Raw genomic sequence first — 144,179 nt, 5'->3', positions numbered from 1 at the left:
GGTCTTTTTGAGTTTTACGTTTTTTCTTTTTGTGTTAACCTTGTGGTACATAGTTGGTATTCTAAAGAAAGAAATAACTAAAAAAGAAATAAATATGGTTTAATGATTTTGCTATGAGCATGTCCGATGATGCTGTTTAACGGAGAAGCATCAAATTGTCTTAGAAAAGTCATATAAAAAGTTTTGAATATTTGTGTAGCGGGTGCCAAAACAGCGCATGTCCCTTTAAGGACAAGGGGTCTGGTGAACGCGTGTGAGGGGGGCGAGCGGTGTGTGAAAGAAGGAGGGAGACGGACAAAAAATGTTCTCTGCCTTCAAATAGATGAACACAAATATAAAATAATTTCACCCCAAATGAAATGGAGACACTCTATTAAGTCTATAATAGATTGTGATTACATTACTTTGTAACACTGAATTAATAAAGCATGCATCTAAAGATAATTAAAAACTAGCTAGATTAAACTAATATACATGTAAGTAATTAAATTGATAAGGGAAATAAATTAGTAATCTTTGCTAATCATGCTGTATATTTATGATTTGGTTTGCTTTAGACATCTAGACACACTAGGGTGTACCTCCATGTAAGAAGCAACCCAATCATGGAAAATGTGAAGTCTGAATGGATTTTCAGACAGTCATTGGGTTAATACTTGCAAACTAAAATGTAAAAAAACAAGCAGTCTCTTCACGACCCAAATATGCCGCACCAACCCCTTCCAACTAATTCCAGTTTTGTTCTTTTCACAAGGCAGTAAGGTCCAATAACAGATCACATGACTTGTGTGATGAGAAAAAATTGTTCCCTTTGCAGTTCTGCGAAATATAAGTTTTGATATGACCAAAAAACTGTCCCATTGAAGCGTAAAAACATTTTAGCATAAAGCTTATGCTTTTTCAAAATTGCATTGTTTCCATTTAGCAAATATATCTATATAGAAATTTAATGGATAATTGAAATGCAGCTAGTGCTACAAACTGCACCACTGGGACAACAAACTCTTCATTGGAAAAGAACATTTTTACCTAACAGAAATTGTAACACACAACAAAAACCTTTCCAATGTTAATCTGAAGTGGTTTATAGATCCATCCTTGCTACACCAAACCTGAAACAAATAAGTGGCAAAATAGGTGAGAATGTCCCAAAATGAGGTAGATGTTAAAAGGTTCTGCCAAACTTGATGGTATGCTTAAGAGATAACCAGGAAGGTACCTAAAACAGTGGCGTTGGATGTAGGAGTTTGCCCTGAAATCGAAGGATTGACGGTTCAAGCCCCGACTCAGACTTTCATTGTCCTTGTGTCCTTGGGCACTTCACCTGCATTGTCTGCTGATGGTGGTCAGAGGGCCTGGTGGCGCCAGTGTACGGCAGCCCCGCTTCTGTCAGTGAGCCCCAGGGCAGCTGTGGCTACAATGTAGCTTGCCACCATCAGTGTGTGAGTGTGTGCGTGAATGGGTGAATGAATGTAGTGTAAAGCGCTATGGTCAAGTCTCCTGACTTGAATAAAGGTGCCATATAAGTACATGCCATTTTCCATTTATAAAATTGAAGGGCAGTAGTTCTCCAGGACCAGAGTTGGAGACCCCTGCTCATACAATAAGTGGTGAAAAGGCACTGAAAATAATGTTATGATGTTTCATCAGCTTTTTCACTTAACCAATTTAATTTAGTTTAGCTAAAGATTTCAAAAAACATAATTAGTTAATAAATCACCTCTTTTGTCAGAGGTCAGTTATGGAGATATTTGCAATTTTTTGTTGATTGACTAATTCATTGATTGCTCTTTTCATAATGATAGTGTGTGAATTAAAACAAGTATTGTTTTTTTGTACTAAGTGGGTAGTACAAAGATGTTTGTCCATTCCTCATTTAATTAATTAAAGGTTATGTTTTGCAGTTTGAATCAAGATGTGAAGGTTTTGCTAATAACAGTAATTAATAATAATTCATTTTTTTCTCAAATCACCTTTCCAGACACACAAGGAAACCTACTACTAAAGTATTCAATCAATAAACAGATCAAATAAAAGAAACAAGGCACTGGAAAACACAAGTGTAAATACAGTGTAAAATGACTATGCAATACTAGGACTCTGAAGCAATATAGATATAAAGGTCTCCAGATGCATCATTTACCATAAATAAGATTTTGCTTCATATGTTAAAATTGTGCTTCTTTTAGAAAGATTTCAAAACACTGATTTATGAACATAGAATTGTATTATGTAGCTTCCTTTTTCTACAAATGTCCAGCAACACATATATTTTTGGTAAGCCATAAAATCTAGATGTTACTTTTCTAAAATGTTTATTTTTATTTGTCTCAGCCGTGTTTACTGTTTTTTTGTGGATGGATGGAGGGAGGGAGGGAGGGATGAATGGATGAATGAATGAATGGATCGATGGATGTATCGATCAAAGGGTGGATGAATATTTCTGTATCCCTAAACCAGACATATGGTTGTGCAGGATGTGCAAATGTGATTCCGAACTCCTATTAAGTGTTCAGTACTGCTGTAACGATACTGTGTGACATTATGATTCATTGCCACCATTATTTTTCCGTTTAGCATTTGAGTTATGAAGCTAATTATTCTCATTGTTTTCAAGGAAAATTGAGTCTGAAATGGAATTTCAGCTGTGACAGTCTCAAATGACACACTTGTTTACTCCTTTGCTTCTCAAACACAGTAACAGCTCTGACTGGAGGCTGCAACTGTGTTTTTTTGTTCTGTGATAAGCACATTCACTGGGTGTACAATGGTTTGCACCTTTCATCTCATCCAATGCAACTTTTTTTGTACTGCATCCCTTCTTTTTTTCCATGTCACTGCCTAATGGCTGTGCAATTGGCTTTTAGGGGTTACCTTGTTTTGGTCTCTATACTCTCTTCCACTCTCAGCAATTCACCTTATTTAAGCTTTCTCCCTCAGCAAAGCTGCATTTTTCCATTCTTTTTCTGCCACAGCACTTTCGTTGGAGAACAGAATGAAATTAGTTTGACGTGACTGGTAAATAGTGGAATGGCCCACTCAATTCAAAGAAGCACACAATGTTCAAACACTCAAGTGGTCCAAAGATAGATAGTGAACTTAGCTTGTATGGAGAGTTTGTGGTTGTTTTGCTCTCTGGAAAAGTCATTAGCTTCTTTGACCTGTGCTGTTAAGAGGTGTCAACTATGATTTGCTATTGTACATTCCCGCTCTCCTCATGGTTCGGTGCTGATTGTCTTTAAAAGTCCCACCAGGGAGCTCTCAATTATCACCTACTTAAGGATCATATTTGTCCATGGCTTGCAGTCTTTTACTTAACCTGAATTAGTTTGTCAAACATGAGGTCAAGCATGATTTTAGGGATAGATTTATGAACCACAGGCTTTCTATCTTAAGGTTTAGTGTAAGATACTGAACAGACCATAGGGATTGCAAACAAAAAACACAACAAAACAAATAGAATTTCCCCCAATTCAGGGGTTCTCCTAATTCTTTGATGCCACCAACTCTAAAACAATATAAGCTTTTGGTTTGGGACCCTATTTGCAAGCTGTCAGACAGTGCTCCAAAATATGTAAGAATTTCAGAATTTTTTTTTGTCTTTTTACTTTTATTTACTATCCAACACTTATTACTGTTGTTAAACATAAGAATATGAACTAAGATTATTTCAAAGCTGTATGATATTCACATGAGTAATTTATTTAACTCAATTCAGTTTATTATTTAGCGCCAATTCACAAGGCACTTTACAATTCAAACAGATCATACAGCTAAATTGTTTCAAGGTTTTCAATCTAAGGAAAACCAGTTGATTGCATTGACTTATAGACTTGAAGGGAACCCCTCATGACAAGCATGTTTGTAGCGACAGTGGAGAGGAAAAACTCCCAGGAAGAAACCCCTAGCAGAACCAGGCTCAGTGTCGAACCCCAGTCGGCCTCGACAGATGGTGACTGGGGTTCAAGGAGACAGAAGCAGGCATACAGAGAGAAGCAGAAATACAAAAGGCAACTGTCAACCAGCTCCACAATTACTGAGTAGTAGTCACATAAGTTTTGATAAGAACAGAACAGAAAACTCTGTGTTGTGGCAGGAATAATCTCAATGTTTGACAGTAAGTATGCCATTCTCTATGAGTAAATGTGCTCTTTGTCCACAAAGATCCAGACTTGCAAATGCACAGTAGTATGCCTTGCAGTACCACATCAGCCAAGGTGGGGTAGTCCTTTCTTACATAATCAGACAAAGAAAAAATATCAAAGTTAAATAAATAGATAATGTTCAAATTTCTTTCAGAGACTGCAACCTCCAAGGACCCAGTCTGCCTGAACTCAGTCTTTTTAAAACCAAACCACCTCCAAGCTAGTGACCTGAACCCAAATCTGGCTGTTAAAGCACTATGAAATGATTAAGAACATATAAGAGATTTGATTAGGAAAGGACCTGTCATATAAATCCATTATTAATCAGATTTTAAGAATTTCCTTCTTTCACCTCAGAATTATATTATGTCCATGTATTTGTTGCTTCAAGGCTGGACTATTGCATTTTTTATGATGAGGGAATCTACAAAAAACAGGATATATATTATTATTATTATTATTATTATTATTATATATTACTATTTTGTATGTATTTATTACTGTTTTAAAGACTACACATTATAAAATCAAATTGTCTAGAGCTGTTTTAAACAACATTTCTTTTTGTATACACTCAGGTATACAAAACGACAAAATAAATCTGACTAAGTCTAAGTCGAAAAGCAGAGAAGAACCGTCAGTGCAAACAAACTGATTCAATTAACGTTATGATGAAAATTTGAAGGGAGATCATACTGTAGGCTTCCTATTTTAATTTCCCTTCATTATCTCCCTGTTAAACCCAGAATATTTTAAATGCTCATCCTCAGTCTTTAAAGTTATGGTACCACTCATGAGGTCTGACAAGCTACCTTGTATGTTGTCACAACTAAAAATAAAACCCTTACAGCATGATGCTGCCACTACCATGGTGAAATTTCATATTCATTGTGATGATCAGAGAAGAATATTAGAGATGGATATTTGTAATATTAGCTTTGAATGTGTGTAAGGAGAGATTATCCTACACCCTGCTTTATGTTAGATGTAGGATGACTTAAACTGCTATTGCTCTATTTGGAAACTATGTACTTGGTGCACATGCAGAGAGCTGCAGCTTTTAGATATGTATGTTGATGAAATCAGTTAGAGCTGAATTCTGACAGGCACATAGATGAGCTTCATACATAGAGTAAACACCCTGATACAGTGTTGCTTAAGAAAATATAGGGGGAAAAACTTTTACTCAGGGCCACACTTCTGTGCATGTTCCTAAAGATTGTCTCAAGCTGTGCTCTGGCACTAGGGTAAATTGATTCTCTTTATTGTTTTTTAAGTTTATTTTTTTTATTTTTTTGTTATGTACAGAATTAATGTGTAGATTTCAGCATATTCCATGTTTTAAACCACACCATATAATATTAGAATACTTACACCCTCTATTTTTCCCTGCACCCCAATATCTGTGCTGTAATTTCATGTTTTATTTAAATTCATTTGCTTCTATCTGTCAGGGTGCTGTGTGCTGAGCTCTGCTGATTCTCTTCCACAGGTGGCTGTTGTTGACATGTGGGCGTGGCCCCGCACCTGCGGCTTGGGACTGTTCTGCTGGAGCTTTAGAGGAGCTTTCAGTCAACTGAAGGATGCCTGGTTGCTAAACAATTGTGGTACACTTAAACCTCTGAAAGGCAACTGAATGAACCGTATTTATTTATCTGTTAATCAATTTTGTCTTAATACAAATGGACCACACTTTCCTATTTTATTTATTTTCTTTTTACTTCACAGTTACACACTTCCTTTTGTGACTCCACTAAATGAAATGCCAGTAGATGAGGAATCATAAAGTCTGTGGTTGTAACATGATATGAGGATTGAATACTTAAAAGTAACGGAGAAAGATGGTAGAAGTGGAAAAAACTTCTCCAGCCTACTACAAACTCAGTGTGTCTGAAAAAACACAAACTAAACACTTTTGTAACTGTCAACTAAAATTGAATTTTCCCTTATACTGAGAAAAATAGATTTTAATGAGCCCATATGAGCAGTCACACTTAATATAGGAAAATATTCTGGTATCTAATACAAATCCCTTGCCCCTACACATTCCCCTATCTGCTTCCTTCACTTCCTTGTCCATTTTCTATCTTTCTTACTCAATCATTGTTCCCTGAGGGCTGAAAATGCTAATTCCTTCAAAGAAGTCTTAGGATTTTGCTTGCCTCAGTAAGTTTTTACTCCAAATCTAGCTTTTGGTTTATTCCATTTTGTAATTTTTTTTTTTTACTTGTCTTTGATAGTGGAAATAACATTATATATGAAACAAATCAACTGCAAATACCCCCTTACCCATATACACACACACACACAGGTGTCTCTTGTTTTCTCTGTGCTGTTTTCTTTTTTTTTTTTTCCTTCGCTCTTCTCTCTTCACCACTAATAGGGATGCATGCCCAGCCATCTGTGAAGGACAAGGGAACCTTTTGGCTGAAACAAATTGCTTTGGAGCTGGGCTATAGCCCCCCCGTTGTACCCCTTGCACCCGTGCACACATGCACACAGGCTAACACGTGTGAAGACATGCTGTCCCTCTACTTCAGGGGCAACAAGGGAAGCATCTGCATTGGGTCCATCAAAAGTCAGCCAACTGAGCCACCAGTCTAATCCCTACCAGCAGCCAACATGTGCTGCCAAGTTTCAATTACAACCATAAAAATGTTGTTTTTTTGTTGTTTTTTTAAACAAGAAGTTTGTGAGGGGTATAACCAGTCCTCCATGACCCACCGTTGATTCTAAAGAAAAATGTTTTGTTTTGTTGAAAATTAAAAACAACACTGACCATCCACCACCAAATAAAAACAAAGTACTGTGCAAGTATCCTGATGTTTCCTGATTTTGTACGATACTATAAACATCACAGTGTTTTGTTAGTACTTTTACATCATAGTCCACCACAAAGTAGATTCCATGTGTGAGCTTCTCCCTCCAATGTAAAACATGGTAGAGGCGGCATCATTCTAAAGTACTCTTCTTCTGGATGAGCCAAAAATGTTAAGTCATTCTTCTTAAGTGAAAATTAAGATTAAAGTCCTGCTCAAAATATCTAAGAAAGAATTAAAGTATTTTGCCATGAGATTGAGTTTATTTTTTATTTAAATGAAATCCTTAAAATAAACATTCTATCATCAAATCTTTGTTTGCATGATTATAGGTGATCACTTTTAAATCCTTTGCAGTTTTTCTTTATACTACATTTGACATAAAAAAAATAAATATAGTTCTCTGCTAATATTCAAATATATATATATATAATGTTTTTTAACCGCCAATGCTTAAACCAATTAGAACTATAAGTATTAATTTGTGTTCATAGAACATAAATAGATATATTAATACCTATTCACGTCAAGTTTCTGATTGAGTTTAATTGAATTAGATTTCTTTTGTGTTTTTAAAAACTCAGTAGCCTTTTCATTAATTGTTAATATTCTTATTATCTGTCTGTCTTCTGTCCTACTTTTTAAATTCACAATTTCTGATTAATATTGAAATGTAAAAAAAGTCTACATTTTAAACTTTCTATGTCAAGTCTAATCAGTAAACATTCTCCAAGGTATGCTGTAGCTTACATTATAGTGAATAAGGGGCAGAGAGTAACTCGAAAAGATTGTTGAAAATTTGAATGAACTCAACAAGGAATGCTTTTGATTATAAAACCTTGAAGTTTACAACAAGAAAACAAGATATGCTTGCAGGTTAAGAATGATTAGTTCTGTAAAGAAATAATTGCTCCTAATTGTCAATCATTTTCGTGATTTGTTTATGTAAGACCATCCTTCATGTTCGTTCCCCATTTCTCTTACCGGTGGTGAGTGTGACATAGCGGAAAAATTGCAAATCTTCTTTTGGAAAGTAACTTTGTATGAGCGATGTAAACAGCAACTTTAAAACAGAGCATGCACAAGGAGAAATGGTCTCGTGCATGCTCTTGCACGTGTTTAATAGACTTTCCCTCTCGGGAGCGGGTACAGAGTAGTGCATGTGCATTTTCTTTTAAAGTCTTTTGCAAAAATGTAGAAAAAATCCTCCACTATACCTTTAACATAGCTTCCAGTTGGAGAGATTATTGTTATAAAACCCAAATCTGACCAAATTTCTATGTAAAGAAGTCTTAGTTGAGTCTAAAGTCTTTGTTTTTCCAATCTAAATGTGTCTTCAGACTGAGTTGGATTCATGATCTCTGGCAGGGAGAAGGAAGCTCTTCAGAATGGATGGAAATGTGGTTAACCCTATATTACAATCCTTACAGGCCACATGTTAAAAGTATTTATTGACTTGAGATCTGAGTAAAGGTTTATCTTCAGCGAGAAAACAATCTTAAACATGGAGCCAGAATTCTAGTTGTAGGGTTTATATCAAGGAATATTTGTGTGACATATATATTGTGTGACATGAGCTAAATCCGACTAAATACACTAGCTGTTATAGACGTGTAAATAAATGTTTGCAGATGATGTCCAGCAAATCTAATAGAGACTGTGCTAATTTGTATTGAATAGCTAGTAAAACTTTTTATTATGGAATTTTCAAAGCAAGACATCCTTAAAAACCATCTTCCCATAAACATTAGAAATCCAATGGACATACTTCAGGGATTAGACATAAACAACTGTGGATGTAAAAATTTTCCCTTTCATTGTATGCTATTTTGTTGCTCTTAAGTTTTATACAATCTAGGTAAAATATATTGAACTTTTTCACTCGGTCTGGTGAAAATAGGAAAGGTTTAAAAGCTATTAGTATGTCTGTCTGCTCCATTAAGTCTTGTAATTCAAAGAGAAAATCGAATCAACTTGTTAGTTTGTCAATGCCACTGTTACCAAGTATCATGTCTGACATACACCGTTTCCATTTTTTTAATTTTTTTATTTTACACACTGGAGCATTGCAAGAGATAAGACTAATGACGATAATCTGTAAGAACAAGCAATCATACCATTTCATGCCCACTGATTTGTTTTTTCTTCTTTTTTGGCCAGAGAAGTCAATAAAGTGTCTGTGTAAATCATAATACCTGGGATAACTATTAAGAATTGTAACATTTTCAGTTTTGAGTTTCACATTTGGGGACTTTATTATCTAACTAAACTGTCTTCCAAGCTGTCAGTGGGTGGCAAAGTACCATTGATCAAAATACGTGAATACTTTAGCTTCAAAGGCTGACAAAAAGTAATAAGAAAGAGATTCACAACCACCATCTTCTATAAACAGGACCAATGCACTGTAAATCTAGACAAGCCTTTAATGGTGCTGGTGCTTCAGAGTTTTTGCTGACAACTGTGTCATTGATGGTGTCCCTATGAGTGTGTGTGCACCAGCTTTGTCCAGGCCTTCTAATGTCCTGACTGACCTTGCTAAATAAAAACCACCAAATTGAGTCATCTGCCTTCCCTGTCCATTGGCAAGGCACTGAGGCTTGAAGTATACATTTAAGTGCTGCATTACACCCTCTAATAGGCAGTCAGTCAAAATAACACGGCGCCTGAAATGTCAGCATTTACCTTTGTAATGACCAAGCTTCCAACGAAATTAATAGATCCTTAGGCGTAGCTTTTAAAGTCTTTTCTTCTGTGAGAGGCAAATACCTTAGAACCACCTGAAAAAACACAGTTTTCAGGTATATGAATATGTATAGATAAACACTTATGCCAAGACTGATCATTTACATCTTTCTACTGTTATTTTACTCTCTTAGGCTTTTAAGGGGGATCAAAACAATGCATAGTGGCACAGAATTTGTAGTTTTGAGGCAAATTCTGCAGATGCAAAATACTGGTAAACGGTATATCGAGGAAAAAGTATAAATCACTTTTTTAGTTACTGATAGGTATGCATGCCAAACATCCATGCCCCCCCCCCCCCCCCCCCCCCCCCCCCTTTCCTTTTAGGTTGATGCTGATGACAATATCTAGCAGTCTATGGGCAAAAGGTGGGGTACAGTCTGGACAGATCGCCAGTCTGTCGTGGGACAACACAGAGACACTCAGACACCTACGGACAATTTAGAGATGCCAGTTAACGAGTTAAGTTCTTGGATTGTGGGAGAAAGCCAGAGTACTTGGAAAGAATCTACTACAATATACGATATATGAACTTAATAAATAAAAAAATAACTAAAAATGTATTGGCTATTTCTTATGGTATTAAAGAATTGCATTTTGGAACAATAGAGGGCCAGACAGGACAGGCTAGATCAGAGAGACGCGAAAAACAGGATGATTTTTTTTATTTTTGGACTCAGTGCTCTGGGGGGCGCCTGTTTGGCTCTCCACAACCACTATTCAGCATTTTTCTAGGATAAACTTTACAAGTGCACTTTCACAAACAACTACAGGTGCTTGGTTCTAGGTACTCGGAGATTCACTTCCATACAGAAAGCCCATATTCTTATCTTCAGGTAACAGAGTAGATGTCAGATTAAATAATACTACCTCAGCGATAGTTTCAAGGTGTTACTTTATTGTATGTCTTGTTCCATGTCTGTTGGTTGTGCTGTTCTTTGTGCATCTCGTTGCAGGTGATGAAGCAGACTGAAGATGCTTTATCATTATCTCCATTATATATTCTCTTTCTTTCATCTTTTCTCATTTTTTTCTGTTTTTCCTCTTCGATGCTATTTACATTGCAGTGTCCATATAATCTGTAAAACTCCCTTCATAATTATAATAAAGCAATTTATATGAATGAAACAAGCGGAACACTATGGCAATAGCCCTACTGCTCCACTTGTGAAAATAAAATCTGTTGGGCTCTTTTTGACATCAAGACAATTATTCTTATTGCCACATCGCCAGAAAGGACACTGTTAAAAAAAAAAAAAGAAGAAAAAAGAAAAACAGGATGATTTTTTTTAATGATCCGGCAGGTTGAGGTAAACCACAGATGGACTAATAAATCTGGTCAAAGGAAATTCGGAATTAAAACACCCCCCAAATCTTGCTTCAGCCCACTGCAGGGCTCCAATTTCACCCCCATATAGCTTGGCTATAGGGAAATTGGCAAAATGAAAATGAGAAGTTGTGGGAGGAGTTATTTTAAGAATGATGGTTGCGCCGGCTGTAGAGGGGCTGAACCCCATGGAAGGAGCAGAATCACATGGAGAACCAGTGAATTTTAACATTTTACTTACAAAAGCTAAAAGAATCTGGAACTGGAGAATTGCAGGAGGTCATTTGAAATGTCTGGTTGGTCTGAGGGGAGAAGGCAGGCTGATCGGGAAGGAGTTGATTGATGGTAACTGATGAATGATTAATTTGCTTACTTGAGAGATGAAGGAGAGGTAGCATGGATCTGTAGGGGTTTGATTCAGGGGGTTTTATGCAGACTATACCCTAGAGGCCCAGGAGAATGTGAGTGAGATCTGAGAGTTCTCTGTACTTGCCAGGGAGGTTGTACTGGACAGAGGGCAGGCAGGTGATGAAGACTGAGAAATGCTTCACATGGGTAAGACCTTTTCCATTAAGATCGGAGATGAAATGAGGTTCCCTGGTTTTCTGGAACAATAACAGAGTCCACATTAAAGAAATTCAAAATAAGACAAATTTTACCAATAAAAATATTCCTGGTTTAGGTCTTTGGCTGGAATACCATCATCGATGTGAAATGATCCTTTACGTCTTTAAATAAATGCTAGACAAATGTTCTCAGGTGTGCAGCAACTTGCGGGTCGGCCCAGTGACCAGCAAATATCTTCTTTGTTATAAGCAGCTTTTTCACACCAGAAAAACAGCGAAACCCCAGAGACCCTAACAACCTCAGGAACAATATCACAAGATCCAATGATTGTGAAACTATGTTTTGATCTGCCGTTGTGTGCCTCCAACCCCCCAAAGTGGATCGGACACCCACTTTGGGAACCCCTGTTTAAGATATATGAATAAGAAAAACATTTATCTAATTCATTTACATTTATGTATAACATAATTGAACTACATAATCTTCTTCAGAAAAGTTTTTGGGCAGATTATCAAAACTTCAGATAGTTTTGTTATCCTTGCATCAGTTATCCATTAAAAAGACTGTGAAATGCCAAAAATAGCAGTTTCTCAGACTGTGGAAATGTCAGATCATGCATTGAAAGATTGCATTAGTCCTTCCTACTGAAAATTGAGCATTTATCAGACCTGACATTCCTTTATAAACATTGAAAGTATTTTGTTTCCCAGACAAATGACTTAATAAAAGAGCCAACAGTAATGTATGTCGTGTGATCTATCTTGTCTATTCCCTTTGTAATGGTTTTTGAAATGTACATAGTTCACATCTTAGTACCTGTTTGTTTACCCTCAAGCTTAAAAGCATCACGATTGGCTAACATTATGCTGCCAGTAGAATGCATTTAAGTGTGTTCACGGGTCAGTGGTAAAATGCAACATCTGTCCTCATAATTTGCACTGCTTTCCTATATACACAATAAAATAAAATGGTAATAAATGCTAATGAAATGGGTAATTGTGGATTCTGTGCAGCCATGTGAAGCTCACTCTCTAGGTTTGGTTGTTCACCGCTCATCACTCTTGAGAGTTCTGGTGGTGATGGTGGGGATAAATCACATTGCAAAACAATGAAAGAACAAATTATTATGCATGGAGACAGAGGGACATGTTAACCTGCTCTTCGGGCTCTTGAGAGGTGACTTTTCTTTCGCTCATTCCAGAGATTATGCAGCCCCTTTTTTCTGATAACAGGATAATATATTTCTGATAAGATAGAAAGGTTTCAAGTAGGTTTTCCAGCAAAATTTTTTAACTTCAGCAGTCGTCTTGCTTGTCATTCCTGACAGACAGCCAATGAGGCCTCCTAAAGCTGACTAGAGCTTGAGGTTGTCTTTATCTTACTTGCAGTGAGTCCAGAGTGCTTTCAGGCAGTGATTAGTAAGGCAGATCCCACATGGGTTACCCCTTATGCTCGAGAAGATCAATGCTGAAGATTTTAGGCATCTGGGCACCTTTGTAGTGGGGCTATATGAGTGACAAGAAAGGAGAGGAGAGGTGGACGTTATGGAACGTGATGGGAAGGGAAGACAGGCAGATGGAGAAGGGTCTGTGTAACAGACGGAGATGAAGGCTGTATAAGTTTGCTCAGGAAGTAGAACTGTTCTTTGTACGGGGATGAAAAGTCTTCCTCATGCAGCTGCAGTATTTTACAACACCTGAATGCAAATAGCTAAATCTCTACCTATCGCCTTTGAAAACTTTGCATTGCTCTGTGTTTTGATCATATTCACTAGTCGTAAATCTGAAATGTAGTTTGCCTGATTCCTCTGAATAAGGTTTTCTTTTCGCACCACATTTGTTGTGACTCAGATGTAACAACTAAAACTTTCTTCTTTCACATAAGGCTTGCTATGCCAAACAACAGTTTCTGTCCCGATGTAGTCTGTCCTAAACTTTCCAACAAATGGTGTCACATTTTCAAACAACAACAATGCTGTAATTAAAATACAATGATGATGGAGATGACAAAGATGATGATGGTCATTAAAAAGCAATATTAATTTGATAATTATGGATAATTTAAATAAATTTTTTGTATATGTATCAAATGAGGATTAGAAGTATTTTTACTTGATCTATGCATCACAAGTGATATTTAGTTTTTTTACATTTACAAATTGAAATGTGACACTTTCTTGTTACTTTATTTTGGGCTCAGTTCCAGCTATCAGGGCCAGATTATTGTTTGCTGTTTGTTTGTTCCCTGTTAGATGTCTTTACGTTCTTTTTACATAGGTTAGTCCAAGGTTCACGTCCCTGTTCCAGTGAGGGGATTATTCTGGAGCCTGTGTGTTCTTGCAAGTTTATTCCCTAACCAGTTTTGAGAGTTTCAGCATTTCCCTTGATATTTTGATCCCCTGATTCGATTCCCTCTCTGAACCTGCCTTAGGTGGTGCCCCTGTCGGCATCTTTGTGTGTTCGTTTGGGCACGCTTCTGGACCCATCTGACTCCGAACCTGCTTTGTTGCTCTGAGGATTCCTGGAAGCCTGGATCCCTCTGTTCCGGTGTGGATCGGAACCCCTGACCGGACTGCGGACTCCTGGATTCCAAAATTACTTCAGTCTGATCTGAATCCTTGTCCTGGATCTAAGCCTTGACTGTTCACTGGGGCTGCTCTTGATGGCTCAGAGCCGCATCTTGATGGCAGTGCACCGGCTGATCCTTCCTAATATTGAGAGGATGGACTTAACTGTTAAACCAGGTAAGTGACTCACTTGAATAACTTCTCCTGTCAGATGATTATAGTCATTTACTAGTATTTCTCCCTCCAGTGTCAGTGATTTGGCGCAGCCCCGCCCCCTCTTGCAGTCGCCGCTGTCAGTGGTCCACAGCTCCACGCTTCTGTCTGTTTATGTTTTTATTTTAATAAAGTTTTGAACTTTCTTACTGACTGACTCACCTTGAGTACTGGGTCCATTTGTCCCCTTTCATGAAAATAAGGGATCTGCTCTAGATAAAAATATATAAAAAGTAGTATTGAGTTTAGTTTAAGAAAGGATGTTATGCTATCCTTATATTGCTAATTATGCTAAGTAGTGTCATTCACCTTCCCCTAATATATATACCCCCCTCTGCCTTCTATCATTTGACATTTGCATAGCAATGACAAAAGTTCTTCCATTCCTCGGCATAACCAGGCATCTGCCTTTATCCTGCTAAATTAAACTAATTCACTTTTAAGACAATGCATCTAAAGAGAAGGAAGGCGAGAAATGGAAGTGGGAGAGGGGAATCATAAGGGGGCACTTATGCGTATGTTTGATAAAGATAAGTGACGTCCCATCTATTGGTTGTTAATGAGTTCCTCTGCAACAGGAAGATGTATGTTGCTGTGGCATGGAGAGTGCTAGTGGGAAATGACTGCTGAAAGGGGCTGCGGAGGGAGGCACTTTATCAAGTATAATTGCTGCCTTGTACACACCGCATTCCCAAAGGCACTGAGGTTCTCCATAGACACGGAGATTCTGTCTTTTAAGTTGTTTTACTTAACTCTTTTTCTGTCTCATACCGTCTTTCTTTTCCTGCCCTGACTCATGCCAGTCCTTTCTCCCAAAAAATGTTCTCTTTTCTCTCTTTTGATGCAAAAAATTCAAATATCAATACCGGTAACACTCCAACAACAGCCTTGATGAGGCAAGAGCAAAATTACTTTCTGTTAACTAGCCGTCCCCTGTTTCCATTTACTTCAATATATAAGGTTTTTGTTTATGCTGTATATTTATTGCAGCTTTTTATGTTTCTTGAGGTACTTTGCCCAACAGTTTTTTTTTTATTAGTTTTTAAGAGACATGTTTGAAATACACTTCATTTTACATTGAAAGTAAATAGAAAAATTGTTAAGCAGTGCATATATCTAGTGAATTGTTGAAATCTGGTCCAAACTGGGTACAATTAGACTTTTAAAGCATTTATGCCCCAAGAACCTTTTTGTTTTGATGTTTTACAGTATGTTTACTAAGGATTCGTGTTAGACCAGCTAAAGGTAAACGTGATTTTGTATGAAAGGAAAACAACAGATGTCTTCTTTTTATTTATCAATGAAATGTTTGCTGCCTTTTCATTCACTCCCTTTTATAGCACTACCTCCAAGCAATATCCAGAGCAACTAATTTCCTAATAAATAAACAGTACCGCAGGGAGACTATATGTGTAATTAAATTTCAGTATAAATCAAGCCATTAGTTTTAGACATAGGTGAGAAAAACCTCCAGTGAAGCTGCAGAAAATCTGTTCTCTCTGTTGACCAAACAACCTGTCCTTTTATCATTCATTTTGCCTTTCAATAATAATAATAATTATTATTATATAATTATTGCTACAAGGGAGAATGTAACTATTAAATCAAACTTATAATGTTAAACACTGCATGTTGGAAAACGAAATGAAAATATTGCATGTTTTTTTATGAGCATATTATTTTCTCCCTGTGATATGAAAGGTGCAGCAATATGCTGATAGAGAGCCTTTTTTCAAGAAATAATGACCTGCAATAGATGGCAATATAGAAAAACCTTTCAGAGACCATAAAGGGTATAAAAGACCACCCAGTCATTCCCAGTTGAAAAAAAACCCTAAACATACTGTATAACTTGTGAAACAATGGTTTAATTGGAGAAAATCCCTGTTTAAAGACTTAAAGCTAAGTTGCGTAATAATTACAGAGATTTACTGACAGAGATGTAATATATTCAAATAACCATGTTATTTATTCTCAGCTCTGAACTGTACGTCCTATGGTTGCACTGCCTTAAAAGTTGCAATTCATAATTACATAGGAGTGGGTCTGACATTTACGAAGGCAGACACCTTAGTGACTGCAGAGATCACTATTACGCTTGAATGTGGCTGGGGAAAGTTAGGCCCATGTACAATCGCTATCCTAGACCGACTGATAAAATACCATTTATACAATTATATAATGTAAACAAACCTCTTCCTCACTTGACAAGATAGGTGATGTGGGGGTTGCAGAAGCCATCTTGTGCCGTAACAGCCTCCATACTGGTAGAGGAGAAGAGTCGTTGCTGCAGATGTTCCTCTTAGACTTAGACAGATTTATTTTGTCATTTTGTACACGACTGTAAACAAAAAGAAATTTAGTTTGAAACAGCTCTAGACAATTTCATTTTCTTAAAGTGCAGCCTCATAGTGTGCTGGTAGAGACCTACCAGTTTAGCCTCCTGATGGGGCTAAATCGCATGATATACATTTCAAGATGAAAAATTTGAAAAAAACAGGATTCACATTCATATTGTTTCAGTATGATAGGCTCCTTGTGTTGGTTTTTCACATATACTCTGGATAAAATAAATTGAAATCTAGGATGCGGAATAAAAACTCATCAACTTATGACCAAAATTGTGGAAAACAACTTGTGAAGTATGACCAGCTAAAAGAGCGATATGCGTGAGAATGCTGGGACCCTTTTTCAATCTGGATGCCCACTCTTTTTCGCCTTCATGTCACTTGGACATGTTTGTCAGACAAACTTGCCCGCACTTCCTCAGCGCCTCGGCCGTATCTAGACCCACAGTGTAAAGCACAGACCACGCTTTAATATTGAGCATAAATAAAAAATGTCTGCGTCATGCTCACTGCCACACACTGCTGCAGGAGTATAACCAGCCCTTTAGACATGGCTGATGTATGAGAACGTTGTAAAACGCTGGCATACGCTGAACTTGCTATGTATTTTAGGTATATACATATGATATTCATAACGAGTCTAAAGCCTATGTCCAACGACAGCCTAAATAATACATAACGCAGAGCAGCGTTATGCCCGTGAAACGTCTCAAGCCAGTGTCTTGAGGGGGGCAACAATGTGCCCGAAGGCACCCGGCCTGCATTAAGAGCACAAGAAGAACATTCCACCAAACTTTGCATTTGCAGTAAATTACTCAGCTTCTGTTTATGCAAAAAATAAAAAAGAAAGAGTAGGTGTCAGACTTAGCTTCATGTCTGGAATTTCTTGGTTGTGGCCATGGGCTTGAACGCAGGAGGGATCAAATAAACACACTTTCACGCTTACAGTATGATGGGGATAATACAGGTTCCGATGCATCCGTCTCTAGGATATCAAGAAGAGTGAATACTGGAGGCTGGGCAAGAAGGTAAAACTATGGGAAGATCAAGCTAAGCCCATGGGGAAGCCTTTCATGCACCTTCGGTGGTTCAAGTCCCTCAGAGACACCCACACCCATCTCAACAAGAAGAAGAGCAGTGACGGGTGGCCCAGAGCTTACAGAGAGAGAGTGCAGTGGGTGAAGGAAAACTTCAGCTTCATGAAGACTGTGGTCCGCCATTATCCTGAGCCTGTCAACAATGTAAATATAAAGAAATTATTCTATTAATGTATATTCACAATAGAATGTGCATTATTGACAGTCCATGATTTTAACCATACAACTCTGCTGGTTGAGCCTCCATATGCCGCTATGCTTTTCCTCCATCTCTCCAGCCACTCAACTCTCTTTCTCTGTAGCGCTGATCCAGCTTTGATATGACAGAGGGAGACAAAATGTAGAAGGACTCCAATAGGCCTGTGTAGTTTACTGTTGAATACATTTCAAAGAAGGCCTGCACATGCACACTGCACTGTGTGTTGTAACTTAAATCAGTTTTTGTGCTTTGTAATGTTTTGTTATTCTGGACCATTTACCTTTGGTGGAAATGGGGTAAAAGGGCTCTCCTGATGAAATAAAAAAGGTTGCATACCCCTGATCTGATTTTAGGCTCTTAAATAGCACCTAATGCCTTTATACAAATAACGTGTTGCCAATGCAGACAGTGGAGAAAAAGTATTAATTTTGTCCTTTTTGATTGAAACAGTGCTTCATTGCGTGACCTCTGCTATATATTGTAGTTATCATCATTATTATTGCATCTCATTATATAATAATTATCCAAACAACAATAATAGTAAATAGTCCAATTTACTATATTGAAGTATGCAGTATAATGTTTATTATGTTGAAGCAGGTACTGAAGTAGATGGATTTCCAATCGTTCTAATCATGATTATAACGAATTGAATCAATTATTCTAATTACAGGTGAAGGCAACTATTGCAGCACACAATGGGGACCTTGAGGCCGCCTGTGCAGACATCTCCTTTGATGACGACAGCATGCCCCCCACTGTTCCCTCTTCATCCTTATGTGCAAAGAAAAGCATCACCAAGATAAGGACCAGTTGTTGCTGTCACTCCAGAAGAGGGTGTATGAGACTGGTGAGCTCCTCAAAGGTCTCACACGGCCTCTGTCCATAACAGCTACTGCATCTTTCACCAACTACGTGCTTGACAGCCTTCTCAGCATGTCCAAGCGTAAGTTTGGAAAAGCACGGTCACGGATCTGACGGATGAAGAGAGTGATGCGGATGAACCTCCCTGAGTCACCACCTTAGTCCATCCTTCTCCTGCGCCACCCAGTTCAGCACCAGCTGCCTACACCTCCATGGACCATTGCATGCAGCAGCCACTGCAGCCTCGGTACCAGCAGATGTTGCCTCTTCCTTCTCAGCATGGGTTCCAGCCTTCTTCTCTGACCTTGCAAAAGGCAAGCATAGCCTGTCTATCCACTGTTTTAGATTTGTCTTTGCAGGTACTGAACTATAGCCCCAGCGTCCTTAAAATGAGGCGTCTGGATAAGATCTTCTACTGAGCTGCATACACCTCCAATACTGGAAAGGAATTAGTTCCAGTGACAGTTTTGTGTTCCTCTGAATTACCAGAGTCAATGTTTTTTGAACTTTTTGTGCAATTACTTTTCCTTGCTTATTTTGTGCCATGTTTTTGTTAAACTGACTTATGTTGTTCCATTCTTCATCTGTTAAATAAAAGTGTTGTTCATTCTTGATGTTTGTTGATGTCATATTTAATTAATAAATAATTAATAATGCATTACATATGCCCTTATTTCTTATATCTCAATGAAAATATATATTTTGTGTCTCTATTATGCTGTATTACAATTTACAATGTAAATGGATTAATGTTAACACAGCTGGTTATCAGTAGAGTGTTTATTGACTTCCAAACAATCATTGTAAAGTCATTAATTGAATAATTGTTTCAGTTGTGGTTCCTCCTGTTGAGTAATCAAATGCCACCGGCTATCACTCATAAAATATTTCAAACAGTGGCTCAACTTGCCCCAGTCTCCCCTACAGTCAATACCAACAGATCTCAATGAACCATAATAAAGATATTTATTCAACTTTCCAAATTAGTGCATAAAGGGAAACAAATTTTCTACAGGTCATTTATTGCCATGTAGTAAATGTCATTTAGATCATCCTATCTTGCCATAATACTGCACCAGCTGGAGAGTTAACGCAGTGATTGAAAAGATTCCTCAGTGTCTTTCCATCCTTATGCTGCGTTCACACCGGACGCAGCAGGCGCGGCAGAAGCAGCGAGTTTACATGCAAAGTCAATGGTTGACGCGCGTCTAGGCGCAGCAAAATGTTCCGCAGCGCGTTTTGAGCAGCAGGCGCAACGTGTCTAAGCAGCTGAAGCAGCGCATCGGGCGCGTTTAGGCATCTGGCGCGCATGGCGCGCTGCTGCTCGAGATGGAAAAATTGAATTTTTGCTGCTTGACGCGCCGCGTCAACCAATCAGAGAAGCTGATCTGGTAGCTGGCAGGGAGAGAGACACTGATGATACAGAGCGCTACGATCACTCCTCTGAAACAGTTTATTGACGCATAAATTAACTTAAAATGCAGAAATCTGCCGGCAGAATATGTTCACTTTTATTATTCTGGTGCCTGCAGATCGGAATATTTAGATGAAAAACACCTACCAGCTGCCGCGGTGAACCGCGAGGAGGTGACCCGGCCAGAGGCTGCTGATGAAGGGATTCCTACTGTCGGTCGCACCGCTGGTATGTGGGGGTCTGAGCGGCTCCGACAGAAATAATATTGGAAGGCAGGATTGTAATCTGGATGAACTGACTGCACTAATGAAGTTTTCAGGTGTATTTTCTCACTTAAAAACATATTAAAACTACTTTATTCCCACTGATCACAGCAAATATAGCTGCAAGGCAGAGAAAGGATAGAGTAGCTTGTCAGACCCTAATGCGCGTCAGACCCACTTTTGCACCGCGCAGCCAGAGCAGCAAAGCTGCTTCAGCCGCGCGTCAGAATTAACTGGTACAAGCAGCAAAAATGAAGTAGCAGACGCGATTTTGCTGCTTTTGCTGCGTCCGGTGTGAACGTAGCATTAGAAGCAGTGTTGGGACCACTTATATTCTGTGTATCCTCCAAGTTACGTCCTCCTACTACCCTCTTGCCATGCCCCTGGCACCAGTTGGCCAAGCTTCTGGTTCTGTAGCCCTAGGTACTTGGGATTAAAAAAATAATAATAATAAATAAAAATAATAACAGTACGCAAGACATAAAAATGAATTTAATACTATATGAAAAATTAGATGTAAACATAATTTACCTTGTCCTCATGAGGTTGTGAAGGATCAAGTATGTTATGACAATGAGCTTGACAGTGGAGGGGTGATGCTGCATGGTACTTAGTACAATGAAGAACATGTTAGCCAGGATGCCGAAAGCATTTTCAGCTGCCCTCTCTGATTGAGAAAACCTGTAGTTGAATATGCGTTGTTCATTCATCAGACCCTGTGGGTTGTATGGCTGGTTGTTAGTACGGAAAAGGCATAATGTCCGATGAAGAAGTAGGGCATATCATTGTTGTCATTTGGAAGAGGCTCAGGCTCAGGGAAACCTAAGGTACCATCTTCAGCTCAATGCTTGAGATCACAGCCACTGTATATTTGAGCATCTGATGCTAATCCAGTAACATCAACATCTTTCCAAATGAATTAATAGTCAGCATCCATCAGCACCATCAGAACAATTGAGTAGAATACTTTGCATTTAAAATATTTGAAACCACTCCTTGCAGGACAGCAGACTGCCACATGCTTCCTATCAAATGCTCCACATGTATGGGGAAAGTTCCATCTCCGGGGGAAATTGTCAGCTATGGCATGCAAACAATCAGGTGTAGTAGGGCAAAACAGCAGCTTTTCCAAATATTCCTCAATGATGGCTCGTTGGCTTGATGGTCTTGTTTCTCTCTTCTAAGGCTTTTCTCTTCTTCACATACACTTCGTGGACACTTCTTCTCTTATGACGCTCGGCCATTTTCAAAGAACCATGGTGAGAAAGGCGAGCTTCAGTGACTGGTTGAAACCGTACCTCAGCACAAATATATGCCTGAAAGTGCACATGCTCAGAAACATGTCAGCAGAAAAATTGACAATTAGGAGAAGCACTTATTTTAATGATCCACCTAGAAAAAGAGAACCCTCCACTACATCTTTAAATAGAAAAAGAAAAGTTTTCTTAAAGAGTTCACCAGAATTGAGCTCAATAATAATATTTTCTCTATGGCAGTTTAGTTGGGAGCATTTTGATGGCAGAACCACCCCCCGCCGCCAAAACAACCAGTATTCTCTATGTTGATTTTGTTGGTAGTAACATGAAGCACAAAGTGTCAGCCCTTTACAATTACAGCAGTGCTTTCTCTGTGGAATCATGTCACAAACCCAGGAGCAAGTTTTAAGCCTTAGGTTATTCAGCACTACAAGGGAACACACTCAGCACAACATAGCGCCCCAATGTCCCAAGCTAATACATTTTTATTACTTGTGTCAGGTTGTTTTAAGGTACGACTACACTATGCAAATAATGAATTCTTCCCCAGGTATATTTTCCTGCTGACAGTTTGGAGAAAAGCTGAGTGTCATGATATTGATTATTTTCCCTCTAGCTTTGGTTTGAACTATTTCTTCTGTACTATCTGAATGTTAAGAGTTTTGAGAATGTTTCCTGAAAGCGCAGAAGAGAAAAATCTGATTTTAACCAACCAAAAGGAAAAAAAAAAGTGTCCAGAAAGTTGCCAATCAAGACATACCAAATCCTAACCTGTTGTAGTGTGTTGCAGAAGTATGTAATTGCGTCTTACTGGTGTTGAGACAGAAAGAAATAGCCAGAGCAGCCTCCTATTACTTATGTTTCTCTACCACTCTTGGCCCCAGCTAATGGGATATGCCTCAAACTGAACAATAGTTCTATTAAACGCCAAGTCAGAAACAAGGAGTTAAACATAAAGCCTCTCAAGACCAAGCAAGCCAAACTGAAAGATGGAATTTCAACTGCTTGAGATTAAAAGCCCAAGAACAAGAGAATGAGACAAGGATAGAAAAAAGGAAAACCATAGATGGAGGAGGGGGCGAAGAAGTGTGGGAGCAAGACAGAGGTGGCAGGCAGTCAAAATGGCAGTTACACTGTAAATAAGATCTCCCTGCAGGGTGCTTAACTCCGGACTGCCTTTTGTCTGGCCTTTAATAGCTTACAGGGCTGAGAGAGACAGATTAGAGAAAACTGCTGGGACACAGAAATATAGGCTTTGTCTGCAGCTGGGATTTATCTCACACCCAAAGTCTGAACTTTTGTTTTTCTTGAGGATCAACAATGTGGTGAACTGTAAGATCTCAGCTGGCTCAAAGTTATTGTCACCTACTGCGGCAAGACTTTATTTTCATATTTGATTTATCTGTCCTGCAAAAATCTGCTAGACAGTTGCATTCTTAAAACTTGCAACGATGGACGTGAAATGTATGGAAAGTTTAGCAACATTATTGGGATGCATTTTTTCCTGATAAAGCAGGGGGAAAAAAGCACAGAAAGAGCAAGGCTCATTAATCAAAGTGCAGCCTAAAGGGAAAACATACTGGGCTACATTAATTTTCACAGCTGAGTGGCTGGGGGAAATGATTAATACATTATCATGAGGAAGCAGGTTAAAAAGCACAGATTACTGTCACATAACAGATCGATGGAAATTCATGGAGTATTTAGGTATTTTGTCATCCTAAATAGGCAGTAATGAAAAAAATATAAAATGCATTTAGAGTTGGCTCTCTGTGCAAGTCAGAAAAAGAAATATTTTCACAGCTAATCTGCATTTTCTCTCTATAAAAATAGAGATAAAAACAACTATATGCGTTTGTGTGTGTGTGTTAGGGTTTGTCTGGGGGGGGGGGGGGTTGGTTAAATTAACATAAAACACATCAAATTTAAAATCAGGTATCATCAATAATGAGAACTTGTGTTTGAAGGGGCTCTTCATTAGTGTGAATAAGCGTGTGATTGCCCAAGCTTTGATGTGACTTCACATGGCAACAACAAGATCAAGGATGCTAATAAAGGTCTGAAAAACAACAGTAAAGTTCAGGACATGTCAGGTCTTCCTTTGACATTTAAAAAAAGTTAACAAAAGACAACCAAACTATGACACACCCACATTTAAGGGAAAACAGAATGTCCCAAATAGTGATATTTGCAGTGTTTGCGAACAAGTATGACCTTTTAGTGCTGCAGGGAAAACTGTGACTAGTCAAAAATACTCATACCGCATAATTTTTGACACGACACAAACATCAACTGCACCAGTTTTTATTGTTTTGTTTTTTTTGTAACGGATCAACACAACCATGTCCAAATTTGTGAGGTGGAAATGTTAATGATGTGTAAATTCATTACAAACCATAATCTGACAAACTTATCATGCATATGTGACTAGGTCAGCTCACCCCCCATTCTTCCAGACTCTTCAATATATACTTTGTATCCTTTACATAATTAAAGCTTACCATGTTTGGTCAGCACTAGCAGTCCTTATCTAGAGACTTAATTTTTATTATTTTTTATGTCTTAAAGTGCAAAATAGATTTAATCAGATTAAATTGAAAACATCTGGGAACATCAATTGTGCAGCCAGCCTTGTCATGGGTTCTCAATTGGATTTATCTCTGATCAGTGAATTGGTTATTCTGACTCTTTAATATGTCATTGCTCAAGCCCTTCTGTTATTTCACTGTCTGTTTATTTAGTGTCGTTGACCGCAATAGGGACACTTCTACAGAAGCTTAACTCTCTTGAAGCCTCCAATAAGTTTCTTTCAAAATGCTATTCAGCTTCTCTGTCTCTTCTAAAGACGCATATCCTTGCAGCTTTATGCTGCTAATGCTATGTATCACGTTAATGTGCAGCAGTGGTTTAACACCTGAAATATTGTTTAAAATTTAGGTGTCTAATTGTGATAATTATTTTATGTGTCCAGATCCCCATTCTCCACGTCTCCCGGGTCCCTTTCACACAGAATCTTTTACAGCTGTATTTAAACAATAGTTTTCCTCTTAGTATTCCTCCATAAATTATAGAGCTGTTTAAGTACAAGGAATAGCTTCAACTTTATGCAGCTACAGACTCTCATAACTCTAAGACATAACACCGCTCTAATATCTCACAGTCAGTAACTTTTTGCAGTTCACTGATAATACTTAATGTATTTCCATTAATCATCAAGTTGCCCAAATTCTATTTACGAAAATAAATTTGCTAAATAGAAACACTCAGGTTTTGTGATAAAAAAAAGTTTTTTACAGTTTGAAGAGGAGGTTTTCAGGTCTTTTTAAAATTTTTATTTTGCAAAACTGTAGGGAAAACACTTTTTCTTCTCAAAGGCGTCATGATCTGGACCTGTGCCTAAGTGCATTGTAAAAAGATGAAGACCAGAAGTAGGTAGAGAATGGGGGTGCCGACTAGAGCTGGATAATGAAGTATGGATATATTTCATGTGTTAACATTGCCTTCTGCCATATTGTTTTCAGTTATCACGTGAACAAACATATTAATGTGCAAATTTAATTGCATTTGTTATTTCATTGAATACCACCATTGCTAAACTTTGCATATTCAAAATAAAAAAAATATATGTATATATATATATATCAAACATAGTTTTGCCACATTTGCAATGGAATGGAAATGCAGCTGTGTCTGATTTGTAATTCACAAAAACAAAAAAACTTCCAATGATACAATCTTATTTATGCTGAACATTAGATTTAGAGATAAACTAGAAGTTGGCATATTGCATTCACTCTATGTAAAATACTGTTTAGTTTTTACTGTAATGTTAAAAAAGTTGAAAAAGTTTAAGGGACATGGTTATTAATAAGCATTCAGTATATACTGATTATACTGAACTGTTGACAACCTAATAAATGTCATCTTCATCTAATCCCTGATAGGCCCTTGTTTTGTCTGCTTTGATGATTTCCTTCATTTAATTGACACCCCCCAAACCCCCACCACATCTATAGAAAAAAAAAAAAAAAAAAAAAAAAAAACGAAATTAAAAACGAAGAAAAAACTGACAAGCATACATTTCCCAAAGTGGTCTTAGCAGCAACAACACAGGCACCTGCGTGTTTTGATGGCGCTATGCTAATTAGCTGCTGCATGAGCGGATGCTCCTTCCGAAAGAGAGGAGAGCCTAATTAATTTTCAGATTCAAGCTTTGATGTGTCTAATTGCTCTAAGCTTTCCAACTTCATTAGTCAGCGAGCTCCCTTGGTGGACGGTGAAACCAGGTCCCTGTGGTTAGGGCCGAGAGTTTTCACCTGCGTATTTTTAGACTCTGTTATTATTAGGCACAATTCTTGCTGCTACTCCATCTCAGCTATGTCTGAACTCAATAGGAAGAGATACTTATAATGTAGAATTGTTCTGCTCTGCATGTGAGGGATTTTGAGACAAATTAATCACAGTTGTTATTTCTGTTGATCAGCATGGTGGGCTCTTACAATAAAAAATTGATGTCTCAAGTAAAAAGGTATAGTTTCCCATGGTCTTCATTTTATCAAGACACAGTCCTGCTGTGCTTGAATTCTATTTTTCCTGCTTCCCACAGAACCTCTAAATATTGTCTCATAAAAATAAATCATATTGATATGCTGGAAAAAGAAAACTGGCGGCTACCATTGTTTCTCACCAAATCAACTTTGTTAAAGTATATTGAGACTTAAAGAACAGCTTATATAAGTACCCATTGTTTAAAACATTGCTGAAGCCTGTACTACATTGCCCTTTGACAGCAACCAGTCGTGTTTTTTTAGGTATCCAAACCCCACTAAAGTTACGTCTTTACCGTGAGGAAATAATCACATTCTGAAGAGGTAATTGGGGATTGTATTTATTTATCTAATATCCCTTCTATCATAACCTTGGCACTGACTGGATTATTGGTTCATTTCATCCACTTGCCTAGCTCCACCCAGTTTTCATTACCTTTCATCCACCTGTTCCAGCTTCTACTTAAACTGCTTGGCCCCAGCCATCAATGCCAGATAATTGGAGTCATATGTGAGAGTTCTCTAGCGTACCCAGTTTGTTACTCTGTTTGCCTGATCGTGACTAGTATGGGTACTAACAAAATAGGGCACCAATACCATTTTGAGAGCCAAAAGCTTATTCAACATTTGCCACCCATTCCAGGTAGGCAATAAAAAGTTTTACTGGATTCACTTTGTATTAGTCTTTTTCCTGCTTCACAAAGTTGGCAGCAGCTTGAAAAAGCCATGATGGCAATTATTTTACATCCAAGTAGTATGCAGTTCTTCATATATACAAACACACATCAATTTCAAACAGATGGTATCGGTATGGTATCGGTATTGGGGAATACTGCACAGCCAGGTATCCGGTATCGGTATCGGGGCCAACAAATGGCATCGGCGCATCAATACTAACTAGCATTAAGAATTTAAATGTACAAAATTACCGTATTTTGTGTATCGCTGTTGGTAAACTGATAAATTATTTTATATAGATTCATTTATTAACAAATTAAGGATAAATGCATTTTTTATTATATCATGACAGCCTTGGGCCGGCCGCAAAATGGGCATCAGCCAATGGGCATTCCCTCTATATGGCCAGTCCAGCCCTGGTTCTAAGGATGCACAGTAGGTTAGAGCCAGAAGAACTGAGAGGTCTGGGCTGTAGGAATACAGACAGCAATTCTGTAATGTCTTTTGGAGCTAAGCTATCAAGTGATTTATAGAATAAAAAACATTGAAACGGTTGAAGTCTATTCTCTGATAGTCGGAACCCATGTAATTATGTTAGCATGTGGGTGATGTGCCCCACTTTTTTTTAAAAAATAAGGATGCGGGAAGCCACATTATGGAAGAGCTGCAGCTCTCTTATCGACCTTTTAGACAGACCTGTTAAGACACCATAGCAGTATACAATTCTACTGAATTTTGATGAAAAAATTGTCCTTTCATTAGCTACGTTTACATGCGCAAAATTTCCCCGATCCGATCCAAACCTTGGTTGATCGGAAATTCAAAATCTCCGTTTACATGGACACTAAATGAAATGATCAGATCATACGTGTGTATACATGTACCAAGCGTTGGATCAGATTAAATCTTTTAAGCATGCGCAGAACTTCCTGCCAAACTTGGCAGTTCTGTCTACGTCTGGTTTTTGGGAGGCCTGACAAACGATGCGCTCACAGCGAGCGGAAAGAAAAACGGAGAGAGGAGGGAAAAAGCGCTTGGCAGCGAAATGTCCGAGAGAAAATGTAGAGAATGAGCGATTGAACCGGCGTGGGAGAGCGAGTGGGCTGTGGAGAGAGAAAAGAGGAAGAGGAGGAGGATAAATTCCTGCTTCCTGCAGCTTTAAATGAACTTGAGTGTATAAGTCGGCATTCCTAGACTCCTCCCGCCATGTTGTTCACAACAAGAGCGAGAGCGACCGGTGGTTTCCTGTTGTTGACAAGGCGGAAAAACGTCACGCTGACGTCGCACACATGCGCAGTGAAGATTATTTTACTCTTAAGATCCGAATGGGTGTTTACATGGACGCCAATCGGAATGGCGATCGGCAAAAACCACCTCTCTCTTTCGGAATTAAATTTAGATCCGATCGGACCGAATCGGATTAGAATCTTCAGTCTGACATGTTTACATGAAACATTTTTGATCTGATCAGGCCTTCAATCCGATTAGTTGTGTCCATGTAAACGTAGCTAGTGTTGAGGCATTCTCTACATGATAGAAGTTAGAATTTGTTATTGTTTTTATGCCTCTGAAGTTTCATGTCAGGTGACTCAGGTCACTAAGGAGGTGTTTTGGATGGGACATAGAAAAGTAATAAGAGAAGGTGAGTGCAAACCGTCCTTACAATTTGCACCACAAAGTTGCAAAAATTAAGGGAGAAATGGGTGGGGTGCTGCGGAGAGTTCTGAATAAATCTACTTGAGGAATAGGTGTGTTGGAGGGATGACAGGTAGAACTAATGGATGAAGGATATATGGAGCCGAATGGAAGCCAATGAGGGTTGTGGTTCTTAAAGGAGAGAGGACCATTAGAGCAGAGGTCACGGAGCGCTCAAGACCAGCCTACATGTGATAAAATTAGCCAAAGAGCTGTGTCAGTCAGGGCTGTTGTACCTAGCCACTTTTAGACACATCAGCCAAACCTGTGTCATGCCGGCCGATGGGAAAGAAGGAGAGGATGATGCAAAATGAGAGCAGAGAAAGTGTAGACTGCTGCCTACCCAACTTCTGATGGCTACTTTCAGCAGGATAATGCGCCATGTCATAAAGCTGGAATCATCTCAGACTGGTTTCTTGAACATGACAATGAGTTCACTGTACTCAAATGGCCTCCACAGTCACCAGATCTCAGTCCAATAGAGCATCTTTGGGATGTGGTGAAACGGGAGATTCGCATCATGGATGTGCAGCCGACAAATCTGCGGCAACTGTGTGATGCCATCATGCCAATATGGACCAAACTCCCTGAGGAATGCTTCCAGCACCTTGTTGAATCTATGCCATGAAGAATTGAGGCAGTTCTGAAGGCAAAAGGGGGTCCAACCCGTTACTAGCATGGGGTACCTAATAAAGTGGCCGGTGAGTGTATATATATATATATATATATATATATATATATATATATATATATATATATATATATATATATATATATATATATATATATATACACACACACACACACACACATATTGCTTCAAAAATGGGCTTAAATGAATCTAGAATATTTTCTATGCATATAAAATCAGTGTAATCTCCATGCTTAATTAAAAACCTTCAAAGGCCACCAACTGTGTTCTGTATACCCTTTTAAGTCTCTGAGAGTAGTTGTTTTTAAAGTGAACATTTTTACTTATACTGATACTGCAGTATGATAAAATAGGTTTCTACTGATAATCCATAATCTACACTCAAATCAAAATATTATGTTCAGGCTTTTTATGTATATTTCTGCTGACCAAACAAGAAGTTTAGAGACTGTCAGCAGGTTATTGGAGATTAGATCTTTCTTTCCACTTTTACAATGTAGTCTGTCAAGCTTTATCATGGGAAAGAGATCAAAACTAAGTCGTCAATATGTGATATTTTTATGAAGGATATTTCTCAATCATTCTTTTGTACAGCTTTAAATATCTGAGGTGGAAAAGGAAAATTGTAAATAGTTCTTCTCTGTTAACCTTTTTTTTTTATAAAATAGACAATTATTACAATTTATAAACTACAAAGGTCAATGAGCAAAACAAGATTATGTCATGAGTATGATATCTTTTAAAAGTTACATGATGAGATTTTTTTTAAACTGTGCTAAACATGCTTTAATGCTCTCAGTACAGCAATACTATCTGCAGAAGAAATGGAATTAAAAATATTTCCAAATACAAGTGCTAAAATACAAGGAAAGTATGACTGGAGAAAATTATGATGCAAGATTTCAAATAAACCAGGGCTGCAAATTTTTAAGCTTGAAGTTCGATTTTCCCATAGCTTCAACTGGCCAAATACTAAATATTAAAAATTCAAAGCTTAAACTCAGCATCAGTGACAAGTTTTTCTTTAACTCTAGTTTGAGATCACAGACTCACGTTTAAAAACATTACTCAGATCTTTTTTATTTGACTTTTAGCATCTGTTAACATAAAACTTGTACAACAGTGACAGAAATTATGCAGGGCAGAGGACTGAGGGCGGATCAAGACAGAATTCATCATCTGCTTAATAAACTGTGACCTGATCAGGAATCAGTAACATCATAGGCAGGCTGACAGAAAATTCAAATTTAATCGAAAGTCAAATATATGCATATTCCCGAGGTCAGACTTTTTTTCACTTCACTGCACAGTCTGTCTGCTTAGCTGCATATTTACATTCCAAAAACATTGGCACACATTAATTAAGGAGCAGACCAAAGTTCCCTGCAAGGGTTACAATGGGGCCGATCCGCCCCACTAAACCATTTCCATTTGCCCTTGGCTTTTTAGGTGAGCAGAATGAGGAGGAATCTCCATACTGCGTTTGTTCTTGTCAACCTATGGGCAAACGTTTCAACAGCCTTGTCATATATTTGCATTATAATTCGTTCTGCTCTGTCGTAAAACACCTTGTTTCTCAGTAGTTGCAAACAGAGACAGATGCAACGGCCTATACTGGACAACTAAGAGTACAAGGTTTGTGCTGCAATATGTTCCATTTCCGGCTCCATTAGATGTTTTTATGCTTAGTTTTTTTTTTGTTTTGTTTTTTTTTTTCAATTTGTTTCTGGCTAAGTTAGCCTGTTTGTGTGCGTGTTTGGGTATTACAGACCATGATTCCTTCACTGCTTAACTAACAAGTGTTCTACACAAACAACGCTTGGCGAGGTGCAAACAGAAAAGGGCTGGGAATGTGGGTGTGCTGCAGCTAAACTGATGAGAAAAAAATACCTCAGTAAAAGTTTAGGGAAATTGAATTGATTGGTTGATTCGTTTTTCTTGAAAAAAACTCTTAGCTGTCCGTGTCTGTTTGTGTGGAGGTTTGAAGAGGACCCAAATGCAGAGATGGAAGCTGAGGTGGTTTCTTGCAGATTTAATAAAGAATGATGGCAACAGAAGCATAAATCCAGAAAAACTAACTAACAAACACATTGGTTAGGAAAGGAATGAAAAGAATCCAGCAAAAAGTGACTGCAGAGCAGGAGTATTTATGCCAAACAGAAAGTACTTATGCCAAACACCGGCGACCCGGTGGACCTTAAGTGGGGGTAATAATTCAGAATGCATAAAATTCCACCAGTAAAACTTTTTACCAGCAGATAGAGCTCTTGCGTGTAGCACCAAGCTGACACCAAAAATTCCAAACTCCACAGCTCTATGGAAGAAAAACAGTCTCATTGGAATCTGTCTTTTTTTAACACGGAATTTTAAACACTGAATTTTTTTAACACTGAATTTTAAACACTGAATTTTTGTAGACATTGAATTCCTTAAACTGGTAAAAATTCACCAGAAAAAAAATTTAGTTGCAAAAATTCAGCCACAAAAGTGTTGACCTTTTGGTGAACTCAAGCCAAAGCAATCCATACTTGATAGAGTTAGCAGCTTCTAGCCAATAAAATCAGCTCATTTGGTCACGTGACACAACGGCTGCGCTCAGTGCTGTTCCCCGCTGAATGAGGAATTTTTTTTTTGTTAAACAGATAGAATTACAAAACGTCAGTTAGCTACTAACAGACAGCTATTAGAGCAAATCATAGCTAGTACGGCACCCCTGTCTGCCAAGGCTCTTGGTTTGATCCGGAAGAAGCGGCCAGAGGCAACCTGGCGGCAGCAAACAGACAACTGAATTTTTTGCAGCTGAATTTTTCTGCATTTGTGGTTGACATGATGTAGAACAAATATAACACAATAAAACCTGCTTTTTCTTAAAAATGTCCTTATTACTGCTGTTCAAAAAGACCTATCATTTCTGAGAATAAAACAAAACAACTTTGAGTCATGTTTGAACTGATGCGGCTTGGTCTGTGTTCTACTAACCCTATTTTAATTTATATATTCAGGGTGTTAGCTTTGAAATAATGTATTGCACATGTAATTTGGGCTTACAGTTCCTAAGTTATTTTCTTTCCCATTTTGGTATGCAAATAGGTGAGGATTACCCAAAATGAGGTGGATGTTAAGAGGTTAAATGAGTTATCCATTGTTATCAGTTTCCCTGGGGTGTACGTGTGACCAAGTTGTAGTGTTTCTTCAAAATTTGAAAAACTAGAAAACAGGACATGGCAACAAAAGTGAATGCTGTAGGTCTGAGTCGAAACAATCTTGACTTTCCTTGCAGAATTGTTTAAGCCTGTTTAATGTTAAAGTGAAACTGACTGCATGTTGTGAATTCAAGGTCTAAAAATATATTTATTTTTTTAAATCTAATGCAAAGGATTAGTTTTGTTTAAATTTAATTTAGTGCAAAAAATTCAACAAGTATTACTTCTTTTGTCTTTGTGGTAGTAATGTCATATCTTGGCTGTTTCTTAATTCACAAGAATGCCAGTATGGACTTGTGTCCTTGCCAAGAATGTTCTTGAGAAGAACACAGGAAGAAAGGGACTCAGGAAGAATGGGAGCATGCCGCATGAAGAATGGGAGCATGCCGCATGAATATGGGTCAATTGGAACAGAAGCATAATTGTGACGTCATCAAACGCTCGGCTTGTCTGGAGCTGCATTTTACCTCCTGTTATTAATAGTCTGTACATAATAATAAATTATTACTTTTTTTCATTTAGTGGGGGAATATTAAAGAACACAGACTGATAAAAACGAATCGAATTTTGCAAAAAAAAAAAAATAACAAATCGCCATCAGGCAGCGGTAGTTCTCACACGGCTATGCCGAAAGAGGGCTGCTGCAGACGTTCTAAGATTAGCCCTCTTAGTATAATGTTCTCGCCTTAAATGATCTTAAAATGTACTTTTATAGAACAACGGAAACAGAAAAGAAAACTTTTAACTTAATTCTCTGAGCTCTGTGAGTGCTCCCCTGGAAGCTGCTGCTACAGCAGTGCATGCTGGGGCAGCTATCAATCTCGAGAACGGACAAGTCTGCTCTGATCCATACTCTGGAAATAGGAATGAGCAAGAACAATATCCGGGTAATTTGTCCATTCTATGTCTTCTTGTTTTTTGTGAATTGAAACAGTACTAGGTCTGAGACCGATGATGTTTTTCGAGCACACGAGCACGAGTACGCACAAGTACAAATATTGAGACACACGTCTGACGTCATTGCTTTCTCTACTGCGCATGTGGCACACTTAAGTTGTGTGATTGCAGTTCACACAGGAGATCACATGGAAGTCGCATATAATTGGAAATGTGCAAAATAATTGGATAAAAAAAAAAATGGAATTGAGCATCAATGTCTGCTGCATGAACATAACCTGAGTCTCTATAACAACGTATACCTGTAACTCTGATGAAGACACAGATGTTGCTGAAATGTTAGTCTCTATGAAGTATGCACAATGAGGCTGAAAAGTGATAAATGAGCTCCTTTTTCTCCTTATTTTTTCAAATGAAACATTTAAGAAATCATTTGATAGTTCTTTCTTCCCTGTATAGTCTTTAATAAAGAAATATTTGCGTAAAGGAAAAAATGTTTTTACAATACCACCACTGAAACAGTTACTCACACCTTTGAATCCTACATTTCATAGTAGACTTTTTTTCTTCTTTTAAACAAAGTTTACATTTGAAAATATGTGAAATCAAGAATGTATACTACCGAATGTTGCTTGACCTGTAATTTAAAGGTATATCCCTTTTAAAAGTCACTGGTGCTACTGCACTTTTCCAAAATGAAACAGTGTTCCTCCATGTTTTAGAATCTTATGGCAGACCACTTTGTACAAGCATTGTGAGAAGCCGTGGAGTTACTTATACATTTAAGACCACATTTACTGTTATAGGTTAAACCCTGCATCAGAGAACAAGAGATATGTCTGATCAGGTCACCTTTATTCTTCTCTCTGATGACAAGGTGTTGCCAGATTATCAAAAGCGTTTATCTGAGTATATGCGTTATTTCCCAGCCTGTCTGCCTGACCTCAGTCACAATCTCAATCTCCTGGATTATCCTCTGCTGTTTTGCTCACATCCAATATTTTCCTGGCTTATGATCTCTGGACATTAAGCTTGTTTCTACCTTCTGGTTGTTGTCTCATGCCTTGCCTCATGGTCTGTGAACCCTTCTGGTTGTTGTCTCTTGCCTTGCCTCATGGTCTGTGAAATTTGCTTCTTTGTACTTGACTCCTTATTCAAGCCTGTTCCTTGGATTCTGTCACCAACTACTGATTCTACGACTTTGACTTAGTTTGTTCTCAAACCCTAGAGTTCTGCTTACTCCCTTAGCTTATTCTACCTAAGTATTACCCCTGTGTTATTTGCTTCTTCATAAAATGTTGCTATTCAACCAATTGTTCTTCCCGCAACATATCAAGCTCTCAGTGACATTCTCCCACTATAACCATTCTCTTGGACTGGGGTGCCAAAAACTCCCTTTTCCCTGCTGTCCCAAGGATTCTGAGAAGGTTATGGGCTTAATTATTGAACTTCCTCCCACCCTCAAGTTCTGACACATTCACTAACCTTATTTTCTCCCCTCAGAGGGTCCTGGTGCTTTTGCTGTTAGTTTCCTGATGTTTCCTAAACCTCAGATTTCAATATATGATTAATAAATTGTTACTGTGTTTGGCTGAATTTTCAGGGCCTCAGTTCTGCTCTTTATAAATGACTTATTCAGCTACGGCTCTGACTCTACCAAGTTACATTGGCAAGTTTTTGAGTAGGGTGGCCCCTGGGAGCTAGCCTGGGTGCCATTCCGAACTTAGTCCCGCCCACAACGTTTGAGGTCGGGAAGTTCGGTCTGGCATTGCTCCATAGTAGCGCGAGTATGATCGCCCACTCTCTGGCGATCCAATCAAGTTGTCAGGGCGGGCTTTATACGATGATGGACAGATGATCAACAGTAATGTAATCAACCACGTCACCAAAGCACGCATGGGTGACAACAACAATGGCTGCCGCTGGAGAGTTTAGGTGAGTAGATTCTGCTATTAGGTCTGTTCTAGAAGATATCGACAGCAAATTAATTTTAAAAGAGGAACAGAGAAACACGATCAAGCTTCATCTTCTTATTCTAGGCGTGCAACTGCACGCTTTGATTTTTGTTGACAACAACTATGCCTCGCTTAACATACGTCACGCACTCCGTTGCTCTTATTGGTTGTAGGTCTATCCAATTGAGTGCAGAGGCATTTTTTTCCTGGTTCGTTCGAAACACGCCCCATAATCACAGCTCTATAGAGCAGTATCAGACTCATATTCTGACTAGAATTGAGTAGGACTACGTCAGGCTACCTGGGAGCATCGATATTTGGAAAATGCTGATTATTGAGTGCTCATCCTATGCCCCCTCTTCCACCAACACTTCTTAATGCTGCCATGGGCAAATTCCCTTATAACCCTTATAAAAAAGTCACCATTGCAACCAACAACCTAGCCTGGGTGCCAGTCCGAACTTAGTCCCGCCCACAAGGTTTGAGTTCGGGGAAGTTCGGTCTGGCTCTGCTCCATAGTAGCGCGTGTATTAAAGCCCACTGTCAGGCGATCCAATCAAATTGTCAGGGCGGGCTTTATACGATGATGGACAGATGATCAAGAGTAACGTTATCAACCACGTGACCAAAGCGCGCTTGGGTGACAACAATAATGGCTGCCGCTGGAGAGTTTGGGTGAGTAGATTCTGCTATTAGGTCTGTTCTAGAAGATATCGACAGCAAATTAATTTTAAAAGAGGAACAGAGAAACGCGATCAAGTCTCATCTTCTTATTCTAGGCGTGAAACTGCACGCTTTGATTTTTGTGGACAACAACTATGCCTCGCTTAAGATACGTCACGCACTCCGTTGCTCTTATTGGTTGTAGGTCTATCCAATTGAGTGCAGAGGCATTTTTTTTCCTGGTTCGTTCAAAACACGCCCCATAATCACAGCTCTATGGAGCAGTATCAGACTCATATTCTGACTAGAATTGAGTCGGACTACGTCAGGCTACCAACAACCAGTAATTGGGGAAAATGTTGTAGAACAATAACAGCTTACCAAATTTTGCATATCTACTTAGTATTAACTATGTAAACCAGTGCTGTTTAACTAGACTTACGATTTGTTTAAAAAAAAGTAAAAAAAAAAACAAAAAAACTCCAGAAAACATGCCCAATTTTTTGTTCTGTCAGCAATACTGAGTATCTGCTTCTCAGCCAGTGTTTCTGAGGCAACAATGTCTCTGGCACTATTGTGACAAGTTTGGCGATTAGTATTCCATAGCTGGTGCTCTTCTGAAATGTTATGCTTTCACATTTTAGCATCAATCAGACTGAAGTGATCCCAGTGTAATACACTATACAAAAATCTAAGAGTAGGTGCTATGCTGTTATTTTCCTTAGGCCAAACAGAAATGACTTCAGGCAAATGATAGTGATTCTAATATTTGGAGCATGTTTTCCTGTCGGTCTAATGTTTGTAAAGAGGTCAACATTCACCAAGCATTCCAAAGAATGACGTGTGGTCTCGAACATATGCACCCAAGATTATCCAATAAATGACAGACAAATAGAGCACTTGCTTGTGTTTTCTGAATTAAATGTGGACAGTTCATCCCTCCCTCTCTCTCTCTCTTCCCCTCTTTAGCTCTTTCTCTCTGGACTACAAACTTCAACTAATGATGTTTGAATAGCACTGTCAATTTAAACTGGATTTTAATCGTGATTTGAAGCAACTTGGTATTTTGGAGCTTTTACAGGTTTCCTGGAGTGTGTTCCAGATTAGTGGAGCATAAAAACTAAAAGCTGCTTTTTTGGTTCTGTGTATGCTGAGTAGATCTCATCCAGAAGACCTGAGAGGTCTCGGATGTTTATACCCTGACAACAAGTCTGTAATGTATTTTGGTGCTAAGCAATTCGGTGATTCAGAGGGTACTAGAATAATTTTAAACTCTATTCTGTGAGCTACAGAGAGCAGGTGTTATAGTGCACCCAACCTATGAAAGATTTGTCAGTTTTGGGTGCCTTTACTCATATGACATTTTGCCAGAAAAACGCCTGGCCAACAAAAGCAATTCGCATAGTTGGCAAATTCTGTTGGCAGGTCATCCAGTTTGATGGTAGTCAGTTTTACATTGAAATGATGGGCCGCAATTTTATGGAGTCAATCATGGCAATGTACTTGCTTTGGAAAGCTGAGCGAAGCCCCCGGTGTCCCTAGTTCCAGCAGATTCTATGGAGATGCTTCCAGTTCAGGGAGTCTAGGAGCATGTGGATCATGGCAGCTTTACACAAATCTTAGAGATAAGACAATTCTGGAGATCAGAGAGGAGAGACAGGGAAATCACAGCCTCTAGAGGCCCTAACTGCAGGAGACAGAAGAAGAAAAGCGGTATATCAGAGAAGGCCACAGGGCAGGGTGCCCATTGTCTGTGCTGGGGGCAAGGGAGGACAATGAACAGTCCTTCTAGGACTAAAAATAAAAGGCCTTTTTATAATTCAATTCAGTTTATTTATATAGCACCAATTCACAACACATGTCATCTCAAGGTACTTTACAGTTCACCAGATCATGCAGTCAATTTGATTTAAAGTTTTCTTTCTAAGGAAAACCAGTTGATTGCATTGACTCGAAGGCAATCCCTTACACTAAGCATGCTTGTAGTGATATATAAGCCACCTACTAAACCTCTTAAGAGCATTCCCTACCTTAACCTTTTTCAAAATTATTTTCCAGCCACAATAGAAGTCGTCATCTATTTATTACTATCTTGGATTCTTCATATCAGTAAAAATCACATTGTACTGTTTATCTTCTATTAGTTACACCACAGCAGTGTTTGGATCCAAAAATTAGACAGAAATATGTTACTGGTTTATGTTGACTTGTTATAATAAGTACATTTACAGTCATTCTGTGTATGATTTTGTTTGTTCGAGAAAGACTCTTACAGTTTAATAGTGCAATAATATGCAATAATAAACTGCTCTTCCATCTAAGAGCTAAGAGCAAACACTTTTCCAAAAGGTAAACAAAAGCATTCAGTGTTGAAGCAAAACCATACTAGTTTTCAGTGAGGAGCAAATTTAATGAGCTTTCATTGAAAATTTGACCCTAGTCTGTGAGGTTCACTGGACAAATATTTAATGGCTTGTGTTGTGTGATTCAGGTGACCAAGTCTCTTGCAGAAGTTTGTTCCCCTGTTTGATAATTGGACATAAAGTAAACTTTAGGAAAAAAATAGAAAGTGTTGAATCCACATCTTTGGTCTTGAAGCTTATAAACAGTTTATCTGTAGAATGTTGATTTTTAATGATTGTTTTTTTACCTGATAAAGAGATGCGAGTAATCCATCAGCCTTTATTCTGTCTGCGTGGCTCAGAGCAGATTTGCTTGGGATGTGTGTCAGTGAGGCCGATTAACATTTAGATATGAGATATGAAGAAAAGAAGACAAAGATAAATCTGTGGGGGAAAAATGTCATATTGAAATGGGGATTAACGCAAAGGGGAAACAAAATCTAAATTGTGTGGCCCATAAGTGTCACATTTTATTCAGCAAAGTGTGAACCTGCAGCTCATCCAGGCATCCCCCAACCAGCCCCACCCACACGCTTTCCTGTTGACACTTGAAGGATAATAAGCTTAGATTTTTTCATGGTGTATTTTTGTACCTGTCTTTAGCAAAGATTGTAGTTTAAAGTTAATAATGCTTGTCTGATACTTTCACAAACATGGATTGCTGAAGAGAACTGACTTGACAAGCTAAAAAGCTTGCAGATGTCACATTAATTCTAGACAATGATCATAACTGTAAAGTACGATTAAGCACAGACCCTGAAACAGCTGAGGAAGCAGCAGATCATTTAGATCTGATCTGTTTTTTTTGAGATGTTGAAAGTGCAAAGCTGTTTAAGATCGCTCTTTCATTATTAGGACTTATCCAGCTTGATGCGCCTAGCAAATAGAAAATATTTTTAAACTGCCTACAAAGAAAAATACAATCGATGTCTATTTATTAGAGAATAAACAATATCTATAAGCATATACAGTATTAATACCTCCTAGAATGTCTTCACACTTTGTCGTATTAGAAACACTTACTTTATTTTATTTTATCAGGATTTTTTTGTGATTAATATTCATAAAGAAGAACAAACATAAACCATAAAAGCATTTAGGTGTTAACATAATATCAAACCACCTTTGCAAATGCAATTGGATATGCAAATCTTTAGGAGTAGATTTCTACCATTTTTTGCAAAATTGAAAGATGTCCAGATGTAAGGTGCACTTCAATCTCAGTCCGAAGTCTTTTGCATCCTTTTATCAGGTTTCCTGCCAGGCTTCCCTTTTAATTACCTCTATCAACAAAATCAGGGATATGCTCATATATTCAAATAGATAGAGACAAGAACTGCCATGGCATTACAAGGCAATTATGTAGGTTCTCTGTGTATTTTTTCGAATCAGTCTCCTATTAATTTAAAGCTACTTTGACCCCTGAGCTGCGGTAACCAAGCAGCAAATTCTTTGGCAAAAATGTCCAGAGTTGAAAGAAGAATGTTTGTTCTTTGCTTTCTTTTTGGAGTAATAGGGTTTTCATTTATCTGTGTGTAATGCATAACTCACAGTAGATGAGGAAGTTTTTGCTTTTGGATTGAAACCTTGTATGCCTAAAAACATTCCTTTATTGTAAATTTTGTTAGGTTGTCTGTTTGCTATTTTAACCAATATGGTGTGTTGAACTCGATCTGCTATTTTCACAACTTTATAATGTAGGGCATTAATTCATAATAAAAGTTTATTTTAATTCCTATAATATGTTTCCTGCCCAAGCAATGACAAACTGCACAAGAGCATTGCATCTGCAGTAATCATAGTATTAAGGCAAGAGCTGTCAGTTTGGTAAAGAATCTGGTTGTTATTAGAAATTGTAAAGTTTAACTTTTTTTTTTAAGTGCAACAGAAAACTGACTAAAATTAGACAAAAAAATGTTTTGAATTTTAGTCAACTACAACTGGACTAAAACTACCACATAAAGTAATGACTAAAATTTGAAGGAAGGAAGGAAGGAAGGAAGGAAGGAAGGAAGGAAGGAAGGAAGGAAGGAAGGAAGGAAGGAAGGAAGGAAGGAAGGAAGGAAGGAAGGAAGGAAGGAAGGAAGGTTTCCCTTGTTTTTGCTCTTGCATATGACGTGCATACAAGCATAAATATGCTTCAACACAATGTTGGAAGTTGCCTGAAGGACATTTAAATATGGATTTTTATTTCTGAGTCAACATATTCTCCCAAACTCATAACTTTGATAGAGTAACCCATTCCTTATCCATTTTCATCAAATCTGAATTCATTTATTGACTTTACCTTTGGATGGAATTGAATATTCAGAGCATGTCAAAAAAGTTGCATCTACATGCACATTAATACAAATCAGAATGTTCTCCTGTGAAACAATTTCATGAAATGCAAATGATGGATGTGACCTTGCCTAGTGGGGAAATTAAAGAAAAAGAGCCCCCACATTGTTATCAACAGAAGCTAAGCAAACTGAAAACATTCCCTTTAGCAAACTGGAACATCTTAATTCCACCTCCCTTTACCTTTCAGAACTGGCTAAAAAGCAGTTTAAAATGAGAGATTGCAAGCTGGTAAATATAATTGTTTGTTGGTAACCATAGATCTCTTAAATTCAAGTAGTATGACTGACAACATCAAAGTAATATAGTCGGGCTATAAGAGTCCATAAAGTTCCTATAGCCTACAGTTAGGTGTTAGAGACATGTAGCTTGTAGCTGCTAACTGACATTTTATTGTCAGTTTTGGTCAGTTTTGGTTCTTGCATGAATTGAAGCCTAGAAGAGTCACATATGGTGCTCTAAAACCAATTAAAATAAAAGGATTCATAAATCAACAGCACGCACCTCCATATTTCACTAACGTAAGTCTCCTAATCTAGTCAAAAGACTAATAGGAGGTTCACATGGCAAGGACATCATGAACATTTCTGGTTTGGTCTTCCCCTTTCAAAAGGCGCTCAGCCGCAATTATCGAGGAGATCGTCCTGCAGTGTATGGTGGGTTAGGGGGTCATGGGCACCTTATATGCATATACAAAATGCATTTGACCATTTTAAAAAAGGTTATACACACCAACTGTCATTCTTGAGAGTTTTTAAATGGAGCCTTTTAGAATATAAGCTCTAGGTTTGGTAGGCCGACATAAATAGACCAGGTGCCATCTGCCAGCAGGTAGTCTTCTGGGGCCATATTTATCAAACTAAGGGTGCATTTTTACCCCTAGGTGCTGAGAATTTGGGGAATTTACTCCAACTCTCAAACATAAGAATAAAAACTAATTATCATCTTTCTAAAGTCTAATAATCAATCCTACTCCTCCAAAAATTTATCAGACCTCCAGAGGGTTCTTAAATGGGAAGGAGTTCCCACTATAGGATGATACTGAGGCGAGAGATGCACACGGAAAAAAATACTTTTGGCTTTGACAAAACACAGCCTTCAAAAGAGCAGGTATAATTTGTGTTAAGGACTAAAGAAGGGACATTATCACCAGTAATATCATGTTGGAAATAGAAGCTGTTGCAATGCTCTAACAGAAAATTAAATATGAACAGCATTTCCATTACAATTTTTTTTGCAAAATAACACCTGAAAAAATCACGTAGGACTAAAAACAATGCGTCACTTAAGCGTGGCCACAGGATTATCTTGTAACAATGCATTAATAGATATTGGACATGAGATTACCAAGTCATCGCCATGTGTCACAAATGCATAAAGAGACATAAATAATACAAGGCCAGTCGGTACTAGTCAAAGTCAAAAAGTCAAAAAGCCTTTATTGTCATCATATTCTGCAACGGATACAATGAGATTTTGGGACTTCCATATCAGCTACCATAAAATAAATAAAAAAATGAAAAAAAAAAAAATAATAAATATATTAAAAGGATGAGGAAATGTAAACATTACTGGCACAGATTGTGGGGGGCGGGGGGGGGGTGTCTGTAGTGCAAAACAGGTGTAAAGTGACCGACAGTGCAGGTCGGAGTTCAGGGGGGGCAATGGCTTGGGGAATAATGCAAACCAGGTGAAAAGTGTCCGTCAGTGCAGGTCGGAGTTGAGGGCGGCAATGGCTTGGGGGAAGAAACTGTTCTTGAGTGTTTGTCCTGATCCTCATTTGCCTGTAGCGCCTTCCAGAGGGCAACAGCTCAAACAGGGTGGAGCATGAACTTACAGCATGTCTGCATGTTGTCCACATTTAAATCCTCCAAGACCGTTTTAACCATGGTTCACAGAAGAGAAACAACGATGCCAAGCACCAGACTCTTTTTAAAGAGTCCAGTGGTGTCATTCTTACTTAATCATGGCAGATTGATCTCCAGCCCTGTCCTCCTCACCACCCACATGTGTGTTAATGGAGCAATCACTGAAACGATGTTAGCTGGTCCCTATAAGGCAGGGCTGCAATGACATTCAAATATGTTTTGGGGGATAAAGTTCATTTTCTAGGCAAATATTGACTTTGCAATTAAATGTTGTTACGCTGATCACTCTTTATAACATTCTGAATTATATGCAAATTGCAGTAATAAAAACTGAAGCAGTAGACTTTGTAAATATTAACATTTGAATCATTCTCAAAACTTTTGGCCATGACTGTAAAGAGGAGTGATTGTTTTTTAAAGAACGTTATTTCCATCCCAGGTGACACATGAGAATGATTTTGGTTTATTTTACATTAAATCTATTACTTATTGCCCCTTTCAACAAGGAGGAAAGATGAGTTGCTCAAACCACAAGTACTCCCAGGGTGTTTTAGAAAATGTTAAAAGCATGTTCTTTTTAGCATCTCAGCTGGAGAAGGAGTTAAGGCAGCTTGAAGCGTGGGCCCAAAAATGGGGAAGCCTGTAGAGCACTGTCAAATGGAATAATTGGAACATCTTGAAGAATGCCATCTAGTTCAGCTTAATACATCAGAGGTCCTTATGTGTGCCATAGTGTCACTATTTCCAGACTCAGCACTATTGGTTTAATTGTGTTCATTCCTCTTCTCTGTTACTGTACCATGACCAAATCCGGTGTCTCTATGGTGCGCCTGTCATATCAGTTGACTCAAATGTACACACTCACATACAAACACAGCTAGTCGCCTCGTGGTATGTGTTTAAAACTGATGAGTATGCTTAATTCCCCAGCCAAAAGCAACTTAGCAGTTGAAAATATTTTCCTCTCTTCCTTTACAGTTGGGCAAACGTATTTCAAGGATATGTCAGCATAAATCTTTAGTATTTCCAACAGACTTTCTCATGTATGTAAAAAGTTAAACACAGATTTAAAAATCCTGACTCTCTTCTAAGGAAACTGACTTCAAGGAGGTTTTCTCTGGCTGGATAAAAACATAATTTCAAAATATATCCCCCATATATCTTTGCCTAATTCCATTGTGATTAATGATTGTTTTTAATGATGAAGTGATTGGGTTTGTGTTATTAATACTAACACTAACTCCTCTGCATGACTGCTCCCTTAATTTATCAACTTATAGAGTACATGAGCATATATTTATACAAAAAGAATGTAAGTTGATTCCTTTGTTTGTTTGTTTGTTTTTTTTTATCTAACTGGAGATGAACAAAATGAATGTAAATTGTATGTACCCTGGACAGTATAGATGGGAATTGTGTGGAATGAAAAATGAAGAGGGAGATCAAGTTGACACCTTAGTTTCCTACTTTTCTTGCAGTAGATTTCCAATAAAGTGCCACATACTGAGAAATGCTGCAGTCACCAAACACTTAAAATTCATTTTCTTTATTCATTCATAAAAAAAATTTTTAAGCTGACTAATGATGCTGAAAGGAAAACTGAAGGAGGCTGCTTTAGAATGTAAAACATCTTTCACAGATGACTTAGAAAGATTATTTTTTTTCATTTTGTATGCACAAGTGTAGACAAAATAGATTTTGTTTAGAACAGCTCTCTTGACTATTTCACTTTTTAAAGTGCATCCTTGATAAGGTAAGCAGCAGTTGTTGTTGAGCTGCTACAACTGCCTCCAGCTCCTGAAGCACTCACTTCTCCTGGCTCAGGGGAGGAAGAGGACAATGATGACAATGCTGTGAGGGTGGTAGCCCCCTGGGCTGAAGAGGCTGACGTGGTTGAAGCAGCAGTGGTGAAGGTTTAGAAGACGATGCTGGAGAAGGTATTGAAGCCGAAGGGGGCGGGAGGAGCCGGCTGGGGATGTTTCAGCATTTGGCAGGGAAGCATCTGGAGTGCTCTCCTCATTTTCACCTGCAGAGGACTTTCCATTCATGCAGTGCTCTTTGTTTTCTATCGGCGTGGTACAGCATCAGGCCCCCCAGCCCAACATCACCGTCAGGTACTGCTGGATGCAGCCAAGACCCCGTCAGAATGATGGCGCAGCAGTTACTTATCTCCTTTTGTGAAGAGAGTTTGAGTCGGAAATTATCCATTTTATTTTCCAAGGAGCGGATGCTGGAGAGCAGGATTGATGGAAGCAGTGGTCTGTGGGGATCTCTCTTTAGCTTTGCAGTTAGCCCCCCTCTGCAGCCTGGCTTTCTGGCTGTCTTGTGCATCTGTTCCTCCGTCAGTTATTTTCCTCTGTTGTTTTGTTGATATCTGTCTGTAGCACTCCGCAGCTTTTTAAACAATCAAAAATGTCAGTAATTAAAACATTTTCGGACCGTAGCTCTAGCAGCTGTTGGCGATCATAGATGCAGGTTTGATGTCTAGCTTGTATCGTCTTACGTGGCATATTTTGTGAACTTCGTCAAGAGGACCTGCTCTTGGATGTTGCCTTGGATCGCCGCCATGGTAACCCTTAATTTAATCTCTCTATCAAATACAGATATATTTGATAGGGGGACTCAGTTGACTGAATTGGTTTTTGTCTCAGGGATGATAAAATTATATTTGCTAAGTGATTATTTTTTGCAACTTGTTAATCATGAAACTAACCTATACAGTAAGCCATGCAAAAAGAGTTATGATAATGCATTGTCTTGTCATTGGTATCAATATTTTAAAAAAGTGTTTTCAAAATCAGTGGATTCTTATAACTGTGCTAAAGTTCCTGTTAACTGATGACAGGAAACTGACTGGAATTTGAGTGAAGTGAGGTTGAACCTACCTTGCCTGGTGCTGGTAGTGATCAGATTTTGCACAATCGTTTCCTAACAAAACACATGGTCACAGTCTGGAAACTTAAGTAGCGCTATTCATTAAACTAAGGGGGGAAAAAAAAATATTATAAAATAGTCTATTGCATATTTTGCGATGGCCCAAAAGGGTGGTTGCCCAGGGAAAGATCAACAGAACATGAGCACAGAAGTACATGAGCACCAGATGAAGATGATGATGATACAAATAATCCCCAAACTGCACCTTGAAAAATTTTTATAACTACTTTTCTTCATCTGCAGGCAATATGGAGTTATTCTTCAAATATATTAAGAACAAAGCCTACAGAGCTTAACAGAATTGGTTTCCCTTCATTGCTAGCCATGCAGCTCCATCCAAACCCTAAATAACAAAGAACAATGGAAAACATGTATTGCAGTAGTGAAGCACAACAGGACTGGCCTCTTTACTCACGATTAATAAGTAATAGAGATGAGTTCTCAGGAGTTTATATTTAGCAGTCCAGTAGATGATAACAGCTGTTACAGCTGTAAAAGGAGGGTAAACATTAGACTATACTCCATGCATTATACATATAAAATTATGTATGGTGATTTATGTTTAAAGGCAAATGAGCAAATGCTGTAATTTGCCCCAACAATGCAGAGGTACATTTGAACAGTGTTAGTTTTATATTTTTTTTAGTGGTAAAGTCAGCCTAAATGAAGGAGGGTTAGTTTCATATAATTTAATGTGTCCCTTCAGGTTTAAAATACAAAGCTATACTATAACTGAAATAGCCAAAATGTTTGAAGGAAATTTAATGGTTAATGAACAAAGCAGAAAACAATCACTGGTCATGTTTTATTTCTAGGCTTATAAAGTGCTGGTTTCATCGGAATCTACCTCTGTGTAAAACGCCTCTATTCACTCCCCCAAATAGGCCAGACATCTGAAAATTACAGGTTTTGAGCTCTTCTGGACATGAATGACTGGTATTATGGTAATAGCAGTGAATAAACAGGGCTATGGGTTGAGAAATGGTGCATGGTAATGGACTGAGGGGCAGGATTACTTCAAAGACATCTTTTTCCATTTTTACCACAATCAGGAGCTCGAATTGAGACACCTATAGAAAAGCCATTTGTACAATAAGTACAACACATTCCTAGTTTCTATCCCCACTGCATATAAGCAGAAACAAATTATGGATCAAGTCAATTACTACCCGTAGCAGATTGACTGTTTTCCAGTCTGGTCTGCCAGGGATTAGTAAAAGCAAAGCAACGCTCGTACTACTGTGTGGCTAATGCTGGCCTATATCCTTGAACTCCCAAAGCAAGGTCTTGATGGACAATGCAAATTTTTTTTTCAAAAATCCAATCAGTTTGGCCTAGTTATTGATATTGCTAATACTACAGTATAAACTAAACTGTACTGTGCACTGATGTATTATTCAAAACTAGTTTATTAATCCAAAAGGGAAATTAAATGTTATTCTAACCATTACAGTTGTTATAGGTGTCAACAGCTGTAGGCAGGGAGGATATTCTGTAGCCATATTGTCTTGAGTCTGTATTGCAGAGGATCTGGTTTAGGCTGCGCTTTAAGAGGTGTAGTAGAATCCCACAGAGGTGCTGTAGAATATCCAAATCCTCTCTGCATGTGTTTCACTGTTCAAAAGGTTCTTGAAAATATGAAAAAAAAAAAAAAAACTCCAAGACAACTCTAGTTCAGGAGAGAGTAGGTTTCAAAAGAAGAAGATGGGGTGGAATACAACCCAAAGCAAGACACTCAAGCTCAAAGACACACTTTTGTTTCAAAAATTGAAGTGGTATCTTCCAAATAAATGCAGTCTTTCTGCCATGTCGAGAGACAAGGAACAAATGTAGGCATTCTCTCAATGTGTGGTGAATGGCAAGTTGTTCTTTCGGGCACAACAGATTTGGTGTTTAAAATTCAGTTAAGCTCATTAAATCATTTTGACACGGGTGTATGCAGAATCTAAAGACCACCAGAGGATCAATATTGTTGCCTGGATGCCAAATATTTGCTCCAGTTTTTGTTTATTTAATTCTATGTTAGAAATCAGCTAATTATTAATTTCCTAATGTACCTCCAGTAGATCCATCCATTCATTTTCCATTACTTATTCTATCGGGGTCACAGTAGGGACAGTACCTCTCTCCAGGGCAAAAGGCAGGGTACAGCCTGGACCATAGCAAGTTTGTAACAGGGTAGAGAAATACAACCATGCACACACACACTCACACCTACTGCAAGGGCAATTTAGAGAGGAAAATTAACTTAATAGTGGAGTTTTTGAGCTGTGGGAGGAAGCTGAAGAACCTAGAGAGAACCCATATATACATGTGGAGAACATGCAAAATCAATGCAAAAAGACCCTGTTTGGGAATTAAACCCTGGACATTCTTGCTGCTAGGCAACACTGCTACAAATAAAAATATATCATTTTAAAGCCTAACTCTAAGTTTATGCTGAACCCCCTTTTTTTTATTCAGTAGAATATTTATAAGCTGAGTAGATACTTGAGTTGAACAGATCTACGAGCTTGCCCAAAATTATCTTGAAAAAAATCTATATTTTTGAAATATTATTAAGCATATTTCAGTTTTTAATCACATTTTTTGTCACAGTCTTCCACTTATGCTGCTTTTCACTTGCATTGTGTCATTGATCTACAGCAGTCCCTCACACCAAGAATACATGTAGCAACAGAAGGGAGGAAAAAAATTCTGTATTTATTAGCACTATTTTTAGGAAGCATGGCGTGTCATCTCACCTTCCTCTAGTCTGCGGCGCTGCCGCCTCCACACCACATAATGAGAAAGCTGGTCAGAAGGTTCTCCCTCAGACTCAACTGTACTCAGTGCCTTGGGACATTGTTTTATATCCTTAAGCTATTTCAAATAGTAAATTGTTAAGTTTCTCTGCATTCGTGTATCTAAAAGAAAATAATATATTTCATTGTTTTTCCACTTCACAATCACAACCAGTTGGTAATCAAATTAAATCCGAACCAATAAAACCCATTGAAGTTTGTGGTTATACGATCGCCACAAAGTGAAAAGTTCCAGTTTGTGTTTGAGTTGAAATGACTGTCTGGATGTGCTCTCTTCATCCTCTGACATGGGAGTTGGCTCAGAGGTCGTCTGCCTGGCTGTGTGTTTCCTGGACGGGGCCGCCTTTTACAGTTGCCTTTTGTATCTCTGCTTCTGTCTCCTTAAATCCCAGTTGGCTTTGGTAGATGGCCACAAACACTGAGCCTGGTTCTACTGGAGGTTTTATCCTGTTAAAAGGGAGTGTTTCCTCTCCACTATTGCTACAAGCATGCTTAGTGTGAGGGATTGCATTCGAGTCAATGAGTCGATACAATAACTGCTTTGCCTTTGATAGAAAATTTGACTCAATTTGAATGTATGATCTGGTGAACTGTAAAGTGCCTTGAGATGACTTATGTTGTGAATTGGCGCTATAGAAATGAACTGAATTGAAATGAATACCTTCGGACAACCCTTTGCAGGCTTTTTAATATAGACTGTGGAAGTAGCAATTTTTCTCAATATTTTCTAATAAAACCCTCATGTTCTAGTGCATTGAGGGCAAATTTAAGGATTATTTAATCTAGGGACAACTATAAACAAGCCATAACTACAAAGATCTTTTATAAAAAAAAAAGAAAAGAAAAGAAAAGAAAGAAAAAACATTGATAAATGATATAACAAAGGTTGAACAAATGGTTTCCTGAAAAATCAAAGAAAGAGGTTTCATCTGTTATTGCTTTGAGGTGTCCTGGTTCCACTTTTTGGCTGGAGTCAAGAGGTTTTGGCAGACTAAGGTTTTAGCCTTAGAAATCCAAAGGCAGCTGAAGGGTCCAGCATAAGCCCCCCTGATGAGAAAAGAGTCCAGGTGAGGATTATACCTGGAGCAATAACTGGGAACACAGAGTTTAGCTGGACTCAGGCATTGGGGATAGCTGTGCTTTGTTTGTCAGAGCTGGATTAAAACTTTCTGTTTTGCTAGAGGGAAGAAGCTTTTACAATATCGTTAAAGGGGCATACTCATATCATGCTTATCTAAAAAGACCACAATGTAATTTGTAATTCTAAAGCTAGAAAAAATAAACCTATAATTACAAATCCTCTATCTTATTTCTATCTACCACTTTAAATTCACAGTTACAATGTACAAGTTATTATGATTCAAAATTATCTTCATAAAAAAAAAACCTTAATTTCACATTTAAAAAAGCCATATTCCAATACATACATAATTCTTTTACCCTAATTTAATCTGATCTTGAATCTGGATTGTAGGAGCTGTGACAGAAAACTAATTCCCCATTCTGTTTATATATATATATATATATATATATATATATATATATATATATATATATATATATATATATATATATATATATATATATATATATATGTGTGTGTGTGTAATATGTTCTCTGTATTTTGACTGAAGAGACAAACTGACTCGAAATTTCCCACAATGCACCTTGAAGAATAGTGATCATCCTAGGTCATTAGGCAAGCAGATGTGTCCCAGATTGCTTTGCGAGGAGAGCTCTCCTTACAAAACATCATGGGATTTGTTGTGGAGGTTCAGGAACCATGCGTGGAGGCAGAGTAATGTGACCAACACGATACGGAAAGTATTGATCATCGGTCGGAATGGTCAGTTAACTGTGTTTGCTATAAAATCCATTATTTAGTCCAAAATCTATATAGTGATTGAGGGATTTAGGGGTTAGAGCGGACAAATTATTAGTCAAGTTTATTTTTGTTTTCCTTTAAAGAAGCATTGCTGGGTTTTCCAAAGATTCTGCCACACATGGTCAAAATACAGAACTGCAGCAATCTTGTGTTCATTGTCGTAGTTCGAGCTTGTATTTGACAAAGTTTTCTTTTCTTATGTTTTTTAACCTAACCTAGAGCTACCATTGGTGTCTGAGTTGAGCTGAAGACCGATCACTTCGGAATCTCCACAAAATCCATTATTAAATATGTGCTTCAATTGTTTGTCATGTTGGACCAATTTACGCGAATGATGTCATGCCCTCAGAACAGCAAAGGAACTTCTCACCCGAAGTAAATTCAGGAAAAAAAAGCTACAAGCTTATAGATGGATTTGTGCTGAACTACTGAGGTGTGAGTCTGTTTATTAAACAATGTTTTAGCCGTTTACCTGTTTAAAATGGTTATTCAAAAATAAATTTTTTGTAAAAATGGACATAACATCATAATGAATCAGAACTATTTTGGAGTAGTTTTTGATCCGTGTTTACCTCCTGAACCAATCATATGTGAGTTTCCATGGTTGCCCAAACAAACTGCAAAATTCTTTATTTAATGTTGGCAACATAGCAGAAGCCTGCAAAACATGGAAGCCAGCAAGCAAAGCATACCAGAAATAGTCTAAACACTCAACAAGCCTCATCATGCTGCAAAGGCATTCACACAACTTTCTGTTGTTGAAATATCTTAACTTGTCATTTTAAATTTAGCTGCCCTGTGTCACCATATAGGAAGACACTGTGCTTCATCATAACTGTGCTACCTAAGAGTATATGAGGAGCTGAAGGTTGGAGTTGGAAGAGAGAAGCTGACCATTTTAGAGCTTTATGTCAGTTTCTCTAGGTTATGTTACAAAATCAGGTGACCCAAAAGTAAAAAAATAAAATGTTGAAATCCAAAGAGGATCCCAAACAGACAGTTTTAAACGAAAAAGCAGTACATCGGTAAAACAATGCCTTGAACTTGTAAACAGCCCTATAAGATATCCATGTATTTTATAGTTGGGTATTGAACTTTCATAAGAAATTAAAAAGAAATATCAAATGTAAAACAACTTTATTGATTTGATTTAGCTAAAAGAGATGTGTTTAAAAAGCTTAAAACAATTGGATTAGCAAATAAGCAATGTTGTTAGAAGACTCAAGTTCGTCTTGTAACTATGCACTCTGAGGTTATGGCTGAAGTATGTAAAAGTAATCTCCAAAACTCAATATTAGAACATTTAAATACAGGGCTATCATGTTTCCATTACTAAAGCAAGTAAAGTAGCTAATAAATGCAAAAGATCCAATGACTGCAGCTGACACCAGTTGCCAGATTACCCTTAAAACACTTATGTGTGTTTATATAGCTGTCTTGTATGAATCTGTGCATTAAAATTGAAACGTATTAAAAAAATGTTTAACAAATGTCAATGACCAGAGTCACAAACATGTTTTAGAAGAAGACACAAAAGCAGTTGCATACATTGTTAAATAAAATCAATAAGATAATTTGATACACTCTACTTTTTTTTTGTTTACCAAAATAGACCAGGAAGGGGTATTATTGCTCCCTTTTACATCCCAAGAAAAACTTTAAGTCAAGATTGTTTACTAGGTTGAAAAAAAAGGCAAATAAGCAAACATCCCATGTAATTGTCAGTTCAGTAAGAATTTAACACAAAGGGTATAGGTTCCTGATACACACAACATAAAGAGATACATAAAAATATGCTGTCTCTATATATTTAAATACATATCTGGTCACAGGAGATTATGTGTATCAATGAATAAATCTACAAAGATAGCGCAAAATAAAAAAAAAAAAGAACTGGATGTTAAGACAGGGAAGAAAAGAAGTAAGACAAAAAAAACGCACCTTTAGGCTCAGCTCTGTGTGTCACAACCAGTGACTGATTTGTATTCCACAAATCAGTCTGTCGCTTATTTAAATAAGCCCAAGAACCGGCGTTTCTTCAGCACACAAAATTACATTGCTCACTCTTTGCCCTTGGGTTTTCAGACTAAAAACAAGAATAACACAAAAGATGCTTAATGTCAAATTTCACACAACAGTAAGTTGCTCTCTAAGCAGCTCAATGAATCATGTATGACTATGGTGCTTAAAAACTTCATCCCTCTGAAAGCAGCTGTGTTTCATGTTTTAGCTTTAAAGTTCTGTTTTATTTGGCATTTCGACTCAAAGGTTTTGTGAATGAGTTTACAAAGTCAAAGTTGCAGAAAAAAGTATTGTTTTGTTAAACATGTTATACATAATTTTTCTTTCTTCTTCATATCAACTGAATGGTAGCAAAACCTATCTAGGTGAACTAACATATAGACCGTATACAGCCACAGGCATAAGATCCCTTCCCTAGTTAAAGTTTTAATTATAAAAGGTGCATTACACTGTTTCTTATGGTATCTTCACATTTAAAGCACACTTTGGCAAGAGCCTTAGTAGCTTAAAGTTAAAGACCCCAAAAAGTAGTCTTTAAGAATCTAATAATATTTATAACCCAATAGAGCAAAGGAAATACACATTCAGGGTTAAGGTGTCCAAAGATCATGCGTGTATCCCATTTCAGGGGCTGCATTCGTTGAAGACTGTATGTGTAGACCCATTTTTTCTTGGTGCCGTGCCAATGGCTGTCTCAGTCCACAAATTTTCCTAAGTACTCTTCATGAGATTGTCAACACTTTTTATCAAATCGTAGTAAATGGTAAATGTATGTTGCATTTAACTACCTTATAAGTTTGTCTAAAGTTCTTCCAAAACACTTTCTTTTTTTATTATTGATGCTAATGTGAACATTTGTTCTTTAATACGTTAATGTGTGTCAAATATATATAAGACACAGCATGGTAACGCCGAAACATTCCACCACTAATATATATCCCAATGATTAATATCAAATCAAGATTGTTATTTAAGACTTAGGTCTGTGCCTCATGTTGTCAGAGATGCAACTGAAGGTAAGCTGAGGTGAGAGCACTGGACTGCTGTTGGATCCGATACTGTCCTAATTCACAGCCTATCACTTGTGACAATGTTGTTTATGAGGACTTCAAAGGACCCAGCCTATGTGGGCCAGGTCCTTTTAAGGATGTAGCCCCTTAATTTGGACACACTCCATGTTTATGTTGTAATTAATTTAATGTTCTAAATGGAAAAAACAGATACAATTGCTCTTGAAAATGGGAATAATTTTGCATCCCTGGTTTAAGAGTTATTTTGGCTTGTCCATGAAACAACATCAGGGAAACTTTTTTCTTGAAGTAAGCTATTTCAGGGAAACTATTAAGTGACATGAATTTTAGGTGCGTATATTTATGATATTGACAGATGTGTCAGTGGTATGGACGTTTGAGAATTTCCCAAAGTCATGTTCACACTTAGTTTGATGCAGGGCATGGTATTGGTGCCAAAATGAAGACTATTGCACACCCAGCTCTGCCTTCTTCCTTACGCAGGAGGCTAGATGTATTCTGATACCAGCTACTTATCTGATCAATGATAGTACGACACTGTGAACTGAGCAGCCGTGATGAGAAATGAGATGTCAGAGCTAGTAACTGAAAGGGAACAAACTAACTTGAATCAGCACTGGAGAGGCTGTTAACTAGCATAACTAAGCTGGTCACTCGCTGGATTACCACATTCATCTGCTGTCCATTAACACAGATAGGATGGTTTTAGCTTTAGATAGGCTGGTGTTAGCACTCAGTGGCATGCTTCAGCTGGTCTTCCACAATAATGGATACACAAAGCTGAAGTTGACGACTGTTTCGGGCATGGGCGTAGGTTTGCATAGGGACCATAGGAACATGTCCCTACCAAAATTTTGAACCGACCTAATTGTTCCTACCAATAATTGGATGTGAGCAACATGTTTATAATTTACACCAGTAGTTGTTGCAGCAGTAGCTTTTTTTCCTCTCGCAGCTCCTCTGCCTGGTCTCTCCTGTCCCTTTCACGTAGCAGCGCATGGAACTGTGCTGCGCAGTTTAACTCCACTCTCTTTGGTTGTTCTGCCTTAAGTTCCACCTTCTCTCTCTCTGACTGGCTATTTTCTAGTCCGCGTGTGCTTGGAGCACAAAATTGAAAATTTATTCACACTAGAAATCCGCGGTTAATACAATTAATATTAGGCTACAAAACAAGTCCCAATTAAAAAAATGTATAGCATGTACACTAAAAAACAAAAACCTTTTTTTTCTTTTATGAAACGAAATATTCTGAGTCAGCCAGGAGTTCTGAAGACTGCTGGAAAAATGGGCAAATAAAGGCTGTAAGCCATGAACATTTCTGATTCTTAGCCACAGCCAACTAAAAAAGAAAATGTGAGGGTTTCCTTATTTATTCCGATATTTAGTTGCTATTACTGTTTTCATTTTTTGATGACTCTTTGAGGAAGTTCAGGTATAATTATTAGCAGGTGTTATTTCTCTTATGGAGTATAACAACAAGAAATGGCATCAAAACATCTCCCATTTTTCGTTTAAAAAGCATAATTAGGGTTCCACATAATAATAGTACCGTATTTTCACGACTATAAGGCGCACTTAAACGTCTTTTTTTTCCCTCAAAATGTGCGGTGCGCCCTTTGGTGCGGTGCGCCCTATGTGTGTTGTAACTGCGACTTTTGAGACCACCTCATTGAGGAGATGATGAAAGAGTGGCTGAATGTAAAGAGACCAGGTGTTTTTTTCCACTCATCACCATCGCTGTTAATCTGTGACTCCATGCGTGCCCATCTCACAGCTGATGTGAAAAACATGGTGAAACCAATTAACGCTGTGCTCGCTGTTATTCAACCGCTCGACATCGGTGTGAACCGGACCCAGCAGGTGCAGCAGAAGCAGCGTGTTTACATGCAAAGTCAATGGTTGACGCGCGTAAAGGCGCAGCAAAAGGTCCCGCAGCACGTTTTGAGCAGCAGGCGCGTCGGGAGCGTTTAGGCATCTGCCAACGCGCTGCTGCTGCTCGAGATGGAAAATTGGAAGTTTTGCTGCTGGACGCGCCGCATCAACCAATCAGAGAAGCTGATCTGGGAGCTGACAGCGAGACAGACACATCGCTCTGATGACATATGATATTAAGGCAAATGAAAAAGGCTGGATGGATGAGGAGATGATGAAAGCGTGGCTGAGGCAGGTGTATGTGAGGAGACCAGGTGGTTTTTTCCACGCATCATCATCGCTGTTAATCTGTGACTGCGTGCATGCCCATCTCACAGCTGATGTGAAAAAAAAAGGTGAATCAAATGAACGCTGTTATCCCGGGGGTCTGACAAAGGAACTTCAACCGCTCGACGTCGGTGTGAACCGGCCGTTCAAAGTAAGGCTGCGAGCGGCGTGGGAGCGATGGATGACCGACGGAGACCACAGTTACGATAAGTGGAAGGCAGCGCCGGGCAAATTACGCCACCGTTAGCGGATGGATTGTTGATGCTTGGGCTAACGTGTCTGCTGGCACTGTTGTTCAAGCTTTCGCAAAAGCCGGCATTATTTCTGAGGAGCCGCCCGGCACGGAAAGTGACTCTGACAGCGAAGAAGGGGAAATTGGCATTTCTGATTTAGCGCAGCTGTTTAATTCAGAAACAGAGGATGATGACTTTGATGGGGTTGATTAATACTTTGTAATAAATACATGAATAAAGCACAATCATACTCAGTTTTGCTCCCGCTGTATTTTTAAATACGCAGTCGAGGTATTTAAAGGTAGTAGAGGACATGTACCTGTATATAAAAAACGCGCCCTATAGTCCGGTGCGCCTTATGTGTGTGTTAAATACAGAAATGGCACACATAACTGAGACTGCGCCTTTTAGTACGGTGCGCCTTATGGTCGTGAAAATACGGTAATTTAATTGACTATTTATACTAGAAATAGGATAAAGACAAGAACAAACAGAGGAAGAATATTAATATTGATTTTATCTTACATAGATTTCCACACAGTCTATAAGTAAATTAGTACAAACATTATTGTCTATACATTATATGATTATAGGAAACACAGATATCCAGTAATAATGATACAGGGCAGCTTGTAGGTGAAGCAGCTGGTCCTTCAGTGCTTCAAGTGATGTCTAAATAAACCAGGTGAAACTAAAATATTTCCACATGAGGAGTTCTGGATGGAGAATATTGATAGACAAAAACATTTTTTAATTTTATATACATATATATATATATATATAGTATTTTTACAATTTTGGTATAATTACTGATCTAAGCGGGTTGCTCTTTAGGGGAAAGGCACATTTTACATATATATTATGTTTTAGAGTCTCTATTCTCCAGTTAATGATGAATCACTTACTAAATTAGTTGACGAGTATTGAAATAATCAATTAATACAACTCATTTTTTCAGCCCCAGATAAAATACATGAAATGGGCTACACAGAGTAGCTACATAGCCCATATGTTCAACTTTTATAGTGAAGTTAATATTTTAATGAATGTATTATTTTGCTTGATACAGAGAGAGCATAGCAGGTAAAAATATAAGAGTGGAGTTTAACTCTGCACAATTCTATATCTTCAAAAGAAAATACTGTATTTACCTTCATCAGAGCCGGTGATACTTCAAACATTGATAAACAGCATCTAATGAGTGTAGTGTTTATAAAATTTTTATTAATGTAGCAAAATTATGCTTTTCTCTTTTAACAATTAATTCCTCTTATCAGTATGGATGCTCGCATCAAGCATAAAAAAGGGCATGCATATTGCATAGTGCCAATGACACCCAGCGAATAGTGTCCCTACCAAAGTTCAAATCAAACCTACGCCGTTGGTTTCGGGCAAATTTCAAAGTAACATTTTTATCATGACTGCATAACCTGTTAACCCTAAGTGAGAGAACATTTAAAGGCTCAGAAAATCTTTGCAGGTGTTATTTGAAAATTAGCAGACTGGTCTATGATACCATGAGATTCCAATAGAAATTTTCTCAGAGTTTTAATATTCTAAAATACTGAGTATTGGGTTTTCATTATCTGTAAGCCACAATCATCAAACCCAATTTATAAGTTTCACTATATGTGATAACTGGCAAGATATGCACTTAAGTATCCATATGTTTGTCAGATAAACCTGTATTTGTTCCAGACTTCCAGGACTCTTTGTCTCCCCACAACAGTTCAGAACTACTTAATCAAGAAATAACATACCATGAATCACTGCTGTAGATGACTGAGGATATATGCGTTCATTAACTGCCAGGAACCTTTTTTTGTTTTATGTCTTGTTTGCTTTGTTCACTCATGCATTCTCTTGTCATATATGTTTTAGCACTTTGAGACAAAAATACCACCGAAGATGACAGTCCTATTTCACTCTTCAGTTCCTGAAAAGTTAATATGCTCCACTGCTAATAGCTTGTGACTGAATGAGTTGCTAATTAGTCAAACTTTTTCTTGAGCTCAGTGGAAATTCGGTGCAAAAATTTAGTAAGTTGGGGAGTAGGAGAAATGGGAAATACCAGCTGCTTCAGATGTTATCTCCCAAGTAATTGCTGTTATAAGTTACTGTTATTAGCAGTTATCAGTCCTATAGAATGGCTCCAGATTGTGTCTCTTACCTATTAGAAGGCTCAGATTATGACTGAATGAATCTTAACCCTAGGGAAATTCCCCTTTTGCCTGCGCAATTCATTAATCTATTTATGTGTAAGCTCAAAATAATTTCAGTAATTCTTCATGTATTGTATAAAAAAAATCATCCGTATGTCACTCATATTAAACAAATCATAAACAAAAATCTTATACCCTGTCAACTGAGTTGTTTTCAAAGCCGACAATAAATTTGTATAGATTGAAACATGTGGCATTGATTCAAAGTCAAGCTTTAAAATGCACTACAAAAAGTAGGTGAGTTGTAACTAAAGTGTTGGGTCCTGGAGAAGTACCACCTTCCTCCAGCAGAGTCCGCCGTGGATCCTCCTGAGTCGAGCCTCCAGTACAGCTGGAGCTCATTCCATCATCAGAGGATCCACAGTATTTAAGCTGTCTTCAGACCTTGCCTCAACGCCGCAGTGTTGATCCAGTTGGTTAGCACCTAAGCCTAGTATCTCTGAGAACCTTTGTTGACTTTTGAATCCAGACTGGATTCTAACCTTTGTCTCTGTTTTCCAGGAAACCTGTTTTTCTCCTGTGAAGCTCAGGAAGAGCTTAACCTGCCGAGCCTGCCCTCTGAGCCAAACCTGAAGTCTCTCTCTGGATTCCCATGCAGCTCTGGACTATGAGCTGGAAACTCAAAAGCCAAGGTCAGCTCACTCTCAAGAAGTAAGACGCTGAAGCAGCTAACGGATTCTGCTGAACAAACTATCTCCGGACCCAACAGTTTCCCTCTCAAGGCTTTAACCAAGAACCCTCAAGGTACAAATCTGAAACTGTCTGAATCAAACTCCTCTGAGCAAACGCTAACTGAACTGTCTCCCACGCAGACTCCAGTGAACCAGTTCCCCAGGCCTGAACCAGAACCAGTGGTTAACTCTGTCCTTGTAACAAAAACATTGTTAAACCTTTTGCTTCTGTTTCCGTCTCCGTGGTGTTCTGCATAACTGGGTCTCACTTGTGAACCCATCATGACAGAACACTGCGGCCAAACACAAGGCCCAGCAGATCACCTCCGCCGTCGATTGGAGGAGCAAGATGCCCAAATCCAGGGACAAACTCAAACCCTCCGTGAGTTATATCGTTTGGTTGAAACTCACAATCATATGCTTCAGAGTTATGCTAATTTTATGAGCAATGCTAATGCCACGTCGGCAGCGCAACCATTTCCGGGTCCAGTTCCACCTCCGAGGTCACCAGCAGTGACGTCATCTGAGTTCCGCCCAAGCCAACCTGAAAAATTCTCTGGTAATATGAAAGACTGCAAGGGATTTTTGTTTCAATGCCGTTTAATCTTTCAGAACTCTCCTGGCAGTTTTTCCACAGATTATAAGAAGATAACTTTCATTCTTTCCCAATTGACAAGAAGAGCACTGGAGTGGGCTCAGGCAAGGTTTGCCTCCGACGAAAGCCTCAATTGCCGATACACTGAGTTTATTTCTGAATTTTCTCAGGTATTCAATCAAGATACTGATAAGACCATTGACTCTCGTGCTCTTTTCAACATTAAACAGGGAAATTCCTCAGTGGCGGAGTTCTCCATCAACTTCCGGGTTAAAGCGGCAGCTTCAGGATGGAATCAAAGCGCTCTGAAGGGGGCTTATTTTATGGCTTTGAATGAAAGCATCAAGGATGAACTAGCAACCCTCGACGAACCTGCTACACTTGAAGAATTAATCCGTCTGACGATTAAGTTGGACAACAGAATCCGAGCTAGAAACAGTTCCAAGTCTAAAAGTCTGGGTTCTTTTTCCTCTGCCCCTGCGTCTAATAATGTGACTGTTTTTTCTGCTCCCACAGAACAGTTGTCTAAACCGAGATCTAAAGCCCAGTCTCTCCCTTTGCCTGTTCAGGCCTCTCATTCCGGAGAAATGGATGCCAAACCCATGCAGGTGGGACATACCAGGCTCACTCCAGAGGAAAGACAAAGACGTTTTTTGAGCAAACTATGCATCTACTGTGGTGAGAGTGGTCACTTCATCGCTTCTTGCCCAGCTAAATCAAAAGCCTGGGCCCGCCAGAGGTTCTGAGGAGTCTGGTGGGCCATGATAACTCTAAAAAATCTCCTCGACTGATGCTCCCTGCCACTTTGTTTTGCTCTAATCAAAGCCTCTCTTTCTCTGCCTTCATCGATTCAGGCTGTGAACGAAATTTAATTGATTCAAACCTTGTCCAGCAGCTTCAAATTGAAACTATTCCCCTGACCCAGCCTCTTAGTGTCTCAGCTATTGATGGGAAAAAACTCCACCAGGTTACCCATCAAACTCAACCTCTCGAGCTACTTCTCTCAGGTAATCATCGTGAAACCATAACATTTTTTGTTTTTCCCTCCGCATGCTCTCCGCTGGTGCTTGGATTCGAATGGTTGGAGAAACATAATCCACATATTAACTGGACTGATCGTCATGTGGAGTCGTGGTCAACGTTATGTCACGAGACATGCCTCCGTTCGGCAGCCCCCATGGTGGGGTCTCCTAGAGGTGGGGGGGAGATGGACTCTCCTGACCTTTCTTCTGTCCCTTCTGAGTACCATGATTTGGCTCCTGTCTTCAGTAAGGTCAGTGCTACATCCCTTCCACCACACAGACCATATGACTGTGCTATCGAGCTATTACCCGGAGCACCTCTACCCAGCAGCAGACTATACAATATTTCCAAACCTGAACGAGAAACTATGGAAAAATACATAAACGAGTCTTTAGCTGCTGGGATAATTCGCCCATCTTCTTCTCCGTTGGGTGCAGGGTTCTTTTTCGTAGGCAAGAAGGACGGTTCTTTAAGACCATGTATTGATTACAGAGGCCTGAACCAAATAACTATTAAAAACAAGTACCCTCTTCCACTACTCGCCTCAGCTTTTGAACCTGTACAAGGGGCAACTGTTTTCACCAAACTAGATCTGAGGAACGTTTATCATCTTCTTAGGATCCGTGATGGAGATGAGTGGAAAACAGCCTTTAAAACCCCCTTGGGCCAGTTTGAATATTTGGTCATGCCCTTTGGTTTAACAAATGCTCCTGCCTGTTTTCAAGCCCTTGTGAATGACGTTCTCAGAGACTTTTTAAATGTGTTCGTGTTCGTCTACATTGATGACATACTCATTTACTCAAAGAACCTTTCAGAGCATAAGAAACATGTCCGCCTTGTTTTGCAAAGATTGCTGGAGAACAAACTGTTTGTCAAAGCCGAGAAATGCGAGTTTCATCAGCCTTCAGTCACCTTTTTGGGGTTTGTGCTCGAGGGCGGGCAGGTTAAGCCTTCAGAGGACAAAATAAAGGCTGTTTTGGAATGGCCGGTCCCTGAAAACCGCAAGCAGCTGCAGAGATTCTTGGGTTTCGCCAATTTTTATCGCCGATTCATCAGGAACTATAGCCAGACAGCTCTTCCCCTAACCTCTTTAACCTCAGTGAAACGAACCTTTCAATGGACCCCTGAGGCAGAAATCGCATTTGAGAAACTGAAATTTTTGTTTTCCAGAGCACCCGTGTTAATCCAGCCTGACCCATCCAAACAATTCATCCTCGAAGTGGACGCTTCTGATTCTGGTGTTGGAGCTGTCTTATCTCAGAGACTCGACACTGATCAAAAGATTCATCCTTGTGCCTTTTTCTCTCGAAGACTTTCCTCCGCAGAGCAAAACTACGATGTTGGAGACTGTGAGCTACTGGCCATCAAGTTGGCGCTGGAGGAATGGAGACACTGGCTGGAAGGAGCTGAGCACCCGGTTCTCGTTTGGACAGATCACAAGAACCTTGCTTACATCCAGTCAGCTAAACAAGCGAATCCCCGTCAATCTTGGTGGTCCATTTTCTTCTCACGTTTCAATCTCATTATCTCCTACAGACCCGGATCCAAGAATGTCAAACCCGATTCTCTCTCTCGTCTATACTCCGTTGATCAACCCGAGATGCCTGAACCTGTCCTCCCCGCATCATGTACTGTTGGAGTGGTTACCTGGGAGAGCACCGATCTAATTAACACCGCCCTGGCTTCAGAACCCGATCCAGGTAACGGTCCAGCTAACCGAACTTATGTACCATCTTCTGTCACATCTCGCCTAATACAGTGGATGCATGCTGCTAAGTTCTCCGCCCATCCGGGGGTCAGTAGAACCGTCGCTTTAATTTCAAGATGTTTCTGGTGGCCAACTCTTCACAGAGATGTCAAGGAATATGTGTTGGCCTGTTCCACCTGTGCAAGAAATAAAGCCACACACCAACCTCCCTCAGGCCTTTTACAACCTCTTCCAGTTCCCTCGCGTCCATGGTCCCACATAGCTATCGACTTCGTCACTGGTCTCCCTATCTCCCGAGGTATGTCCACTATCTTCACCATCGTTGATCGATTCTCGAAATCCTGTCATCTCATCCCTCTCAGGAAACTTCCCACGGCTTTTCAAACCGCTCAGCTCCTGGTGAAACACGTCTTCCGTCTTCATGGCATTCCCCAGGAGATCCTCTCAGACCGTGGCCCCCAGTTCATATCCCAAGTTTGGAAGGCATTCTGTTCCGCTCTCGACTGTAAGTCCTGTCTAACATCCGGTTATCACCCACAGTCCAACGGCCAAACTGAGAGGATGAACCAACAGCTAGAGTCAACCCTCCGTTGTCTGACATCGAACAATCCCACCGACTGGAGCCAGTACCTAACTTGGATAGAATACGCACATAATTCTCTCAAATCTGCTTCCACCGGCCAGTCACCGTTTCAGGTCAGTCTCGGTTACCAACCTCCACTTTTTCCCGCAGACGAGAGATTTCGGTCCAGTCAGTCAACCAGCACATCAGACGCTGCCAACGCATTTGGAGAGAAACCATCACAACCCTCAATTGTTCCTCCGAGACTACCAAGCGTTTCGCGGACTCCAGAAGACGTCCCACCCCTGAGTACTCCGTGGGCCAAGAGGTATGGCTATCTACTCGAGATATTCCCCTCAAGGGAATGTCTCGTAAACTCTCTCCAAAATTCATTGGTCCGTATAAGATTTCCCAGGTCATCAACCCATCAGCCATACGCCTTCAACTGCCCCCGTCTCTGCGTATTCATCCCACTTTCCACGTCTCTCAAGTGAAACCAGTAGTCTCAAGTCCTCTGTGCCCACCATCCGACTCCCCTCCACCCGCCCTGGAAGTCGATGGTCATCCCGCCTTCACCGTCCGTCGAATCGTGGACTCCCGTCAGCGAGGTCGCGGCTGGCAGTACCTCGTCGACTGGGAGGGCTATGGCCCGGAGGATCGCCAGTGGGTTCCTGGCTCTTACATCCTCGATCCGTCCCTGATTGAGGAGTACGAGCGTTCCTGTCCATCGACCTCTTCCGGACCGCCGGAATGAGGTCGATGGACAGGAATGAGGAAGTGCTTTCCCTATCTTGCGAGGAAAAGGCTAGTTCAGAGCACATTCCTGTCAGTGCTTGATTATGGGGATACACTATATATTCACTCCAGTTTATTCTTACTTAAAAAACTGGATGTACTGTACCACTCTGCCTTATGTTTTATCACAGGTGCATCAGCTAGGACTCACCACTGCACTCTCTATGAAACTGTACAGTGGTCTTCTCTTTACATGAGGAGAAAAATTCATGTACTGACTTTTATTGCCAAAGCCCTTATGGGTAAACTACCTTTATACATTTGTAATTTACTTTCCATTCGAGATAGTACTTACAGGACTAGGTCATCAGAAAAAATACTTTTACATACTCCATTTACAAGAAATGAACTAGGAAAAACAGCATTTTCATCATTTGCACCTAAAGCATGGAATGAACTTCAAGCCACTTTAAATCTTGAAGTACTTCCATCCATAAATTCTTTTAAAGACCTGTTAAAATCATCATTCACTGACAGATGCAACTGTTTTTGATTGGATGCCTTGTTTTCTATTTGCTTTTTGGTTGTATGTGTATGCCCAATCTTGTTGTGTTGTGTTTACTTTTGCCTAGATGATATGTAGCTGTGGTTGTCTTGTCTCCTGTGGTTTTATGTTAATGTAACTTTTTAAGCCGCCTTCTTGGCCAGGACTCCCTGGAAGAAGAGTTACTTTAACTCAATGGGACTTTCCTGGTTAAATAAAGGTTAAATAAAAAAAATAAAAAAACGCCGCAGTGTTGATCCAGTTGGTTAGCACCTAAGCCTAGTATCTCTGAGAACCTTTGTTGACTTTTGAATCCAGACTGGATTCTAACCTTTGTCTCTGTTTTCCAGGAAACCTGTTTTTCTCCTGTGAAGCTCAGGAAGAGCTTAACCTGCCGAGCCTGCCCTCTGAGCCAAACCTGAAGTCTCTCTCTGGATTCCCATGCAGCTCTGGACTAAGAGCTGGAAACTCAAAAGCCAAGGTCAGCTCACTCTCAAGAAGTAAGACGCTGAAGCAGCTAACGGACTCTGCTGAACAAACTATCTCCGGACCCAACAGTTTCCCTCTCAAGGCTTTAACCAAGAACCCTCAAGGTACAAATCTGAAACTGTCTGAATCAAACTCCTCTGAGCAAACGCTGACTGAACTGTCTCCCACGCAGACTCCAGTGAACCAGTTCCCCAGGCCTGAACCAGAACCAGTGGTTAACTCTGTCCTTGTAACAATAAACATTGTTAAACCTTTTACTTCTGTTTCCGTCTCCGTGGTGTTCTGCATAACTGGGTCTCACTTGTGAACCCATCATGACATAAAGTAGATAAAAAGTTGAAGAATATCTTGCAGACGCACCATTGTTGTTTTGAAAGATAAACACTTCCGCCGGCATCGCTGAAGTTCTCATGAGTTCTCAAATAGGCTCCCCCTTGTGCTTTCTTCGGGAACTGCTGTGCGTCCTTAGAAATTCCAGACCGATGGTTCAGAAGCATGCTAGCAAAACTGGTTCATGACCAGACCCAAGCGACATTTGATGGGTGCAGTTGCAGAAATATAATCTGCTCTTTATACACCGGTTGTTCTCTTTTCCCAGTTAAAAAAACTGAGCAACGTTAGCTCCAGCTAGGTAGCAATTTTGCATAACTAAGCAGCTGACTCACTGGAGAAATCCCAGAAAAGAATGTATATTCTATCCATCCAAAACAGACTAATCTCTTCTTTATCACAGCAGCACTTATGAGAAGTAACTTTTCTAATTCTGCTGAAAAATTTACTCTTTCACTCTTTTGTCAAAGAGCTTCTTGTTCCATAGCAATCTTGTAACTCTCTGTCAGACTTTCCTTGAGGTTTTTCACTTACTGTGCAAGTTCCCCCTCTTTTTCCACTTTCACAGGTTAATCCAAATGTGATGTTGATAGGCAGATGTGGTTGCCTCCCAAACATCAGTGGGTAGGGAAAATAGCCTGTAGTGTCAAGCTTGGTACAGTTATAAACGTGTACAAGTGGCTGTACAAACTCTTTCCACCTCACCTTATCTTCTTTTTGTAGTGTACCTAACATGGCCGGTAATGTTCTGTTAAATCTCTCCACAGGGTTTCTGCTACAGAATACTTGGTGAAATGGTCAGTTATAACTAGGATATTTTTGGTTCCCTTGCTATCGGGTTATAACAATAAATAATCCATACAAACCAACTAAGGTGGTCTGCTTGTCTGGCATGCACCAAGTCTGTGGTGCGGTCAACCCCCATGTGTCCAACGGCATCATGTAGAGCTTACAGAGCAATTTCCCTGAAGATTTTAGGTGGAATCAGTTGAAAAGATGATTCTCCATTGATTACATGTTTTCTTTAGAGGACTTCTTCTCTCTTTATTAGTTGATCCCAGGGGCACAACATCAGTTGTACCTCTCTGTTTTCCTGCTGTCGCTGTTTGTATGATATATGTCTCCCACCTTTTAAGAGGAAAATGACTCTGCCAATTGCTGGATCCCTCTGTTGTTCAAGAGACCAGTCAGTAATGTGCATGAACCTGGTACAAGGTCAACATGTGTGTACTCTGGGGGGATAACATCCACATCAGTAGCAATATATTCAACCAGACATGGTTTCAATGCAGGTTCAGATGGTGCAGGGTTTGTTTGTTCGGCCAGATGTTTCTGACTGATGCATTTACAACCTCTGATGAAACCTCTGCGTTACCAGTCTCTCTGGCAATGTGAGCTATGAATCACTCTATGGTTTGTTCCTCTTCATGCGTGGAATCATCAGGTCCATTTTCAAAATACGGCCATCTAGAGAGACCATGAGCATCTTTATTTTTCTTTCCTGCTCTGTACTGTATCTGAAAGTCAAACGTGGAGAGGGCAGCCAGCCACCAATGTCTAGCTGCGTCTAGTTTAGCAGTTGTCAGTACATACGTTAGAAGGTTGTTATCTGTTACTACTGTATACTTGTCTCTGTAACGATACTCGAAAAACTTATCATTCTCTGCCCACTTAAGAGCAAGAACCTCAAGCTTATGAGTTGAACGCTTCTCACACTTTAAAAGAACCCTACTGGCAAAGGCAATAACCCTAAGCTGGCCATCTTGCTCTTGATAAAGAGCTCTCCCCAACCCAAGCAAACTTGCATCAGTATAAAGAATACAACGCATTGTTGCATCTGCAAATCCTAAAACTGGTGCAGTGGTGAGTTTCTAGATCAGAGTATTGATAGCATCATCACATTCTGATTTTTAGGTCAAGTACTGAGGTATTTTGGAAGTGCTGTTTAGCAGCCTTCCTCAGTTGAAAATACTCTATGCTAAGGTCATTTAGGGGTCTTGCAATTTCGGCAAAGTCTCGGATAAATCTCCTATAGTACCCTGCGGTTACTTATGAAGTTAAAATTTTATTCAGGTCTAATTGAAAGAATTATAGGAACCATCAGGATATGGAAAATAGTCTACATTGTTAATTTTGTATATGACCCTTCAAACAGAGGACTCTAATCTCTCAAAAAGCAGCCAATCGCCCGGGGACCGTTTTTATAGCGTTTACAACTAATAACTTAGAATGCATGAAAATTACAACGGTAAAGCTTTTACCAATATAGACATGTTAGACATCTTTGAAACGCATAGATTCTCCACAATTCAACCACCAAGTAAATTTTATGGACACGAACAGCAAAGCACAATTACGAAGATACAGTATAGCAGCATGTCAAAACAAAACATTGCAAAGCAGCCATATCAACATACATTTGAAGCCATCCAGAAGCCGTTTTATAAATCCAGTCTTCAATTGTTTATACTCCATTCATCCATAAGGGTCCACAGATTAAAAGTAATCCAGAATATTCATATTAAAGAAAAGTTAGCTGGTCATAGCTAATGCTTAGCACCTTGCTGATAAGACTTATTTTCTCAAAAATGTGTCTGAGATGTTTGAAATATTTTATATTGTCTTCTTACCTACAAAACAAAAGTGTTTACATCTTTGTATGACTCAATTTTATTTAGGGACAGCTGATGAAGTCTCACAAGTGTTTCTTCCCTTCAGCCAGTGATGCACCGAGTAGAGTAATACTATGCCTCATAGAGTCCGTCTTTTTTTGGTTAAGACCATGTTGGCTGTTTGGCATTGTAGCCAATGAAACAAGGTTTTAAACAAAGGTAGACATGGCTGAGTTGCATAAAGCAGAGCTGTGTTACCGGCTTGAGTGTAATACATTGCTGAAACTGGAACAGCATGTCCCGTTCAAAGCAGATTACACACAACGCTACGATATTTTTGAAGTTTAGAAGCTGATTTATTTATTTATTTTTTTACAATGTCTAAGACAGAAAAACAAAATACAGTTTAGAAAAGGCATTTGGGCTTATTTTAGCTTGAAAAGCAGCAGGTTTGGAGATGCTGGCGACACCAAAAGTTCAAAGCCCCACAGCTCGGGAAATGTTGTAGCAAGAGTTCTGAAATGTTCATGCATTTGTGGTTGACATGATGCAAACAAAAATGTAATACAGTGAGACATTCCTATTCTCAAGCATCTCTTTATTACTGCTGTTCAAAATATACCTATTATTATCGAGAAAAACAACTTTGAACATGTTTGAACTGATGCAGATTAGGCTGTGTTTTACTCACCCAATCATTTGAAAGCTAAACTAGAAGGTGTTAGCTTTAAAATTATGTATCACACATGTAATTTGGGCTTACAGTTTCTCAGTTATTTCCTTTTCAAATTGGGTATGCAAAATAGGCAAAGATTACTTCAAATTGGGTGGGTGTTCTAGACAGATTAGTGAGCATGTGATGAACTGCCTTTGTTTCTGTCTAATGCATTGGATGGCATCAAGTCTCCAATCTGTAGAGTATAGCGGAGAGGCATTAACATATGATTAAAAGTTCACCTTAATATGACAAAGTTCTGAATAATGTAATATCTGTAATATCGTTAAAATCCCTGCCCCACCATTGCTGGTGGTTTTTCCATATCCATAGTTTTCATTTGAAATCTCCATAAAGTGCCACAATAAAGAGTTTTACTCTATGTTTATTCGTGTATTCAAACACAGCACCTGGTAACACAATAAATGGCTTCTAGCCTGCACTTAAAATATAACACCTATTTCTCCAGGTTTTTTGTTATGCTGTGTGTAATGCTGAATTGTTTTTATTTGCATGCAGGTGAGTTTGGAAGCACCGTACACTTGGCTGTGCAACATCATGGTTATCTTAATTACTGAGAATCATTCCACATTCTACATGACTTCTCTGAATTTCACTGTCCACGTACTTTGTTCTTTGTCCTTCAGGATCAAAATATGGAGCAAATCTATTTTTGCTAACTTGCGGTCCATTGAAATGTGTCCAGGTCAAGTCCTGCAATGGCAATCATATCAAACAAAACAAAAAGAGCATTAAAAATTAATAGCGCTGGAAGTATATAGTAGCCATTATATGTCAAAGTAAAATAAGGCAAAGTCAGATCAGTATCCACAAATTAAAGCATGATTTTTAAATTATTCCAAAAAAAGAATACCATTGCATTTAATTATTGGACGCAAATTACTGGTACTTCAACATACTGTATAAAGAAGCAGATTTTTCTTCTCAATCAAAATATCTATTTTGTTCTGAAAGGCTTAATTTTTTTCAAATCTAGTTGTAACAACTTCTAAAAAGTCACAACTTCAAGATGAAGGGAAAGTGATTTTGGAATTTATTACCAAATAATTTTGTAAGAACCTAGGCATCATTAATACAAATACACACAATGAAAACACAACATTTGGGGAGAAACAGTCTATATGTGGGATTTTGAAAATATGTTTTAATGATTTCATACAAAATTAAGCCTCCATTAGCTCCTGTTTTGCTCCATTAACAGCTAGTAATATAATACTAATCTAGATTTAGTGAGCACAGCTGAAAACTTGTTTTTGACCAAGGTGCCTCACAAACATGGCTTGATTATGCCAGTTCTGTCAAGAGGAATGCAACAAAACTCAAGAAAATTATTCTGAGAATCTTAGAGAAGGATATCAAATACTGTTATTCTGAGAAAAGACAAAGAAAAATTGTATGAGTTTCATACTATGTGTTTACATACTTGCCTTATTTTCATGAGGTCATTGGTCAATTTTAAGCCACTGAGTAAAATGTTGTTTGATTTATTCTCATACTGTAAACACTTCACTTCACTGACTACATCAAAACAGACTTTCAGTGCAGCACTTTATGTTAAAACAAATTAAATAACTCCTACTTGATAAATAATACAAAGGATTTTGCATGTGACTTTTTTTAAGAAGTCAGCTACAATCTTTATACCTTAATAAAACCAGCCCTGCTTATTTCTAACTGCAGCTTTAATTGGCTGTGACAGCTTCAAATCTCTTCACAGCAAGCTGGAGAGTAAATGCTCATATTTGCACTTTTAAACATGAATATGAATGCTGAGCTGCAGCAGGACGTTTCTAGGCCACACACGCATACAATATGTTAACCAGCAAAGCGAAAAAGTACACACAAACAAAGCTTATCTGTTTCTCTCTGAGGCCTCGCACATTGTAATAGGTCTATCTGCCCCCCACCCCCACCCCCCATCACGAGCAAATCCACCATGCACACACACACTCACAATACACTAAGGTATCCAGAGTAATTATCAGGCTGTTAATGATTGCTGTGCATCAGCAGAGCTCCAACCATTCATTACAAGAGCTTCTGCAGGCCCCTACTGGGCCCACGAGACTCCTTATCATGCAGCACACCACTTGATGGGCTTAATGCCACCTATCAACCAACAATAGTCTAGATCTGAAGTTCGTCAAACCCCTCCCATCAGTAATACACTTTGATTTATGTTTTTGTATCAGTCTTGAGTTAAGCACTGGATTGGGATGAGAATGATTGATTTTTTTTTTTTATCTTCCTAAAGAGAGGATGGTACTTTTAAAACTGTAATTACTCTTGTAAGCACTGAGGGAGGCACAGTCACAACTTATCTTTGGTATGTTTTTAGTTGTGTCTAAACTACAGAGGTGCTTGTGTAGCATATATGATAAGGGTCTATGCAGCTATTGCAGTGTTATAGCTGCACACATGATCACATCTTGACAACTTATGAAGTGGTTCTTCTTATCCTTCAGTCATGTCCATTCCTTTTCTGTATTCATGCCTTCTTCGGTCACTGACCCCTGTCAATGTCCTGCAGAGGGGTTTTTAGAATGAGATACAGAAGGTCGATACTGTCTCTGTGCTTGACAGTACAGAGTTGTCACTCCTGCCTTAATGAGCTCTTTCCCTCGTGTGTGGGCTTGTGATGCACATATGCATGTATTTCATATTGGGGCCTCAATATCATTAGGGGCCACTGATGACAATGCAAGCAGACCAGGAAGCAAAGTCGTAGTTTAACACACCTCTCTGCAGCTTCTCTACTATTACCCAGTCATTGCTCCATCTAGACAGTGCTGTGCTCACAACCAAAATCTAAGAAATAAGAAACGGTTCACACAGGAGCAAACCATGATAATTAATTTAGATTAAAATAACTCCAGTTGGGGAAAAAGTAAAAAAAAAACAAATGAAATGTGTTTTATTTAACATAAGATCTATTGTCTTAAAAAGTCTGCTAGTTAATGACTTGATTTGTGATGACCACATTGATATATGTTGCCCTACCGAAACTTGGCTGCAGCAAGAGGATTATGTGAGCATAAATGAGGCTACTCCTTGTTGCTATTTAAATTTTCACATACCCAGAAATTCTGGACGAGGAGGAGGAGTAGCAACAATCTTTCAGTCTAACTTACTGATTACTCCAAAGGCAGTTATTAATTACAACTCTTTTGAACATTTAACCCTTATGCTGCGTTCACACCGGGGGCAGTTGGCGCGACAGAAGCAGCGAGTTTACATGCAAAGTCAATGGTTGACGCGCGTCATGGCACAGCAAAAGGTCCCGCGGCGCGTTTCGAGCAGCAAGCGCAGCGCGTCTGAGCAGCTGAAGCAGCGCGTCGGGCGCGTTTTGGCATCTGACGCGCGTGACGCGCCGCAAACGCGTTGCTGCTCGAGATGGAAAAATTGAATTTTTGCTGCTCGACGCGCCGCGTCAACCAATCAGAGAAGCTGATCTGGGAGCTGGCTGGGAGAGAGACACAGCGCTGATGACACAGACCGCTCTGATTACTCCTCTTAAACAGTTTATTAACGCACAATTAACTTAAAATATATACATCTGCCAGCAGAATATGTTCGCTTTTATTATCCTGATGCCTGCAGATCGGATTATTTAGATGAAAAACACCTACCAGCCGCCGCGGTGAACCGCGAGGAGGCGACCCGGCCAGAGGCTGCTGATGAATGGATTCCTTCTGTCGGCGCACCGCCGGTATGTGGGGGTCTGAGCGGCTCCGACAGAAATAATATTGGGAGGCAGGATTGTAATCTGGATGAACTGACTGCACTGATGAAGTTTTCAGGTGTATTTTCTCACTTAAAAACCTATTAAAACTAATTTATTCCCACTGATCACAGCAAATATAGCTGCAAGGCAGAGAAAGGATAGTGAAGCTCCGCCCAACGCGCGTCAGACCCACTTTTGGACCGCGCAGCGAGAGCAGCAAAGCTGCATCAGACGCGCGTCAGAATTCACTGGTACAAGCAGCAAAAATGAAGCAGCAGACGCGATTTTGCTGCTTTTGCTGGCCCCGGTGTGAACGCAGCATAAGTTTGCCTAATTAAAATTGCAAAGGAAGAAAACCTCTTCTTTTTGTAATTTTTTATCGTCCACCAGGTTCCTTACTCTGATTTTTTAGATCAGTTTTCAGTGTTCCTATCTGATCTGGTGTTAAATACTGACAGGTTCCTCATAGTTGGGGATTTTAACATCCATGGTGACATTGAAAGTGATAGCCTTTGATGCTATCTTAGACACCATTGGCTTTGTTGAAAATGTGAATAGTCCCTCACATTCTCATCTTCATACTTTGGACGTTGTGCTGACATACGGCATAGAATGTGAAGAAATAACAGAATTTCCTCACAACCCTGTCCTCTCTGACCACTTTCTAATAACCTTATGGATTACTTTAACAAATGTATCCCCCCTAAAAGAAGGTTTTACTTTAGCAGATAATTATTAGATTAGATCAGATCATTTATACATTTTAAAGAATCGGTTTCACTTTCTCTCTCCTCTGTGTCGCTGAGCAATGCTGCAGAGGGCAAAAGTTTTGTTTATTCCCCTTTACAGGTTGATGATTTTGTTTATGGGGTTGCTAGTTATCTGCGTGCTGCCTTAGATAATGCAGCCCCTTTGAAAAAGAAAAACTTTGAAAATAGACTACCTGGTTTAATGCAGACCTGCACACTCTGAAGCAAAATGCTTGGAAACTGGAGAGAAAATCGCACTCTACAGGCCTACAGGAAAACTACCTAGTCTGGAAAAAATTTTCACTGCTGTATAAGAGGACCCTTTGTAAAGCAAGAGCAGCATCTTTAATTTATAGAGGAGAATAAGAATAATCCTAGATATCTTTTTAATACAGTTGCCAAACTCACCTAGAGCCGTAGCTCTGTTGCATCGTCCATCCCACCTGCTATTCGTAATGTAATGATATTATGGGATTCTTTATAAATACGATTGATGTTATTAAAAATAAGATCATTAGCACAAGTCTAACAACCATTGTTTTAACTCAGGAAGGTGAGGCAGTGTCTGAGGTAGCCATAGAATCTGAACCGGCTTTAGACGGCTTTGATCCAGTTGAACTTTCAGAGTTAGCTATACTATTGTCTTCATCTAAGCCTTCAACTTGTATGTTAGATCCAGTTCCAACCAGGTTGTTTAAGGAGGTATTCCCTTTGATCACGTCCTCCATTTTAGATGTGATTAATCTATTCCTGTTACAGGGATATGAACCAAAGGCTTTTAAAGTTGCTGTAAGAAACCGTCTCTTGACCCAGATTACTTGGTCGATTATAGACCTATATCTAATCTTCCTTTCTTATCTAAAATTCTTGAGAAAGTAGCTGCCAAACAAGGTTACGACCACTTACACCATAAGTAACTTTCTGAAGAGATCAGTCTGGCTTTAGAGCTCATCATAGCACTGAAACAGCTCTGGTGAAAGTCGCTTATGATATTCCCATGGCCTCAGATAATGGACTTGTATCTGTTCTTGTCCTGTTGGATCTCAGTGCTGCTTTTGACACACTTGATCATAATATTCTTTTAGAAAGACTTGAATATTTTGTAGGAATTAAAGGAACAGCACTGTCAAGAAATCCATCCATCCATTCATACATTTTCTGACACACTTAATCCCAAGTGGGGTCGCAAGGGGTGCTGGATGGATGGGTCTATAAGTCCAGATGAAACTAACCCATTACATAGATTACAGGCATGTCTTGAAGACATAAAAACCTAAATGACTTTTAACTTTCTGCTCCTGAATGCAGACAAAACAGATGTTATATTTTTGGACCAGAGCCTTTGAAAAAGAAGGCGATTAGTCAGTCACCTTATTTGGATCGGATTAAACTGATTTCAGATAAAGTAAAAAAAACAGAGATTCCATAGATTGGTGTTATATTTGATGAGCACCTGTCATTTAAATCCCATATCAAAGAGGTTTCTAGAATACCCTTTTTTATCCGTGCAATATTGCAAAAATTAGAAATATCCTGTCCAGGGGTGATGCTGAGAAACTAGTCCATGCAGTTGTTACTTAAAGTCTGGACTATTGTAATTCTTTACTATCAGGAAGTCAACAAACTGTGGTTAAAAGCCTTCAGCTGATCCGAAATACTGCAGCCAGAGTTCTGATGAAAATTAAAAAGAGAGATCATATCTCTCCTATCCTCCTATATTCTCTTTGTTGGCTTCCTGTTAAATCCAAAACAGAATTAAAATTTTTCCTTCTCATATATAAAGCCTTACATGGCCAAGCTCCATCTTATATCAGAGATATGATTGTTCCTTATGTTCCTAACAGAGCACTTCGCTCTTAATCTGCAGGTTTACTAGTGGTTCCAAGAATTTCTAAAAAATAGAATGGGAGGCAGATCTTTTAGTTTTCAGGCTCCTCTCCTGTGAAACCAACTGCCAGTTTTAGTCCGTGAGGCAGACACCCAGTCTACTTTTAAGGCTAGGCTTAAAACTTTCCTTTTTGATAAAGATTATAGTTAGAGTGGCTCAGGTTATCCTGAGCTATCTCTATAATTATTCTGCTATAGGCCTAGACTGCTGAAGGACATAGGGACCCCTATTTCATCATCCTATCTCTATTCTCCCACTCTGCAGAATCTGTTAGTTCAATCTCTAATGTTATGCTCTCTTTGCTTTTTTTCTTCATCTTGTCTGTTCCTGTTTGGCTTTGACACCACCCTGGAGAGAAATATCAGCTGTGCTGCTGATATCTGTAAACACCTATGTTTATAGATGTTGGAGATCGGCTTGTTTTTCAGTGTAGTCCTAGTTTTCTGACTGTGACTGGCCTGATATGCTTCTTCATCCTCTGACATGGGAGCTTGCTCAGAGCTCGTCTGACTGGCTGTGTGTTTCCTGGACGGGGCCTACAGTTACCTTTTTTTAATCTCTGCTTCTTTCTTTATGTCTGGTTCTGTCACCTTGAACATCAGTCGGCTTCGGCAGATGGCCGCTCACACTGAGCCTGGTTCTGCTGAGGTTTCTTCCTGTTAAAAGGGAGTTGTTGCTACAAGCATGCTTAGTGCAAGAGATTGCCTTTGAGTTAATGAGTCAATGCAATCAACTGGTTTTCCTTAGATGGAAAAATTTGAATCAATTTGACTGTATGAGCTGGGGAACTGTAAAGTGCCTTAAAATTAAATTTGTTGTGAATTGGCCCAATATAAATAAACTGAATTGAATTGAATAAATGCCCCAACAAGTTCAACCGTAGCCTGGAGACAAAAAAATCACATATGATTGCTGCCATAATTCAACAGGAGCACACTCTCCATGAAGACAATTCAAACACATCTACACAATAGTAGCCTCACACTCAACCACTGCTATAGAGGATGTGCAGCTAAAGTAACGTGATGCTTATGACTCCTCCTTGTTTGTCTACAATACAAACTGCTTGTACACAGAACACGGCCTTCATCTATTTTTTTTACTATATTACTATGAAAATACCAGCAAAAATATGGTAATCACGTGCTCAACATATGTGTGTACCAGCTAACAAGAAAAGATGGGATCGCATTTTGTGGCTTTCCTAAAGACCCAGGAAGGTGAGCAAGACGGGTGGCTGCTGCCGTAAAGAGACAGAGCTAAAAACCAACTAGCAGAATTTGCAGCAAGTATGTCCAGTATATCCACCATGCTATCCTCCTTCCAGCAGCATTGTGCAGAGCTCTTCCCTGATTGGTATTGTTGATGGAAAAAAGGTCTAAGTCTTATTTAAAAACAAATTGTTTCTGATTGCATGTAGAAAAATTAGACTTGCACTTAATCTGTTAGCCATTAGTAAATACAATTTTTGGGTAAGAGTTTTAAAAGTTACAATGTTCTGATGGATGCCTGTCCACATTGGTGTAACACTTCATGTCAGACCACTAATAGAAATGACATCTGTCCTAATCCAGTCAGATTAACCCCGGTATTTCCATCTGGAAAACGCTGCTTTGCTGCTGTAGTCCTCCTCACTCACTCCCCATCCTCCCCTCTCCTATGACAAGGCACGTCATGAAAAAAGGTTAATTGTGCGACCTGAGTAACGTCCAGCAACGGGGTGTCGGCAATGGTGACTGCGTTATAGTTACAGTAAGAGTAATAATTTTGATAACTCGTTACTAAAAAAAGTACCTTTTTTACTTTCAACACCGTTACTCCCATCACTGTCCGTGAACAACTATCAATATCAGGGACACTCCCGGAACTTCCGGGAGACTTGAGATGTCTGCTAAAGTAATCTTATTATTATTTTTTTTTTTATTGTGTCCTGTCTGGCAATGTGGCAATAAGAATAATTGTCTTGATGCCAAAAAGAGAACCCAACAGATTTTGCTTTCACGAGTGAAGCAGTATGGCTATCACCATAGTGTTTTGCTTGATTTATGCATATTGTCATGGTCTTGTTTCTATTTTGCTTTACTTTGCTCCATGTTTCCTAGTTTTATTGGTTTAATTCCATTTTTGTGGTAATTTCTAGATTTATGTTAGTTCTCAGGTTTTTCTGTTGTCCTCTGTTGCCCTCCCTCTTGTGTGTGTGTGTGTGTGTGTGTTCCTTTACCCTTGGCTCCCTCGTTGTCTCCTCTCACACCTGCTCCTTGTCAGCTTGTTAGACCTGCCTTTGTCTCTCTGAGCTATATATACTCTCCCTCTGCTCTCACTCATTGTTGGTTCCTTGTCTTTCCTGTCCTCCCATGCTGTTGTCTACCTACGTCGTCTCTTTCTGGCTCCTGGTGTTTGGTTTCCCCAGATGTCTCCATAGTTCTGGTTTGCTTTCATTATTAGTTGGATGTTGGATTCCTGCCTTTGTTTACTGTTTTTGCCCCCTAAAAAAACTCCTAGAAATCACCTCAGCCTCTCTGCCTATGCATTTGGGTCCTCCAAAACCACAACCAAACCTTGACACATATAAATAGCTTTATTATCATTTAAGCAGAGAGTATTACAGATCATATGGACACTGCAGTGCAAGTAGAACAGGACAGGCAAAACAGGAAAAAAGAGAAAAGATGAAAGAAAGAGGAGGTATAAGTAGTATTATTTAATCTGACATATATGATGTGGTAGCTGAAGATCAGAATATGGGCTTTCTGTATGAAAGTGAATCTCTAAGTACCTGGAACCAAGCACCTGTAGTTGTTTGTGAGCATGCACTTGTGCATGTACATTTTATCCAAAGGGAAAATGCTCAATAGTGGTATTCAGCTATTGTAATCTACAAGCCTAGGCATAATGAAATAGAAAAGGACAAAAAATGATAAAATATAGACTTTAGTTTCAAAGATGTTTCACACATTGTTTAAGAATCTAATATTTAAAGGACTAATTATGTTTATTTTGAATACATCTCATAGTGGATTTCAAAATTATGTCATTCATTATAACAGATGGACTTGCTTTGATATGAGTTTGAGTATTTAGTCCTAAATCAAAATCACCCGCCATAAAAACTGAAAGGCCACTATGGTTTTTATATTTCAAATTAAAAATTAGAGGTTTGTATTTTTTTGTCATCCCTGAAGTTACTGTAGGCTGCTGTCCAGAAAGGTGTTTCAGTGATGGAGAACCCACACAGTCCTGGACTGGCTACCTTAGTTTTGTTGGTAGTTGGGTAATTGAATAGCAAAAGGCTGTTATAGTGTAGGAATGCTGAGCTGTGGGGAATATGGAGAAGGTTTCAGCCAGCAGCAATTAAACAGAGAAATGATGCATGAAATAGAAGGGGGGAGGGGGTAGTTGGCAAAGAGAAAATAAAACTGCAGAAACTGGGTAAAGGTGGAATAAGAAACAAAAAAAGAAAAAGAAAACAGAAGTGCAGAGAAGAAGCTATATTATTAAAAGAAGAAAATGTGAGGAAATTTGTGACTTAGGCCATTTCATCAGTGTTCAATCTGTAATGCTTCTGTTTAGAATCCAGGGAATTTCTTTTGTATATGATGATGAACAAAACAATATTAAATTCTCAAAAAAGGCTTCTGTATTTTTGTTATCAGTGGATATTTTTTATTAAAAATCTAACTAGAAAGCTCCAAAATAATTATTTTCTTCTAACAACTAACCTAAAATGAGTTCTGTATATTGATACTCCAGTTTAAGCATGGGGGAAAATATTTTTCTTGTTTTTAATTTTATTTTTCAATGTATAGACAGAGATTCTAGCCATTTTCTTCTGATCTTTGTTTAAAGGTGCTTTCACACTGACAGCTCTGCGAAAATTGTGCTAGGTTTGTCTGCTTTTCCTCACCTTGAAATTCCCCTGGCCAGCAAATTCCTTTTGCACGGCCAGCGAAAGGCTCCTACATTATGGAGTCTGCTGGTTTTTGGTTTCTTGTCATGGTGGATATGGATTTAGAAAGGAATTGGAAGAGTCTTTTTAACTTTAGAAAGCTGAAAAAAGCTAGGCTTCCCACGTTACCCAGATTCCCAGTATGGAGAATACCACCACCTCCTCTGTAAGGGTGGTCTGGATGACGGTTGGTTTTAGCTATCCGTGACCAGTAGTGGACGCAGTCTCACTTCATCCTTGTTTTATAATATTTTCCTTATCTTCCATTTTTTATGAAAAATGCTCATATCCGCTGTGCTCCTTCAGCTCACAGGCCCATCTTGTCGGAGTGGATATCCATCCATCCATCCATCCATCCATCCATCCATCCATCCATCCATCCATCCATCCATCCATCCATCCATCCATCCATCCATCCATCCATCCATCCATCCATCCATCCATCTTCCTCCGCTTATCCGGGGTCGGGTCGCGGGGGCAGCAGCTTAAGAAGGGAGGCCCAGACTTCCCTCTCCCCAGCCACTTCTTCCAGCTCTTCAGGAGGAACCCCAAGGCGTTCCCAGGCCAGCCGAGAAACATAGTCTCTCCAGCGTGTCCTGGGTCTTCCCCGGGGCCTCCCCCCGGTGGGACGTGCCCGGAACACCTCACCAGGGAGGCGTCCAGGAGGCATCCTAAACAGATGCCCAAGCCACCTCAACTGGCTCCTCTCGACGTGGAGGAGCAGCAGCTCTACTCCGAGTCCCTCCCGGATGACCGAGCTTCTCACCCTATCTCTAAGGGAGAGCCCAGCCACCCTACGGAGGAAACCCATTTCGGCCGCTTGTATCCGCGATCTCGTTCTTTCGGTCATGACCCAGAGTTCATGACCATAGATGAGGGTAGGAACGTAGATCGACCGTTCCACTCCGATCGTCGGAGTGGATATTGCAAAACAAATTTAAAAAAAGATTTATCAACTTCCTTTGCAGGCAAAGCGGCGATCAAATGTTTCCAACTTCACCAAAATCTCGCCATTGTCCCCTCTAAATTCACCATCTTCTCCTCCGTTTGCTCCAGATCCTCCCTTTACAAAGAGATAACAAGGGAATCCTTTGCTCCAGATATTAAATTTGTGTTTTGTGTGAACGTATCTTAAGGCAGTGTATGCTAGTGATTGGACAAGCTATTCTTCATTGGACCAAATCAACAGAACCAGCTCATTGAAATTCAAAACACTCTTTCACTGAATCATTCAGTCCATGCAAATACATTTTGTTTTCAGTTACAGTGAAAATAGGCAACAAGTATGAATTTGTTTACATTTGGTTTGTCATTCAGAAAACTTTGAAATAATTGTTAATTTACATTTAAATTGACAGATGCATGGTTTTAGTGACATTAAGAGTGCTCCGCTTCTGCCTCTCTGTTTGCTCAGACCCATCTTTCCCTTGTTCCCTGCTTGCTTATACAATTTTTACTTTTACTTTCTCATGTCTTAGGCAAAGCTGTAGAAGGTTGGACAAAAATACACTTTTGCATGATTCTTTTGTTGGACTAATTTTTAAACAAGTTGTTTTACTTACATCTGAGAGAAGGACCAGTCCAGATCAGCAGATGAGTCTCACTTCACCAAAGATGATTTTGACAAGCTTCTCAAGAAAACAGCAGTAAAGAAGAATGTGGCGGTAAATGATCACAGATCATAGAATTACATCCAACTTTGAATAACTTGGTCATCCAAAGAGTAGAAATGTTTTTATTCAGATATTTGGATAAAGATGGACACATACGGACACAGTTAGAAAGGTTAGGTGAATTGATCTTGTGATTCTCTCAATCTGTCAACCACTTATTGGGGCTATCCTTGTAATCAGCTCCAGACAAGCCGGAGATCACATCATCAGTGTTTGAGCCAAAGTGGACTTAATTGGAGATGACCAAGGAGGCCACGATTGTTGAAAACAATTCAGAAAAGACAGATTGGACTTATACTTCAAGCATTTAACAAAGTCTTGGTTCCTAATAAGTTCCATTTCAGGATTAAATGAGTATATGTGTACATGAGCTCTGCAAGCAGACCTGCGTTCCTAATGTCTGTGGATAAGTTATTTTTTTGTTTGTTTTGGGGGTGGGATGTTTTTTAAGGAAATACACGGATATCACATGTCCACTGCTTGACCACCCGCAGTTTGCTTGTTGGATAAGGAATCAACAGTTGATGCATTCAGCTTATTCATCCTTAGATGTAAATCAATATCCTGTCTGACCTTGAGCCAAACTACCTGGATCTTAACCATTTTAGGACTTTATGTATGATGATGGATTTCTGCAACTACCCACAAAAATGCATTTAGAGCCAGGTAAGTCACTATTTCTGTACATTATGCTAACAGAAACTGATAGATGATTCTAACATTGATCAAGTTTTGTTACGAATGAGACACTGGTCACGTAGCTGTTTTCTGTGCTCTCCATCACACTACGCAGTTACTGGGAGTAACATTCAAAGCTAACGTACTGCCATCAATAACCGCCCATGTGTAAGACTTAAAAGTAAGTACAAAGTCCACTCTTTTTTTAACTTTTTCTCATCGTCCTTTCTTTCTTCACCCCCTGGCTTTCCACAGGTTTGCCTTCTGTGTCTAAAAGTAGCTAGCAGCAGCAACTGAGACTGAAGCATTGAGTGTCACTCTCATCAAGTCAAACTTGCAGCTGTGGAGGGTGCTTCGATTAAAGATGGAGAGTATAAATGAGATTAAGCAGTTGTTTCTATGGCAAAACAGAGAAAAAAATAGATTTTTATTTGTATTTGCTATTCAGTTGGGTTTTCCCAAATTGAGAAATATTTATGTTCAGGGAGATGATTATAAATGGTTTTATCAGATAGGCAAAGAAACCTGTCCAAGTTCAGTACATGGGACATGGAGGAAGTGAATTTTGTTGATTTTGACTTATTGTGTTGTTTCAGTTATCCAATGTACAGTATAAAGTAAACAGTATGTACCGAAAATATACCGTTAACATCATTCGATATGATAACATGCGACAATTTCCCCATGTCAGTAAAATAAATAAATATAATTTTACTGTTTTGTCTGTGTGCGCTGGTGACTGGTATTTCATTCCCCTTTAATACACTGCAGCATATGTGTAATCATGTGACTCCACCGATCCAGTCAGAAGTGTAAACAAAGAGATTGGAAAATGAGCCCAGTGAATAAGTGTTTACATTGCCATAAACAAAATAACATCAGTTAATCCTGTAGAGCCGAGCGAGAGCAGAGATGAAGCTGAGCACTCAGAGAAGAAGTCGAAAGGACGTTGTCAGAAATGAGCGCGTGGCAGACAAGTTTTGAGAGATGGTGTCCGATTTGCAACCATGCTGTTGAATTCAAAGATGTGCAAAAGGCTCCATTACCTTTGCACAAAAATGATTGGAAGAGATGTAACATTTTTCTCCTATTCAACGAAACATTGTTGAGTGTTGAAACTTGAACGGGTACAAGACTTGAATATTTAATTGAAAGTAATGTAAATAAATAGAATAGTTGCATTTCTTGCACATTACTTTGTTCTGATAGAGAAGCCAGAGCATTTATTCTGGGTTGATCGTTATTGAGGTAAAACTGCCCAATTTATTGTGATATTGATTTGAGGTTGTATCGCCCAGCCCCAGTATGTATAAGTACAACTTTTTATTTCAAGCGGCATTTTAAATTCTATGAAGTGCTAAGAAGATCACAATATCATTCTGTGTCCCAATATCTCAACATTGTATCCTGACCCATGTTCTGTGTTGGTATTTTATGTTCAATACCAATCCAGGTTGGATGCCACAGTAATATTGTGGTTTTATATTCTATTTAATTCCAAGTCAGCTGGGAATTTATATTTCTGATACTTTAAGATGTTTATTGCCCTCCCTGGTAGGGGTGGGAAATATCTTATTAAATCAGATATTATTTCGGCTGTTATATATTGTTTATGAACACACGCTCTACTAGCTGTGCGTTAGAACAATAAATTAAAGAGTCATTTGAGCTCTAATCATAGTCAAACAGATAATTCTGCACATACATGGAATAAATCCACCCCAACCTTTGTTCAAAATATAAGAGTTTATTAACAAAAATCATTCAGCACCAAGTGAAACATATTTCAGTTTAAAACTCTTAACTAAAACTAGTGAAACTCAACTAAACTAAACTACTATGTACAAAGAGGAAAGGAGGCATGGTTGAAAACCATAATACAGTTTCAGATGGATTTTGTGTTTGAAAACCAAAGTTTATCTGGAAGAATTTGGAATATGATCAAATTAGCTTTTCACTCATTTAGAGAAATTGGAATGTTTTCAGACCAACTAAATGACTCTTGGTCATACTTGGTAACCGAAATGTAATGAGCATATAAAGAACACATGAACACCAATGTTATATCAGTGTTTAAACCCTTAGTGAAATAAAGTTTGTCCAAGCTTCAACAACATCTCAACACTTGTTTCTTTATAGCATAGCAGAGCATGCAGTCTATCCTGTTAGCTTGTCTTTACTCATCAGTGAACACATTAAATAATCAACATCATGAAAAGACATATTGCTTGTTCTGTCCCTAATTGTGCCAGACCTGCGAACCTTTTTGTCCATGTCCTTTTGGAAAGTTGAGTTTCCATCCAGCAGGAGCTTAGCAGACAGGCTAACAGCAAGGCATGCTCTCTCTGTCTCAGTGGCTCACAGCAGGGGTCCTCTTTGTCTCAGTGGCTCACATCATGGCAGGCTATCCTCATCCAGTCTGGCTCTATAAGTCCTAAAACTCAAGAGAAATGTGTTGCAATAGGACTTTTTTTTTGCTTGGTTTTGAAAGGTCACCACAATGACTTATCCTTGATGATTTAGGAGATCTGGGTCTTTTGGGCCCGGATCTCCAGTTTTGCTGCCTTTTCGACGTGCAACCAGGCAGCCTCATGGGAAAAGAAAAGGGAAAAGAGAGTGTTCTGTGATTTTATCTGTCCTCAACACAGAGGGGAATGGTTGGTCACACCTCTGTGGAAGTTCCTGTGACTGCTTTTGGAGGCCTTGGCTGAAAAGGGGCGGTTGTCTCATGATTTATTTAAGGATCTGACCCAAAATGCAGTAAGCCACTCAGAGAGCAAGGCAAAAGTTTGAACAGGTTTACTGATAAAACCAGCGGGGGGTGGATTCAGGAAACTCAGTGTACTCAGAGGGCTGGTGAACAGGAACTGGAAGGGAGGAGGGAAGTTCACAGAAGTGGTCTGTGTGGGCTGACCTAGTGAAGAGGGGACTTTAGAGAGGACAGGCAGACCTTCGTTGGACCGAGAGGAGTATAAGAGCACTGTCACTCGGAAATCCAGAAGAATTTGAATGGAACTTGTGGAGGTTAATCCCTGCTCAGTGTGAGACTCAAATAATCCTTCCAGGGGAAGAAGGCCAAAAATCCAGCTTGCAGGAAGACTTCCCAAAACTGGCAAACACTCTGGCGCAGAGGTAGTGACAGTGCTAATACCTGCCACTTGTCATGATCATTGCCCTGATAGCTGACCTAATTGCTCATTTCACTCATCTACCTAACTGTTCGGTTACCATTTATCACTCATCTTATCCACCTGCATCAGTTTTTGAAGCAATAAACTATAAAGGGCTGTTTTTACTTTAACAAAGGATTGTGTAACATGTACTTTATAGGTGGCACTGAGTCAACAGAAAAGTTTCCCAAAATATAAGTACTTTGCGAGCATACGAGTCCGTATTCGCGTTCTTGTGAATTGAGAAACGGCCTCTGTGTTTATGAAAGCCGCTGTGCTATTTTCTCCCTGCTGGTTGGGTTACCATTCAAACTTGTGTCCATGAAAAATTATGTCCATTTCACATCTGCATACCATGCAATCAAAGGCATAGAATTCAGTGTTATAGCTTTTTTTTTTTTTTTAGAAAGAAGCAGCTGTAGAGATCCCTGAATTCCAGTTGAATGTCAGTGATCAGAGCAAAGTTAAGGTCTTAGATGATTTTTGTCTGGAGTACAGCTGATCTGTCACTGTACATCTGGCTTAATAAGAGATTATCTGGGAGTTGGCAGTGTTGAGAGTCCTTCCAAAATTGGTCCTCAACTTTCAAAGTTTGACATGAGTGAGAGGCAGCTTAAACTTCCTCACAAAAAAATCACTGTATGACTTTTTCATTTAATGTTTAAAGGACAGATGTCTATAAAGGAAAAAGTCCAACTATAATCTCACAGGAAATTCATGGTAGTTTTTGGCCATTTTAATATTTGTGAACTCTATGGTTAGGCTTTGTGAAGGCAATGCATTAGGAGGGGAAGGGTGAGGCATGCACAGGCAATAAAGTAAAATAAAAGTTGAAATGGTGAGGTACTGACTAACAGTGGATCCATGACCTCTGCAAGCAGGAGATCTGTAGCCACACCATATTCTTATTCAGCTACCCTTTTTCCCCTCACTTCCCCCTCTATCTAATGCTGGCAGAGGAGTTGAATTTACTGCCCAGAGTTCCCTCACACAATTCTTCTAAAAGTACATTTTATGAGAATGCAATTCCATTTCATAGGGGGACCCTGTACAGTAAATCCTATTTGCAGTGTGTTATGTGCAGATGCATTAACATAACAAAAAGTTCTCGTCTGCAGCAATGTGCTTTGCTCTCACCCCATATTATCACCAAAGCGTTTTTACAGGGTACAAGGGCGTCAATTCAAGTCTGTCTGGGAAAGCTGGAGTGGCCACTGCTGAAGCACTGGGAAGTTTTGATTAAATGGGAGATGAAAGTGGCTACACAAATAGGAAGCAGATATAGGAATGTGAATAGATGATGTTACAGTTCTGTCCTTGAAAATTCATGTGCAGATTAAATGTTGCTAAGCGGGATCAAAGCATCAAAAAGCAGTTATGACTGGTGAGAGAGCACATTTTTACAAACACTTTAAGGTAGAAATGAAAAATATATATGTATATAAAAATATATATATATATAATTTTTTACGCAATATCACCATTTGTAGGTATACTCTCATGTTGAATTTCTCCTGTCAGTTAAGCTAGTTTTCCAAACTTATTCAACAGAAATTCTATGGCTGGAGGCAACCGATCTGCTGTTCCTTTAGCCACTTGTTCAGTTTGTTCATGTTTAAGTACAGAAAGGCATCCAGTCACTTTCAAAGTTATTGCTAACCTACTTTTGAAAATCTTTTGATGAGCTTTATAACCATATGGCTATCAAACAGAATCCAGGTGTGGTAAGTTTTTTGAAGACAGTGACTGGTGGCAACTCTGTCAGAAGCAAGAATTCTAAACTTTACCATTTAAACAGATACAGAGAAAGAAACAAATTGTAGTACAAAAATAACAACAATATGAATTAAGAAGTTAATAAAATTATTGTTATTTTTGTTGTATATAGGTTTGTGTAAAGAAATAGTCCAGTCCAGTCCAGGAGGCTGCAAGTTCCCTGCCTGAGCCATATGGTCTTGATTCAGGAGCTGTTTCTTACCACTAATGAGCTGTGATTGATCAGACTGTGAGCTCTGCTATGCATGGCATATGTACTGAACAAAAGCTCAAGAGAGGTTGCTGCAACTGTGAAACTTCCCAGTCAACTTTTTTTTTTAATACACTACCACTCCCAGTTATTAAAGCTTATGTGAACCATGTAAACCATTCATAGTCCATATCATTGAGTCCGTCTATGAATCATAATCAGTTTGCCATGTTTGTGCACAAAAACAAAGAATTATGCTTTTGTTCTTAGACTTTGAGAACTTATTATTTTTATTTTGCATACACAGAGTGATTTCAAAATCAGCATAGATGCTGTGCAGAGCTCCCAGGCCTCTGGTAGAGCACCTGAGCTTGGAGGAAAAAAGGATCACCGCCTGTGGTGGGTGAGTAAAATCTTTATTTTTACGTAAATATATACGTGTGGTGGTGTGTGTGTTTAGGGGTGGGTGTGTGTGGGTATTCAGTGACGCTGAAGTGTGACAAAAACAGTGACTTTTTAAAATAATTTTTCTTAATACGTGTCACTGAAAATTAAACTATATCTAAACAGGATGTATGATATCCTGATTATTTTTTAATCAGGTGAAAAACAACTTTCCTTGTTTAGGATCTCTCAGACATTAGATGATGAACATGATGTGCATAGGCTGTATACACGAATGCTGAAACTTAACTAACCCTATAACATCTTTCAGTAATGCTTTTGCCCTTGCGCTTCACTGCCTCACGAGTTGGAGAAAAAAAAGATGGCAAAGACAAACATGAGCCTCTAAGCTTGCAATCAAAAGTTCACAAAGTGCTGCCTATGCAAGTTAACAATGGTAACCTTCCAATGTGTGACAGTATTTACATAAAGGATTCAGCCTAGGTTGGAATGTTAATTATTGATGTTGAGTGTAATGAATGATTTATAACCACACCCAATCAGAGGCTGCTGTCTCCCACTTCCACCTGACGGATGTTATAAATTAATAACTCAAGGACATTCTGTCATTGTTTAGGTCTACCTACTTACTCCCAGGTTGGAACAATACAAAGCCTTTGTTTCCTTTTTCTATTGTACTTTGCCTTCAAAGACATTGGCTATTGGCTGCTCAGCAGAAAATGTACTCTGGAGGAAATTTGTGGCCTTCTACTTAAAGTGTGCTTTTGTGAGATGCACACATACAAACTCACTGTCCAGACATCAAGGGCTGACCCCTGTTTCTGCATTTTTCTAGACTGGGAGGAATTGTGATGTAAAGTTTACACTCTGCTGACTGTTACTTGCAAGAGATGTAAGCAATAAAAAAAAAATAATTACTGTCCTCCACTTGGATGTGGGATTAGATAAAAAAAATAATGCTCTTTCTCATAGAAAGGTCTGTCAGGAATATGCTATTTAGTAGGTAAACTGGTGGAGGATAATTCATAATGCCGAAGTCTGATCACATCAAAGATGATGTGTCACCTTGAGGAGCACAACATTTTACCTAACAAAAAGTCACAAAATACATTAAGATAAATTCCACTGGTGTTAATCCAATAGTTTGGAAGCTGCTTGAGAATGCATTTAGAAAAGAATCATTAGTGCTCTATTTAGAAGCACAGCAATATGCAAAGTGGTTTTGATGAATGTGTTCTATTAACAGAGACAGTAGCACGAGGTAACATGTTGATGCGGGAAGGCTGGAAATACATTTGTGTTAAAGTGACTTAGTCACCCATGGGAAGGTGGCAGAAATGATTTGGTCATATTTATCATCAGCTGATTGGGTCGTTTTTAAATGGAGGTCAGAAAGGTGACTGCAACACATGACTTGCAACTGATAATTAGGGAACTTTCCTATATGGAGAGTAAATTAATTTCCAATGAATGAGATCCTATAATTTGTATATCCATAAGTTAACTTATTTAGTAGTTGCCTTATTTTCTAAATAGAATTATTTTCCAACCTCTCCAACCCAAATTGCATTATGTCCTCACTTTTAGAAGAGGTCAATTTTAATGTTAAAAAAAATTACCTGGAACATTGAAAACCAACTCTCATGCAAGCACAGAAAAATACTCAGATTTATTAGGAAATTAGCATTATCTATTATGAGCATCTATGTAAATTTAGATCATTAAAACTTGGAGTTTTGCGGATAATTTTTATCCAGGCTAATATGCCATTTCCACTGGTATTTTGCACAAAGAAAAATACAATATTACCTGCATTAGATGCTTCGAAGTCTCTCTCCTGAGGGCAACAAGGAGAACAGTCCATGTTGAGGGTGTGAGAGGTCATTTATGATGTTACGGGCCCGGGACACGCAGCACTGGGATGAAATGTCTTTAATGGAGGGAAGAGAAGCCCTGATGATCTTCTCTGCTGTTCTCACCACTCTCCCTTACTTTCTTCCAGTCGGCCGCGCTGCAGCCTCCACACCACACAGTGAGACAGCTGGTCAGAACGCTCTCTATAGTGCTTCTGTAGAAGCTGGTGAGGATGGGTGATGGCAGGTGGGCTCTCCTCATCCTCCGCAACAAGTACATTCACTTTTGCGCCGTTTTGATCTGTGAGGTGGTGTTAACATTCCAGTTGAGGTTGCCTTGGATGTGCACCCCATGGAATTTGTTGCTGTTGACCACCTCTACAGCTGAGCTGTTGATGACCAGTGGAGCGTGGTTAGGCCGGTTTTTCCTGAAGTCCAAGATCATCTCCTTCGTGTTCTCCACGTTCAGGATCATGCTGTTACTTTTGCACCAGTCCACCAGCTGCTCCACCTCCTCTATGTAGTTCTGGTCATTGTCATCACTGATGAGTCCCGCCACCGTGGTGTCGTCTGCAAACTTCACGTTGTGATTGGTGGTGAACCTGGGGACGCAGTCATGTGTCATTAGAGTGAACAGCAGGGGGCGCAGGATGCAGCCCTGAGGGGACCCTGTGCTTACCCGGAGTGACTGAGGTCTGTTGGTGAGAAAGTCTTGCAGTCAATAGCAGAGGGGTGTATTGAATCCCTGCTGTTCCAGTTTGCCCATCAGATGCTGTGGGTTGATGGTGTTAAAAGCTGAACTGAAGTCCAGGAACAGCCTCTACACGTGGGTGTTGTTCTCCTCCAGGTGTGCCAGGCTTAGGTGGAGAGCAGCAGAGATGGCGTCCTCAGTGGAGCGGTTTTGTCGGTAGGCAAACTGGAATGGGTCGAACGTTGGTGGCAGACTGGAGACGATTCTTTAACCAGCCTTTTGAAGCACTTCATCATGATTGCAGTGAGTGCGACAGGCCTGAGGGTTCTTTGGGGCCGGAATGATGGTTGCAGACTTGAAGCATGCTGGCACTGTTGGTCCAGCGAGCTGTTAAAAATGCCTGTGAAGACACCGGCCAGCTGATCTATATATATATATATATATATATATATATATATATATATATATATATACTTATTTATATATATATATTTATATACGTGTGTGTGCATGTGTGTGTATATGCCCTTGTAGAAAAATAAGCAACATATAAATCTTCCATTTGCAAATCTGCAAAGACAAAAACAAATACATAAACAAAAACAGCGGAAGGCTGCAGTTTTTAGCACTGTTGCCTTGCAGAAAGAAAATCTGGGTTCAGTTCCTCACCTGGTTTCTCTAATTTACACCTCAGGTGTGAGTGTGTATGTCTATTTTTTGCCCTGCTGATCACTTAAACACTGCTGTATTTGTCATGCAACCTCCAAGTCCAAATGGAGTGCACTACAAAACCATATCACTTTGACATACATCGCTTTTCTTCATCAAATGTTGGAATTGCAGGCATAAAAACTGCTGGTTGATAGTGTTTTAGGTGAGTAGGTTATTAATTATTCATCAGTAAAGGGTATTAGGTAGTTAGATGTTAGCCATATCAACTAATCTGTTACTTTTCCTTGTACTGTCTACACCCATGCTTAACCTCTTGCTCATCCCCACTCTTATCTCTTCACACTACCCAATTTGCAGCATTTTTCTAAAATTTGCCATGATGAAAAACTTATTCTTTACATCAGGTTTAGTAGGCTTTAAATCTTTTTTTTTAAAAGGTATTTAAAAACAAACATACAAAGAGACATGAAGAAGTATATTGTATATTGGTAAATTTATTGTACTCATAATGCTACAAATGTTTTTACATCTTACTGGGTATTTGCACAAAAGTATAAACATTATGCTCCAAATGCCTCACTCTCACATAGAAAGTAGCATGAAATTTAATTTATATTCCTTTCTTCAGGGTTCACTGCAAAAAAAAAAACTAAAATATCAAAGATGAGTCTAAATATTTCTAAAACACACAATATTGTTTTCTTTTGGATTTTTATTTACATATCAATTATGCATTCGTTAATCTACTGCATTTCTGAACAAATATATACTTGCAGCTTTAAGACCAATAATATGCACAATAGTTATTCTTACCTGCAAATGAGAGGTAGGCATAAGAACATGGCTGGAGCAGTAAGACATTAAAAAATCCATCTCTCTCGCAAGGCACACATCTCCTCAATATAACCAGTCAATAAATGTGCAACATAGAATGTTTTCCATTGCACAGTTGAAACCAGAAGCTTTTAGTGTTTGTGATAGGCCTACAAACAGGTCCCCTTCAAGCTTAGCCCCAATCCTGGGATTGCGTTAAAACCTATTGGAAAGGATCCAGTTTGAAGTGGGGACCATTTAAAGTGGCTTAGGCATCCACTAGAAAAGCCAGGTACCCACTTGTGAGGGAGAGGCAGGCCCATCGTGGGAAAAGTTGGCCAACAGTTCCTGCTCCATTTGGTTGGACATGCAGTAGATAGGATTTTGCATTGCAGTCTTATTCAGCAAGCAACCAACATTTGTTCTCCAGGTAAATAAAAAGCTATGTATGTGGAAGTGACGAGAAGCTGGGTGAAGCGCATACAAGTACTTTGGTTGAAAAAAATATTTAATCAGAAAATGTGTTTTCTTCCTGCTCTTTTTGTAAACAGGAGATTTTTGACATGACTTTAACTGACTCAAATTATTGTCAAAAGCAGGCAGGAGTCAAATGTTGGTCAAACACATCAACATTTAAAAGAAAATACTTCACATTCTTTAATAGTTCCTATGCCGTATGGAGTATTCAAGAAAGGTTAAGGGTAATTTTCAAGTTGTGAGAACCTGCAAAAAGAAAACACAAATATTCTAAAATGCTTGTTCTTTCAAGCTTTATTCATTACCCTGTAGTTTATATCCATCCATCCAATAAATTCCAACAGTTTTATTTCTTTTTAATTTTACCTTAATATGTCTTAGCCAAAGCTACATAAAGCTGGGCAAAGCTAAATTTCTGTCGCTAGACCATTTTTAAAACACTTTGAAAGACAAGACCACGTCAGCAAACCCGCAAAAGATATGTCCTTTCACCACAGAGGATGGTGACAAGCTTCACCAAAAAATAGCTTGCATTACTGTAAATTAAATGATTGCTATGGAAGTGATATAAGCTTGCCAGTGTCGACCCTGCCGGTGTCTCAAAACACAGAAAACCCCACTAGTGGTTTTAAAATAACAACACAATGAAGCACACTGACTCTGACCAAGCCGAAGCACAAACACTTTAACCCAGATCTGTGAAGATGTGAGAATGCTATTTTATAGATGATAAAACCTGGGAGAGACTTCAGAGAAACATGTATTATACTCCAAGTAGAGGCATGTACAAGAAAAGAAGTTTGCAAAACACAGGGTAAGAAAGGACTGACTGAGCATATTGGGGATTCCACCAAAACATCAAGTTTACCACTCTACACTATGCTGAACCTCAAGGGGAAGGTTATGGGGCAGCTTAGGTGACAATAATCAATGCTTTGGAGCACAGCTGCATCCCCTCTCACTCCTACAGGCCTGCCCTTCCATAACTCCCGCACAGCACAACACTATTTCCTGTAACCAGCCCAATACTACCGTTTCCACCTTACGCTGTCACTCGGTTGATGATCTGGATAATGTGCAATTACCCAAAGCAAGGAAAGCTTTTAGTTAAATGCGTACAAATATTAAAATTGTTAAAGATAGGCTCTGTGTATGCACCCTGATGCTATATCTCTCCGGTTCTTTTCCCTGAAAAGAGATCCCTCAAGACAATTTAAATGACATTTCATAACTTATATGTATTAAATAACCACGAGACATGAGAACAGATTTTGATAGAAATTGTAATGTTACTCAAATCAGAGAAATTGCTTAGAGTTACAGAATGGCAGCTGCTCACCTGTGGGCTCACCTCTCAGGAAGTGGCCCCGATAAATAGTTAAAAAGGCATTTTATACAACTCCAGTCTGCCACATCATCATATTTTACATCATACACACAGATGATTAGACATCAATGGCTCCAGCCTTATCAAAATAGGACACCACTTCTTATTCCATTTCCAAAGCTTTGCTACGTACAAAATGAAGATTATAACTGTATATCAAGACAGAGGAATTGTCCTAATTAGATTAAAATGTCTGTTCTGACATGCAACAGGCAGCCCATACCAGGTTGTGATAAACTCACTCATCGTCAATGATAATTGTCCTAACAAAATGCAGTGCACTACAATGAACTTTTACATAATAATATAGTGCTGTAAGTTCAATACCAGTCCAGTCCTTTGCCTTTGAGCTTCTGTTGAGAAATGTGCGGGAGTTTGTGAATTTGGGGGAGTTATTGTATTGTGGTTGTAGAAAGGTTTTAAAATTCACAGTTTTTATTTCTGCCCTGGTGGCTTCCAGGGTGATCCTGACAAAACTTTGAAGGGTGTTTTCTTCTTAAGATTTATGAAGATTCAAAAGGTCACAGCTTCTTAAATTCCCTTTCTATTTCTACTGGTTTTAAATCAGGACCCATAAATAAATTAAAAGGAGATTGTCTAAGATTTACCTTCATGTAGTGGTATATTAAATTCTACAAAAGACAAACAGGTACCTCCCTGTAAAGTATGTGAGACCTACAACAGAAGAGACCTTCTACTCTTGCTAAATGAAGGGAAAATACGAATAAAGTGCATCAGCATTTTCAATTCCACTAAAGTAAATGATGAAACACATGGAACATTTCTCTGAAAACATGGCCGAAAGAAGCCTATTCTCACAAATTGGTATGACTTCTATGAAAAATAACTGTAGCTGATAAGTGTTGCATTAGACCTTGTCCTGCGTAGGCTAACAAATAAACTAGCAGTCTCCACCAAGATAACAGAGCCGGCTGAATAACCCATCATATCAGATAAAATAAATCATGAAACACATTAAAAGTCTCAATCAAAACAGCTAAAAGAAGCTCACGGTTGCCTGCTTGTATCAATTCTGTCAAAAATAACAGCAGCTGATAACTGTTGTATCATAAACCTCTCCGATGTAGGCTAATAAACTGGCAGTCTCCAATGACAGAACACAGTAAAAATCACCCTTGACATAAATTATGAAACACATGGAAAATCAGCAGCTGATAACTATTGCAATGGAGCTCTTGTAGGGTATTATAACTCTGTCTGCTGGGAATAAAAGACTAGTAGCTGGAACTATACAGTCCTGTGACAAGATAAACATTACAGTTAAATGCAATTACCTTACTTGTCCAGCAGAAAGTCTGCAAACTCCACGTCCATTTTGAAACTCTGTTCCCTCATAACTTGTCTTTACGTAACAAAAGTTGCAATAATGTTGTTTTTTCCTCATACAACTTTTTTTTTTTTTTTGGGTTTGTTTATCCTGCCTAGTCATTCGGGTTCTCATATTTCGGGTTCTTTGTTAGCCTGCAATACCTGAAATCCAGAGACATAGACCGATATCGGGTATTGCAGGCTAACAAAGAACGCAAATGACCCCCATTTCTAAGGGGAATGGGGGTCATGATCATCGCTTTCAATTAGCATGTTTCCCAAGCCAAAACAAGGCTTTGTTTTTGGTCCACTCTTAAAAGCCTCAAACTCAATGCTATTTGTGAAATTTTGAATTGAAAACTTTCCTGGATGGGAAGCAAAATGTCTCCAAACTTGGAAACAAGTCCAGTGGATATTTTTTTTTTTTTTGTGTTGTTTTATTTTTTACTTTTTTTGGAATAAACAGCAAGTGATTGGCTACTTTTCAAGAAATCATCCTCATGAAAATGGCAATCATCGAACATGCAGGTTATGGCATTCTCCTCTTTCTGAAATTTAAAAAATGAATCAGCTTTTAACGGCCTCACCGAATTAAAAACAAAGCCAGTATTTTTAAAGACTGCATTTTCTTTGTATGTAGTTATGTATACTTATATTGTAGTTAGTATATTTTTTTACATTTTTTAAAATCCCTTTCCTGTTCTGTTTTAATCATTACATGGTCTTTAAAACAAAATAAGTACAATGAAGTTGCCATATGAAACTGACATAAGTCCTTACAAAGGAATAAAACTTGAGAAAATCTCCTCCTTTACTTAATATATAATTCCAGTTCACATTTCCACATTTGTTTGATACAGAGAAAGTAACAACTTAGAATATACTATTTTTAGCAAGGCATAGTTCTATAAATAATAAAAATTCAATTATAAGTACCGTAGCCTATTTTAGCACATTATGGTAGACCAGGTCATTACCAAAAACTAACATTTTCATTTAGAATAGCCAGGATTAGTAAAGTATTGAGTAGTTTAATACTGTCAGTGTTTGTCTAACTGGTTTCCTTCCTTTTAACTTCAGCCTTCCACCAACTTCTTTTCTGAGGCTTATCAATAAATCTTTTTTGTGCAAGTCAAAGTTCCAAATGTTATTCATGTAGTTTTTACAACAATTCTTTTATATTCCCTAGAATAGAGATGTAACTTTTGATACCTTACCATACGTGCACACCACATCAAATTCTTTATTACTGAGCAGAGAAAAGCTCTGAGGAAAACAAACCATTAGCTCTCGGAGAAGTTCATATAAAAGCTTCTTTAACAGCCCCAAGCAATGTGATTGTAAAGTTGAAGCAATCTAAAGGTAAAAACTGCGCTTTTGATTTAACTATGAAATGTTTTTTGTCCTCTGTGGCACATTAGAAACTCTGATGATTGGACTAATCTGAGGGCGTTTACTCGGGAAGTCAGTGCTCTGCTGTTTTAATGATTAAAGAGTTTAAAGCAGATTTCTCTGTCAGAGTGGAAGAAAAGAAGGATTTGTAATTTTGTCTGTTTTGGTCCCCAGGGTGTGTATGTGATTGGAATAAATGTGATAGAAAAGGTGCCAGGGTTTATCTCTAGACTTTTTGCTTTCGTCTTCACTTTGTAGTTCAGTGAGAGCCTTTGTAGCCTGGACACATGATATTCTAGTGTCCTTAGCCAAAGCTTTAGGTGAAGAGATGAATGGAAACGTGATGGACACTGAAGCTAAGAGATTGAAAAGGATCCCATGCCGAAATGTGTTTGTGAGGACAGACAATGAAATTGTAAGCATATGCCTAAGGAAAATGAAAATCCTGATAATCTGATGTGACCAAACTGTTGATGAGGATATTCTCTCATCTATAAATGTGAAGTTTTACCATATTTATTTTCTATATTTATTTAAAAATCTGCTTGTTAAGATTCTCAGTCATCCAGGTCATAGTCATTCAAAAAAAGTAAAAAAAAAAATAAAAAAAAACCACTGGACTTTGCTTTCCAGGTTTGAAGACCTTTCACTTTCCATCCAAGAAGCTTTTTCAATTCAAAATGTCTGGATTAGTATTGAGTTCCAGGCTGTCTAATTGGGAGTTGTTGAGGTTGTTGTTGGCCCGCAATACCCGATACTGGCCATTGCCTCTGTAAAGAGTCATTAGGATGATTGTTGGTCGGGCTGACCAAGCGAGATGCTTTGGTGATGATAGCGGAAAGGAAACAAATCTATTGCTGTGTTGTAGGTGTTTGAGAGCTGGAACCTGAGAACACCCCCTCTGTTCAAGGTTGGTTTTTCTTTCTTAACATAAATTACATCCTTTTCAAACCACCTGTCTTCTTTGTCCAAAATGTGAACATTCTGGTCCTCAAACGAATGTCATTTAGTCCTTAAGGTTTAGGTGGAAAGCAGAATGTATGGAGGAAGTAGCCCGTCTATGTTGAGCCATGTGTCTGTGGCAGTGTTAGTTTCGTCAGCTTTTTTTAAAAATTAGTCTTAGTCTTAGTCACAATAACAAAAATCAATTTTAGTCTTACTCATATTTAGTCATTTTTGCCATTTTAGTCAATGCTGTAAATATTTGAACTTCTCCACAAACTGCTTTTTTTAACATATATATCACACTATACAGAATAAAAAATTCTTCTCACACAGCTTCTCTTTTTCTCTATTTTATACATATAACACTGTATGGAATAGAACTTCACACACTGATTCTCTTTTTAAATATATCACACTGTACACATTGAACCATTTGTAGACTTGTTTCATCATATCCCCAAAGTCAAACGAGCCACAGGTGTGGGTGAAAAACCAGAAGAGGCTGTCCAGGCCAACAGGGGAAAAGGGCACAGTCTAGTTGATGGGTGGAGACAGTAAAAGAAAAAAAAAACACAAAAACATCTCCCACAAACAGAAACTCTAACAAAATCATCATATATAGAATAAACAGAAACAAATAATTGTATTTTGGTGTCTTTCAGTTGCCCTGGAGCAGTTTTGTTTTTGACAGCCATCTTAGATTTAGCCTTAGTTTGTGTCTTCGGTAAGAGGACTATTATCACTTTTAGTTTACGATAGGTGACAGTTTTAGTCCAGTTTTATTCAACTAAAAATCAAAACGGTTTTACTCTACTTTTAGTCAAATTTAAGTTACAATTACAATTACAACAGCTAACCTTTACAATTTTGATAACCAACCATTCCTTACCAGACTGACAGCTCTTACCTTGATACAACAATTCCTGGAGATACAAAGATGGCAAGCAGTGCATCATTGCTGTTAGGCAGAAAACTTTGATTTATAGAATTCAATTTTTGTTTTTAATTAATCGATGCTCTACTTTACACAAGTGGATCACAAAATAGCAGATCTAGTCCAATACACCATATTGGTTGAAATAGCAGACAGACAAGCTAAAAAACATTTCACTATAAAGGAGTGGTTTTAGACATACAATGTTTCCAAAAATCAAACCCTCTCTTATTTACTTTAAATTATGCATTACACACAGATCAATCAAACTCCTTTACTGCAAATTGTAGTTGACAATAAAGAACTTGATTGAAAACTACCAAAAAAAGCACAGAACAAATAAAATATCAATGTTTTAGTTTTAGTTACAATACAAGCAAACATTTAGATCACATTTGAATAGATAGAAACAAGGCTGTTGAGAGAGAAATATTCAAAGATCTATGTACCTTTTCATCTGGGTCCTAATAAACAAAATCCAATTAAAAATTTGCTTAAATATAATTTAGGGATTTCTCTTGGTAAAAAATTAAAGAAGGTTTTGAATCACCTCTTGTGAGATGGAAAAAATAAAATCTTGATAGTTACATAAGATAATTTTTTATGGTCAGCAGAGGATGATCAGCCAAATATAGTTTATTAAGTAGCGAAGGCAGGAAGTGCCAGACTTCTTAGATTGAACCATCAGCGTGGAGCCAAAGTGCAGACCCAGAGGGCACCTTTTACTCATTACCTAATCATTCTGGAGCTTAAGATGAAGCAGACTGACAGCACCTCATTGGATGAGTGATTGCCAGTTATGCTACTCTGAGCCCCATAGGGATACCCTCTGTGTTCTTTTCCTGGAGACAATAACTGTTTTTTAATAACTGCTGCCCCTCTCTCAGGTGTTTCCTCGTGATACTATGGATCCTCCTTGTGAGGACCTTGCTCTGTTTTTCTATATTCTCTCTCCTCGTGACGCCATGGATTGTTACCCATTGGTTGTCCGAGTCTCTGCAGGACTCCTCAGTTTGATCACAAGTAGTTTCTGGATTCTCCAGCTGGTAGTCGGATCGCTGCTCTTTTCTCTTCTAAGCCTGAGTAAACCTTTTCTCCACCGCAGTCTCCAAATTATCAACCTGAACTCAGTCAGTCCAAACCTCTCTCTTGAACCTGGTCACCCAGAAAAGGAACCAGTACCACAACCCACATCCCCTCTACCTCCTGGGTGAAGAAAAACTTCAAGTCAAGTACCATCAGTGTGTTGAATTTCTCTCAAAGGTCCGACTGCTGACGACCTCAAACTCATCCCCTCCCTTTTTCTGCTCAGCAGTGTGCAAACGATTCCGTTAGACCTCCGTCCAAGGAACTATTCCATTCACTGAAATACTTCAACTGTTTAAATAAACTTTGTTCATCTGATTACCTGTTCTCCTGTGAATCTGCATGTGAGTTAACAAACTGGAACTAACATGACAGCAACTAAAACTTTGCTGTTAAGCCTGAGAACTTAAATAAGGATTTTTTTGTTTTTGTTAAGTGCAACCATTGTTCAAAACTCAACATTTTCCTCACATTGAATTCAGTTAAATACCTAACAATAAAGCACAAAACCTTTACTCCTTTGTAGATAAAATTCAGTAAGAATATGTTATGGCAAGAATGCTTTTAACTAGGTTTTTCAACATCTTTCCATTTGACAATTTTGAATTATTTAGTTTGCCTTTTACTATATTCAATTTAAAGTATGAGCCTTTATAAATAGGCAGACACAGCTGCTTGCCAACTGAAGCTAATTCTGCTTTTAAATTATTAAGAGTCATGCATTTCTTTACCATAGAAGAGATGCAAAGCTCTGTATTTTCACACATTCTAAATGTGTTGTGTACAAAGCTCGCTGGAAAACATGTTCTGTAAATGTATAAAGCACATTTTTTTACAGGAATCAAATCATTTTTATACTTAAAGTGCATAAAAGAAGAGTAACTAAAAATAAAACAAAACAGTAATAAAACCTATCTAGTAAAGTCTGGAACTATCTTTTCTGCAAGGAGTACATTTATGGGTTAGAAAACAAAAAACAGAACAAAGATTGTTAAAAGAAACATAATACAAGCAGTGGCACAGTTCCCTCTTAGACAGTGACAATGTAGAAAAGAGAATGATGGATCTATATTTTTTAAGGGTAAAAAAATGTGGTGATACTACATTGTCTGGCTAACACATGATGCACGGTTCAAAATATTTAAAACTTACTGGAGTTACTGAAAGAATGTGTCATTTATTTATATTTAACCCTGTTCACCCCTTTAAACTCACATCTTTAAGTTGAATCCAGCCGGATTCATCTCAGAAGCCACTCGATTTAGAAACTATTTCATGTAGGTACTTCCAGTGTTGTGTGCTTTGGCCTCATAGAACATGGGTTTAGATAGTATCATGAAGCCCAAGGAACACGGCAGACATGTTCGGGAGAAAGTAGTGAAGTTCAAAGTTTGAACCTCTCACCTTTTAGTCCATTACCTGAAGATCTGAAGAGTTTAGTACCACTGCAGACCTAGACATAGATATCGACTTTGGGTTAACCAACAAATTTAACGCACCCTAACTCTAATTAAGATCAAGCTTGTTTGCAAAGAGGAATTGAAAATATATTTGATAGGATAATCCAACAGAGAAAAAATAAATACTTCATTAAGGACAAGGAATTAGACTTTTAATGTAGCAAATTCAAAAAAATATGATGAATATTTATTCTTGTTAATTGTTTATATGGTCTGTTTCATAACATTATGCTGTATATATGTGAGATTTTTTCAGACTATACAGAAAACAGAAAAGCTCCATAATGAGGTGTCCTGGTGGATCTGTCAGCTGTAAGGAGATACCACAATGAGATTCTGGGTCTCTTACTTTCCCTCTCAAGACACACTTCACTATGTTATATAAAAGTTTTTTTAATGACACCTGAGCTGAGAAAAAAATGACCAGTTTGCTATGCAAGAAATTTTGACATTTTAAGCTATATAAATGTAGTTTTTTTAAAAGTTTTTAAAACCAATATGTGCCTTCCATTTTTGCTTTCACTCCAGTAATATCTGTGTCTCTTATTATTTCAAGGTAACCACCGGCACTCAAGGCACAACACGTGCAGGTTTACTATTGGTCCCTTAAAAGTTCTGTCAGAATATTCCTGATATCTCTCTTCATTATGACTGCAACTATCAATCCATTTATTTGGAGACAATGAACAAGTTGCCAAAATAACAGGACTTACATTTGCAGGCCAGAGCCATTAAAAGATTTTCTCCCTTTCCCTCAGCTGGTGCAGCTGCCAAGCGAGGTGACACTCCAAAATGGCCAGCTGTTATCAGCACACTCCATACCAGTTGGTCTCAATGCTTTGGAGAATTTGTTTAATAAGAATCCCCCACACCAACACCACTCCCCAAAAGCCAATGTTTCCTTCCCATGTATTCGAGCCAAAATCCCAAACATGCGAGACCAGGAAAGCCTGGCATTTGAGTGCTGTTACTAGAAACTACTCAGAATCCTTCTGTTTAATGAGTTGTCATTTACAGCAATATAAAGAGTTTTTGTTAATAGTTTTTACGTTTTAGGATGGATGGCTATTTCCAAGTGTCAATTAAAGTGTGTTTGGAGAGGAAAATAATGAATTATTTTACCACCAAACATAATCAAGGGACATTCTTTTTGAACTTAAAATCATATATGAGAGAGACTGATCTTCAAAATTAATCTTTCTAAAAAGACTTTGAAATTGAAATATAGAATTACATCCCTTTTTTCTGTGTCTTCAGGCTGTCATGCATGTTATTTTTTACACTTTTGCTGTTGTTTTTTATGATTCTAAAACATGCAAACTTAATATAATTTTGAAGATTTAGAGCAGTGCTGAGATAGACTTGCCCAACTCAGCAGCGGCTTAGAATGTATGACATTATAGAAAATTGTCTTTGTCTGAGGATTTGTGAATTAGAGATATCCATCGTGTGGGGGGGTCGGGGGGGTGTTGGGGTGTGGGGGGGGGGGGGGGGGGGGGGGTGGGTGTGTGGGGGTTTGGGTGGGCGGTGGTGTTGGGGGTTTCCAGCTCACCTCTCATTGCTGGTTTATTTTTTGGTGTCTAGGTTGTTCTAGGTTTATCTATTTTCAAAATCCACATGGTTACCGTAAATCCTCTAATATTGGCCGGGCTCGCTGTCTTTTTTTTCGTATTGTCATGCAGAAAAATTGCAGCTGCTGGAAGATGTCTAAATAATGTTCTGCATACCGTTATGGTAACTGTACTTTTTCAGTAAATGAACCTAGTATTTTATAGGTTCAAAGAGACACAAAATCTCATTTTTATTCATTCCACTGGTAGTCTGTTTTGATCAAATAGAAATAGAGGCCTGCCTTTAATTCTGCCCTCCTTCCAAGAATGGCCTGGATCAAGATGCACCTGAGTGAAATAAAGGTCCCGTCCTATATTACAGGATTTACGGTATGCAGAAATTTAGCAATTTAAATACTTTTTTTAAAAGCTGATTAACCGTATTTCAAAAGGAATGTGATTTAAGGAACAATGCATGACTAAATGTAACATTACTTTACAAGAAAGTAAAAATTTTCTTAGTTTTCTTAGCCTCTGATTGATGGTATGTAATTAATGAATACTTCCAACAGGGTCTATTTCTGTTTTTCTTTTGCTGCACATTTTCTATGATGTTCTTTCTTTTTTATTTCACTTTTGTCAATCTATTTTCATTTTGTTATGTCATCAACACCTGAGGCCAAACAAACTGCTTGCAGGCTTGTCTCTTCAAGCCCTGGTTCAATTTCTTTTGAATGTATAGGCTCAGGTCAGAGGCTCCATGGACTGATCACCACAATCAAGTGCCAGTCTATGAGTAAACGCAAAACAGCACTTGTTGCTTTACCCTAATTTTGTGTCAGTTCAGATGCCAAACTGGATCAGGTATGCTTTAGCTTTCAAGTTCGCAGAGGCAAGTGATGCCCACAGTGTTTAAACGTTGTCCTGGGTTTTTCTGTGACTTCCTGGATAAGGCATCATTCCTCTCTTAGAGTGACCCTGACTACCCAGTTGCTCTTTTCACGGAGGGCACAGTTGGTCTCTTGTTATATGATTGCCTGAAATCAAGTAAGGTATTTTTAACCCAAAATTGTGGTTGTATTGCTAAATGTTAATTTACAAATTAGGCTATTTTTCCAGTTAGGCTGAGTAGTTGTACAGTTTTTTGTACAGTGGCCACACCAAAAATGTCTGTGGTTCAAATCAAGTGAAGAGGCAGTGGAACAGACTAAATTGGAATAAGCCACCATATCCAGATGGTATCAGCTCAAGATTCCTTAGGACCTGTGCAGTGCAGCTCTGGGGGATTTAACAGAAACTCTTAAAACCTTAGCCTGACCCAGAAGACAGTTGCTGTGTTTTGGAAGACCTCCTGCCTTTTTCCGATTACGGTACAAAGAGAACTCAGACATCAGTTCTCAGTGGCTATTGACCTGCTGCCCTGATGTCACACATAATGAAGGTCATGACTTTATAGAGACTTCTGTTGGTCCAGCTGAAAAAGCAAAAAAGTTGCACCTGCAATCATACAGCTTATTCAACAAACCCACTGTCATTTAGACAAGGCAAATACCACTTTAAAGAACATGGTCTTTGATTTTTCCAGTGTATTTAACACAATTCAGCCTGACTGCTTTGTCAGAAAGTCCAGAAGACTTTCTGATCAATATTCGCCTGGATCAAAGACTACAGTACTTGACAAACAGACCACAGTTTGTAAGATTGAAGGTCGATTGAAGTGACAGCATCTGCTAGTGCTCACCTAGTCCACATGGAAATGCAATGGGGTGTGAGCAAAACTTTTCGTACAGTTTTAACAGTGACATAGTGACGCTACATATTATGAGGCATACAGAGAGGCATTTTGTTCTGGTTCACTAAACCATAAAGGTATAGTGGAGGATAATCACAAATTTTGGGGAAAGAAATGCACATGCACAACCCTGTACCGCTCCTGAGAGGGAACTGCTATTAAAAACGTGAAAGAGCATCTTTGAGCCAATTTCTCCTCATGCGCTGTTTAAAAGTTGCTGTTTGCATCGCTCATACAAGCTTACTTTCCAAAAGAAGATCTGCAATATTCCCATTATCTGAGACTCACAACAAGTAAGTGAAAATGGGGATGAGCATGTAGGATGGCCTTACATAAACATATCACTAGAATGATTGACAATTAGGAGGACGACTTATTTTTAAGTAGTAATGTAATCTACATTAAAGCCCATGCTTTCCACAGACAGAAGAAAAAAATAACAGACGTGAAGTTGAGTGAAGTTGCATCTTTTACATTTTTTAAAATACTAAGTAAAAGAATATTTTACAATAACTAGAGGGTGAACAACTGAGACATGCTTTTTTATTACATGAGTGATCACCCTCTGGATAATTATTTGCAGCCCATGCTAGAAGATTGCCTTGAAAACAATTTTTTTTGTCTCTGTAATTAATTAAGCAATGCAGTTTTTTTTTCAAACTGAATATAAGGGGAAAAAACACTGTAATAAAAAAAACTGCTTCTAACAATTCATACCAACAGGTAGCTCCAGTTAACTACTGACAAGTTCAGCTGCTTGCTTTTTTGGGAATCCACAATCATTTTTCTATAATATATTTAACAATACCGTAAATACTTTGAGGTGAATGTCTGAATGACATGTTCCCCACTAACAACATTGATCATTTTATTGGATGTCTTTTTAAACAAAATTTCCATGTCTGCTATGCTTTCTTTTTTTTTAATGAAAAAATCCTCAGAAAGTAGATTGAGAGAAATATGCAGTTACTCTTGCAGCGGAGGGCCATTTCACTTTGGAACAAATGTTGATCACTGATTGGTCAGTTGCTGGCCAGCCATCTGGGTTAATTAACAGGAAGCCAACTGTCTAACCAGATAATCAGCAGCACAGAGGAAACATAGGGGACGGTACTCTCACCATTCCTTTTTACTCTGTATACCTCCGAATTTCAGTACAACTCCTGTCATCTGCACTAATACCCAAATGACTCTTCCGTCATTGGGAGCATCAGAGATCTATAAAAGAAGCAAATTACAGGGATTTTGTCAAGGTTTGTGTGGAGGTTTTAGAGGACCCAAATGCAGAGATGTGGAGGCAGAGATGGGGAGGCAGAGATGAGTTTTGCTTTAATTTAGTGATGTTATGGAGTGAGCCGAGACTTCGAGGAGTGTTTCGGAGCGTTTCACCAAAACAAGTGTCGAGGCATGATTCATCTAGGGGAGGGGCCAAAATGGATTTTGTCCGAAGCCTTCCTACCGCCATACCAAGTGACCGCCTAAGGAAGTTGTTCAGACGCGCAAGAACTTCGACAGGCATTTAAACCGCCTCAGTATTCAGCAAGATGTGGGAGTTTCTAGGAGAGTTGCTGTCAGTTTGATAAAGTTTGGATATATTCTAAAAATTGATTGGTAATCTAGTTGGCTAAAACTCTTTTGTTTAGATTAGCATCAGCTCTAAGACATGGACTTCCAATCCTGTGGTAGTTGGTTCGAGACCCACCTTAGACTTTTGAAAGCCTCTTAACAAGCCTTTTGACATATGTGACTAATGTGTAATGGTTTGCCCTAGTGCAAATATAGATTGGCTAAAAACACTGGTGAATTAGATTGGTTGGTTTAGGAAAAAGATTGGTTGAACACATAACTTCCAACCAGACTGAAACCAAAAACTGTGGAAAAAACTATTATGTTTGAATAAAAATGACTGACACCTTTCATTTTGCTCAGTGATGCCTTTTTTGCACAAACACTTTGTTTTTTTGGGCTTATTTAATAAAATTGGCAGAAAAAAAATGTTCCTTAAAATTTTTTTCTCTTCTAAGACATTTTACACACACACAAAAAAAAAAACATAAGATTTTATCATACAGAACAATCATTAACCATTTTAAAGCAACTTAAATGGGGGGAAACAAGAAGACAAATTGCAAATCACAGATTATACACTGCCTGGCCAAAAAAAAAGTTGCCACCAAAAAAAAAGATCATTCACTTGATTTTGGCACGCATTTGCTGTGGCATTGTTTCGATAAGCTTCTGCAATGTCAAAAGATTTATTTCCATCCAGTGTTGCATTAATTTTTCACTAAGATCTTGCATTGATGATGGTAGAGTCTGACCGCTGCGCAAAGCCCTCTCTAGCACATCCCAAAGATTCTCAATGGGGTTGAGGTCTGGACTCTTTGGTGGCCAATCCATGTGTGAAAATGACTTTCACAATTTGAGCCCGATGAATCCTGGCATTGTCATCTTGGAATATGCCTGTGCCATTAGGGAAGAGAAAGTCCATTGATGGAATAACCTGGTCATTCAGTATATTCAGGTAGTCAGTTGACCTCATTCTTTGAGCACATACTGTTGCTGAACCTTGACCTGACCAACTGCAGCAACCCCAGATCATAACACCGCCCCCACAGGCTTATACAGTAGGCACTAGGCATGGTGGGTGCATCACTTCACCTGCCTGTCTTCTTACCCTGATTTGCCCATCACTCTGGAACAGGGTAAATCTGGAATCATCAGGCCACATGACCTTCTTCCATTGCTCCACAGTCCAATTTTTATGCTCCCTAGCAAATTGAAGCCTTTTTAGCCTCACTGATTAGTGGCTTTCTTACGGCTACACAGCTGTTCAGTCCCAATCCCTATAGTTCCCTTCGCATTGTGTGTGTGGAAACAATCTCACTTTCAGTATTAAACATAGCCCTGAGTTCTACTGTTGTTTTTCTCCGATTTGATCTCACCAGACGTTTAAGTGATCGCCGATCACAATCATTCAGGATTTTTTTCCGGCCACATTTCTTCCTTGAAGATCTTTGGTCCCCACTATCCTTCCAGTTTTTAATAATGCGTTGGACATTTCTTAACCCAATTTTAGCAGTTTCTGCAATCTCTTTAGATGTTTTCTCTGCTTGATGCATGCCAATGATTTGACCCTTCTCAAACAGACTAACATCTTTTCCACGGCCACGGAATGTGTCTTTCGACATGGTTGATTAGGAAATGAGAAGCAAGTCATTGCACCAGTTGGGGTTAAATAACTTGTTGCCAGGCCTACCTATTTGCTTAGTTGAATCCAGGTGGCGACTTTTTTTTTAGCCAGGCAGTGTATTACTAACTGTAGTTATGCACTCCACTAGTAAGTGGTGAGATGTTCACATGAAGCTTCTTGAACTGTGGGGATCGTTGAACCAATTAGACAAAACCATCACTACTTTAATTGAATTCCCAAAGGCAGCAGAAGCAGAGTCCAAAAAACAAAAATACTGAAAACCAAAAAAATTTAGGAAATTCCAATGAAAGATACATGCAGGGAGCCAATTAACAACCAAGCAACTGAACAAAAAGAAACTAGCAATGAGGAACTGCAGATGTGGTGTATATATGGGGAACAGAACAAAGGATTTGCTAATGGGCTGATATGGAGCAGTTGTGAATAGAACTAAACAGAAGGGAGCCTAGGGGAAAGGAAACAAGCAAAAGGGGGCAAGAGAGAGCAACTCAAGAACACAACAGTGCTAGAAAACAATTACAAAGAAACTTGATCACAAATAAACTAAAAAGAAACCTGAACAAAGAGCAGGACCCTGCCAGAGTTAGTGGACCACTATTTGACTTAGTGTGGGAACAGTCATCTGGTCCTAAATAAGAATAAAACAAGTGAGATAGTTGTAGATTTCAGAAGAAGCAGGAACAAGTGGAATGCTAGTATAGGAGTATAAATACCTTGGTGTACATGAGGACAACAGATTTGAATGGAGACACAACTGTGAAGCCATCTACAAAAAGTAACAGAACAGACTACTTCTTATTGTTCTTATTCAGCTTGTTTAGAGAAGTTTGATCTCTTCTGACATCATGTGTTGGGGTAGCAGCATCAGAGCAAATTAATTTAAAAAGCTGATTAAAAAAGGATAGCTCTGATTTGGGAAATTCCCTGAAACATAATCAATTTACATAGAAGAATTTTTCATACATTGAAAAATATTTTTGACAATCATTAACATCTTGGGATCAATACAGTATTTTTAAACCAAATGAAATTTAACAGTAATGTAATCTCTGTACAGCTCTGTGATGAAGTGGTGACCTGTAGTTTGTTTTTCATCATCTTTTTCTAGTGGGTGCTAAAGATAGTTGTCTACAGTACCAAATTTACAAAAGGATGGATGGATATATTAATATATGCCTCATTCCATGTGGTTTGTCTGTTTAGTTTTAGAAGATTTGTAAAAAGAGAGCTTAACACAGGATCACTAACTCAAACTCTGCAGGTAAAACTTTTATTCCTGTTGGCTTGACACAAGGCTCATAGCTCATCTGCTTAGCTGTTTCTTTCTAATGCAAAGCCATCTATGGAGCTAGTTTACCATAACCTTTATCAAAGTAGGTAATTTTTATGGACCGGAGCTTCTATTTTTTTCTTAATATGTTATGCTTGAACATCCAGTCAGTTTCAACAAAAGGTAATTCATGCTGAGCCTGGTGCTGGAAGTTTCTTCCGGTTAAAAGGGAGTTTTTCCTCTCCATTGTAACTGAATGCTTGCTTGTGAGGGATTGCTTCAGAGTTAACAGCAAAATGCAAGCAAATGATGTCACCACATGCTCATCAAGCAAATACTGGGAAGTCAATAAATCAATACCATAAGCTTTCTTTTCTTGGATAGAGAGTTTTAACCAATCTAACTGTATGACTCAAATGACTTGTTTCTGTAAAGGGCCTTGAGGTGAATAGTGTTTTGAGTTGGCACTATATAAATGAACTGAATTAAAAACAATTCATTGTTTTGCAGAAAATCAAGAGATAGGCATCCTTTATTATAGGACTGACAAATAAAATTGTTAATAAAATAGGAAATTGTCTTCACATTTGCTTAATACAAGTATAACAAAAAGCTTAACAAGTTGATATTTTACTTTAATTGTTAAAATATAGTGGCAAGAAAAGTTTAAAAGTCTTGAGTTATTGAGTGTGTATTCAGTAAATTATTCTTTAAATAGTCATTCCAAAGGATTGCTCTCTCCTGGGGATGCAATAAAAAAATGCAAATGCAAGTAAACTCCCATCCTAATGTGATTTAACTGTACAGAGAGAACCGGGTAATGAGGAAAATCCGTTGCACACTTTTCCACATCCTGCATATGCTGTTTTAGACACATGACATAAAACACGGTTTATGCTAACTAGAATTAATAGTTTTTAGCACATGGCTCACAGTCTAATTATCCAAGGGGATATGCTGATTGCTATGATGGTGCGTCATAAAGGGTCAGGGGTGGTATAAGTGAGTGCTTTAAATGCATGAAAATCTGGAAAAAGATTTATTTTTTCTCTATCTATTGCATCCAATCTCCTTTTTTTTTTTTTTTTTTTTTTTTTTTTTTTTAACAGTTATTACATCCCACCCACTTCTCTTGCTCTTTATAATGAGTACTGGGATAATCAAACACTTAGTTGTGCATATTTGTCAAACAATTAAAAAAGAAAAACATAAAGATGGTTGTTTGGATCACATTAAATGTGTAGTATTATAGTGTGTGTGCTATGAATAGGCAAATATAATTTGAAGGACATAAATCACCACAGACCTTTTATTGTCGTGCAAGATTCTTCTAGAGATAATTTGAAATATTTATTTTACAATTATTATACTGACTGAGAATGCACAAGGTTTAAGGTACTCTGATAACCATTTATGCTGCAGTATTTCTGTACTTGAAGACAAAGGTGACACTCATTTGAATAACTCACACTTGAATAACTCCCTGGTCAGCATTTAAAGCCACATTAATGCTTTCCTCCAGCTTAAATCACAAGACATCTGGCTCCTACTCTTTGCCAAGCTGAGCAGAAAACTTGCTCTTCTATAGCTTTACTGTAAGAAGTCATTAATTTAAACCCAGATGGAATCCTGTTTTAGAATATGGAGTAAAGAAATTTGATCAAAAACTACATTTATAAATTGAATTCTGCTGTTTTATATTGTACAGATAATAAATATTTTGTAAATATCTAAAAAATACTTGTCATGGTCTTGATTCTGTTATGTTGTACTTTGCTCCATGTTTTCTAGTTTTATTGGTTTAATTACTATTTTGTTGTATTTTCTGGATATATTTGAGTTCTAAGGTTTTTATTCCCTTTGTTGCCGCCTTGTGTTAGCCTCCTTTTTGCCTAGCTCCTTTCCTTTGCTGCTCTCTTCACACCTACTCCTAATCTGCTCGTTACCCCAGGCTCACACAGACTCCGGTCTTACCGTTGCGGTGCGGTGTGTGCGGCGCCGCAAGGATTCCAAGTCATTAAAAAGAGGTAAACCTCTCTCACCGGCTGCTGAGCTGTCCGGCTGCGGTTACCGAGACACTCCGGCGCTGCAGAAAATTCCGCAAGAAAGCTATCCTTGCGGCGTGCCGGAGCCCTCCGCAACAAGCTCTCGCAAAAATCCTTTATTTGGGCCGTGTTATCGCGTGAAGTTACGTGAACTCAAGTGAACTTCTGTTAAATCTCCGGACCTGTTGCCGGAGCCGCAGAGCCGCACCGCACCGTAGTCAAAAGGGCGGTGTGAGAGGGGGTGTGCGGGAGTTGCGGTCTCCGTCGGCTCGGTAACCGCACCGGAGCCAGTGTGAGCAAGGGGTTAGTTCTCTCTTTGTTCAGTCTACCATAAATACTCCCCTTGTGCAGTTCCTCAGTGCTGGTTCCTCGTCTTACATCGTCTTACTCATCTTACTTCGTCCTTCCTGGTCTTACCCTGGCTCCTTGTGATTGTTTTCCCCTGATGTCTCCATGGTTCTGGTTTGTTTTACTTTTTTAAGTTGGATTTTTTTGGATTCCTGCCTCTGTTACCTGTGTTTAAACAACTGCAAGAACTCACCCCTGCCTCTCAGCCTCTGCATTTGGGTTCAAAACCACACCTTGACAATACTGTTAAATTGGACTTGTTAGATGACATTTCAAGATCTTTCCATCCATCTCTGTTCATTCCCATTTATCGTTGTAGGGTGGGAGGGAACCTTGGGCCAATTATGTAGCAAAAGTTATGATACACCCTGTTCTCTAATCGCTTACAGGGAAACACCTAGATATTTAGGACAAGTAACAATCTTGAATACACAAATAGTACTGCGGGGACAGAAGTCTCACTAGAGATGCCCAGACTTCTCGATAGACATCCCTCCAGCCCTGCTGGGGGAAGGCCGAGACACTCTCAGGCCAGCCGAAAGAAATACACCCTCCAGCATGTCCTAGGTCATCCCCTAGGCGTCCTCCCAGGGGGAAATGCTTGGAACAATTCCCAAGGGAGACATTCAAGATGCCCAAACCACCTTAGCTGACTCCTTTCGATGGGGAGAAGCGGCTCTACTCTGAGCTCCTCACCGAATCTCTAAAGGACCTATATCCAGGATCTTGTTGTCTCTGTCAAGATCTGGATTTCATGATCATAGTTGAGAGTAGGAACGTAGACTAACGGGTAAAAAGAGAGCTTGGCCTTTTTGCCCAGCTCTCTCCTCACCATGACCGACCGGTGCAACATCCGCATTATAGCAGCACCGTAATAAATCTGTCTATAGATCTCCAATCTCCCCTCACTCGTGACCAGGATCCCAAGATACCTGAACTCCACCACTTGAGGCAGAAACAGGCTACATTTTTCCAGTTGAGACCTATGGCCTGCTTCTTGCAATTTAATGAAAGATATTAATATCTTAAAGCGGTAATGAAACGGTAAACCAAACTTACTTAATTCACAAGATTGTATCTTATTCTTATCAATAATTATATTACAAATGTTAAAAATATAAATGTAAAAGAAAAAAAACTAAGCATTTTATTTAATAACTGCATGGTAAGGGCGCCGCCATGTTGCATTACTCCAAACGGTGACGTCACGGGATTGGTTGATACTTTGGCTAGCAATTGATTAAATTGGATGTACTGGCGATATACAGTTACATTACAACTATAAACTATAAAACAGCAAAACCAAATAATAATAACATAGGAGAAAGGACACTCAAGCATCTAAATCACATTGCCTATACCTGAGCCCATTCACGGTTTGACTCGAGCCTTGCAACATCTAGTTAATTAATATGTCATTCAAATCAAGGGTAAGATCATGTAATTATCTTAAGTTAAATGATTATAACCAGTACTCGAGTTAAAACAATCTTAAAAATCATCCCCCTTCTTAAATTACCATCCCCCCATACCATCCCCTGTGACATTTTATCACTGAATATGTAAATTTGTATTATATATTAACAGTAATGGCAATAATATTGCCCTTTCAACATTTGACAGGCTGTGTGCTTACGCGTAGCCTGACGAAATTACTGTGGCCCAGAGGGCACATGTGATTTCATTTTCAACCTCAGTGGCACAACCATATGATGGACCAACTCTGCCATATTTAAAAATAAATACAGAAATAAATAAATGCTCAATAAATGTATAAGCATACAATTAATTGCCAACAAAAAAGGGCAGAGAGAAATGTAAAAAGGGCAGAGAGAAATAAACAGCGGCGCAGAAATAACCAAAGTAAAAAAATACAAAGGAAGAATAAAACAGACAAAATATTATAACATGCACATAAATAAATACTTAAAAATATAAGTAATTAAAAAATAAAGTTGAAGATTATAAAGGACAGAAAAATAAATAAGGTAAATATTACAAAGGCAAATAAATAAAGAAGCTAATTAAGAGTTATATACATTTATGTCTCACTTTTTTGTTGGCAATTAATTGTATGCTTATACATTTATTGAGCATTTATTTATTTCTGTATTTATTTTTAAATATGGCAGAGTTGGTCCTTCATACAACCAGGTAACAGTAAATAGCGTGTTTACAATTATGCAAGCTTCTCCACATAATCATAGCTGTTCTCTGTGATTGTGGTATGAAAGTCACAAGTCTGGGACAATAAATGTGAAAATAAGGAGGGGAGGGAATCTTCGGCAGGTTCCAGGTTTTAAGTTGAACAAATTAAGTGTCAGAAATGATCTAGAATGGTGTTGATAGGGATCCCGAGAAATCATGAAGAGAATTTATGAATAGAATTTATTCATCGCACACTGTCTATAGCACATCAACTGAAACGTGTCTCCATACAAGTGAAATCCTATTAATTCAAATTTATCTGTCCACCAAAACTATCAATTTTAAGGCATCCATGCATAAGAAATATGAAAACATTAAAAATATGTTTAAAATTTCCCTTTTCATGAATTTTTCAATCCGTTTTCTCATCAGTGGGTGCAAGTTTAGGGTGATGCGTGGGGAGGTAATTCTCAGCATGCGGGTAATTCTGGGTAGCCTCGTGAGACCATCCTGATCTCGCGAGCTTTCAAGATTTCACTCGCTAATCAGTCAAGAGACTCTCCGTTGAAGAAAATTTGGAGCCGTTTACCAAACGAACGTCCAATCAGCGTTGGCTTTGAGGCGGGTTGAGGTGTGACGCAACGAGAAGCGCGACAGTTCAGTCTAAAGAACATGGCGGCTTCAGCCAATGAAACTAGCGTTAGCGTGGCTATCAAGCAAGTTTTATCGGAATTACAGAGTATTTCTTCACTGAAAGAAAAGCAAAACACTGCTCTGGAGGCTTTTCTCAGAGGAAAAGATGTTTTTGCTCTTCTCCCGACTGGTTTCGGCAAGAGTTTGATCTATCAATTGGCTCCTCTTCGTCGTCGCTCTGTTACTTCATAAGCTTTGTTGATCTGATTGGTTCATTTGGCCCGTCTATCACCAACATAGGGTTAAATTCTGGGTACAACAAATGAAACCCGGAGGAGAGAATTGAAGTTTTGAAAAATGCATTTTAATTAAGCAATTTAAGAGACATGTTAATATTATTACCTTGAAAGAACTGCCAAATGTGATGTTAATGTCTGGCCAATGGCTATAATTGAATGGAATGTTGACATCTGAATGCAAGCTCGCTCGTGTGACTTGCAGAATGCCTCTTGTCCGACCAATGGTAAATAGCTTAATTCAACACACTTGTTAAAGAGCTTCAACTCCTTCATTGCCAGCATGTAGCCTAGCTTACTTTAAATTAGCCAACAGAAGCAATACTGATTTGCTGATAAACAGTCTATGTTATAAAATAAATACAATAAATGAATATTTGAAAGGTGAGTAAAATTATTAGATTTTATATAGACTTATTACATTTTCAGGCTAATTAAATATATTTAGAATTGTAAGCAGTTTTTCCGGATTTTGAAAATTATTTCAGCGGTTTTAATTAAATTGATTGACTTTGAATAAAAAAAAAAAATACTTGACTTGAAAGGATTCAGATATTAATTTGCTATGTTTTGTGAGGTTTTGTTCCAAATCTTAATAGATTTATTGCAAAGGTAAAATCAAAGAAATGTCCGACCATGACTATGAAGCTGATCCCGGTGGGACATTAGTCCTCTGCAATTATCCCTAACTATGTAGGCGCAGTGATAGCCATGCCAGTCCATGGACTGACTGCAGTTCTATTGTAAGGTGCCTTGGCCAAGATCAATGACCGGCGTACCTGACATGTAACAACCATATCATGCATATTGCTCTAGGTTAAGAGACTGTATTAATTAGGCTATGTATACTTCCAAAAATAAAAATAAACCCACCTTATTTGTAGTAATCCTCACCTATATAGCACACCGAAATGGAAAAGCAAATAACTGAGGAACTGTAAAGCCAACTTACATGTTTGATACATCATTTGAAAGCTAACACCTTCTAGTATAACCCTATGGTATTAACATTACAATAGGGTTTTTGCTAAAATATGTGAAAATTAACACCAGTGTGGTGTGAATTTTTTTTATTTTTGTTTTTTTTTTAGGTTTTTACAGTACTAAGCACTTATATTTTGTAAAGTGGGCTGACAGTAATTGGAGTATGAGAGAGGGGGAGAGACATGTGGCGAAGGACCACAAGTTGGACTGAAACCTAGGTCAGCCACATCAGGGATTGAGTACTCCATACATGGGTCTCTAGATAATAAATTCTTACTTTTTTTCACTTAGTGAGGAAATGATCATTAAGACAGTCAAATATACTGGAATCAAATGAATCACCATCAGAGCCAGCGGTACTTCACACATGGCTATGTCGAGAGTGGGCTGCTGCAGACCGACTAACGTTTGCCCTGGCTGCGGTAAGCCTCGGAGGTCCCCCGGTTGCCACATTCCTCTCAACATCTGAACTTAAATTGAGCACTAAATCAGTAAATGGGCCATATAGTCAAGCTTAAAGGTATGATGTCCTAGCCTCAAATTATCTTAAAATGTACTTTTACAGAACAACGGGAAGAGAAAAGTTAACTTTTAACTTAATACTCTGAGCTGTGTTACATAGTTTGTAGCCGTTACATGAGGGTATGGCTTAAACTAAACAGCAAACAGTTAACAATCCAATCTAAAAACGTAAACATGTCACAAGTTACACTGGCAGTGTTATATTACTGCTGTGTATTATTAACACAACACCCACACTATTTAATTAACGCTACACCTTAGATTTTCACACTGGCATTTTTTCTGTGTAACAGTTCATTCACTAGCTGAGACAACAGCCAGACCAACAAGAGTAACCATATGTGCTGTTATCAGCTTAGAAAATGATTTCTTTGAAAGTTTTGTTTTTGTGTGTTTGTGTCATTCTGGAGTACAAAACATCTGCTGGCATGTATTTTTTTTTTTTCAACACAAATAGATAAAGCTCCCTCGAGTTAGTCATTCTTGATACCTATAATAATTTGTAAAAGCAATATCCTTCCCTACAGCTGTCATCTATGTATTTTAAACTTCCTTTAACCAACGCATGTATCATTAGGATGACATGACTTTAGTGCAAAAAATAGGTTATAGGGAATACATACAAACTCAGAGATAAGTAGTATGAGAGATTGTATCTCTAGAATAAACTTTTGACAGCTATATTACTGTAGTAAAATTCCCCAGAATATTCACAGGCTGCACAGAGTAATGGGAGACTTGCAAATTTACTGAATGGCTCAATATGAAGTAGGCTGGCCTGGTGAGACATTTTACCTCACAACTCAGTTGACAGCTAAGGCTAATTTTAGAGATGCCAGTAAACTTTGCATGAGTGTTTTAGGCAGAAAGAATCATCAGAAGCACCTTTTTGTTATTTTTGCATGAATGTAAGAAGTGTATCACAGAAAAGAAGTTTCTCAGCTCTAGAAGTAAATAATAATGGTATATATTTTGGACCTGAAAATATCAATAAAGCAGTTCTTTGTATATGCTACATACACATGTATTTCTATAGAATGTATACTTTTATTCCTATTTACTGAAGTCGGTTGTCTAAAAAGGCAGAGTACACTAAATATGCTCTGCAACTGCTGTGTGCAGGTGTTAGTAGAGGCTGACTGAAGCCAAAATAAAATGGATGGAGGGAGGGGCCGAGCTGATCCTGCAGGTGATAGAGATGGACAATGGGGAAATTTGCTCTCTGCATTTTGAGCCATCTCTTTGGGGAGTAGTGGGCTGCCATTGTGTGGTGCCCAGGGAGCAATCAGGAACCCAGAGTGTAGGCTGGGGGGATTGAGCTGGGTACTTGCAACCTTCTCAGAGCACAAGCGCATTGCTCTAACCCACTAGGCCAACACCCTCCTGACCAAGTTAGACGTGTTCTCGTTGCAAGTTGGACTACTACAGGTCTGCCCTGTGTCACCCTTCCTATTTATAACTTTTATGGACACTATTGCTAGACGTAATCAAGGGCTGGTGACCAATGGAGCTTGTCCCTACTTTTTGCTGATAACATGGTTCTGCTGACTTCCTCCACTCAAGACCTACAACAGCTGCTGAGCAACTGTGTGTGGAGCAGCCAGGATGGAAATCAGCTCCTACAGAAGATGTTCCGTTTGTCCTCCTCCCTTAATAACATAGACCATTTGTCCTCAGATCTTGGGAGCTCAGTCTGTCTTAGAACGAAGTACTGTCCTTCAAGAGTTAGAATGATTGTTTTCTACTTTTGGCTACTTAAGATTGCCAATGAAAGGAAAAATAATAGTAGATATTGGTTATAGGCTAATATGTTGAGACTCCTTTGGAGATTTGAGGATGCAAATAGTTGTTGTAATTTCTTACTACTACCTTTATGGTCCTCAATATCAGAATGAAAAGGTACATGACTGTAGATTTTAGAAAAGACAGTAACAAGTGGAATACTATTACCATCATGAGAAATAAAGTTGAAGTGGTGGAGAAGTATAAAATACCTTGGTGTTTATACTCCAGGTATAAACATCTGGAGTTTGTTGTCCAGGTGTTTACCTGTAAAGCCTGAAACACCTGTAAAGCCATCTACAAGAAAAGAAATTACCTCTTAAGGATACTTAGGTATTTAAGTGTTCGCAGCAAGTTGCTGCAAATTTTATATACTGGCATTTCTCCTTGGCTCTACTTTGGCCCTATTGTGACTCTACCTTTCTTATACCACATTAAAAATAGTTAGGTTTTCCTGAGCAATTTGCTGTATTTGTGCTGCTATATGTTAGGGCTGCTGGCTCACATAGGGACCAATTTTCCTTATTCTGCTTCAGTCTGTCTCTGTTCTCCCACTGTGCAGTATATGTCCAATTTCCTCATCTCATATGTTCAGGTTTGTCTGTGACTCTGTCCTGGATAAAAATATTAGCTGTGCTGCTGCCATGACATCTTTGTTTGTAGATATTGGAGGTTGGTTTGTTTTCAGGGTAGTCCTGTTTCTTTTACTGTGACTAGCAGAATTGGTTTGGAGCTTGTCTGGGTGTGTCTTTCCTATATGGGGCCACCTGTTGAGCTAGTTAACAGTTTTGTATATCTGCTTATTTTTGTATACTTGCTTCTGTCTCATTGAACCCCAGTCAGCCTCCACAGATGAGCCTGGTTTTGCTGGAGGTTGATTTCTTTTAAGAGCGAGTTTTCTTCTCCACTGTCGCTTCATGCATGTTTGGTGTGACGAATCGCTAAAGAGTCGCGTAGATTAACACCATAACTGTTACGGACAATGTGTTAGCGATGATGGATACTAAAAAAGAGGTACTTAAGTGGATTCCAGAAAAGAAAAATGAAAGAACAGCTGCTGGAAGAATGGAAAAAACCTACCAAAATAAACATGTTCTTTCAAAGAACCGAAGAAGGAGATTGGACGTTGCTGCTACAGTGAGTAAAGATTGCGACCAAGAGATGAATGGAGAGAGCGTGGGTGAGGAGGGGGGCTTTGAAGACTATGCAAGGTGGTGTTATTTTAATGCAAATGAGACCATGCAATTTATGGAACTGTCGCTGTATCCTGAACCTTTAACACGTGTTGTACTTCATATGGGGCCCAACCAGATAATGTTGCTTATGGGTCTATTGTTGTGTCGTTATGCCATTGCTCTGTAAAGTACTATGAGATTACATGTTTTGTGAGTTGGCGCTATACAAATAAACAGAACTGAAATTGAAATATAACAGTGGTATGATCTCTTTTCTCTCCCATCACCTGCTAGACATAAGACCAAATGACTTAGCTGAATGAGCTGATAAAGAAGGCTCTTTTTCTATTAAATCCTCTCAAAACTCCAGAGATTATTTCACAAAGAACAATTATTCTGGGAAACGTTATGGACAACTGTGATAATTCTCTTTAGAAGACTGTTTAACAAGACCAAAGTGTCTTCAAAGGCTTCTTCAAACACCTTGCAACACAGACCTCTGTATAAGATACTTCCTGCTTACACATACAAAAACTTGTTAAAAACAAAAAACCTATGAGTTACTGCACATTTCAAGTCTCCCTTTGAAACAAAACAGTATTTTTGAATCTATTTTAATCACAGCCTTTGAAAGAAGACCAGTCAACATCTTAATCATCTGGTAAAACCTATAATAAAAATAAATAAATAAATAAAACATTTTAATGTCTTAAATTATCATTAGGTCAATCATTAATTGAGCTTGAAGGGGGAAAAAAAAATCAATATATTCTTAGACCAAGAAGTTTTACCGCTTTAAAAGTGTTCTCAAAAAAGACTCAACTAACTTGGGAAAAACTTCTTCAAATTATATTTTATATCTTTAAATACCTAAAGAAGAATAGATCTAGAAGTGAACACACACAAGAGATATCAACACCTGGGAATGTTATACTTGAGTTACTGGGATTGATAAACAAGGCCAATACAGTGATAAGGTCCATTTAACACTTTACACGGTCTTATCAAGGCTAGATCTGAGCCACGGGGCTGAGTAGATATGCACAAGTGTGGATCTTTCTCCCAGTGTGTGTAAGTGTTTGATAGAACCAGTCAGGTGTTTTCCCCCAGGCCACCCAGATATCATCAGTCATTATCCTCGTCATTCATCAAACACTGCAGGTGCACATGAGCATGTGTGCTTCAACGGCACTCCCCTCCCTCATCTCTGCTTTCTCTATGCTGCTGCTCCTTCACTCACTTCCTCCACAGAGCCCCTCCAAACCAATCTCCCCAGAGGCCACAGGAGATGCAAATTTGTATATTTTGGTGGAAAATGCTGATGGTGGGAGTTCTGAAACAAGTAAACTTATAAATAGGGGGACGTTGGCAAAATTTCAATTTTCACATTTGTGGTGCTATCCACTGTGCTTACATCTTGTTAAAAAAAATAATATCTGGTCAGATCAGCTATATACTGTATAAGCCAAACACTATGTATGAGAGAAAACTTACAAAGCATACATACATAATCTCCGGCATTGAAACACAATGTTGGGTGCATTGTGGGAAGGGTATGCTTTTTTTCATTATAGACAGGAAATCTGATCATTAAGTTGCTGAATCTGACTGACTCACTGACTTTTAGTTATTTTCTAAAGAGGAAATCTCTAAAATATATTGCCCCAAAAGTGTAAATCTAAGTTAGTGACTATTTTCTCTTTGGCAAATTTATACTTTTAGAAGTAGCTTCACTACTCCTAACATTTTACACTAGAAATATCTTAGGGCGGACATACACTATACAATATTTTCAATCTTGTACTCAGCTACAGCTCAAATTGTACAACAAAAAACCTCATGGTTTAAAAATTCACAGCTCACGACCAGAGATGGGAAGTAACAAAGCACAAATACTTCGTTACTGTACTCAAGTAGATTTTTCTGATATTTTTACTTTAATTTACTACTTATTTTTATGGCGACTTTTTACTTCCACTCCTTACATTTTTACACAAATATCTGAACTTTCTACTCCTTACATTTTAAATAATTGGCTCGTTACTTAAGTTTTGAATCATTTCAATGGAGTTACCGTTATTATTTTTCATGTCATCAATACCAAATTCAATCTAATTGAATGGGAATCTACATTGCATTTGACGCACCGCTACAAGATGAATCGACAGATTCGGCGGTATTCATTTGCGGCAAATCATTGCAGCTTGGTGGCGGTGGCGTTAGCATAGTAGTATGGACGACGAGATGATTGAAAATGAACACAATGGAGATCTAGTCCTATTGGCAGACATCCATTTAAAATGTAGGCAACGGCATGAAAAAAGTGGTTTCTACTTTTACTTTTATACTTTAAGTAAATTTACAAGCCTGTACTTTGTTACTTTTACTGGAGTAAAGAAGTTTGGCAGACCAAACCAGATGAAAGTGCGCATTCAGCTCGGCAAAGAACTCATGCTCTTCCTCAACACTGAAGTCCTCAGACATTTTTCTTTCGTTGTTTCTTTATTTGCACAGGTAAACAACACATTTCTTCTTCTACGCTTGCATTATCGGCAGAGCAGACGCTGAATGCGCACTTTCATCTGGTTTGGTCTGCCGCGGTTTCCGTAGACTCGTGAACGCGCTTTTAGGAAATCCTATACACTACTGTTTATGCTCTAAAAACATTCTAAATGACTTCGTTTCGAGTAAATTATGAACGCTACCCACACAGGACACTTGGAATACATTGGACGAGCAGTATGGAGGAATATTGACACATTTTTTGTGGACTTTTATGGACCTTTCTGCCTCGGGCGCCATAGATTTCCATTATTTGAATGTCAGCAGACAGCAAGAAGCCTCCCAGATCTCCAGATGCATTTGAGATATCAAAAAAGTACTCCAGAGTGTTGTTCAGCATGGGGGTGAGTAGAAAATGAAGGCTAATCATGTTTTGGGTGTACTATTCCTTTAAGCTGTATGTGTTGGGATCCAGAGGCTTGCCCTCCAGAGGGCGCAGAGGATCCCTTCCTGTTTTTATTTTTTTTTCTGTTGGGATCTGGGGGGTACTGTTGGAATCTGGAGATCTGCCACCTGTCTCCAGCAGAGAGCGCTGTGGGTCTCCTGGGCTGGAGCCTCCAGCACACCTGAGGATCATCAGCCCATCAGGAGACCTCCTACATAAGCAGCAGCCAGACCTGTCTTCGGCGCCAGAGTGTTGACCAGTTTTGGTTAGCGGAACCTGAGCCTCTCTTAACATTTAGACTCTCTGTCTGCTCTAGAGAGTAACCAGATTCTAACCAGCCTCTGTTTTCTCTGCTCACAGGAAAGCCCGACTGAAGTCTGTAGCTCTGGAAGAGCTTGTGCTTGGAAACCTGCCTGCCTGCCTGCCCAAGGAAGCCAAACCTGAAGACTCTCAGTCTGAATTCCCCAGCTAGTTCTCAAGGGAGGACTAGGAAATCCACTCAAGGTCTGAACCTCGTTAGCCTGAAGCTAGACGCTGCAGCTGCTGAGCTCTCTGCTGAATCCGCAGTCTCTGGACCCAACCGGTTCCCCCTCTCCATCGATCAGTCTGAACCTCATCAAGATTACTCTGTGATTCCTGTCCCGGACCATTACCAGAATCTGCCCAGTCACAACTCTTGTGTGCTTCTCTTAAATAAACTGTTAAACTTTTACCCCGTTTCCTGTGGTGTTCTGTGTGTGGGTTTAATTACAGAGACCCATCATGACAGTATGAATGCAGTTTACACAGGAGATCATATACAAGTCACATATATTTGGAAATGTGAACAGCAACGCAAAATAAATCGGATTTCACAAAAAAATCGGAATTGAACATCAAGGCCTGCAGTGTGAAAGTGGCATTTTTTTTATCACAACTGAATTTTTATTTATGAATAAGTGGCATGGAGTTCAGTTTTGATGTCCGTCATTTTTAGCATGAAAATTTTAGGGATATGGAGGGTGAGCGTGTGAAGACACTGAGATTTGGGAGTCTCACGCCTAATGGGTGAGAGTTGACAGCCCTGGAGTTAATGGTTTCACAATATTAAAAATAAAATTGGTTTGGAAAAGTCGTTCTACAACCGAAAATTTAGATTTTTTTTTTAGTTTTAACCAGACTATTTGTTTGTCCAGTTATTTTAAAATAATCTTTAAAATACCAGAAATTAGAAAATTATTTTATATTTTGGTCTGTCTTAATCACATAATTGCAAATATAACATGCTATGACGAATTAGTACTCAAGTGGTACTAGTTTTATCAAATGCTTTTTACTCATATTTAAGTTATTTCTTGAATTGTTTCTTTTTAGTCTTACTTCAGTTAAAATATGATGAAATAATGTTACTCTTACGTACGTAAGATAAACTCTGTCTGCCTCTGTGTAAGTATTGTTGTGCTATAAAAGTCATCTTTTACATATAAAAATAGTGCTCTCACTTAATGCCAGTTAATGGGGGATGTGTTGGGAAAGGTGTGTTATTTTAAATCAACAGCTTTTCAATGTTTTTTCAAATTAGCAGCTGTTGTTACCGCCCAGTTGGATTCCACAGCAAATGTGATACCTTTTCCTAGCACCTTTTTCTTTTCAATGCTCTTTGCAGAACTGCAACATGTAAAGGGTAGCACTTCTTGAGTTATTTTTCAATTTCCACAAGTTTTACATTATTTTAAAGCTTAGTGTACAATTTTGCAGGATCTATGAATGGCTCAAACCAGCCCTAAGTAGACGTGTTACTGGTTTTTCCAGGGCCTATCATATAAACTCTCAAGAGGAAATGTTCTTCAGGTACGTAAACAACAAAAGTCATGTTCTTCAGTAGGTTTGTGTGTTGTAGAACAGGTGAGAACATGTTTTTAGAAGTATGAAGCAGTTTCATCAAATTCAAGGTCAAATCCTTGATACTAATTGATCTAGCCTGAGGTTTGATATTCTGAGCTTTCAGTTTGACAATTTCTGGTGGGAGTTAGTTTAATCAACTCTTACTCGGTTCACTCAGAGTCAAGCGCGTGCATAACAATTTTACCAATCCATCACCAATGTGAATAACATCACTAGATGCAGGCAAATGGGAAGTTAGAGAGTTTTTTAAGGGAAGCTCAATAGCACTACAGCTGCAAAGGAGATGGAGATTATGTAGAAGAAGATTGCTGCTTGAGAAACCATAATGGTGGAAAACAGTTTACTGCTTCAATGCTAGTGTATCAATGTATTGTAAAGGGGGAGAAGCACACCTGGCACCTTGTGATGGTAAAGTTTGCAAATATTTTTCAAACAGGTAAGACCTGTTCATCACCTCATGGGATTCCTCCTCATTTTGATTTTGTCTTGCATTACACAATAAATACTTATTGGCTGTTTGTGCAAGCAATTTTCTATAATGTTGCTATCATGTACATTAGTGTGCTCTCAACAATATCAAGTTCACTAAAATAATATAATTTATTTAAAGTAACACAGATTCTGCAGACACAGATAATGCGTGTTGGTCAACACATCATTATCTTTGTGATGGATTATTAGGTCAAACAGTATTCAGTTTCTGAATATGAAAGGACAACTTTACACGGTCTGTGAGCCTTCTCATGACAATTACTAATACTCTGCAAATCAAGGGCGTAGGTTTGATTTCAACTTTGGTAGGGACACTATTCTTCAGTTTTATTGGTCCTTTGCAAAAATATGCATGCTCTTTTTTATGCTTAATGTGAGCTTCAGGGCTCATTTTGTTTAAAGAGAACAGCAGCATTTCTTGCTACATTAATACAAATCTTATAAGCACTACATGCTAGATGCTGTTTATCAATATTTAAAGCATAACTGGCTCTGATGAATGTGGAATTAGGACTTTTTCCACTTTGAAAAGGATTGCATTTAAATTTACCTGCGACTAAGACAGTGTCTGTTTAACCAAATATAGTCTATAATATGTAGATTTATCCTGTGTTTTCTTTTGAAGATATAGAATTGTGCAGAGGTAAACAGAGGTAAACCCCACTCTTATTTTTTTTTTTATCTAATATGCTCTCTCTGGATCATGCAAAATAATACATTCAAGGGACGGCCAATAAATGTATTGTATTTACATGTGCACTGGAACTATGAGAGGAACTGACACTGAGCATTTAAAATATTAATATTAGAAGTTGTACATCTGGGCTGTAGTTACTCTGTGTAGCTAATCATGTATTTTATCTATGGCTGAAACAATTACTCATATTAACAAATTATTTAAATAATCGTGAACTATGTAATTGATTAACTGGAATATAGGGCCACTAAAATGTGCCTTTAGCCGACAGAGCGACCCACTTAGGGCAGGGATTTTATACCAAGATTGTAAAAAATATGTAAACATTTTGCATTTAAGAAGTTAAAACAAATAGTTTTTGTCTGTCAATATTCTCCATCCAGAACTCCTCCAAAGGAAACGTTTAAACGTTTCTGTTTCACCTGGTTTCATTTCATAAAAGATCTTTTTTAAGGAGCGTTTGGCTATCTGATTAAAAGATAAAATAAAAGAAATCCTAACGTTGTTAACTTACATTTCTCAAGTTCCACAAATAAAAAAACTCTCTCCTGCTTCTTTACAGAACTCCAGTCAGAAGCTTTAGCCTGTTTTAGCGTAGATAATAAGTTTTTTAATTTGGACTAGTTTCGTAGCCCAATATTAATTTATTTTAGCGTCTTTTTTTTCGCGCTCCAAGCACCCGCGCGCGCGCACATACAGACTAGAAAACACGCAATCAGAAAGAGAGAAGGCGGAACTTAAGGCAGAATAATCAGAGAGTTAAACCGCGCAGCACAGTTGATGCGCTTCTATGTGAAAGGGACAGGAAAGAGCAGGCAGCTGCAGCTACCAGGCAGAGAAGCTGCGAGAGGAAAAGAAGCGGCTGCTGTATAGTAAATTATAAACATGTTGTTCCCCCCAAAAAAATAGGTCCGTCCAAAATTTTGGTAGGGACATGTCCCTATGGTCCCTATGCAAACCTACGCCCATGCTGCAAATTATTAGCACTATTGATTGGTTCTTGTCTTAAGGATAAGGCAATAGTTTATTTTTCTTTATAATACCTAAAGTGTCTTACAGACCTACTGACAATCACACTACAACAGGAAATGCAACACTATGACTGGCTTTTAGGACAGCTGAGAAAGGGGACACTAAGTTTATTGAGAAAAAAATGCTTCAGGTTCAAGGGAGAATGTTAATACAGTAACAGACACATGATATTAAAAATGTACTGATTTCCTGACTTAGAATTGTCATTAACATTGTAAATCTTCACAGGTGTAAATGTATTTATGTTTGCAATTCAGCAGAAAGTGAGTGAAAACTTTTTTTTTTGGTGCATGTGCCTTTATCAGTATTTTGATCATATAAGACAAATGTGCAAACTCATGGGTGGAGGATATGTAAATCTAAATGTGAACCATTTGCAAAGCGATTATCGAGATCTAAAACAGCATCAGTAGTGGCACCCTTTGTTTTAGCGCTACGAAAGTAATGGGAAAACTGTTATGCAAAAGTATCTTCATTTTTGCCACAGGCATTGGTACAGTGGAAGAGGATGGAGAGATATTCTGTGTTTATTTAAACATATTTGGACAGTCAAAAACAGTCGAATACTAATATAAAAAAATACAACTGTTTCAGATTATGCAGTGTTGGTTTTCATCACAAGGTCACTTTAATTACCTGCAACATACCCACCTATTGCACATACTAAATAAAATATTGCTTAATTAAGTACCTCTTATCTGGACCCTATGAAGATCAGGCCCATAGTACTAAATAAAACACAAGTGTGAGCTTGGTAAGGAGACAATCACAGAAAGAGAAGGAAAAACTTCCATCTTTAACAGTTAAAGTTGCTTAAAAAGGTGACCCGGTCGCCAGCGACTGTGCCTATTCTCAAGAATGTTCTCCATTACTGCTGTTCAAAAAGACATTATTTTCAAGAAGAAAAAAAAACAACAACTTTGGGTCATGTTTGAACTGATGCAGTGTTTTAGTCACACTATTTTAATTTTATATTTTCAGAAACTAGAAGGTGTGAGCTTTCAAATGATGTAACAGATGTAATTTGGGCTTAAAGTTCCTCAGATATTTACTTTTTCATTAGGGTATGCAAAATAGACAAGGGTTACCCAAAATTCTATATTATCAAAGTAAAGACTCAAAATGAATCAAAATTCAAAGTTTCAGTCCTAAGACACATCATCACTGGTGAAGAAAGCCCAGCAGCACCTCTAATTGAAGAAGGCAAGTGCCACGCCTCCCGTCATGACCACATTCTACAGAGAGACCATCGAGAACATTGTGTCCAGCTGCATTATAGTGTGCGTTGGAAGTTGGAAGACCCTCCAGCGCATTGTTAACACAGCTAAGAGGATCATTAGAGCACCACTCCCTTCCCTGCAGGTCATTTACACCAACTGCCTCACCGCAAAGCATTTATGATTGTCAAGGACACAACCCACCCTGCACACAAACTGTTCAGCCTCCTGCCCTCTGGAAAGAGGTACAGGAGCCTCCACTCCCGCAGCACCAGGCTTGCAAGTAGCTTCATCCACCAAGAAATCAGGATACTGAACATTCTACCCACTCTCCTATCACTGACAGCCACCCACTAGTCACCCAGGAACCCAGGATTTTTTATTTATTTTTTTGTTATATGTTCTATATTTCAGTCTCGCACTTTAATGTCTGTATGTGGTATGTCTGTACATATATATATATATATATATATATATATATATATATATATATATATATATATATATATATATTTTTTTTTTTTTTTTTTTTTTATTATCTATGGCTAAAGTTTTTCCATGTCTGTATTGTAAAGTATGTCTGCATGAGAAAGTAAGAAACGTAATTTTAATTCTTTGTATGCCCAGTGCATGTAAAGAAATTGACAATAAAACCGACTTGTCCTGACATAACTTCAGTGTTATCTCTCTAGCTGTTTGCAGAAAATTGTATTGCTGAACGAAAGGATCATAAAGACAAAACATAAACAGAACCATTGTTCTTTAATGGGGTTTGGTTAAAAACCCATGTAAAGCATTGGAACTTTGTGATGATCCTGGCACTGGAGCTGACTCTATCTCCTATTATCACTCTGGTTCAGTCTCCACCCCCAATGCAAACATCTCTACTGGTTTCCCCTGTTTCCACCTACATATAAGCTCCGTCCTCATGAGTCTCCAGTGCCAGATCGTTTCAAGCCAATTCCAGTGAGAACCTTCCAGCCTTATTTTTGAAAACCTGTTATTGATCCTGTTCTGTCCTCTGAATTTTGAGCCTGCCTGTCCCGTTTTGGATTTGTCCGCCTGCCTGAGACCAGCTCTGTCAGCCTCTGGATTCCGGAATGATTACCTGTGCTTAAGACCCATTTCTGTCTGAAAGTTAATGAGCCTGTCTGCCCCCTCCATGTCCTGTGATACTGGAGATCATAACTCGATCTGAAACAAAACAAACCTGCTGAAATCCCCTCTGCTTATCAGCTGGACGTCGGAAACAATATCTGGACACACTACCTGTTCCTGGCTGGTCCTCAGAGCCTGAACCCCGTGTGAAATCAGGTTAGTCCGTCAGACAGTTTCTACTCAAACCTGCCAGTGCCGCCTCTAACCTGTCCCTCTTTCTCCAGGTCATATCAGTCTGCACACGGAAGCTGAATGCCCCAGAGTCGGCGTCTCAATCACCTGTGTCCTCAAAAAACTTCTTAAATTGTCACTGACCTGTTGTGGTGAATCTTGGGTCCGCATCCGGTTCATTACAAACTTATCATTTTATTAGTGTTAGGAAAGTTTTACTGATGACATATTGTTATTTGAAGGTTATATATTAAATACTGGATAATCAAGTTTAGATTTAACGAAGTATTCAGGACGTATAACTCATATAGAGGTTAAGGAAACACGGAAAATGTCCATCTTGTTGCTGAATCAGAAGCAAGTTTAAGTATGTGCTGCTATTGAACCACAGTTGCTATGTGCTGTAAAATAATGTTTCTATAACATTTTACCAAAAATCTATTGCAGAATCTGGAAAGACTGAATTAATGAAAAAAAAAAAAGGCATACATTCTTTGAACAATTTTACCAATAACAGACTTGTTTCTTTTTAATCCTTATGCCTTTTCATGTAATAACTTGTATAATCTAAAGTCACATCTTTGCCTCGGTTATTGATATGCAGACCCTTTTGTTGGCCAGTCTTTGATCTCTAAAAACCATGTTCCCCAGACTGACTTGGCTTCACCTCAGCTCCAATGCTGCCCAGTGGCTGACTGGAGGCTCTAATTGGATAGCTTGCATGATACATGGCAAAGCTATGTGCAGCTGCGCTGTGCCTCATTTATACTTTCAGTCCCACTATTCTGTTCTCTTCCAAAACTTTCCCCACCAGTTTTTAAATAGCTGGACAACAGAGGATGTTTTCATTTTTGCATGGCTGGCAGAACAAATTGTTAAATGCCTGTATTCAGCTAAAGGGATCCACTGGTGGAGGCATCGACTGTGATGACTTCTAATGTGGTTGCAGTGCAACACTTGTTAGCAGCCTTCTCTATTACCTCCTAAAACTGATATTACGTGGTCCATCTGTTGTTGCTTCTTTCCCCTCCTGATTTGAGATATTTTATGTTAATAGGAAATTTCCTCACATCATTGTTTTTATTTTTGTTTTATTTGGCATCTGCTTTTTTTTGTGAAAGTATATTTTTATCATGCTTTTTGTTAATGTTTTTCTATTTTCTATCAAACAAATTACATATGACATTGTCATTATGTTAACACATTGTAATAGTTTTTCCTCCCAATCACCCAGATGGTGACCAGTAAAATTATTCCTTCAAACCAAATTAAGGATGAAAGCAAATGTACAGATGGATGGTAGAAATTAATTTCTTGTAAAGTATGCCTGGTATGTAGATTGCCATCACATTAAAGGTCTGGTTAATGCCTCTGCAAACTGTGAATATGTGCAAAGAGAGCTCAAGAGAAAATCTCCCTCCCTCCTTATCTCTCTCAATATATACATATATATATATATATATATATATATATATATATATATATATATATATATATATCAGAATTAGAAAAAGCTTTATTGCAAAGTTGTGTTCTAAATGTAGGAACAATTTGCAAGGTGCTACACATAGACATAAATACAGCTTACATAAATACATTTGGAAGTGTTTCATGTGGAATATAAAAAACCCTACAAGTTGTATAGAAATATCATGAAAATAAAAAAAATCTATTGAAATCCTTGTGATGCCGCCTGTCTACGACAGCCTTGCTTCTGTCAGTGTGCTCCAGGGTCGCTGTGGCTACAAGGTGGCTTACCACCATCTGTGTGTACATTTCTGCGTGAATGACTGAATGTAGTGACAACCAAACTGACTAATGCCATATGTATTCAATACACAGCTTGTCAGCTTGAGGAGGTTGAGACTTTCCAGTCCAAGTCTGAGCAGAACAATCATATCAAGGGAGGCGGGAGTTCTGTTGTGCCCTACTGCCACCCATCTCCCACGGTCTTCTGTAACTGGTATGCCAATAGTAGCCTACTACTACCATAAGTCAGGATGAACATATTGCAAAAAAATGAAGAGAGTATGAGCAGAACTGAAAAAAGGACTTGAGTAATATATGCAAACAGACTGTTGCTTTAAAATGTGCATGAAGGCTTTACGATTACTGTGCAGTCAGTAAAGCCAGCTATAGGACCCAGGGTAAATTCAGTGTGTCAAGGGACCAGCAAGAGGCAAACACCAAGGCTACACCGTGTTCTGGGACTCATCATATATTGTGACACAACTGGGCACTACATGTATTTCACTATAAGTTTCGTCAAGACATTGTTTGAATGATCGGTTGATTGACTTTACTGATCTCAGAGTGGAGAGATTTGCTCGTTACATTGGCTCAATAGTCATGTTGTCTCTTTGTACTTTTGCGCTTGTGGTGAAATCACTTGTCTTATTTCCTTTAATTTCCTGAGAGTTCCTTTTGTAGTTATTTGTTTCAGTAGTGAAGTGCATTAATGAAAGTGGCAGGGTGGCAGAAAATTCTGCATGCTCCATTAAAGTTTTTGCGACCGGGGTTTGGAAATAGTGTGCACCACCCATATGTGTAAGGTTTTAGTCCTCCATGGTGACCTTTGTCTGTTTGCTTGAGTCATACCAAGCATACATGCATTTACAGAGTCTGCAAAGGTCCTTAGTTCATCAGCTTTTCTGGACCACACCTATATATTTTTAAATATTACATTTTATCTGCTGCTGAGATGCTGTTTTGTTCAATTGGTACTATAAAGCTTATTAAGTTTATGAAGGCATTTCTAAACAATATTAGCTTGGGTATGGGAAGTTTCTTCGTTTTTATGCTCTCTTGTACTGCTTGTGCAAGGTGAGTGACACCAGGAAGAACTGTTTGCATTGGAATGAAGAATAGAGCTGGTGTGGGTTCTTTAGGTGTGAGGTTTGCACTTACTTGTTTTTTTTTTTATTGTCTGCACTTTACCCAACTGTGATAACTCTCTGTTATTTGCTTCAAACCTTGCTCAAGCTGCTTTCAGATCCTTCTGTGCTCTCAACCGTTCCAACTCTGAATTTCTTTGGCTGTCATTTGTTTCTTGTGCACTTCCTCTAGAACTAATCTTTTCTCTGTGTTTTTTTCTCTAGTACAACCTTATATTCAGCCTCTTATGCTGCATCTTCCCCTTTCGTTTTAAGCTGTGAAGCTGAGGATTGTTGGGTGTGTTTAGAAGCTGTGGTTGAGCCATGTGTAGTCATGTTCAAAGAGTCCACAGAGATGGGTTCTTTCACACTTCCCCTTTAAGATCTCCATTATCAGTAATTATTCAATATCGTAAGTCAATTATTGAATCTGACAGAGTTTAAATAGAAAATCTCTCTTTGGTTCGATCATATCTGCAAGCTCTGATGTCTCCATGTCTGTAATAAGTATCTTTAAACTTTCTTTCGTTTTGCATACCTGTGTATGTTTCTAAAAGTCAACCACAAAGATTTCCATGCTACATTCATCTTCTTTTGTTTAGCTTCCCTAATCATATACATTTGCCATGCAAAAGCAGAGATCCCCAGTGAGGTAAAGGCTGGCATACACTGTAGGATATTTTCAATTGTTGTAATCAGCTACATCTCAAACTGTATGACAAAACCACAGGGTTTAAAAGTTCACAGCTCACAATGCATGTTCTCACACTGTACAGCCTTTGCTGCAATCTAACTGCTGACACGTCGGACTCAATGCAGAGAGATTGCACATGTTCGACTCGTCAATATAAAAGAAAAAGAATTTACATGTTTGCACTTGTGTAGTGCGCAAGGTTCAGGTAAATCAATAAAAATAGAAGCTTGTAATTCCGTTTCAACAGACGGATTTGCTCATGAACACCTCATGAGGGCTGACTCTCCCGACCTTACAATTCCTCATCAGAAAGGAGGTTGTGAGAGGTCAATCGCCCCTCATTAGCCCCTGTATACTACATGATGCAGGTCACATGATGATGCTAAAACTTGGCCCGATCCAAAAAATTCCCACACGACTGGAGAATTGGCCCAAAAAGAGCAAAAAACTCATACAGTGTAAGCCCGCCCTAATATTAGCTGTGTTGACAAGGACATGAGTGATATGAAATTATATATATTGATTTTAATCTGCAGAATCGTAATGAAACGTTAATTGGATTGAGAGGGGTGGTTTATGTCAATTGACAATCCAGTGGGCATGCATGTAGATGCCTGTCAGGATCAACTTATTCTGAATGAGGCAAGCTGACTTGAGTGTGCTTATGCACCCCTAAGTCAACATGACGTATTTCCGCTTTGTGTAGCTAGGGGCTATGGCTAAATGTTTGTATATTCCAATATACATGTATACATGACACACTTTTGGTCCAATCAGCTGTTACATTCTGACTACTTTTGTCCAAAAAAATTACTGTCCTTTGAATTTGCTTGTTGTTGTTTGTTTATCTGACTATATTTCTACAGTTCGTCTGGTGATATGGACAAAATTTTTTTGATAATGGGCTCTGTATGTTTCAATCTTGTGTTGAAAATTCTAAGCTTGTAAACACAGGTAGTGCCATACAAAGGAGGATGAGGGTAGAATGAGTAACATTTGTGTCTGTATGTCTAAGGGTCAGGAAAGCATGCTGACAAAGCTGTTGTATCATGGGGAGCAGCTTTACTCTGTCAGGATGTCTTCTGCTTGTTCCTTCCCTCAGTCTCTCTCACACACAAAAGCCCCAAGTCAAGCACATCTACCACTTGACCTAATCACCATTCATTGCTCACATTCAGTGTTCCAAACCTGAGCAGAATTCTTTGTCCCTGACCAAGAATTCCAGATTTATTGTAGCTACGAGTTTTCTACATGGCAGATGCTTATCTAGGATATAACAAACTTTTGGTAGCCCTAAGCACTATTTATACATTCAATTAAAGCTTAGTGAGAAAAAGTCTTTTCAGAGTTTGGTTGATAAAATCAAGATTTGTTGCACATTACAGTAGCAGCCATTCAAAATGGCCCTTCCCAGTCAAATGCCAATCGAATGGCAGCCTACTCCCTGCGACTCCCAGCAAAATACCCTCCAACTTCCAGCCATAGGCCTTCTCCTGTGTGTGCATTTTTTTTTTTTTTACTCTGACTCCACCCTTTCACTGAAGTACAGGGTCTGACATGATTCTTCTGTTTAGATCTTAATGTCCAAAAATCATGACAAAAAGAATATTTTAGTACTGGCTTAGTTGGATCCTGAGTCAGATTTTAATAATCCAAGGAGCCTTGCCATCTATATTTAGCACTAACTCTTTCTGAATCATGGACAGCTCATATGGTTGATTTAAGTTTAATTAATGTTCTGTTGAGCCATGTTAAACCTCAGACCTATTTCCGGGGATTTTCTTTTGTAAATTGTTTTTTTTTTTTTTTTGCACCTTATTTTGGATGTAAATAAATTACCTGCTACACTGGACATCTATGGAAGAAAAACAGTCTCATTGGAATCTACCTTTTTTTTAACACTGAATTCTTTTAACAACGAATTTTAAACACTGAATTTTTTTAAAGACGAATTTTAAATACTGAATTTTTTTAACAACGAATTTTAAACACTGAATTTTTTTAAAGACGAATTTTAAATACTGAATTTTTTTAACAACAAATTTTAAACACTGAATTGTTTTAGACATTGAATTCCTTACACTCAATTTCTATCTGGGAAAAATTCACCAGAAAAAAATTCAGCTGCAAAAATTCAGCCACAAAAGTGTTGACCTTTTGGTGAACTCAAGCCAAAGCAATCTACACTCGATAGAGTCGAGCAGCTTCTAGCCAATGAAATTAGCTCCTCCCTGTCGGTTTGCCGCTGCCATGTTGCCTCTGGCCAAAATGAGGAAGAAAAAAAGTTTGCAGCTTCTTCCGGATCAAACCAAGAGCCTTGGCAGACAGGGGTGCAGTACTAGCCTCGTGAGACCATCCTGATCTTGCGAGCTTTCAAGATTTCACTCGCTAATCAGTCTGGAGACTCTCCGTTGAAGAAAATTTGGAGCCGTTCACCAAACGAACGTCCAATCAGCGTTGGCTTTGAGGCGGGTTGAGGGGTGAAGCAACAAGAAGCACGACAGTTCAGTCTAAAGAACATGGCGGCTTCAGCCGATGAAACTAGCGTTAGCGTGGCTATCGAGCAAGTTTTATCGGAAAACAGAGTATTTCTTCACTGAAAGAAGAGCAAAACACTGCTCTGGAGGCTTTTCTCAGAGGAAAATATGTTTTTGCTCTTCTCCCGACTGGTTTCGGCAAGAGTAGCCTGGCTGTTAGTACGTCATATGCTTCGTTGATCTGATTGGTTTATTTGGCCCGTCTATCACCAACATAGGCCAATTAGCTAACCAGTATTTTCGCCCCTTCTCAAAATTACTTCAACCGAAGGTTTCCAGATGGATATGCGGAGCACATCCATCTGGCGGAGTCAGGTTAGTGCCATACAAGCAGTGGTCGGCTCAATTGTTTCACCAAGTCTGATAAGAGGAAAAACTCTAATAGCTGTCTGTTAGTAGCTAACTGACATTTTGTAATTCTATCTATTTAGCAAAAAAAATTCCTCATTCAGCCGGGAACATTGCTGAGCGCAGCCGTTGTGTCACGTGACCAAATGAGCTAATTTCATTGGCTAGAAGCTGCTCGACTCTACCGAGTGTAGATTGCTTTGGCTTGAGTTCACCAAAAGGTCAACACTTTTGCGGCTGAATTTTTGCAGCTGAATTTTTTTCTGGTGAATTTTTACCAGATAAAAATTGAGTATAAGGAATTCAATGTCTAAAAAATTCAGTGTTTAAAATTCGTTGTTAAAAAAAATTCAGTGTTTAAAATTTGGTGTTAAAAAAAGGCGGATTCCAACGACAGTGTTTTTCTTCTATAGACATCTGCCTACTGTCTTCTTCAACCACTTTGGTCAGTCTGTTTTACACAATTAATTACCAATGTACCATTAATGAATTAACCCTTTTATATTTCTTAACAACATGTGTGAAATTAAATATTATGCAAACCAAACTAATTACACAAAGATACAGTTTTATTCAAAATAAAACACAGATATACCAATACAGACTGTATATGCTCTCTTTCATTCGCTGACATGGGAGCTGAATCGGAGATTGTCTGCCTGGCTGTTTCTTTCCAGAAGGGGACTGCCTGTGGACCTGATTGACAGTTGCGCTTTTCATTTACTTCTGTATGTCTGTATTTGTCTTCTTGAATTCCAGTCAGCCTTGGCAGATGGCCGCTCACACTCAGCCTGGTTCAGCTAGATCAAGGGTCTGCAACCTACAGCTCAAGAGCCACATGTGGCTCTTTGGACCCTCTGCAGCGGCTCTTAAAGTGGCTAAAATGTATATAAAGAGCTAAATAATGTACTACAAAATAAATACCAGTCTTAAAGGCTTTAGTGTTTTTTTATAAGATGGATAAGAAGGACATTAAAAAGAACCAGAAAAATGTTTTAGAGTCACTTTTCTTTTAATTAGCATGGAATTTCTGTGTTTTAATATTATTTTAAAAGTTAAAATACATACATTGTTGGTTGTTTAAGATGGCAACAAATTTTCTATACTAGATATAAAAAAACAAACAAATTGTTTTTCTAAAAAGTCATCTACTTTGCGGCTCTAAACACCTTTTACTTGGTCGGACTTGGGGCAAAATGGCTCTTTGGATATTAAAGGTTGCAGACCCCTGAGCTAGATGTTTCTTCCTGCTTAAAGGGAGTTTTCCTCTCTACTGTTGCTACATACTGTACATGCTCAGTGTGAGGGAGTACCTTCAAGTCATAGAGTTGATGCAATCGGCTGATTTTTCTTTGATAAAACGGTTTGAACCGATCTGACTGTATGATCTGGTTGAATTGTTTCTGTATAGTGCCTTGAGATGCTGTGTTGTATGTTGAGTATAAACAACTGACTTACCAATATTAATAACAGGACAAAAGTTAATGATTTAAGAAAGGTTGAGGATGATGCTTTACGTCATATTTCCCCCATTTGTGTATTACATTTAATTGATATGCTTGTATACGAGCATAGACACAAAAAAATGGCAACATTTCCTTGAGAGCCCCACGTTTTGTGCTGTTGAGCACAATCTGTTGAACTTTAGTATATGTTTTTGCCTTTAAATTATATTTTACAAAGAAATACAATCTTTCTATCTGACATGATATTGTTTTTTTTTTTTAGATTTGTTCTTGGAGTATTTGGAGTAAATGAGGATCCTCTTGGTCTTAATGAAAAGTTCTCATTTCCCTTTCTATTGCAATTCAGCCTATTCTAACAGCTATTAGAGATTTTGCTCTACGGTCAAAAGATCAAGAACAAGTGGTAATTGGAGCTTCCTCTAAGACTATTGTCCCTAAAGATTGCTTCTTAACTTCAAGTACAAGTGATTGCAATTAGAGTTAGATAGCAATACCATGCCAAATAGAGTCGCTTTACAGACAAACACTAGACAAACAATTCGATGCAAATGTTTCTCTTATACCATTGTATTAACAATAGAAAAGAAAGTGTCTTTAGTTTCTTTGTTAGAAAACAACCAATTGTAATGATCCTTTTCACAGAGGTTGCTCACAAACAACAGCTTTACATAAGAGGATATCTGAGATCTTCATAAATCTATTATTATTATGTCACTTTTCAAAGAATTTTTGAGCGAGGGAGACATTTGAAAGGTTTAACATATAAAGAGCTGATGGAGCCATGCCTTAGACAACTAAAAGTGCTGCCATATATTTATATTTAAGATGATGTGTTATCTTAACCAAACAGTGCATTTACCTACATTGTTTTCTATAACTACTGATATAAGACATTGCAGCTTCAAGTATTGACAAATAGACGTTAACTCGAAATGATTTCTGTACGAAATATACTCTTATTTTTATAATACCAGTACGAATATGACTTACAGTGTGTTGTAGTGTGGAATCTTTGAAAAAGCTTGAGCAATTAATATTATTTAATCAGAGAACAGTTAAAGAATAAGAATAAGTATGAAAACAACTGAAATATTTATTAATAACCAATAGGTTATATAAACTTTGAACAGATGCAGAGAGTTTGAATCAGCATGCTAATATTGGGGATTTAAGATAAATGCTGATATATTTTCGAAGACTCAAAAAAGTGGTGATGAATTGCATGTACAATTTCTTTAGCAAGTGTGATAAGTGGGAGTGTTGCGGTTGATCTACATAGGCAAGAGCAGTTTCAGATGTTTATTTAACTAACAGCATGGCAAACAAACACAGGAAGCTGAGGCTCGGCAGAGCAAACGGTAACCTGTGGACCTGGGACTAGATCGATCTTCGGTGAGAACAAACACTGCATGAAAAGTGGGATTTTCGTCAATATACGGCACTGTAGATTGTCGTGGAACTTCAGGTTAGCGGCAGTTTACGGCAATTTGCAGGCTTCGTCGCAAACTCCCGTAAATTGTCAGAAATTGACGTGGAATTTCTTAGGCAGTGTTCCCCCCATGCCTCCCCCCCATGGAATTCTAGGGGAGGCTTTAACATGTAAATGAACATGCTGTGAGCTATACAAATGCAAACCAGGGTTGCAGGGGGGGTTTTACCCCAAGTGACATCTTTCTGAGGAAGAAAATCTCTGATACAAAGAGATCAGGTATAGCCTCTTATATTTTAGCTTGAATTGATTTATTTAATTAAAGTATAGAGACCAAAACAGATCTTTAGCTGACAGAGCAATACATTTAGAGCAGTAATTATTTTTAAAAAAATTTGCATTTAAGATAAAAAATAAAATATTGTCTGTCAATATGCTCAATTCACAATTACTTAAGTGGAAAAGTTTCAAGAAATGAGTCTGAGATGATTTACTTTATAACATGGCGCATTATCCTGTTGGAAGTAGCCATCAGAAGATTGGTACACTGTGGTCATACGGTCTGGCCAGGTCAAGATCCGCAATTGCAATCGCACCAAACAGGAAAAAGAACATCGACAAATTCCGGTTCGTCAAATTAAAATATAGCAGCAAACAGATTGGTGACTAGAAATTATAGCACAATTCTTATAAATATCTAAAAAAAAAAAAAAAAAAACTAACACCGTTTATTTAAATGATTGGATCCAAACTATTGGTTATTCACCAACCAGGAAGCAGATTTCTCATCTCCATTAAAATATTTATTTTATACCGAGGGACTTAAAGTTTAATCAAATCCAGTTAAAAGAAACTTCTTATTACAGGAATGAAAAGAGATGCTAAGTTGTAGAGAACAAGTTCATAAAAAAAAAAGCAGTTTTGAATTATCCTTATCTCTGTTACAAAAATCTACAAAAATATATATATATATATTTGGGCAGAAACTGAACATATACTGGATGATAGTGGGATTTTTTTAATACGTCATATTAAATTAAGCGTTCACAGGGTTCATACAGGAATGAGTGACTCTAATTTAATGCTATTTTAATGCTATTAGAAATGATTTTAATGCCATCAACAAGAACCATGTACACAAGTTATTAGCGTACATGAAATATGAAGGAGCTGTAAGCAGAGTTCCTTGACTCCTGTATGTATGTAAACACACACACACACACACACACACACACACACATATATATACGTATATATATTCTCTAGCTTTTTCTCCGCCTCGAGCTTCCTTTCCGAACATACGGCTTTATAAACAGTTCCACGCAAATTAATAGCGATATAATATCTGACGAAATTGTTTTTATAAGCATTTTTATTAAAGAATCATAAATGCAACGATAAACATATTTAATTAATTTTAGTGCCAATTAAGGCCTTGATTAAAAAAAGAATTATGAATTGTAATTATTTTTAATGATCCGCGGAAACCCTGGTTCATCTGGCGCATGCTCTCTACGATCTCCAAGGAACTCAGAGCGGAGGGGACGGAGCAACAGCGGCGGCTGTAGGCTTTGCTTTGTGCAGGCGGTCTGCAGCGCAGCGGAGCGCAGACGGAGTATGTGGGATTTCGGGGTAAAACTCCTCTTGGACGCGATGGCGACTCTGCATCGAACAAGACGAACTCAAAGAAGAGATGCTAGCGGTAAATATATTCGATTACTGCCTGCTAAGCTGAAAGCGGCCTAGCCTGAGCTATGGCTAATAGCAGCCTAGCTATTAGCCTATCTACCCTAGCCTTTTAAGAACAAGCTTTATTAAAGTGCATTTTTTGTGATTACAGGAAGCAGTATGCCGTCTAATTGCAGGCGCTATGAACCGGAGCAAGGGTAAGATTTAAAGAATATGCTTTCATTCTGCGGTAAAAGGTAATGGATACCGATCATAGCTTAACATTTTGTTTTCACAGACCTCCTTTTTGCTCGGAGCCATACAGCAAGTCCAGATTTGCACGATGATGATAAAGACGACATTGTGTGTAAGTGACTTGTTTTAATGTTTTCTCCTTCCTTGTTACTGTGACTTGCGTTTGATTTTTTATTTATACCACTCTCATTTAATTGTTTTCCAGCTGCCTGTAAGACGTATTTTCAGACGGTACGCTGGAGCTTTAGATATACGCAGCCAGCCAAGCTGCGTGCGGAGGCTATCTGCTCGGAGTCGGGCCAGAAGAAAGAGGGTAAGACTTTATTTGGTGACTATTTTTCAGGTGCATTAATAGATGTGTTGTGTCCATACGCAGTGCGCTGATTCATTGTTTTTCTTTTTCAGCTGCTGAAAGCGAGGCAGAGTGTGCTAGCAGATGAGGAAGTGGAACTCTGGAAGTCCGCCGTCGTCAGCGGTGTCTCTGGATGGATTGTACGGTCGGCGCCATTTCGTAGGCCGGATCTCACTGAACTCTGTTAAGCTGCAGTCCCGGTTAGAAGCGATGCCGAAGTACAGGGCCACGCACAGTAGGCGTCTGCACATCGGACCTGCCTCGGAGGGAATGCTGCCAGTTACCTCCAACCCCGAGGAAGCAAACGGACCGTTCACGGACTTTTAATTTTTAGAAACGCATGTGTTTGGATACGCGTTGTATATAGTTGTGTGTGTTTTAATAAAGCTCTTTCTTTGCATAAACAGCTTCCTGGCAAATGTTCATTTCCTGTATAAATTCATTCATGTCCTTGATGGTAGCATAATAATTGTGTAGTAGTGTAGGATAACATAAATACACACCATATGAATGAATAAATATATATATATATATATATATATATATATATATATATATATATATATATATATATATATATATATATATATGAATATATATATATATGAATAAATATATATATGTAAATATATATATATGCCAACCAATCACGAGCGACTTTACTTGTTTAAAAAGAAGTGGTTCCGTCCAATACTCAGTAAGAAAATTAAAGCCTGGCGTGGCCACGTGTGGTTTTGCTGCCAATCACGAGCGATTTCATTTGTTTGAGAATAGTGGTTTCAGCCAATACTGAGAAGGTTATTCAAGCCAGACCTGGCCAGCCGCGCGGGTTTGCTGCATTCATATGCTAATTAGGGCCATTAGTACAGCTGATCGCTCTCCACCTACGTCACTGTCCGTTTTCGACAATTTGTGGCACGACAAACGCGGACAAGCACGGGTTGCAAATTGTCGGAAACTGACGAAAATCAGGCAGATCTGCGGGAGTTTACGGGGGTTTACGGGGACGAAAATCTCACTTTTCATGCAGTGAAAGAGTTAGACACGTCTACGAGATCGGGAGAACGAGAGAGAGAGAGAACGTTAATAAAACTTACCTCCACCGGATGACGTAACCTGGCCAGGTGGAGTGACGGACTCAGTGGGGGACCTCCCGAGATGTTGGCTGGTGAATGAGTGACCGGTGGGCTGGTTGATGGAACCAGAGGGACTTGACAGAATCTCCAGCCTGGCTTTGTACCACCAAGTGAGCTGGAGGGCTTGTTCAGACCAGGATTCGGAACAGTCAAAACCTGGGGCCTTCAACCAAAGACGTCTTAGCACGAGGGATAACTGGAGAGGTTTTCCACAACGAGAAGAAACCTGGGAAACAGGAGACAAGGGTAAGCGCTGGAGGAAGGTAAGCTATCACGGACAGAGGCCTCTAAGCATACCAACAAGGTTAACACTCTGGCGTCCATCGCTTATATAGCGGGCCTGCACGATGCTGAATGAGCCACAGGTGTGTACCACGCCCACCCGTCAGCTCCATCCACCTGCAAAGAAGGGAGATAGAGGAAAAAAGGCAGAGCCGGCAGAGTCCTGACACCAGCAGAGGTAAAACAAACAAACAAAAAAAACATATCTTTGCCTCGTGTAAGGTTAAATCAAGTGATAAAACTATCCCTGCGATTTCTTACTCATTTATCAGTAAGAGGTGCGCACATTTACGTGTCAATTTGTATCTGACTTTCATATTACTAAAAAAGGTGCTAAAACTAGTCAGTCTAAACTAAAAAGTCACTGTTTAGCTCCCAAGATGGAAAAATTGCTTTGGTAAATATTTAAATTTGCATACACTTCATCCATCAATTTGTGTGCTTTGTTCAGTAAAATATGATTTGCAAATTGATAAAGGCAAACATATATGACAAGGTCTGTACCTGCTATCTGATTAATTGTAAATGCAAATCTTTTTTTAACTTTCTTCGCAGGTCTGCTCTGTGCAAGAAAATATGTTTGAAACTGTTGGGCGACATGAAGACTTTCGGAAGATCAGGCTCTTAAGCATTTGCATCACTCCAGGTCAATTTGTTTGATTAGCATTATGATAAATCAAATAATAATGTATTGAATTAATTTATAAAAAAAAAAAAGAATGATTTTAAGTGATTTGTTGAGTCAATGTTTTGTGATGAGTATTTCTTGGCAGTCAAAAATGGCAACCAGTCCAGGGTCTACACTAGCTTTTACCCGAAGACTGTTGGAGTTAGGCACCAGCCCATCATGTAGGGGAAGATGAAGAAGATGGATGGATGGAAATGTTTTTTCTTCTATTCTTTCTGTTCATTACTTTTTCATTCTCCTTAATAGGTTTTCTCGTCAGCTAAGATAGCTTTTTTGATTATTACCTTCTTTTGAAGTAACCTAAAACTGCACTGCATAAAATGGGGTACTATGATTCACCAGTGAGTTCCTCTGAGTTTATCTTCATCTCTGCATATACTAGTGTTTTTTACATCATTGCTCTATTTTTTTTTTAGTTTCTGAGACCACTAACAGAAAATAGCCTTTTTTAGCCTTTTGAGGGCATACACGATTGAGAGGGACCTCCATTAGAGAGGCAGATAATTACACTGCACTCAAGCTGTTGTGCAGCTTGTGGTCTTGGACAAGCACATATAAAATCTTTAACTAGATTGCATGTTGAAGTAAACTTAGAGATGAAAAAAAAACTAAGACATGTTCTTTTAATGTTCTTCAGATTAACTTTAATATTTAGCATCATATATATATATATATATATATATATATATATATATATATATATGTAGTTTGAGTGTACACTCAGCAAAGAAGTGGTAAAGCAGGTTAGAATAGAAAGTTAATAGGCTGTAATTTAAGCATGCAGTAGCATGCAGACTGAGATTGCTTAAGTTTGCTGTTAAAACATTAATGGCCACAATCAAGCATACATTTTCATGAAGTAAAGAAAAAAGAAAGAGGGGATGCTCAGTGGCAAAGTGGGTAGCACTGCCACCTTGCAGTAAGAAGATCCGGGTTTGATTCCCAGCCCGGCTCTTTCTACATGCAGTTTGCATGTTCTCCCTGAGCATGTGTGGAATCGCTTAGGGTATTCCAGCATCCTCCCAAATTCCAAAAACATGACTATTATGTTAATTGGTTTCTCTAAATTCTCCTTAGGCGTGAGTGTGTGCGTGAATGGTTGTTTGTCCCGTTTGTCTCTGTGTTGCCCTGTGATGGACTGGTGTCCTGTCCAGGATGTACCCCACCTCTTGCCCCTAGACAGCTGGAGGTAGCCACAAGAACAAGAAGATAAAATCAGTTCAGTTTATTTCATAGCAACATTTCACAACACGTCATCTCAATGTACTTTAATGAGACAATACATTCAGATTATACAGACAGATTGGTTAAAAGTGTTCTGTTTAAGAAAACTTTGTTGATCACATCAAGTTATTAACTTTCCAGGAATCATTCCTACTAAATGAGCATGTTGTGAGAGTAGACACCCACTTGCAGTGTATTGTTGACCCTACTCAAATCTCTCACCAAGCCTGCATGTAGGAGGAGTGGAGAGGAAAATCTCCCTTTTTAAGAGGGAGACTAGGGCTTCAAGAAGACAGAAGCAGACAAACAAAAAAAACATAGAATCACTGATTCAGTAATGCTTTCTGTATAACATGTAAATGTATGTGTATATTATCAAGTGCACACATCAGATTAATTGTTGTAGAGTATATATTAACATACGTAATCAAAACATAATGATCGGACATTAAATGCCCAATAAAAGCAACTATGTAACTCTGCAATAAGTGTACTTCCGCATTGTAGAATATAACTCCTGAAAATATCTGGATGTACAAAAATCAAGAATTAAGCAGTTTCAGCCATTAAACTTCAGGGGAGGAGTTGAGGTCTGACTTCAGCCTTGCTCAGAGAGTCTTGATGTTCAATCTTCGCAGCTCCTGTACAGTGGAGCAGACAATATCTAAATAAGTAGGGGGATAATTTATTAGCGGAGCAAAGTGGAGCTGGACAAAGTGTTAACTTTGAGTTAGTAAGTCCCGCTGGCAAGGTTACTTGAATGTCAGATTGTAAACTTAAGCTTTTCAGTACTTCACATTTTGAAGACATAACTTTGGTTATCATCTGCACAATTAGCATCATCAAAATAATCATCCTTTGTAGATAATTCTTCATTGTGGCCATTTTGTAAACTAAACAACATCATCATGATTCTCTGCCGTGCATTGTTAGAACCCCAACCAACTGAGTCCACAGAGCAAAGCTACTCCTCGAGTCTCATTTTTAAGTCAGTGTTTCTACAGAGGATGGGGGATGACACCTCTCTCCAAGTCTGAAATTTTGAACATCCAGGAGGGAAAAATGAAGAGAGGTGTCAAAGATGGCTTTTTTCGTAAAACCTGCATTCTCCATGGTAGCTGTTGGCCAATTAAGCACAGCTATACAATGTTCAATAGATTAAGTGTTGGAACTCTGGCAGTGTGTGCCATGTAAATTTCTGCTGAAATATTCAATAGGGATCTCCATAAAGCTTAATACCACTTAAAACACTTCCAAATTACTTGTTCGAACTTTGAACTTTGGTGATGAACTTTGCTGAATTCAGAATTGATAAATCACAAGGGATCACCAGATGAGATTGCTTCACATATATCCGTTGACAGTGGAAACAATTCTCTTCACCTGAAACAGATTATTATTTTTATTCTATTCTATTCTTTATCTCATTTGAATTAGCTTTTCTTCACATAACTTTTTATTGCTGACCCATTTGGTCAGACATTTATTGAAAAAACTTGAACAGACTCCTAAACAACCAGTGGTTTTAGTCATAGGTTTTTGCCCATAATTCGCATTGCAGAAGGTCACAATCGCACTGTCCGCACTGTATAAGGCAATGGACTTATATAAAATCCTGTATTCATTTTTTTTTCTATTTAATATATTTTTTCATAAGCTGAAAGCTATACTCATCACTGTTAAAATAAATGAATACGTTCACCTTTTTATGGGTTTATCATTTTTTATTATTTTCTAGTTTATTCAGATAAAATATTCATATTTGTATAATTTTATTAACGATGTTTTTACAAACTTTAGAAGCTATTACTCTAAATGGCAGGTTATATCTGCTTTACAAAATTAAAGTACGTTACAGTGAGATGGCTATCTGAGAGGTCCATGGGTAAAAGAGGAACTCTGCTCTGTATCAAGGCAATGATCAAAGCAATGCCTTATTGATGAGTAAAAATAACAGTTTAAACTAAATCCCATATTTGTCTGTTAAAAAAATCTTTAATGTAAAATCCTCGTGTCAGCTATGAATTTGAAAACCATAAAAAAAAAGCTTCTTCCAGTTTTTACCACCTTATCTGCCACATGTTGCTGCTACATATTTTTCTTGGGCTAATATGCAGTACTTAACATTATGTTTATTGTGAACCAAAAATCAATGTAAATAGAAGGAGCAGCAGTCGGCTGTGGATGTGATATGATAGCTAGACCAATTACTAGCAGTTTTTGCTGATGCCCTTGGTCATACGGACATTTTTGAATTGGACTATTTGAAGATGAAGGATTCCCCTCCCTCAAATGTAACCTACCTCACTATAAAGAGAGACCGATAGAAAACAGCTCTAGCAGTACGTTCAGCAAGGAGTCATTATGGGACATTTTTATTTCCCAACCTTTATTTCAAGGTCCTCATCTACCAAGTTCAGAATGAAATGTTAATCGACACTTAGCAGTAAGAGTGAAAAGAGCTGTGAAGTTTAATAATAGTACATCAGTTCATTTTTGCTCTTTTTTATTTGATCAAGGACTCAATAATGTTTTTTTTTTATTCTTAGAGATGTCATGTCAATTACAGCTTACAAA

The sequence above is a fragment of the Cyprinodon tularosa genome, unplaced genomic scaffold, assembly GCF_016077235.1.
Source record: "Cyprinodon tularosa strain WSP-4 unplaced genomic scaffold, ASM1607723v1 ctg400, whole genome shotgun sequence".
Classification (NCBI taxonomy): Eukaryota; Metazoa; Chordata; class Actinopteri; order Cyprinodontiformes; family Cyprinodontidae; genus Cyprinodon; species Cyprinodon tularosa.
This window is presented reverse-complemented; position numbering follows the sequence as displayed.